The sequence below is a fragment of the Sus scrofa genome, chromosome 15, assembly GCF_000003025.6.
Source record: "Sus scrofa isolate TJ Tabasco breed Duroc chromosome 15, Sscrofa11.1, whole genome shotgun sequence".
Taxonomy (NCBI): Eukaryota; Metazoa; Chordata; class Mammalia; order Artiodactyla; family Suidae; genus Sus; species Sus scrofa.
In genome coordinates, this window is record NC_010457.5 from 112,992,433 (window position 1) to 113,095,555 (window position 103,123).

The following is a 103,123-nucleotide window of genomic DNA, read 5'->3' on the forward strand; positions in this document are numbered from 1 at the left end:
CTTACACATGCTAATCACTTAATGATATTTGATGAGTGAGTACAAGTGAGTGAGTGAAAACGGAAAGAATGAATGGATTCATAAGGACTTTGAGATAAAGGTAAGGTTTAGAGGAACCCATACAGATAGGGGTTTTGTTTCTTTCATAATTAAATATCAAACAAAAAATATAAAAAAGATTAGGGGGAAGGATCAAAATAGACTTTAAAATGAAGACCATAAGGAGTTCCCGTCGTGGTGCAGTGGTTAACGAATCCGACTAGGAACCATGAGGTTGCGGGTTCGGTCCCTGCCCTTGCTCAGTGGGTTAACGATCCGGCGTTGCCGTGAGCTGTGGTGTAGGTTGCAGACACGGCTCGGATCCTGCGTTGCTGTGGCTCTGGCGTAGGCTGGCGGCCACAGCTCCGATTCGACCCCTAGCCTGGGAACCTCCATATGCCGCAGAAGCGGCCCAAGAAATAGCAAAAAAGACAAAAAAAAAAATAAAATGAAGACCATAAAGAAAGACAAGGAAGGACACTATGTAATGATAAAAGGATCCATTCAAGAAGAGGATTACAATGGCTAATCTATATGCCCCTAATATAGGAGCACCCAGATACACACAACAAATATAACAGACAAAAAAGGAAAAATTGGTGGGAACACAATAATAGTAGGAGTCTTTAACACCCCACTCACATCAATGGACAGATCCTCTAGACAGAAAATCAATAAGGTAACAGAGATTCTAAATGACACAATAGAAAAATTAGACTTAACTGACATTTTTAGGACATTTAATAAAAAAAAAATCAGAATATATATTCTTTCCAAGTGAACATCATTCTCAAGGACTGACCACTTATGGGGGTACAAAGCTAACCTCAACAAATTTAAGAGTATAGAAATCATTTCAAGTGTCTTCTCTAAACACAATGACATGAAACTAGAAATCAACCACAAGAAAAGATGTGAGAAAAAAACCGACTACATGGAGAATAAATAACATTATACTAAAAAACCAATTGGTCAAAACAGAAATTAACCAACCTCGAGGTAAATGATAATGAAAACACAATCATTCAAAATGTAAGTGATGCCTCAAAAAACAGTGCTTAGAGGGAAGTTCATAGCAACAGAAGCCTTTCTCAACAAAGAAGAAAAATCTCAAATTGACAATTTACCCACCACCTAAAAGAATTAGAAAAAGAAGAAAAAACAAATCGTAAAGTAGCAGAAGGAAGGAAATTAAGATCAGAGAGGAAATCAATAAAATAGAGATTCAAAAACAATAGAAAAAAATCAATAAAACCAAGAACTGGTTCTTTGAAAGGGTAAACAAAATTGACAAACCTCTAGCCAGACTCACCAAGAAGAGGAGAGAAAGAACTCAAACACAATAAGAAATGAACAAGGAGAAATCTCAACCAATACCGTAGAAATACAAAAAACCGTAAGAGAACACTATGAACAATTATATGCCAACAAATTTGACAACCTAGAAGAAATGGACAACTTTCTAGAGACTTACAGCCTGCCAAAACTGAATCAAGAAGAAATAGATCAACTGAACAGACCGATCACTAGAAATGAAATTGAACATGTAATAAAAACACTCCCTACAAACAAATGTCTAGGACCAGATGGCTTCACAAGTGAATTCTACCAAACATACATAGAAGAACTTATACCCATCCTCCTTAAACTTTTCCAAAAGGGTGAAGCAGAAGGAACACTCCCAAAGGCATTCTATGATGCCACCATCATCCTAATTCCAAAACCAGACAAAGATACCACCATAAAAGAAAACTATAGGCCAATATCTTTGATGAATATAGACACAAAAATTCTCAACAAAATTTTAGCCAACTGAATCCAACAACATATAAAAAAGATCATACACCAGACCAGATGGGATTCATCCCAGGTTCACAAGGATGATTCAACATGTGCAAATCAATCAACATCATACACCATATTAACCAAAGAAAAGTCAAAAAACCACATGATCATCTCGATAGATGCAGAAAAAGTATTTGACAAAGTCCAACATCCATTCATGACAAAAACTCTTACCAAAGTGGATATAGAGGGAAGAACTTAACATAATAAAATCTATTTATGACAAACACACAGCTGATATAATACTCAATGGAGAAAAGCTAAAAGCCTTCCTGCTAAAATCTGGCCCACTCTCACCACTTTTATTCAACATAGTATTGGAAGTACTAGCCAAAGCAATCAGATAAACAAAAGAAATAAAAGGTATCCAAATTGGAAGAGAAGAGGTAAAATTCTCACTGTATGCAGATGACATGATACTATATATTGAAAACCCTAAGGACTCCACACAAAAACTACCTGAACTAATCACCGAATTCAGCAAAATAGCAGGATACAAGGTTAACATTCAGAAATTGGTTACATTGCTATATACTAAAAATTAAGTATTAGGAAAGGGCTATTAAAATATCTTTTAATATAGTACCCCCCAAAATTAAATACTTAGGAATAAACCTGACCAAGGAGGTGAAAGACTTATATGCTCAGAACTCTGAGACATTAATCAATGAAATTAAAGAGGATTCAAATAAATGAAGGATATTCCATGCTCCTGGATTGGAAGAATCAATATTGTAAAAATAGCCATACTACCCAAAGAAATCTATAGATTCAATGCAATCCCTATTAAATTACCCATGACATTTTTCACAAAACTAGAACAAACCATCCAAAAATTTATGTGGAATCATAAAAGACCCAGAACTGCCAAAGCAATCCTGAGGAACAAAAACCAAGCAGGAAGCATAACTCTCCCAGACTGCAGACAATATTACAAACCTAGAGTACTCAAGAGAGTGTGGTACTGGTACCAAAACAGACATACAGACCAATGGAGCAGAATAAAGAACCCAGAAATAAATCCAGACACCTTTGGCCAATTAATCTTTGACAAAGGAGGCAAGAACATAAAATGGGAAAAAAACAGTCTTTTCAGCAAGTGGTGCTAGGAAAACTGGACAGTCACATGTAAATCAATGAAACCAGAACACACCCTCACACCATGTACAAAAATAAACTCAAAATGGCTTAAAGTCTTAAATGTAAGACAAGACACCATAAAACTCCTAGAAGAGAACATAGGAAAAATGTTCTCTGACATCAACTGTATAAATGTTTTCTTCGGTCAGTCTCCCAAGGCAACAGAAATAAAAACAAAAATAAACCAATGGGACCTAATCAAACTGACAAGTTTGCACAGCAAAAGAAATGGTTAAAAAAAAGGACAACCTACAGAATGGGAGAAAAGAGTTTCAAACAATGCAACTGAAAAGGGTTTAATTTGTAAATATACAAACAACTCAATTGAAAAATGGGCCAAGACCTGAATAGATATTTCTCCAAATAAGATATACAGATGGCCAACAGGCACACAAAAAAATGCTCAATATCAATAATTATTACAGAAATGCAAATAAAAACTACAATGAGGTACCACCGCACACCAGTCAGAATGGACTCAACAAATAAATGCTGGGGAGGTTGTAGAGAAAAGGGAATCCTCCTAAGCTGCTGGTGGGAATATAAATTGGTACAACCACTATGGAAAATAGTATGGAGGTACCTCAGAAAACTAAATATAGAACTACCATATGACCCAGCAATCCCAATTCTGGGCATATATCTGGACAAAACTTTCATTGAAAAAGATACATGCACCTATATGTTCACTGCAGCAGCACTATTCACAATAGCCAAGACATGGAAACAACCTAAATGCCTATTGGCAGATGAATGAATTAAGAAGATGTGGTATATATACACAATGGAATACTACTCAGCCATGAAAAGAACAAAATAATGTCATTTGCAGCAACATGGATGGAACTAGAGACTCTCATACTAAGTGAAGTAAATCAGAAAGAGAAAGACAAAATGTGATATCACTTATATCTGGAATCTAACATACAGCTCAAATGAACATTTCTACAGAAAAGAAACAAATCCATAGACTTACGGTTTCCTATGGGGAGGGGGAGGGTGTGGGATGGACTGGAAGTTTGGGGTTAATAGATGCAAAGTATTGCAATTGAAGTGGATAAGCAATAAGATCCTGCTGTATAGCACAGCAAACTATATCTAGTCGCTTGTGATAGAACATGATAATATGAAAAAAAGAATATATATATAAATACACACACATATATGACTGTGTCATTTTGCTGTATAGCAGAAGTTGAAAGAACAATGTAAAGCAACTATGATAGAAAAAACAAAAACTTAAAAAAAACCCCAAACAAAATAAAAACAAAAAGATTAAATTGCATTGTTAGCCTGTACAGAAGGGAAAACACTGAAAATCTTAAAGAACACTGGCAAAGTGCCTCCGTATATAATTTATGAAGGTATAAATATCTGAAGAGTTAAAACGGTCTTCATAAAGTTGTACTTTTATGAGTACAATTTTGTGAGCACAGAATTGTACTTTTAAGATTTTAACCATATATACAACATATTTAGTTACGATGTTTAATTTCCAGTTGGTAGGGAGATTTAACAACTTAAGAAAGTTATATATAATCACCAGGATGCAATGCAATGCAGTTTTTGCCTGGAAGTTCTACCTCCTTCCTGCATGCTATTTACAGAGAGAGTTCTGATCTCTCATTTACCTACCAAAAGCTTTTACCCAACTGTGAGTTGATTACTGGAGTCACTTGAGGAATATTTTTAAAATCACCTGCTCCCATATCAGATTTCATAAATCAGTTACTGGAAGCTAGGACCCTAACTGAAAACCAGTGGTATACTGCACCCACTTCCTAAAAAATCTGTCTTCTTATATTAGTTTCTGCTGTTGGTACAAAAAATTATCACAACCTTAGTGGCTTAAAACAACACAAATTTATTATTTTACAGTTCTGGAGGTTAGGAATATGAAGCCAGTTTCTTTTTTTTACATTAAATTTTTTTTTTTTTTTTGGCTCTTCAGGGCTGCGACTGTGGCATATGGAGGTTCCCAGGCTAGGGGTCAAATTGGAGCTGTAGCTGCCGGCCTATGCCACAGCCACAGCAATGCAGGATTTGAGCTACATCTGTGGCCTACAACACAGCTCACAGCAATGCTGGATCCTTAACCCACTGAGTGAGGCCAGGGACAGAACCTGCATCCTCATGGATGCTAGCCTCTGAGCCATGATAGAAACTCCTGCAAACAGTTTCACTGGGCTAAAATCAAAGGTGTTGCCAGGCCTGTGTTCCTTCTAGAGGCTCTAGGGAAGGATCTGTTTCATTCTAGAAGTGGTCTGCATTTCTTGGCTGATGGCCTTTTTTTCAATCACTCCAACATTTGCTTCTATCCTTACATATGGTAATGATTTTCATCCACCTACCTCTATCTTATAAGGACCCTTATGATTGCATTCACCCACCTGGAATCCAGAATCCACACCCTTTTTAAAAAATTTTTATTATTTAATTAAAATATAGTTGGTTTACAATGTTGTGTCAATTTCTCCTGTACAGCAAAGTGTCCCAGTCATACATATATATACATTCCTTTTGTTATATTATTTTCCATCATGGTCTACCCCAAGAGACTGGATATCGTTCCCTGTCCTACACAATAGGACCTCATTGCTCACCCATTCTAAATGTAATAATTTGCATCTACTAACTGCAAACTCCCGGTCCATCCCACTCCCTCCCCACTCCCTGCTGCGTCCTGAGCTGTAGGTCAATGGGAGATCCTGAAAGAGGGGTGGTGAGACATACAAAACACAACAGACTCTTTTACATTTTAAAAGTGGGGGACCAGGAGGCACTCTGTTTCTCTGAACAAAGGCCTCTAGGCTCTAGCCCACAAGACCTGTAGTAGGGAAAGTGACATGTTTAGGTTAGTGAGCAAAAACAGGCATAGAGAGTGTTGAAACTATCTCTTAGTGAGATTTAGGGAGACTACTAGCAATAAAAGTCACAGATGTATACATTTAGGATATACTGCAGCTGCCTAAAGAACAACATAGTCAATGTATAAAACCCCTCATTTTATTTTGACAGGAGACTCTGCACTTTAGAACTCTGCATTGGCAAACATGCTTATCTGGCTTTCGCCATCACAAGGATTCCTTGGCTTAACGTGCTTTTGTACTACCGAGTTTGCTTTCTGCAGAGTTTAGCAGTTCAGTGGTCTCCAACAGCTCCCCACTGGCAACCACAGTCTGTTCCTCTTTCTGAGAGCCTGTTTCTGTTTTGTAGACAGGTTCGTTTGTGCCATATTTTAGAATCAATGTATCAGTGATATCATATGGTATTTGTCTTTTTCTTTCTGATTTACTTCACTTAATATGATAATTTCTACTTGCATCTATGTTGCTGAGAAAGGGCATTATTTCAGTCTTTTTTTATAGGTGAGTAGTATTCCATTGTGTATATATAGCACATCTTAATCCATTCATCTGTTGATGGACATTTAGGTTGTTTCTATGTCTTGGCTATGAATAGTGCTGCAATGAATAAAGGGGTGCACATATCTTTTTGAATTATAATTTTGTCCAGATATATGCCCAGGAGTGGGATTGCTGGATCATATCATTGTTCTAGCTTCATTTTTTAAAACAAAGGGATTAATTTATATTTGGGGGAGCAAATGAGAAATTCATATGAATAAAACATTTATCATAGGCTCTGACACATTATCAGTAGCAAAAGAATGTTAGCTATTATACTTTTATACTATGCTTTTTAATAGAATTTTGATGAGTGCAGTATCCTCTTGTCTTATTCATGGCTACGTTTGTCTTGCAGATGGTAAGTGTTCACTGAATAGTGATTACATGAGTGAATGAATATGAATTATCTGCAGTGGGTGCATACTAACTTTTCCTTATAGCCCACATAGTTCATTATTTTCTTATATTCCATAATATATAGGATATATATTTCTATTTTTTTCTGTTTCTCTGACTAATATATACTGAAAATTTAGAATTCTGTTTGAATCCTGGTGGTACTTTTTTAATTTATGGTCAACTGGAACTTAAATAATGAGCTGGCCAGGCTAAGAGTATGCATTCTTATTTCACACAACCACCTTGTATGGTCTTTCTTTTGATTTCAATCAAGAGTAAAGCATCAGTTCAAGCTGTAGAAAGCAAATTACTGGCCACACCTGCAACATGTGGAAGTTCCTGGGCCAGGGCTCGAACCTGCACCCAAACTGCCACCGTGATGACACCATAGGAGGGTGATATGAAATGTGGGGAGGAGGCAGCAGTCTTGGCCAGGTCATGCAGGGCACTGAAGCTTAGGATGGGGATTTGGGATTTTATTTTAGCAGCAAAAAGAAACTATGAAGGAATTTTAAGAAGGAGAGTGGGATGATTTACATTTGTGGAGAAGAGATTAGTTCTATAAAGCCCAGTTAGGAGGTTACTGTGCCTCCCTGGTGAGAGATGATGGTCCCTGGAAATAAATGTGGTAGTAGAGATGGAAAGAAGTGAATAGATTCTCTCTCGCTCTTTCACCTAGCACTTCAGACCAGAGTTCCTGGTATGAAAGGGCTGTGCTCAGCACTTTAGCTTGGTGCACTATGTGCAGAGATCCTGCACCTGGCACTTTGATCTGGAGCTCCGTGAAGAGCACAGCTGTGCCTGACCTGCAAGGACTTCGCCCCCATTCCCACTGACAGGAACTCTATGCATCAGCACCTTGCTAGCCAGTCTACTGTTCACTAGACCTGGTATTTTATATTAGTCTTAAAACATGCCCTCTTCTGTATTCCTGTAGCACCAGAGTCTAAATAAATTTTTCCTTTTGAATGGCAGGACTCAAATATACAACAAAACCCAACAATACTGTTAGAGAGTCCTGTCCCAAGAGTTCAAAACTTCCCCTAACATCTTTGGGGAAATTTTAGGTAAATACCTAAAAGGTCTACATCTGGAAGAGGAAATCCTACTTCAGTATGTAGACAACATTCTGATTGCCACTCCACCAAGGAAGCCTCTGACAAAAATACTGTAACCACTCTCAACCAATGGAGTAACCACCTAGCCAATAAAGGATATAAGATACCCCCCCCCCCAAAAAAAGCTCACATATCACAAAGTAGGGTGACCTATCTAGGCTTAATTCTCACAGAATGTCAGAGAAGCCTACCCCAGAAAGGAAAGAAGCCATTTGCAGCTTTGCCCTTCTTAAAACTAGAATATAGCTTAGGGGTTTCCTAGGGATGGCTGGGTTTATCTCCACCTAGATCCCTAAATAGGGCCTAATAACTAGGCCTCTATATGCAAAACTGAAAGGAAATGATGATCTTTTACATGGAATTCTAACAGTTCTCCTGTGGTGCAGTGGGTTAAGGATTCAGTGTAGTCACTGTAGCAACTTGGGTTGCTGCTGTGGTAGGTTCACTCTCTGGCTTGGGAACTTCCATATGCTGCAGGTGTGGCCAAAGACAATAAAACCCCAAAAAGCAAAAAAACAAAACAAAACAAAAACCAGACCCCCCAGTAGCCAGAGCAATATTGAAAAAGAAAAATAGAACTGGAGCAATCAAGTTTCTTAACTTCAGACTATATTACAAAGCTATAGAAATCAAAAACAGTATGGTACTGTCACAGAAACAGAGATCAGTGGAACAGGATAGAAGCCCAGAAATAAACCCAAGCACATATGGTCAACTAATCTATGACAAAGAAGGTAAGAACATACAGTGGAGAAAAGAGTCTCTTTAATAAGTGGTGCTCGGAAAACTGGACAGCTACATGTAAAAGAATGAAATTAGGATGTTCTCTAACACCATACACAAAAATAAACTCAAATGGTTAAAGACCTCAATGTAAGGCCATACTATGAAACTCCTAGAGGGAAAAATAGGTAGAACACTCTTTGACATAAATTTTAGCAATATTTTGTTTGGTCATATAGGTCACAGACATGGCTCAGACCGCACACTGCTGTGGCTGTGGCAGAGGCCAGAAACTCTAGTACGAATTTGACCCCTGGCCTGGGAACTCTCATATGCTGCAGGTGTAGCCCTTAAAAAAAAAGAAAAAAAAAAGTCTACAAACAATAAATGCTGGAGAGAATGTGGAGAAAAGGGAACACTTCCATACTGTTGGTGGGAATATAAATTGGTACAACCACTATGGAGAATAGTATGGAGGTTCCTAAAAAAACTAAATATAGATCTCCCATGTGATCCAGCAATCCTACTTCTGGGCATCTGAAGAAAAGCACAATTTGAAAAGATACATGCACTCCTATGTCCACTGCAGCACTATGTACAATAGCCAAGAAATGGAAGCAACCTAAATGTCCAATGATAGAGGAATGGATAAAGAAGATGTGGTACATATATGCAATGAAATATTATTCAGACATAAAAACGGATGAAAAATGCCATTTGCAGCAACATGGATAGACCTAAAGATTATCATACTGAGTGAAGTAATTCAGAAAAAAACAAATATCACATACTATCACTTATATGTGGACTCTAATAAAAGTGATACAAAAATGCTTATTTACAAAACAGAAACAAACTCACAGACTTAAAAACCAATCTTATGGTTACCATAGATGAAACAATTATGGGGAGGGAAGAATTGGGAGGGTGGGAATAACATATACACACTACTGCATAAAAAAGATGATTAATGAGAACCTACAGTATAGTATAGGAAAATATACTCAATAGTTTGTAATAACCTGTATGGATAAAAAAGAATGGATATATTTGTATGTATGACTGATTCACTTTGCTGTACACATGAAACGAATACAACATTGTTGGAGTTCCTGTCGTGGCTCAGTGGTTAACGAATCTGACTTAGAACCATGAGGTTGTGGGTTCGATCCTTGGCCTTGCTCAGTGGGTTAAGGATCCGAGTTGCTGTGAGCTGTGGTGTAGGTTGCAGATGTAGCTTGGATCCCGTGTTGCTGTGGCTCTGGCATTGGCTTGGCAGCTACAGCTCCAATTCGACCCCTAGCCTGGGAACCTCCATATGCCGCAGGTGTGGCCCTAGAAAAGGCAAAAAGACAAAAAAAAAAAAAAAAAAAAAAAATTGTTAATTCAACTATACTCCAACAAAGTTAAATTAAAAAAATAAAGATATCACAAAGATTTAGAACATTCTTGAAGAAAAGTTTCAATCATGCAAGATGATTAAATTATGCAAGATGATTAAAAGTCTACTGTACAACATTTTCCTTACAGTTAACAGTACTGCGTCATATACTTTATTTATTTATTTATTTATTGTCTTTTTAGGGCCACACCCATGGCATATGGAGTTTCCCAGGCCAGGGTCAAATCGGAGCTCTAGCCACTGTCCTACACCACAGCCACATCAATGTCAGATCCAAGCCTTGTCTGTGACCTACACCATAGCTCACAGCAATGCCAGATCCTTAACCAACTTTGCAAGGCCAGGGATTGAACCTGCATCCTCATGGTTACTAGTCAGATTCACTTTCACTGAGCCACAAACTCCCTGCATCACATACTTTAAAATTTGTTAAGAGAGTGGATCTCATGTAAAATTTAGCTATAATAAAAATAAAAATTTTAAAGTAAAAAAACAAAACAAAAAATCTTACCAAACGTACAAATTGAAAACAAAAGCTATTCTCTCATGGGGGCAAAAACAAAACAAAACAAAAAACCCAACCTGAAAAAGCCCCCAAGGACCTAGAGTCAGACTGAGCTGTGTTGAATTCTTGGCTCTGCTTGGTTCTGGCCTTGTGACCTTGGGTAATTCACCTAATTTCTCTGAGCCTCAGGTTCCTTATATGACTGATAGAGATCATTACCTTAGATGAAATAGGGTGACTGATAGAACAAAGGTACTATGCATAAAAATGCATGTCTTTTACATAGTAAATGTCTTATACATAGTAAAAATTCAAGAAGTGTTAGCTAACATTGAAAAAAAAACAGCAAACAAAAAAATAAATTTAATTCTAAATGTAAGAATTGAAAAAGTAATTACTTCAAGCCGCTGCTGTAGGAATCCAGGATGTAGCAAAACCCTTCACTTTTACTTTCATGAGAGAATGGAATCACCCTCAAGTTATTTGCTCAAAAACTGATACCCCTTACTCTGGTGGATGTTTATTTTTCTAAACAGTTAGCTGTGTCTGTGACCTATACCACTGCTCAGGGCAATGCCAGATTCTTAACCCACTCAGTGAGACCAGGGTTTGAACCCGCATCCTCATGGATACCTGTCAGATTTGTTTCTGCTGTGCCATAATGGGAACTCCTCTTATTTTCTTTGTATGCACTAAGTCTTTGACAAAATGCAACAAAAATTGATAAATAAAAAAATTCTTGGGGAATTCCCGTCGTGGCGCAGTGGTTAACGAATGAGGTTGCGGGTTTGGTCCCTGCCCTTGCTCAGTGGGTTGACGATCCGGCGCTGCCATGAGCTGTGGTGTAGGCTGCAGACGCGGCTCGGATCCTGCATTGCTCTGGCTCTGGCGTAGGCCGGTGGCTACAGCTCCGATTCGACCCCTAGCCTGAGAACCTCTATATGCCGCGGGAGCGGCCCAAGAAATAGCAAAAAGACAAAAAAAAAAAAAACCAAAAAAACAAAAAAAAACTCAATAACACAGTAATTTATGGCTATTTCCTCAAAATCATAAAATATTCTATTTCAGCTCCCAAACCAGTATCATAATTATTGGGGAGCACTAGAGGAGTTTTCTTTCACATCGAAAATTAAAACGAGAAAGCTCTCAGGTAGGATGTATAAGGTCAAGACTCTTGCTTCATCTGTATAAACAAACAAAAAACACTGTTTATCTTTAGAGTGTCTGAAGAGCTGCGGACACAAAGAAGAATAAGTAAACTGAACTTCAGAAAGGGACGAACCTGATAGGGGGCACCCAGGTGGCACTATCAGTGAGAACTGCAACTATTTCCATCTCCAAAGGCAGCTGAGCAATAGAGGGGGTAAGAGGGCAAAGGAGCAAGTCTGCCACAGGTAGAAAAAATCTACTAGCTCAAGGAGAAACCATCTGAACTTTTTTTTTTTTTTATGGCCTCACCTGGGGCCTATGGAAGTTCTTAGCCAAAGGTCAATCAGAGCTGCAGCTGGGGCCTACACCACAGCCACGGCAACACCAGATCTGAGCTGATGTGTGACTATGCTGCACCTTGTGGCAATGCTGGATCCTTAACACATGGAGTGAGGCCAGGGATTGAGCCTGCATCCTCACAGAGACAAGTCAGGTCCTTAACTTAGTGAGCCAAAATGGGAACTCCCCAACTGAACTTTTAATGGTTGTACATAGCTGGTAGGGAGTGTTGGAATCTGTAGGAATCCAGACTCAGAGCTAATCTGTCCTGTTAATTTTCAACCATGGACTTTTTTTTCGGTCTTTTTAGGGCCACACCCACAGCATATGGAAGTTCCCAGGCTGGGGCTGAATTGGAGCTGTAGCTGTCCGCCTACACCACAGCCACAGCAATGCCAGATCCAAGCTGCAGCTGTGACCTATACTACAGCTCACAACAACACTGAGCAAGGCCAGAGATTGAACCTGCGTACTCATGGATACTAGTTGGGTTTGTTACTGCTGAGCCATGATGGGAAGTCCCTCAACCATGGACTTTTCTAAGTAAGCAGTAGTATCACTAAGCAGAATATACATTTTTGGTGGAAAGTGCAAATTGTCATAACTCTAAGGAATAAAATTTAGTAATAATTATCAAAATCACAAACGCCTATACCTTTTGACCCAGTAATGCAACTTTGGGGAATTTATCTTACAGCTATACTTGCATACCTGGTAAATGTTTTAAATGTAAATTATTCTTTGCAACATATTTTGTAGTAAAAGAAAATGTAAATATTACAAATATAGGAGATTGATTAGCTAAGCTATGTATAGTCATATGATATGATATGGCTGTATAAACATGAGGACACAGCCTATGTACAATACAAAAGATCTCAAAGATATACTGTTGACTGAAAAGAAAAAGCAAGGTACAAGATAATGTGTATGTTATGCTACCTTCTGAGTAACAAGGGGGAGAATATTTGAATATATTTTATATTTATACAAGTATAAAGAAAATCTGGCAAAATATACAAGAAGAAATAGTTGTCACCTGTGGGTTTTTCTGTGGTGAGGGTAGGGTTGGGAACCGTGTGGATAGTAGACTGAGGTAAGAGAGAAATTTCAAGGCGTACTTGAATTATGTAATTCTACATCAATTCTACATCAATGTATTACATTTTTGAATTTAAGTTAAAATTCATAATTCAGTTTACAAAAAAGTCAGGGAAAGCCCAGCTGTCCAAAATGAAGAGGAAACTGGAGTTTCCATCTTGGCTCAGTGGTAACAAATCTTACTAGCATCTGTGAGGATGCAGGTTTGATCCCTGGCCTAGCTCAGTGGGTTAAGGATCTGGCATTGCTGTGGCTGTGACATAGGCCGGTAGCTGCAGCTCCAATTCAACCCCTAGCTTGGGAACTTCCATATGCTGTGTGTGCAGACCTAAAAAAAGACAAAAAACCCTGAAACAAACAAAAATGAAGAGGAAACAAACAGCACAGTAAGTGGGAGCTGGAAATTTCATTGCCTTTGGAGGCAGGAAGAGGGCTTCCCTGATCTTAGTAATTAAGGGCTTGAGTTTAAGTGATTATCCAAAAGGTAGACAGCAGAAACAGAGAGCTGTATTAAATCAGAAACCTTAAAGAACTACATGCTAAGTGAAAAGGCAAAGAAAAAGTTTGCTTGTTAAGAGAGTAGATCTTAAAAGTTCTCATTACAAGAAAAAACTTGTAACTATGCATGGCAATAGATGTTAACTAGGATTATTGTGGTGACATTTTGGAATATATACATATAGCATGTTATTATGTTATACACTTAATAATAATATAATTGTACATGGTAATTACATTTCTGAGTAGGACCCTATGAGTTCTTCCCAGAATAGACCTCCGCCCATGTTTGTAGAAAAACTTTAAAGAATAAATTAAATCAGAGAAGTGAGAAAACACAGAAACAGAGGAAAACAGTAGAGCAAGACAAAATAATAATAATTTAGGCATTCAACAAAGTCAAAGACCTTTAGCGGTCCCTCAAGGACCATAGATAATATTCTAAGCCATATGGTTTGAGATCTTTTGCAGATACTAAAACCCTTATAATATCCCTAAATCAATTTCAGGTGAAAGAAAAGCTACTCTTTATTTAGGAGAGAAAAGAGAATACTTTATGATCTCAAAGTAGATTCTTTTAAAACATTTTGAAAAATATTTCAAGGATTAATAAATTTAATTGTTAAAAATGGAAATATTCTGTATATTAAAAGACATATTGGATTTTCATACAGAATTATCAGAAATATTTCTACAAGTCAATAAGAAAATGTCAAACAACCCTCCCCAAAATAGACGATGAGTACGAATAGGCAATTTATAGGAGAGAGCAGTAGCAGTGTCACCTAGGAACTGTTAGAAGTACAAGTTATAGATGCCCACCTGCAGCTTTCTGCATTAGGAAAAGCCCTGGGGGTGGGGCCCATCAACAGTGTTTTAATGAGCTCTCCATGTGATCCTGAAGCTCACAGCATTTGAGATCCATTACCCTAGAGAAAAATCCCTGCCTATAAAGAGGCTTCTATAAGAATGTTTATTGCAGAATTATTTATAATAGTAGAAAAATTAGAAGTATTCTAAAGTCATTAGAATATTGATATTTACATTATTTATAGAATAATGTATAAATAATGTAAAAAGGTAAATGGTAAATAGTGTAAGAATGTATAAATTCTGTCAGTTTTACACTAGAACACCAAGCCAGAATTAAAACTAGAATTATATGTATTATATGTATTTGTATGTCTTAATATTATATGAAGAGAGAGTAGTTTTACATATAAAATGGATTACATGGGGAGATGCTGCGGGGACTAAGGCAAACTGGGAATCTATGCCCCATCCAAAGGGGACAACCTCTACTCAGGGCTAGCTCATTGTCACCATGCAGGATACCCAACTGCAGATCTTCCAATTTTTTTTTTTTTTTTTTTTTTTTGTCTTTTTGCCTTTTCTAAGGGCTGCTCCCATGGCATATGGAAATTCCCAGGCTAGGGGTCTAAGCAGAGCTGTAGCCACCAGCCCATTCCAGAGCCACAGCAATGTGGGGATCCGAGCCAGGTCTGTGACCTACACCACAGCTCACGGCAACACCAGATCCTTAACCCACTGAGCAAGGCCAGGGATCACACCTTCATCCTCATGGATGTTAGTCGGGTTTGTAACCTGCTGAGCCACAACAGAAACTCCTCATGAATATTTCCTAAATTCACAGATGCATTAAAAAGTAAATTAATGTATAAAATGAAGACTTTAGTCTAAAGTTATGCTGTCTCTTGCAAACCTTTGGAATTCACATTGTGATACATAATGCCATGAAAATATTTCTTACCTATCTTCACAACCAGGTTAACATTTATAAAATGCGTTTTAGAACAAAACCAGAAGATGGCAATAGAGTAACATAAATCTAAACACTAGAGGCATTTTATGAAGTTTTATGTAGTCTTTGTCCTTCAATATACTTGCATCGACTACTTCTTCATAATTCCTACAAATAGCTTGTTATGTCAGGGGGCTGAAATGCATACTTAAAAGTCAATCACAAAACCCCCAAATAGTATCAGCATTCTCTTGCTCTATTCAAAAGAGTATTCAAAACCTTTTTTAGTCCGGCAAGTTTTCATTTCAAAAAGTTTGTAGAAATACAAAAGAGTAAAAGACTATCCAGAAAAAAGAGTCACACCCTAGAATAATCAAGAGACTTGCATGTAGTAATTGCTTTCAGCCTTAATTTCTGATACATCATGGTTAAATACTTGGGCTTGCTGAAAGATTTGGGTTCAATCCTGATTTTGCCATTAACAGGCTCTGTGATTTTAGGCAGGTTTTCCTTTCCTGAAACTCAATTTCTTCTGTAAAACAGGAGTGGTAATAGCTGTTATCTTGTGGTAACATTATAAGGTTTAGATCAAATGATACATTTAGGTCAGTGCCTGACATGCAATATTAGGTAGCTAAAAAGTATTAGTTATTATTCTTCCTACCAAATTTGGATGAAAGAAACTTGCTTTGTAAACAGTTTTTAAAGAATACTAACCAGTGGATTGTGTCAGGATATTTTTAATTGCTCGTTAAGTATTCAATTGAAACAAAACAGAAATAAAAATTTTCTTGAACATGTTACAAGTTTCTGTTTATAGTGGACATTGACTTCTGCTAGTATGTTGGAACTATGTGTCAGGGACTGTTTTATTTAGAGTGTTTCTGTTTTGGGGGCTACAGATATAATATAATTAGCACTACATTCAATCTCTTCTAATCATTTGACAAGTAAATATGGGCTCATTTCCACTGGATGACATGATTAGAGTTTTATAGAATAAGGCTATGTGAAGTGATCTTATTTGTGTCAGTGATGGTAGTAAAAATACCAATAAATCAAGTCCACTGCTCTCCCTATTTGGTACCCAATAGGAACATACGAAGTTTTGCATTTTATTTCTTTTATTTTTTTTGGTCTTTCCGCCTTTTCTAGGGCTGCTTCCTACGGCATATGGAGGTTCCCAGGCTAGGGGTCCAATCGGAGCTGTAGCCGCCGGCCTATGCCACTATGCCAGAGCCACAGCAATGTGGGATCCGAGCCGAGTCTGCAACCTACACCACAGCTCACAGCAACGATGGATCCTTAAGCCGCTGAGCAAGGTCAGGGACGGAACCCACAACCTCATGGTTCCTAGTCGGATTCGTTAACCACTGCACCACGATGGGAAGTCCAAGTTTTGCATTTTAATTAGCATAAAATAAACTGTATTCAGGTCAACAGAGGAGAAACGGAGAGGCACCATTAGGATTCCCCTTCATGGAAGTCTGTGAACCTGTAGAGAAAAACCAGCACCATAATGGATAATTTCTTTCACAGTAGTTAAAAGCAGAGATGAGAGTCAGTGAGATGACAGAATTATCCCGTTCACCATCTTTACAGATAAGATGTTACCTGTCTACTGTCATTTTTTCCTTTCTTTGAAATCCACACAGTACCAATAATTGATGCTGAGCACTTTCCGTTTAAATACCAAAGTCAGACGCTCTTATCTAACATTAGCAATACCTGGGGGTTTTAAAAATGCCAAAGCCAGGGCCTCATTCCAGATCTCTTAAATCAGAATTTCTGTAAGCAAGAACTTTTTTTTTTTTTTTTTAATTTTTCCCAGATGATTCTAACATGCAACCAGGGTTGAGAACAGCTGAATTAAGCGTTGTGAAGTTAGCACTTCTAACTTGGCTCTGGACGAGCTCCCATTTTATCTCTCTCGTAAATATACTCCATTCTCTTCAAGCTTCCCTCCTGCCAGTTTTAGCAGACCTACCTCTTTCTTAACCAGATCCAGTACATTTGACAGGATTTCCTCGGCTTTCTGTCTCTCTATACCCCAATGTACCTCTGCTTCACAGGTCCAATTTTCTCCCCTTGTCTCAAAGGCAGAAGTATCCTTTTTGTTTTATTTTGTTTTCAAAGCTTTCTCCTCCACCTTAAAACCCGCTAACTTCCTTCAGGACCATGCTCCTTCACTTCTCTTCTCTAGAACTTTCAGTTCAACTTCTATAATCTCTTGAGTGTCTCCTATGTGCCAAGTGCTAGGTCTTCAAAAGAGAAAGAAAGAGACAGTCATGGAGTTCGGTCCAGAAGAGGAAACAGAACATAAACCTAATTATACTGCAGTGTGATTTGAACAGTGGAGAAGTATGTGAAGAACACAGAAGTATTAAAGGAAAGAGACTCAATTTTTCAGCACAATTCCTCCTATGCTGAAAAAAGTCAGTTTTATATATCCTAAATGGCAATCAATATTCCTTTATTTTTAAATTATCTTTTTCCTGTCTTTTCTTTAAGTGCCAAGTTTCTTCAAAGGGTAGACACTCATGCCTTTAGATCCCCATATATTTCTTAACCTTCTTCCATTCTACCATTTCTTTTAACTGCTAACATTTTCTGTTTTTCAATAACCTGATTTCTCAACACTACCAAATGCACTGAAAGCATCACTTCTTCTGGCTTCTATGACATTAAATGGTTTCCATTCTCCTCTGACCTTTCTGAGAAGGTCTTTGTCTATCTCCTGTTTAGCTATTCTTTTTCCTCTCACCCATTAATTAGATGCTTTTTAATATCCTGATATTAAACTTACGTCATTTTCTATGTATTCCCTTGAAGACCTAATCGAGTTATTGCTTCTGTCTAGGAAAATAATCTAAATATGAATTTCTAATCTAATAAACCATTAACACCTTGAGATTAGGAAAAGTATCTCAAATTCTTTTTAAAATATCTCAAAGCAGAAATGATCACAACATTGTAAATCTTTTTGTCATTGTAAATCATTTTTGTCTTTTTAGAGCTGCACTACAGCATATGCAAGTTCCCAGGCTAGGGGTCCAATTGGAGCTGTAGCTACCAGGCTATGCCACGGCCACAGCAACACCAGATCCAAGCTGCATCTACGACCCACACCACAGCTCAGGACAATGCCAGATCCTTAACCCACTGAGCAGGGCCAGGAATCAAAACTGCATCATCATGGATACTAGTTGGGTTCGTTATTGCTGAGCCAGGATGGGAACTCCTTAAACCAACTATATTTCAATTAAACTTTAAAAACTGAAAAACATTAAGTGAACAACAAAAAAATCTCGAGTGCTAGGTATATTTAAAAAGATCCAATAAGTGTTAGACCAATTCAACACAATCTCACAAACTGATTCTCAAAATCAATTTGACAGTCTCCCAAGATTCAGTTCTTTCTAATTGTCTGCTAGTTATCTCTATAAACTCTCAAAAATTTGTCCTAAACCGATTTCTTAATTCATTATTTTAAATTAATCTATTCATTTGTTTTCCAGCAAATATGGACTGAATGATCACCTAGGCTTATGTACATTGGTGAACAAAGATGATATCGTCTCCTTTTTAAAATCAGATTACCCTCTAAGGCATTTCCTAATTTATTATAATTTCCAATATTTTGCTGCTATTTAAAAAATGATTTTTATTTTTTCCATTATAGTTGGTTTACAGTATTCTGTCAATTTTCTACTTTACGGCAAAATAACCCAGTCACCAATATACATATATACATTCTTTTTCTCACATTATGTTCCATCAATGCTCCATCACAAGTGACTAGATATAGTTCCCAGTGCTATATGGCAGGATCTCATTGCTTATCCATTCCAAAGGCAATAGTTTGCGTTACCATTTTTTTTTTTTTAATATCTAAGCCTGGAAGGTTAAAATAAATGATTTCTCATTCAGTGAATAAGTCCTTAATAGTTTACCTTAATGACTCTAGTACAGCTGGATCTCTGTGACATCCTCCCAAGTATTTTTCAATTTCTTCTTGTTCTAAACCTTTTCTTGAGCCCCACTCCAAGCACTTTAAATTTCTGTTGAAATGCAGTGGTTTCCATTCCACTTCTCTGCTCAAATACTTTCCATATTCCCCTGTATTAGGTTCTTCCCAACCAGCCCCACCTACCTCTCTTGCTGACATTTTCTTGTGCTTATCTCTTTCACACACATTCCAACTCTAACCAGATGGTTTCCTTGCTGCCCTAGGAGCACACATTTCACTCTCTTACCTCTGGGCCTTTGCTCTTGCCACGTGTTCTGGGGAGGTATTCTTTTCTTTCCTTATTCATTGGAACCCAAGCTACTCTTAACACATAGCTTAAGTAGCCATTTCTTTCCGAGCCCTTTCATCTCTACTCAACATAATCTCCTTACTTGGGAATTGCTATGAAGATTTGTGGTTATCATTTAAATTCGTTTCTAGAGCTTTGTGATCTCCTACTACACTTGTCACATATTAACTGTATTTATTTTCTGTGGTAGTAATATTCAGGCACAAGGCAAACAGCTCCAATTCATGCTACTTTTCCTATGCAATGTGTATTTTTTATTGCCTAAGCTCACTAAGTTATTAGGTTTTTCTATGCACTCTTACGAGAGGAATGATATAAAGAATATAGATTACTCTTCAAGTAACCGAGTCAGAACTCCATATATACATTTTAAAAATAATCTTAATTATTCACAAAGTCAGAAAGAATTGCAATGTTCCATGTTAGTCATTTTATGGTTTTTCAAATTTACTTATTATTTCCATTTGAAATTGGTAGGTATTAAGAAGCCAGTAAGTACATTGAAGTGTTCACGAATAAAGGAGAATGATGTTTACAACTTATTACCTTGTGTATGTATGAGAGAGAATGATAAAGTAAATATGGGAAAATGTTAATGGTAATGAATACAGTGAAGGAGAGGTGGGAGTTTTATGTACTATTCTTGCAAATTTTCTGTAAGCTTCACATTTCTTCATGATAAAATTTTAAAACATTAATATTGGATGTATTATCTTTCCTTCAACACTTTGTGTTGAAAATAATACCTAAATAAATTCTCATGAATGCTAAATATAATTTAAAAATATTAAACTTTTAGACCCTTAAAAGTTTTTAAATCTTTTAAAATCCTTTACATAAACCAACCCTAACTCAAAAGAATAAAACATATTTATTCATTTTTAAAAATAAATTGGGATAGATATTGTATTTTTGTATCAGAAATATGTATTTTCTAACAAATACTGAGTATGTACTTTGTGTTAGGCACTGTGTAAGGTGCTAAACATAGCTGCTACCCTTATGGAGCTTCTTTCTGTAAAGTAAGGGAAGTGCTGAGACAATAAAAAAGTAGATGATGGGATATCTGAAGATGATAAAGTCTAAAAGGATACACGAAGCAGAAAAGAAGGACAGGTGGTCAGGGTTGGTGATAGGCTTCATCTGAGCAGAGAATCAGGGAAATTAAAGGAGTGAGCCAAGAATGTAACCAGCAAAAGAGCTGTCCAGGTGGGAGAATAACAGGTGTAAAGGCCTCATGTGCTTATCTTGTTCAGGAAGCAACAAGGGTTCTGGATTAGTTAGAAGAGATAGTGAACGAGGGAGAACGATTAAGCGATGAAGTGAAATATGTAGTGGGTGACAGATAACATAAGTTCTTACAGGTCTTTGTAAGGTTGTTGGCTTTTACTCCAAGTGAACTGGAAATGAATCAGAGCATTTTGGGCAGGGGGAGAGAGAATCTTGTTTATGAGGAGAATTTGTGGCTATGTTGTAGAAAACAGATTGTAAGGTGTAGAAGGCTGAAAGTTTGTGGATGAATTCAGAGGCTGTTGCCAAAATCTAGTTGAGTTATGTATGGCAGCTTGAAAATCAGGGTGCTAGCAGTAGAGGTGGAATGTCAAGTGGCCAGAATTTGAGTCTATTCTGAAGATAGAGTAAACGGGATTTGTTAAGATTGGATATTGGGAATGAGCAAAAGTGGCAAATCAAGGAAGATTTCAAGGTTTTTCAACTGGGATGAGGATACTCTGTGAGGAAGAGGCTTTGGAAAGAGAAATCAGAGTTTCATTTTTGAACATGTTATGTTTGAGATAACTGTGAGACATCCAAATGAATAGGCTGACCAGGAACTGAGTTATATGAGCCTGGAGTTCAGGAAAGAGAAGTATACTAGAAAGTAAATTTGGGAGTTATTAGTATATAGATGGTATTTAAAGTATGAAACTTGATGGGATCCTAAGAAATGAATTAAGAGAAAAACAGATGACTAAGGTTTGGAAAACAAAAAATCCTTCAGGAGACAGGAAAAAACAAAACAAACAAACAAAAAACAACAAAAAACCACACAGGCAAATGTAGAGTTCTGAACAAAGTGTTTGAGGGAGGAGAGAGTGATCAATTTTGTCAAATGCAACTGACAGGTCAATTAATTTAAGGGTTGGGAATTTGATAGTGAAATGGGAGTGATTTTTTTCTTTGATCACGGAAGTTTTGGTGGAATGGTTTGAAAGGGAAAGGCCAGTGAGCTCAAAAAGAAGAATTTGAGGGGAGAAATTGAAGATAGTGAGTGGAGCCAATGCTTTTAAAGAGTTTCTCTGTAAAAGAGCAGAGGATCAGAGAAGAGCTCAAGGAGCAGTGGGGTCAAGAGGTTTTTTTTTTTTTTTTCTACCCAGAAGATATTACAGAAGATGTGTATATTGACAGAAATGATCAGGTTGAGAGGGAAAATTTAATAATGCCTGGGGTGGAGGAATTGTAGAAGCTCTGTTCTTGAGGAATCAAGTGAGCAAGACGGCCAGCTTTTCCATAGTACCTGGAGGGAAAATGGAGTATGTGAGCACAGAGGCATGAGGGCTGGTGGAGAGGAGGGGAGAGTGTATGAAAGCCCTCTTCCGATTTCTTCTATTCTCTCAGTGAAACAGATGACAAAGACATTCTCTGAGAGTGAGATGAAAAAGGAAGTGCTGGAGATTTGAGAGAAGAAGAGACAGGGTGAAATGATCATCCAATAGAGTGAGGAAGTAAATGTCCTAAGGAAATGTAATAGTATTACTGGATTAAGGGTATGTAATGTCAGGAATTTGAACTGAGACCAGTCACTGTTTTTTGAGACACTGTCAATTGTGTAGGAGTCACAAAATAGATTTAAAAATGGATTTCACCAAGGATGAGGTTGGCATGTGAGTACAACAAGTGATAAAAGCAGAAAGGTATGCACAGGTATGATTATAGTATGGACTATGGAAGCTAAACCAGATAAAGTGTAAAGTGAGGACATGAAAGGGCAGTGGGAAAGCAAATGGAAATAGGATTAGAGGTTTGCAGGGTTGTTGGGTCAATCAAGTTACAAAAGAGGGTGAGATAGGAGTTCTCCTTGCGGCTCAGCAGAAATGAACCTGATTAGCATCCATGAGGATGTGGGTTTGATCCCTGGTCCTGCTCAGTGGGTTAAGGATCTGGCATTGTTGTGGCTGTGGCATAGGCTGGCGGCTGTAACTTTAATTTGACCCCTAGCTTGGGAACTTCCATAGAATGTACTTGCGGTCCTTAAAAAAAAAAAAAAAATAGGGTAAGATATAAAGTTAGGAAATGCTATGATGTTTAAATCTGAGATTTTGGAGGGCGTGCAGTTACTGATAATGGGAATATCTAGGGGCATGTCTATGTAAGAAGATGGTTGAGGTCAGATTAGAGGACATGATCATTGGAGTAGAAAAGGCATGAGGGACATGAGGTTGGAACGTTGGAAGGATCAAACATATGGATATTTGAATCCTCAATACTTGTGAGGGTGAGTGATCTGGGGATCTGAAGATGATTATGGCAATGAGAGATAGCAGTTAACATGGCTTGATGGGAGGAAGCTCAAAGCTGAAGTGTTCTAGGGTGGAGGGAGAAGAATGTTGTAGAAGTGACTCAACTCATCTCCAGACCTTGCATGTAGGAGGTATGGAAAGTAAGCAGGTTCCACTTCCAGGAAAAGCAGTTCTCAGGGTAAGACCAAATTTCAGTTAGAGTAAAAAGATGAAGGGGACTTAAAGAGATTGATATACTTTCCTTCTCTCTGTTCAAGGCATTTTCCTTTAAGAGATTAAGAATTGTTCCTTCTTCCACAAACTCTCTGTTTTAAGAATATTGCTGCCCATCACTGCTACATTAACTAGAGATGAAATGTTTATGAAGTAATCTATATTTTCTTTATGAAGCATAGATTTTTGGTAATAGAAATTTCAGTTGAATGCTCTCATGAACTGTAAGACATATGAACTAATTACTTTAGAGGGCTTATGTAAGAACAAGATTTTTTTAGTAGTAAGTCAGACATTCTGAGCATAATCATCTGAACAGACAAGGAAGAGTATTACTTAAGATAAGAGAGGACTAGTAGGATGACTTTGGATAAATAGTTGCCTCACCTAAAATGAAATCAGCTTTATTTTCTTCCAAATGAGGATAAACATTTATAATTATGTGGATTGACTTTTAAATAAGACTCTGAAGAATGATGATTTCATTTGGATTTTAAAAACTTATTATTTTTTTCTTTTTGTCTTTTTAGGGCCACACCCACAGCATAAGGAGGTTCCCAGGCTAGGGGTGTAATTGCAGCTGTAGCCGCTAGCCTATGTCACAGCCACAGCAACTCGGGGTCCAAGCTGTATCTGCGACCTACACCACTGCTGATGGCAACGCTGGATCCTTAACCCACTGAGCAAGGTCAGGGATCCAACCCACAACCTCATGGTTCCTAGGTGGATTCGTTTCTGCTGTGCCATGACAGGAACTCCCCCCAAAACTCAATTTGATAACACAAAAAAACTTGGATGGATCTCAAAGGAATTATTTTGAGTGAAAAAAAAAAAAAAACCAGGCCTGTTCGATTCCATTTTTATGATATTCTTGACATAACACAAATACAGAGATGAAGAACAGGTTAAGGGTTAGGGATTTGGAAGAACAGGTGAGTATGGCTATAAAGAATAGCAAGAGGGAAAGTTATGGTTATGAGGTAGTTCTGTATTTGAATGTGGTGGTAGTAACATGAAACCACACACTATAAAATTACATAGAACTACACAATACACATACACACAGGTGCATGCATACACATTAGTACATGTTCTCAACTTAAATGCACAATCTGAAAGTTGAGAGTTAAGTTTTATTTGGGGCAAAGTTAGGGCTTAAGCGTGGGAGACAACATCTCAGGTAGCCCTGAGAAAACCACTCTGAGGAAGCTACGTGGGAAGCTAGGATATACAGGAGCTTTTTCAACATAGGGCAGATAGTAGGAACAAAAGATTTATAGAAAACCAGGTATCTCAAGTTAAGGACTTTTCTCTGGGAAGATACAAATGTCTGGGCTTACTGGAATCACTCTTTGATATGCACCTCAGCTACAGAGGTTTATTTGTTTCTTTGTTTCTTTCCTGAGTTCCCTCAGGGTTCACCAGCTCACCCTTGGGAGTGGCTGCACTCATAGATGACTGTGACATCTTTTTGTTTTTTTAAAAAAGAATAGTCCAGACAGTGGTATTTCAGAGCTGTGAATCATTTCAGTCAGCTCTGAAATACAGCCCCAAAGAAGAAAGGGGGAAATCTCTGGATATATGAGACAAAGGTGAAGGGGAAAGTGTATATGCAGTCATGCATACATTTCATAGAAGTTTGCTGCTGGTCTCATGAAGCTTACTACTAGTCACAGGCATTAGTCATCATGAAGGATTTTAGTGTTTTTCTAGATATGTGGAGATGCAACACTGGGCACATAAAATCTTCTCCTAAAAAATATCTGACTATCTGAAGACTTGTTCTTCCAGTTTTACCAGAGCACAGAGTGCTTCACTCCTCATTTCCACCCTGAGCTCAGGGGGTGCTGTGGGTTGGCAGCTGCAGTGGCTCATGATTTAATCCATGTAGAGGCAGATGGCAACTGACGGCAAGTGCCAAACTCCAGTTCACAATGGGTAACTGGTGACATCTGAATAAACTCTGTGGATTGCACTAGTGTAAGCTTCCTGGTTTTGTTACTGTACAACAGTATGAAAGATGTCAGTATTAGGTGAAGAAGAATGAAGGGTGAATGGCACCTCCTTATTTACATTTGTGCAACTTCATGTGAAAATGCAAATATAGTTTATGGAAGTCCTGCTTGCCCAAGAAACACACACAAGAAACAAAAATACCACAGGAATCAATGGATGCATAATTTGGAAATGAAATAGCTGTGGGGGAAGAATGGTATGAAATTTAAAAGTAACATTTAAAGAAGGCTTTCTATTTTCACGCCTTGTTTAACACAAACAATTGACTGGTATTCCAATTGACTTCCGATATTTAACAGACTAGGAAATTACTTTTAATACTTTCCATAAATTGCCTTACCAACCCATTGTTGTCTAGCTTTTTTGCTTCACTCTTAACATGATTTTCCTTGGAAATGAGTTCTATAAAATGTATGTTTCTATGCAGAAGAATTGTTAATTCTTCTTTTAGAAGATGATGATAGTGATGTGGTCCATTGCTTCCTTTTTTGTCTTGACTCTTTGGAAGTTCAGAGCTAATATATAAGAAACCCAAAAAGATTTACAAAGCAGAGTAAAATTAATTTCATACATAAGTAAATAAATGGGATAAAGATTTTTAAAATGTCATTACAGGTAAATGAAGAGTACTTTTTCTCTTCTCCACACTTTAGTTCTTCTGTGCCCCTCTTGGGTTTTCGGTTTTTCAGTAATTAACCTTATCTTGTTACCACCTCTAATGAACATTTGACTTCAGTCAGCTTATTTCTTTTTTCAGAGCAGTCTGCCTCTGCTCAACTCTCATTTAACTCAGACTATCTCTTTTATAGTATAATTTCTGCCTCTTTAGTTTCATTAATCACCTAAAGGGGAAGATTTCTATATCAGGTCTGAGGAAAGAGCCCAGCTTTTCTTTTTTTTCTGGCTGTATTTGCAGCATATGAATTTCCCGGGCCAGAGAATTAATCCAAACTGCAGCTGTGACTTACACCACAGCTCTGGCAACACTGGGTCCTTAACCTACTATGCCACAGTGGGAATTCTGAGCCCAGCTTTTCCTAAGGTCAGGAATTGCTAATATATTGGCAAGACTATGTTTTAGTGTATGGGTGATTTTGTTTATTTTAATTCTTACAATGATAAGGTTCTGCAGGGAAGATCTGAAGAGACATACCCTGCTCAAATTCACACAGTTGGTCAAGAAATGGATTCAGGCTGTCATACTCTCCCTTCAGTGCTTTCATGTATTTCATGAGGTTGAGAGATGAATTGTTCATATAGATATAAACACTGCTGGCATTAGGCAGTTGTGTAATAATTTTTAAATGAAACAAATAATTATACTTTGAAATTTGTATCTAAATCTGTATTGTTACCAATATCTATTTTTTCTATTTGTACATTTCAAGATATCCCAGTTAATTAAGTATCATTATATGAAAAGTCTTTCATTATAAAATGTTTTCTATGTCCTTGTGCATAGCAGATAACAGTAATTTACATATATCCAGTACTTCTGTAGTTCCTCAAATGTTGTCATTTGATGTTCACACCAACCAAGCGAAGTAAGAAAAATTGGTTTTGCTATCATTTTGTGGCTTAGAAAACTGGCCATGGTCAGAACCAGTGGCAAAATTAGAACCCAAGTCTTCTGATGTTGAATTTCGTGCTCCTCTGACCAAATCAAAGCACTTTTCAGGTGCTTCACTGCCTGTGGAAAACAGGTTGTACCTCCATGCTTTCTGCCGACCCTGCATCGGGCCTGCTATATCTCAGGGGGAGAAGAATACAACCCAAAATAAACGTGGACCCTGGAAGTATATTTCTTATCTGGCAATATTTGTTATTTTTTATTATTTACTTTTATTTCAGTTTATGGAGTAAGGTGTTATTCAAAATATAAAATATTATTTCAGAGAGGATTTCATGAAAAACTACATCAACCATTCAGCTGCTGCACAGGGCTATTTAATGACAGTAGGAGTCTAGTTTCTGTCCTATCTGTAAATTAGGTGAGGGGGCTTGCCAGAAGCTTCTTTGCATGAGGATCCAAAAATTTCTGGGGTGACTCATTAAGGAAAAATGGAGTTGTGCACCATACATTTGATTCAGTAAGAAAGTCTTGGTTTTTGGTTCAGGGGCTGGAAGGAAGTGTAGTTTTGACTCCTGCATGGTACCTGTCATTTGAGTTGGTTCCTTATTCCAGTCCCACTAAATGATAACATGTGCCCTAGGTGGCTGTCTGCTCTTGTAGCACTGTTGTGCAAAGTAACACAACTAGAAAAAGTCACCTCCCTGGGGCAGATGCACTCTCAGGAGCACAGGGCTTGGTGGCTCAGCAAAATGACGTAGACTTTGTGGGAAGCAAAAGACTTCTCCCAAGGAGATGAAGCCCCTCACCAGTGCACTGGACTTACAATTTCCACTCAGCTCTTCATTTGGGCACAAATTTTACAATCATGAAATGTCCCATGTGTGCCCTGTTTGGGGATAGTATAAAATCATACCTTAACAAACCTAATTAGTAGCAGTGTGTAGGGACCCTTTAATAATACATAAGGGAAGATTGGCATTGTCTCCTACTTTTAAAAATTGTGTTGCTTTGACAACTTAAGAGACTTCAATGACTCAATAGGGGCAGAAGGTGATGGTGCCCAGCTGACATGACCAATGGGCAAATTGTGAGTGTCCACTAGACACAGTGGTGCCCAACAGGTACCTATGGAAAAAATCACCCACACAGCAAATTCGGTGGCATCCAGCAGGTGCCACAGCTAAGGTGCAAGGTAGTTTGTACCGGGTACTCGGTAAGGCAGTTCAGAAGACTGGCAGGGAGGACATGTATTTGCATCTGTGAAACAGCCCCGAGGACCCTGAGAACACTTGCTAAGGGCAGAGTGAGAGGAATATCCTATGTAGGAGCCTGGAGGTCTTATCTTCTGGTGGTGGTGGTGGGGGCAGGAAACATTAGTAAGATCTGGCTTTTTGCTGTTATTGTCTGCCCATCTGTTCCCACAATCTGTTAGGAGGCCTGGAGTAACTGAGTTACACAAATAAAACATTAGAGATATACTACATAATGCAGCCCATCCTTAATATTTTGCTTGAGGTCAAACATTTTAAAAAATTTAGAAAAAAAATATGACCTGGTGTTATTCCTACAGGAATGTTATAATACTTTTTTTTTGAGAAAGAAAATTTGATAGGCTATTTTACTTTGGTACAAGCCACATCCAAATTAATCCCATAATTAATTCTTATTGTAAGAAGAAATGACCCTCCACATCCTATAAATAACTTTAATAAAAGCACACTAGCTGAACAGGTGCAAACTGACAAGGCAGTGATGAGGGGAGGGGTCACTGAATAAGTGATGCACAAATAGATTTTAGAAATTAATTGGCTACTTAAATTCAATGAAGAGGAAAATAACTTTTGGAGAGGTGAGAAAACCACTTAGAAAATTTCTTTTGGTGTTTGATTTAGTGATTAACTTTGCAGAAAGATGGCATGCCACAATACAAAGGCTGGGGTAGAGCAGCCATCATTGACTTTTTTTTATAAAGGAGGCAAGATAACAAGGAATTATAGTCTAAACATGACTACATAATATTTTTTTTTTTTTGTCTTTTTAAGGCTGCGTCCATGGCATGTGGAGGCTAGGGGTCAAATCGGAGCTGTAGCCGCTGGCCTATGCCACAGCCACAGCAATGCCAGATCTGAGCTGCATCTGTGACCTACACCACAGCTCGTGGCAACACCAGATCCTTAAACTCATTGAGGGAGACCAGGGATTGAACCTGGGTCCTCATGGTTACAGTCAGATTCGTTTCTGCTGAGCTACGATGGGAAATCCTATAACTGTTTTTTTTTTTTTTTTTTGCTTTTATTTATTTATTTATTTTTTATTTATTTATTTTTGTCTTTTTGCTATTTCTTTGGGCCGCTCCCGTGGCATATGGAGGTTCCCAGGCTAGGGGTCGAATCGGAGCTGCAGCTGCCAGCCTATGCCAGAGCCACAGCAACGCGGGATCCGAGCCGCGTCTGCAACCTACACCACAGCTCATGGCAACGCCGGATCGTTAACCCACTGAGCAAGGGCAGGGACCGAACCCGCAACCTCATGGTTCCTAGTTGGATTCGTTAACCACTGCGCCACGACAGGAACTCCTGCTTTTTTTTAATTTTAAGGCTACACCTGTGGCATATGCAAGTCCCCAGGCTAGGGATCAAATCAGATTGCAACTGCTGGCCTATGCCACAGCCACAGCAATGCCAGGTCCAAGCCATATCTGTGACCTACACCGCAGCTTGCAGCAACACAGATCCTTAACCCACTGAGTGAGGCCAGGGTTTGAACCCACATCCTTATGAGTTGGGTTCATTACCCACTGAGCCACAATGGGAACTCCAAGAATTTCTTAAAAGTATATACAACATTCTTTCCCAGAAGTTGTACTCAATATGGTTTTCTCCATCTCATCACATAAACATGAGTAGTACAGATAAATAGAAAAGGAGGCTGGAAGTTGTCATTTGTTGACTTTGTTCCCTGTCTGATGGAATATGCATTGGGTTATAGGAATCTTCCTGACAGAGACCATCGCCAGTTATTAAGTGGTTTGGTGGTTGTCCTGTTCTAAAACAGTACTGTTAAAAGAGAACCACCAATGCATTTGCTTTACATAATTAGAACTTGCAAGGTGAGATAATAAGGGTCAGTAATTAAGCAATTGGGACTTTTTTTTTTTTCTTGGAGGAGAGCTTTTATCCTGCTTTTTGAAACATGTAAATTCCACTTCCACTGTCCTCCACTTCAAAGGCTTGTGTTATTGCAATGACATTCTGAGAGTTGCCTGCTGCTTTCTGCAAGCTCAGCTCTGCTCTCTTGCTGTACCACAGTGAGTCACTAGAGATCAACTCAAATTCCTCCTTTTAGGCTTTACAGGTTATCTGTTAAAAGGCCAATTCTTACATTTTCCTTTCAAATTTATTTTGTCAATATAGTGACATGCATCTTTAGGATAACAGACAGCCAGATAAAACCCTGGATCAAAGCCATGATAGTTCACTCCTAAATATCTTTTATATTAAGTTTTGGAAGAAACTTTAAGAAAGAATTCACCACAAATGTCTAAAGAAAAGTTAACTGAAGAAATCAGAGATATTTGCTGTGATATGTGTGTATCTATATCTCACAGGAGTTTATCTATAACAATATATGTTATAATTACTGATAATTATTTGATGTACATGGTATAATTACTGACAATTACATATTTAATATATTATATCAATATATACATCTTTTTATCCAGCGAGTAACTATTACATATGTCAAATGCATGGAAGGTCACCTAGTGTACAGGCTGTCTAATCCCCACCACACCTGGGAAGGTGTTTTTATCCCTATTTTTATAGAAAAGGAAAAAGAAATTCAGCAAGATTAAGCGGCTTGCTTATAATCTCATATCTAAATCTTTCTGGCCTTTTAGCCCATAACCTATCACAACAGTCTGCTTAAAGAGCAAAACAAATGCAAATAACTTTCCTCAGTACTTTATAAAATAAGCAAGCCATCATTTATTCAATAAATATTTAATTTATAATTGTATATTCCACCTCATTGCAAAAAGGATGAGGAAGCTTATCAAAGCAAATAGAGTAAACTCAATAGGCTATAAAAGAGAAAAGAAAACTAGGTACAGGGAAAATAAAAGCAAAATAGGTGAATCAATGAAAGCTAAAATTACTATAAAATGTGCAGAAAAGCTGTATTGAAAGCATGGATCCAAAGACTTATATGAGAAGGGGAATCCTCCTATCCTTTCAGTCACAGTATTACATTACTCATTTACATTATTTCACAAAAGTTCTTTTTTTTTTTAGCTATTTCTTGGGCCGATCCCAGCATATGGAGGTTCCCAGGCTAGGGGTCCAATCGGAGCTGTAGCCGCTGGCCTATGCCAGAGCCACAGCAACACGGGATCCGAGCCGTGTCTGTGACCTACACCACAGCTCACGGCAACATTAACCCACTGAGCAAGGGCAGGGATCGAACCCTCAACCTCGTGGTTCCTAGTCGGATTCGTTCACCACTGCGCCACGACGGGAACTCCCACAAAAGTTCTTTAACTTTGTAATCAAATATCTAGTCAACAAACACATGAGTAAGGAATTGAGGCTGATTTGCTGCTCTGGTGTATTTAATAATTTCCATCTTTGTTGATTTGTTTTAAATTTAGGGAAACTATGCTTCTTATCAAAACACTTCCAGTTTTCAGTTTTGAATTTATTTTTATAGAATGGGTACAAAGGGCAATATTCAAATAATTTCAGAAAGATAGGTGCAATCCATTGAACAAAATCAGTATTGCTGGACAAAGGGGAACTGTTAGTTGGTAGGAGATGGCTCAAAAAGAGTTGGAAGCAGCCATTTGACTGGAGCCCTCCCCCCACAGGGGCCCAATTCAATATATGAGAAGTAGCTGGAGTTCCCGACGTGGCACAGTGGTTAACGAATCTGACTAGGAACCATGAGGTTGCGGGTTCGGTCCCTGCCCTTGCTCAGTGGGTTAATGATCCAGCGTTGCCGTGAGCTGTGGTGTAGGTTGCAGACGCAGCTTGGATCCCGCGTTGCTGTGGCTCTGGTGTGGGCCGGTGGCTACAGCTCCGATTCGACCCCTAGCCTGGGAACCTCCATATGCCGGGGCAGCGGCCCAAGACAAAAAAAAAAAAAAAAAAAAAAAAAAAAGTAGCTAAAGATTGTCACTGAACAGTGTTCAAGAGAAGAATATATATAAAAGCTGAACCTCAAAGACTCATATACGTAAACCCCATGTCACAGAATTCTTCCTGCATACATGCTAGAGATGGGTTGCAAATGTGTCCAAAAGATCATAGCAAAGAGAAAAAAATTAATTACAGGTACAGTAAAAGGAAAAAAATATATTGTGCAAGACCTTTCCTGTCCTGGTTTGGAGATTTTTTTTCAAGGACAGAATCTATTTGATGTGAATACTTCTTTTTTTTCCCCCAGTTTTTTTTTTTTTTTTTTTTTTCTTTTTAGGGCCACATATGTGGCATATGGAGGTTTCCAGCTAGAGGTCGAATCAGAGCTGTAGCTGTCAGCCTACACCACAGCCACAGCAACTCAGGATCTGAGCCACATCTGTGACCTACACCACAGCTCACGACAACTCTGGATCCTTAACCCACTGAACAAGGCCAGGCATCGAACTCTGCATCCTCGTGGATGCTAGTCAGATCCGTTTCCACTGAGCCACAATGGGAACTCGGTGATATGAATACTTAATTTCTTTCCCATTAAGAATAAAGGTAGCCATTTGGAAAAATGCCTTCAATGTTTGTGATTGATTTTTGTGCTCCAGAATCTCTCTAACAAGTTATAGAAATGCATCAAATGACAAGCCTATCCAAGATTCTGGAAACAAGTTTATGTTAGGTATAGTTTTTTTTATTGTATTCAAGCTTAGTGGTGTTCAAGAGAAAAATCACATACGTGGGGAAGTGATGGCGCCACAATCAAGGAAAGAAATGCCATGGGATTTTAATTTCAGTCTGGTTATTTATAGGTTATTATAAAGGAATTTTCAGATGTCAGTTTGGTCTCTGAAGTAAGGAATCCCACAAGAAGAAAAGTCCATTTTATCATTATTATTCTCTTGAGGGTCTTTATTTTTTCTATTAATGGAACAGTTCTTACCTTTTTTTTTTTTCCCCCTTTGGCCACACCTGCAGCATGCACAAGTTCCTAGTCAGGGATGAACTGGTGCCACAGCAGTGAGCCAGAGCTGCTGCAGTGCAAACACTGGATCCTTAACTGCTAGGCTACAGGGAACTCCGCTAATTTTCTTTTTATCTGGGTTTAGCAAGCTTAGCAAAGAATGTGTTTAACAGTCTAAAGCCATATGAATTTCAAGGGAAATTAAATCTTTCTGATTTAGTTATACGTTCCTCATTGAAATATTATTTGGTAGAAAATACTTGATGTCCAAAAAACTTATGAACCATTTTACCTTCTTTTTTTTCATTTAAGGAAGTTGATTTTCATGGGTAGTAAATAAAGTTTATATTTAGAAAGATGAAACCACAAAGTCTATCAATATGGTTATTTAGTTTATACCACCAATTTTTCCAAACAGATTTGATATGGCTCACAATAAAGGCAACTTTCAATAGGGCCATTAAAAATAAAGATAAAAATTGAGGTAAAAAGATGTAAAGAAAGAATAACTATATAGGGAGAATCATAAATATATTAAATTTGTTCTGAGCTTCCTGACCACCAAAGCAAAAGGCAAATCAAATAGTTTTACTTGGAAGAAGTTTGACTCTTGGTTCTATCTTCATTTTGGATAGCACACACATCATATTATGAGAGCAGAAGCTAAGTAAAGAAACCAATAAATCAGGAACACCTTGGTTAGCAATAATTCCTAAAATAAATCAAAACTTGAGCTTTTCTGCAAAGTACTTCCTAGGAAAAATAGTCAATTTCTGTTTATTGAAATCATAGGAGAAAAATATTTTTTAATCATAAACAACAGAATGAAAACTGGGTAATTTAGAAGTTTTCATTAAATATCAATTTAATTTTTTTTGTTTGTTTTTTAGGCCTGTACCTGTGGCATATGGAAGTTCCTAGGCTAGGGGTTGAATCTGAGCTGCAGCTGCTGGCCTACGCCACAGCAATGCAGGATCCAAGCCACATCTGTGATCTACACCACAGCTCAGGTACATGCCAGATCCTCGACCCACTGAGCGAGGCCAGGGATCAAACCCACATCCTCATGGATACTAGTTGGATTTGTAACCTGCTGAGCCACAAGAGGAACTCCTCAATTTAATTATTTGAATACCCTTCCTTTAAGATTTCCTTGCAATCTTTTTTTTTCAAGCAAAGTATTGTCTTTAAAAAATATTTTTTTTACTGAGTTTTTCTTTTAACAGTAGTTCTATTCCATTATGTGATTTAAAATTAAAAGAAATTTTTATTCTGTTTTTACTTGCTAATTACAAAAGCAATATACCCCATTATGAAAAGTCAAGAATACCTATGTAAAGTAAAAAACCCCAAATAATTTGCTTATAATTATACCTATTTATACATATCCACTAATAATACCCTGGTATCTTTCTCAACATTTTGAGTATTTTGTAGAATAAAGTTTTATTGTGTTTTACTTGTTAAAACTAATGGAACTGGAATTTGGGATATTGAGACAAAAATCAATTGCAGAAATGCACAAATTTTACTGCATTAGTTATTGGTAGAGCTTATTTGCCATACGGTGTTCTGGGGCTACAACTTGAATCTGACAGATAATCTCAAATATTGGTAAGGGGAAATAAGTGATCTGGATTACTTATTTTTAGAGAAGAAACTGCTCTTGGAATAAAAGATAAGAAATACCTGGGTTAAACTATTCTGAGTTTTTTTCAACTTATACTGGCCTTCCCTGGCCTTTCCTATCTTTAACCCTTCCCTTTCCTTTGGGCTCCATATTCCCTCTCCCCTACTTTATATTTCTCTGTAGCATTATCATCTTTAACTTCTTATACTATTTACTTATATATTTGGTTAATAATTTTTATTTCCCATTGGTAGAATATAAATCCCCGAGGACTGCTCATTTTTTAAAATATTTTGTTCACTGATGCAGGGCCCAATGAATAATTTTCAAAAGGGATCAGGTATATGTATATATATATATTTGCTTTTTAGGACCATACCCATGGCATACGGAAGTTCCCAGGCTAGGGATCGAATCTGAGTTGCAGCTGTTGGCTTACACCACAGCCATAGCAATGTCGGATCTGAGCTACATTTTCGACCTACATTGCAGCTCACTGAGACCTACACTACAGCTCACAGCAATGCCAGATCCCCTACCCACTGTGTGAGGTCAGGATTGAACCCACATCCTCACAGATACTAATCAGATTTGTTTCTGCTGCACCACAATGGGAACTCCTGTCTTAATATCAAACGTTATTGAATAGGCCCATTTGATGACGAAAACTCCCTAAACTCTCAGGAGCAGCAAATTCATGGCATGCATGCCACTATTTCCACCTGCTCTCTTATGGCAGACTTCAGAACATTTACAAAATTCTTATCAATCTACTTTTCCTATTAAACTTGGGCACAGCTGCATAATACTGGTTAAAAAAGAGTTACAGAGATACACTACCAACTGAAAAGAGTTTCTACCCATTTGTCATCTTGTTCTAGAAGGTATACAGATTCTTCAGGGTTATCTATTTGTAACTATGGGAGTTTTCATTTATTAAGACATTTTTATGTTCATTAATTTATTAATACATTTTAAAAACTTTTATTTGGTATCTACTGGCTTTATTACTCATCAAAACATTCAGGATACTAGTGGTAATATTTATTTTGTTCCAACCATGTGTCAGGCACGGTTCTAGGTTCTGGGGACACAGCTATGTTGTGATGCAAACAAATAATTATGCTGTATTATAATATGAAAATAGATACAAGGCGTTATAGGTACATATTGGTGGGTATTTGTGGGTAAGGAAATGGGGAGAGGTCAGTGGAAGAAGTGGTACTTGTTCAAAGTCTTGGAAGAGGTGAAATAATTTTTCTGAATAGGCATTTTCATAACAATTTCAAGAGGTGATGATTATAATAAAAGCCATGATTTCATTTATTTAGTCCTTACAATGAACAACACTTACATAGGCACTTTATGTTGTTCATTGAATTCTTACATCAAGACTTCCTGGTGTTCCTGTCATGGCTCGGTGGTGAGCAAACCTGACTAGGATCCATGAGGATGGCCTTACTCAGTGGGTTAAGGATCCGGTGTTGCCATGAACTGCCATGTAGGTCACAGACGCGGCTGGATCCCAAGTTGCTGTGGCTCTGGTGTAGGCCAGCAGCTACAGTTCCAACTGGACCCCTAGTCTGGGAACCTCCATATGTGGTGGGTGTAGCCCTAAAAAAAAAAAAGACTGCCTAAGTATTCTAATTTATGCATGATATAATCAAAGTTACTTATCTAGGTTGTGGCAGAACAGATTGAAACCCAAGTCTGCGCTTTTACACACTACACCATTCAGCAGAAGAGTAATTAAGAACAGCAGGCGACAAAACTGGAAAAGTTTCTAAAAGGTCTTGTGTGTCTTGATAATCTTTGAACTTTTTCTAGCCAGTGGGGAGTTATTAAAGATTTAATGGAATATTTCATAAAACACAGAGGATAGTACTAAAGACACCTGGAAGAAGAATATTTGAGTGCTTGCTACATTTCAAAAAATTTGTATTCTTTAATTCACAAAACAACCCTTGTAAATACCACTTTATAGAAGATAAACTTGAGACTTGCCAAGGTCAAGTAATTGCTCCATGGTCACACAGCTCAGAAGCGGTGGCAGTAGGATTCAAACCTAAGCCTGACTCTAAAAGCTGCCTTGTGGTCTGATTCTTCCTAAGAAAGTCTAACTGAGGCAAGTGGAAAAGTAAGCAAGAGTAAGTATATGTTTGCCATTGGACCATTTTTGCTGAATTATACTTCAAATTAAAAGTCCCAGTTGGTATTAAATGATTACTAATAAGCACTCTTTTGTAGATGAGCTGTCATTAACATACTTTTTATTATTTTTTAAATTTTTATTTATTTTTTTAGGGCCAGTGCAGCATATGGAAGTTTCCAGGCTAGGAGTGGAATCAGAGCTACAGCTGAAGCCTATTCCACACCCCACCAGATCCTTAACCCACTGAGCAAGGCCAAGGATTAAACTTGAATCCTCTTGGACATTACAGGTTGGGTCCTTAACCTGCTGAGCCACAATGGGAATGGCAACATACTTTTATTTATTTATTTTTTTACTTGCTTTTTTTTTATTATTACTCAAATGAATTTATCACATCTGTAGTTGTATAATGATCATAACAGTCTGATTTCACAGGATTTCCATTCAAACATACTTTCAAAAAGTTAATATTTTCCCTCAATATATTTTTACTTACACTCAAATTTTTCTTACTGTACAGGCATTATTATCTACTACTATTCTACAGCAGTACAGATTTTCTCACCCTGTACTATGAATATTACGAGATAAGTTGATTTTCTCCTTCACAGGTTGGATAAATAGAATAGGAAAGGACAATCTTTCTGTCTTTTTAAGTACAGAAAAAAAAGTCTACACTATTTGCTACTTGAATTTTTCTCTGCCACTTCTGTCATTACTGACAAAGGAATTTATTATTATTTAAAAATTTTTCTTTCTTTCTTTTTTTTTCCTCTCTGCATTCACGGCATGTAGATGTTCCTGGGCCAGGGATCGAAACCACACCACATTTGTGACTTGCACCACAGCTGTGGCAACGCTGGATCCTTAACTTTCTGCACCACCTGGGAACTTCTGATTTTTAAATTTCTTTCTTTCTTTTTTTTTTTGCTTTTTTAGGGCTGCACTTGCAGCATATGGAGGTTCCCAGGCTAGGGCTCCAACTGGAGCTACAGCTGCCAGCCTTCGCCACAGCCACAGCCACAGAGAATCTGAGCGGGTGTCTAAACCTACACCACAGCTCACAGCAATGCTGGAGGATCCTTAACCCACTGAGTGAGGCCAGGGATGGAACCTGCAACCTCATGTAACTAGTCAGATGTTTCTGCTGTGCCATAATGGGAACTCCTAAATTCCTTTATTGAAATATAGCTGACATACAATAGTATGTAGTTTCAGGTGTAATACATAGTGATTTGACATTTACATCTATTATGAAATGGTTACCACAATAACTCTAGTAACTATTTTGTCCCCATAAAAAGTTCTTAATAATGTTATTGACCATATTCCTTATGCTGTACGTTACAGCTTTGTGGCTTATTTATTTTGTAACTGGAGGTTTGGTCCTCTTAATCCCCTTTACCGATTAAGCACCTGCCCTCCCCCCACCCCACAGTTATGACACCGTATCACTGAGTCTATTTGTCACCCGTATCACTGAGTCTATTTGTTACCAGCCATTTCAGTGGGGTTCTCAGCAAGGGGCCTCCTACCTGGTGTCGTTTTAGCCAGACCTGACCAAGTTCAGTTCAGAAGTAAAGAACAGCTTTATTCATGATCAGAGAATGGAGGGGTGAGAGCTGCAGCTCCAAAGGCTAAGCGCTGCCCCACAGGCCGTGGGCGCGGCTGCTCTCTAGGGTTCTCCTCTGCGGAGGGGAGGGGTGGAGTTCTCGCCAGGCTGGCGGGTTCTCTCGAGAACTGCTCATGCTCCAGACAGCGGGGCAGAGCCGAGGCCTGGGCCCCGAGCCGCAGCTGCCATCTTGAATCGCAGTGCTGGAGCAGCGCTTCTGAACGCGGCCCGTGCAGGCAAGTGAAATCAGACCAAGCGCAAGAGAAGAAATTAGACCTTATCACTTAGATTCCATCTTCTTTTCCAGGAATTGTTGATGGGCTTTGTGGGGACAAATCCCTCGTCCGCCTCTCGTCTTCCTCCTCATTCCTGAGGGGAGCAGAGGGTGCCCTTCTGCCTTCTGTAATTGCTTCCAGCTGAGTGCGGGCTTCGTCATGACCCAGCCCTGACTGTACCTATCCCCGAGGAACGACCTTGGGGGAGTTTTATAGATTCTCAACTTTTGGAGACAAAGGAAACCAGGCAATTAAGATGCATTGGCCCACATGTCAGCAAGAAAACAGTGTTTATTAAGGACTCCAGGAAAGGTAGAAACCAAGTGACTCTGCGGAGGGCTGTTTTACCCCACTCTTCGTTTGTTTGGCCAGGTTAGGCTGGATGGCTTCTGTTAGCAAAGTTGCTTTTTCCGGTAGCCTGTCCACATTTTCTCCAATTAGGTCCCTTAGGTTGATGTAAAAGCAACATGAAGAATGGCCTGCACAAAAGACCCTGCTTTGGTCAGATAGGAGATAATCTAGGGAAATTTGGTTATCCCCAAATCTCTACTGTTTGGCAAGGCATAGAAACTTACTTGTTTGCTGTTTTTTTATTTTGTCTCTTTAGGGCTGCACCCATGGCATACGGAGGTTTCCAGGCTAGGGGTCAAATCATAGCTGTAGCGCTGGCCATAGCCACAGTAACATGAGATCAGAGCTGCATCTGCAACCTACACCACAGCTCCTGGCAACACTGGATCCTTAACCCAATGAGTGAGGCCAGGAGTCAAACCTTTGTCCTCATAGATGCCAGTCAGATTCTTTCCACTGAGCCACAATGGCTCCCATCATTTGCTGTTTTTTGGAAAAGTAGTTTTCAATCCAAGAGAAGTTCACAAGAGTTACCAGGGATTCCAGTGTCTCAGATTGTTTCTCTGGAGATTGGGGCTCAGGGCCCACTTCACTCAGGTGTGATGTATCCATGGAGCAATGCTGCACAAATTCAGGGAAGAATGGGTGGCTAGGGATCACTAATGGGATAGGTTCCCCTTAGGAGTGAGTTCACCTTGTGGGCTGCCAGTTTTCTCTGGTTTTAGGTGCACCCAGCCTCCTGACTGGAAGGAATGTATGGTTAGGTCAGTGGATGTGGGCATCAGGTGGTTACCATATGCCATGAGCGCTTCCATGGTTTCTCCCACCTGGAGGGCATACTTGGATTTCAGGGGTGGGGTGGGGTGGGGTGAAGATGCCCCTTTTCTCTGCTTGTGGAATAGGTCTACCAAATGTGAGTTCAAATGCACTTTAACCTATTCGGTGGGCCAGTAGCATGTAGAGCAGGGCAATCAGAAGCAATTTAATCTAATTTTCTTGAGTTTTCAACATAGCTTGGCTAAAGCCCTCAGTAACGCCTTAGCTACTTCAGCTGCCCTTTCAGTTCTAGTGGGGAAGGCTTCTATCCACCGAGACACTGTGTCTACTGGTACCAAGAGATGCCTAAAATTGCCTGGTACTTTCAGCATGAAGGTAAACTCAATCTTCCAATCTTCTCTAGGATGTATCCTGGTTTGAATGAATCTTATCTGGGGGCCTTGAGGGGTGTGTCTGGTGTTGGGGTTATTTATGGCGCAAATGGAACAGGTTTTGACCACTTAACTGATTACATTTTTCATGCTCATGGTCACCATGATCTCAAATAGCTAATTAGATAGGGCTTCCCTTCTATAGTGAGTTCCATGCTGGGCCTCCCTGTTGGCTTGACAAGCTACAGTTTGGGGAAAGAAGTGTTGTCATGTTCATTAACTAGCCACCCATGGCTCCCTAAATTCCTATTGAAATCCCCCTTTCAGAGTTTGTCTACCATAAAGTAATATATATGTATTAAATATGATACATATGTGTAATAAATGTGTTATATATGTATGTAAATGTACATATATTGTGTGAGTATATATATATAATTTTAGGTTGAAGTTCTTTTAAGTTCAGGCACATTCTAACAATCCTACAATTTACCTTCACCATTATGCTTAATGTTTTTGATGTCATATTTTACATTTTTTTGTCTGTGTATTCGTTAACTATTATGGATATAGATGATTTTAGTACTTTTTTTTTTGTTACATGAGGTTGATCTATTATTACCTTTACTGTCTATATGCCTTCATTACTGAGATTTTTCCTTTCATAATTTTTAATTTCAAATTGTGGTCTTTCTTTTATGCTTAGAGAAGTCCCTTATTATTTCTTGTAAAGCCAGTTTAGTGGTGCTGAACATTTTTAACTTTTGCTTGTCCCTATAACTCTATATCTCCTTCAGAGTACAAATTTTTCTCACTCATATCCTGTTCCTTCATTTGGAACATATTCCTCTGTTTCCTTATTTTGCCCAACTCTTTGTATCTATTTTTAAGTGTTAGTTGTGTTACATTTCCTGATCTTGGAGAAGTGGCCTTATGAAGAAGATGTGCTGTAGGACCCAGTTATCATGTTCCCCTCTAGTCATAAGTCATATGCTCTAGGAGTGCTCCCTATGGGGGCTGTGTGTATCCTTCTCTTGTGGCAGGGTCAATTATTTAGGCATACTGGTTGGCAGGCCTGGCACCCAGCCTGGTTGGCTGTGAGAATGTGACTTTATGGTGGCTGCAGGACTACTAGAGAATGAGGTAGGCTTTCCATGTGGCTGGCTGAATGGCTGAGGCAAGGGTAGGGAGTGCAGGTTGGCCCTTCTAGAAGGTTGGGCCAGGTCTGCATGTGATCTGGGGGGCATGGAACTGGTGCCAGCTCACTGGTGGGTGGGGTTGGTCCCCATATGACTGTCTATGTGGCCCAGAGTGCTCTGGACTTGTGCCCACTTGCTGGTGGGTGGCACTAATAGGCTAGAGAGAGGAGTTCAAGATGGTTCTTGCCAGTGCCAATGTTATTGCTATAGAATGAGCTCCCCACATTGGCTGCTGCCAGCATCTCCATCTTCAAGGGTGTCCTAGGTGCTTTCTCTCTCTTTGAGAGGGTCTCTAAGATCAACAGATGGGTCTGACTGAAGATCCTTTCAAATTACTGCCTCTGTACTGGAATTCAGAACATGTGAGATTTTGTGTACCCCTTTGACAGCTCTGTCTATTTCCTATAGGTCTCTAGCTTTCTTCATAAGCCTCGCTGGTTTTCAAAGCCAAATGTTCTGGGGCCTTGGCTTTATGTGAAGGACCCTGCAGTCTGGGGATCTCGATGTGGGACTTTCAAGCTCTTGCTCTTTGGGGAGAACTTTACAATTGTGGTGCTGACCTTTGGTTCTGACTCTACCACATTTTTGCCCCTCCTACTCATCTCATTGTGATTCTTATTTTATTTATTTACTTTTTTGGTCTTTTCAGGGCCACACCTGCAGCATATGGAGGTTCCCAGGCTAGGGGTCAAATTGTAGCTGTAACCACCGGCTTACTCCAGAGCCACAGCAACACCAGATCCAGGATGTGTCTGCGACCTACACCACAGCTCACAGCAACGTTGGATCCCCCTGAGCAAGGCCAGGGATCGAATCTACAACCTCATGGTTCCTAGTCGGATTCATTTCTGCTGCACCACAATGGGAACTCCAAGTAGTTGCAATTTTGATGTGTCTATGGGAAGAGATGAATTCAGGGTCTTCCTACTTTGCCACTTTGGCTACTGTAACTGCTATTATTTTTTAAAAGTTCAGGTGGACTGGGAGTATTTCTTGTGTTCCTTGGAGTATTTCTGGGCAACTTAAAGATCTGTCTCTAAAAAAAATCTGAATTCTATCTTTTCTCAGCAGGTCCATCCCTATGTTTGCAGGCCTGGGGTAGGGGTTCAAATTAAGGTCTCATTATCATGAATTTAAGTACTTACAAACTATCAATCAAATTGTTACATAATATATACTCTGGTACTCTCTTGACAAATATAGCTTCATACAAGCTTGGAAGGGCAGGTTAGATTTCTTGCCCTTCAGTTCTCACCTCCAGTTACAAAATGCACTGCAGGGATCTTGTGGTTAATTCTATCCTTACTTTAAATAAAACAAAACAAAATAGCTGGCTTTGGCCATCTGTTGATGTTTGGTTTGCAGTCTTCCTTTAGGAGGATAGACCTTGGAAGACTCCCACCCATATCCTAGAAGAGAGCTTGGGGCCCCTTGGAAAGGGAGTCCTGGGTCCTGAGTATCCATAGTGTGTAAGAGTTGGGGATGGGCTCTGGAAGTGGCATGCTCTATTTCTGGGTATGTTCCTTGGCTCTGGGAGTGTGTAACTGGAGGAGAACCAGAGTGGAGCCCTCCACAGTGTGAAGTCTGTGGCATGGGTCACATGTGCCCTGGCCAAAGAGTGGTTCTGCTTCTGAGTTTTGCATGGCCGTGGTGCAAATGGACTCTGGCCAATCACAGTGTAGGAGCTGGCAGGTGAAGCAAAAAGCAGGGTATAGCTAGTAGTTCTTCCTACCAAATATTAATACGTAACTAAGAAAACTTATTTTGACATGAAGTTTCTGGAAAAATTCTCAGCAGGTGTTTGGAACACCCATCACCCTTCCTTTCACACTGACTCTCCTTAGCCTGAGGCTCACTCATCAAACCGTACAATCGAGACCATTGCCTAAATTATTTCGTTGTTTTGCTCTTTCTCAGCTTCAGTTGTCTTGATAATTCAAAAGAGTGTAACTTCAGTCTAGGCTCCAGATACCTGCAATTTAATCTCTTTTTTTTGGAGAATGTAGACTTGGTTTGCTGAATACATCTTTGGATTTGTGATTTTTTCTCTGGACTTAAGAGTATTTAATGGAAGATATTCTTTCTCCACTATATCAAGTTTCAAGACATGTTTGTCACCATGGAAAATGACTTGTAAATACAGTTAGAGAAAAATACATCAAGAGTTATTTTGTATATAATGTTATTTGAGAAATATTATCGTGAAGTGTAAAAATAAACTTTTATTTCCTTAATAGTCATTGTTTCATTCAGAGAGGAGAAAAATTAAGTTCTTGTGTGCTATTTAAGTTTCAAATATATTTTACGGCAAAAATTAATGTATAATATTACATTATATTAATATATGTCAGAAAGGTGACTTGAAGATAGTTAAAAAACAAACTTGAAAATATTTGCTTATGCTGTGTAGGCTTTTCAACAGTTATTTTTAAGGACTAAGGAATTAAGCACCTGTCATTTTTGCCAGCTGGTATAGATGTTTAAAATTACTGTCACTCTTCCACCTGCTACTCTATTTTGCACCTGCTACAACTTGAGATATGGGCATCTCACACATAGTAATTTAATAAGGTTAGATCCCATGACAGTATACTAGATGTTATCCCATGGGGAGTTAAAACAGTTTTATATGGTCTTGAGGGAAAAATATTAAATATGAAGCTTGAGACTAAAAATTTAGTGCCTTGCAGACATCACATTTTTCTAATTGAAAAATGTTACAGGAGTGTAGGAGATGAGAAATTTAATAACATATTCCAAAGCAAAAATGAGCTTTTATGATTGAACTATTTGTACCAGTCAACTTCTCTATATGGTGACATTTGTAATTTTTAAAAACACTTTCTATTTCTTGATGTAACAAGCAAATATAAATATTTTTTGAGAGCTGCTCTGTCCAGTATGGTATTCATGAGACACAAGTAGCTATTTATATTAATTAAAATGAGACACAATTGAAAATTCAACTCTGCAGTCACACCAGCCACATTTTTTTAAGTGGTCAGTCGCTAAATGTAGTTGGTGATTACCACACAGGGGAATGTAGATAGAGATTGCCATTTTCACTGAAGGTTCTATTGGACAGTGCTGTGTGAAATTTCCAATTTCTGATCTTAGGCAAATTTGGCCTTAAATATCTTGAGGCCATAGGGAATTTTCCTTAAAAGAAAGATGGTAATGTCCCAACATCATCTTGGCTACAGGAACTTGGATCAAAGTTGAAGCTGTTGGCTACTGAAATCTGAGTGACCTTTGCTAAAATAGGAGCATGATGACCTGAAGTGCCTGATGTCAGTGCACAAAAATGTATAGGCAGGCTGGTATTTTTCAGAGATTTTTTAATCCCATATATTAAAGATATCTTTTTAGAGAGTGGGAAAACTATCGTTTCATCTCTTCTAAATATCCAACTATTATGCTTCTATTCTAAAGAAAAAGTGTCAACATGATAGCAGTATGATATGAGGTGAAGTTTATACTATGAATTTGTCTATCAATTAGTGTTACCATTTAGAGCATGTACTAAAAGATTGAACCAAGATCTGGGGACATGGACATGCAAGGTAGAGGGGATTGTAGCAGGAGAGAGAATATTAATAGACAGGCTCTTGAGTTCTTGAGTAAGAGTCTCATCCCCAGAGAGGCTTTTTTAAAGTAACAGCTGAAAAGTCACTTTAAATTTTATCCGTGAAGACATTCAGTGAGACAGATCAAGGGCTTATTAGAATTTTTTGCTAGGCCGGATTGTCACTAGAAGTGAAAGAGATCAAGTTATGTATACAATGATTTACACAAAACTGAAGAAACCTGCTTTCATCTTAAATTGCCTGGATAGCTTATATTAAAATGTCTTTGATCCTATCTAAATTTCCTTGTTTTTCTATTTTGTTTTTTCCATGATATATAACTATTGTTATTTTTCAGTTTGTTATTGTGTATGCTGTAATTATTTATTCTTTTAAAATGTTATAATTCATCATTATTCTGTACATTAACAAAAGAATTGAGATTTTTGTAAATAGTTTCTCTAAACAAGAAGATAAAAACACAATGCAATTTGAACTGTACAGACTGACCAAAATTATTTATTGATTTATTATTTTAAGGATTTTTTTGACCCACTGTAGAAAATAAAGAGTGGTGCTTGGATTTGAGATTGTCAGTATTTTATCCTTCTTGTCTAGAGCAGCAGACACTTGGTTTGTGTGGTATGAATATAATTCAGAGGGAAACAGTGTATAAAAACTCAGGGAGTCCCTTAGTCCAGAATGGTCCAAGTTGTTTTGTTTTCCTGAATGGTGGTAAACAGATTTGGACAGTTAGTCATGGGTATTATTAAAATAAGGTTCCAGTCAGTCTTCTTAACGCAGTGCTTGATCTGCAAAGGAAAAGGGAAAAAGAATTAGATGTTGATTACATATTTTCAGAAAGAAAATGGGGATGGACATAATGGGAAGTGCAAAAGAAGAAAAAGCACAAAATGAACCATCACTTCATTTCCTTGCTGAAAGAACCTGGTTGCAAGTGCTTAAGAACATAAGTAATTGTTGAAAACTACTTCAGTTATTCAAAGAATTAAGACTAATGCTTTCACTATTGTTATGTTCCAACTAAATTAATTAACTAGTCTCTGGTTTGTTGACTCTCCACTACATGATTACAGTAGAGACAAAGATAGAGTTTAATACATGGAAGCAAAAACCTCAGAAGTTTTTGCTTGTATTCATACTAAAATGCTCTATTTCTAACTGAAAAAAATTTTAAAAATTAAAAAAAGGAAAATAATGCTCTACGTCTAAATAATCCCTCTCAAAGAAGTTGATGTGTTCTGTTTAATAACTCTTCATTAAGAATCAATACTAATTATATCTACAGCATATAAATGAAGTTGTTACATTAAAAAATATAATATCAAGAAGGCCTTATATATTAATAAGAGGAACAGATAGATACCTTGAGAGCTCTATTTAGATAGACATGATGTGCTTGACAAAGGCTGCAGGAATAATATAGACAGAGTTAGAAAAGAGTGATAAAAGAGTGGTTATAAGTTAACTCAGTTATTCTTAGCTATAATTCTAGAGTTTATTTTTTAAGCTTCATATAGCCCTCTATTGTTAATACTTTCCTCTGATTTTGTAGATTTAGCTTTTTAAGTGTTATATTCGTATGGTTAAATTTTTAAAAGTATGAAAGAATTTATAACAAAAAAATGTTCCTTACCACTGTCTCCCAGCTATCTAATTCCTCTCTTTATAGATAAGTCGATGGAGCTACTATGCATGTATAAGAATATGTAAATATATGTTTTTAAAAATCTTTTACACAAATGATGGCATCCTCTACAAACTCTTTTGCACTTGCTTTTCTCAGTATCTTGGAGATTTTACCATAACTGTAAACAACGTTATCCTTGTTCTTTTTTAGGGCTGTGGCGACGTACTAAAATCTGTTTGATACATCCTACATTGACCGCCAATAAGTTGCTCAACACAGTAATGAATAACCGCATATCACTTGTTTCACTTGAGTTCATGTCTGAAGACTATTATCCCTTGAAATAGTTTTGCTAGAAATAATAGTACCACATCACCAGGTACAGATTTTAATGACCTACATCCTAATAGGAATGCATGAGATCATTTGTTTCAACACATTCTCCTCAACTCAAAGTTTGGTCAAACTTAGATTGGCACAACTAGTATATCTAAGTGTAATGTTAATCTGCATTGCTTTTATTATTAGTAAAGTGTAGCTTATTATATTCATATACATTTTTATTTCCATTTCTATGAATTTTCTATTCACATATTTGTTATCTTTTCTATTTGGTTGTGGTCTTTTTATTAATTTGTAAATTTTTTTTTTAATTAGGGAAATGTACTCTTTCTGATATTTATTGAAAAATTTTCCCCCTAATTTGCTGTTTGTCTTTTGACTTTGCTTCTGCTGGCGTTTGCTGTTTAGATGAAACAAGATATATGGTTGAAGCTATCAAAATTTGTAATGCCTTCTGGTTTCTGTATTAGTGTTAGAAAGTTTTTCCCACTCCAAAAATTATAAATAATTTCTCCATGGCTTTTATGTTTTAGCTTTTACCTTACTTTTATTTTATTTATTTATTTATTTTTGGCTGCACCTGTGGTGTATGGAAGTTCCTGGGTCAGGGATAGAATCTGAGCTGAAGCTGAGACCTATACCATAGCTGTGGCAATGCTAGATCCTCAACTCACTGCACCACAGTGGGAGCTCCAGCTTTTACATTTAAATGTTTGACTTGTAAAATTTGTCCTAGTAGGAGATCCAGATTTGCTTTTTTTTTTTTTTTCCTTTTAAGGGCAGCACCTGCAGCATTTGGAAGTTCCCAGGCTAGGGGTCAAATTGGAACTACAGCTGCCTGCCTACACCACAGCCACAGCAATGCAGGATCCAAGCCGAGTCTGTGAGCTACATCACAGCTCATGGCAACACCAGATCTCAACCCACTGAACAAAGCCAAGGATTGAACCTACATCCTCATGAATACTAGTCAGATTCGTTTCCACTGCACCACAACAGGAACTCCCCAGATTTGCTTTATTTTCTAACTAACTGTCCCCTTGCCCAAACAATATTTATGGAATGATTCTTCTTTTATGTAATGCATTTATGGCAGTAACTGAATGTTAAACATTGTTTATAGGAAAAAAGTAAAGTTTAACCAAGATTGTCAGGGAACATATACTTGTTTCATTGTTTGCCTTTTCTCCTGTCCTTTCTTGTCCTCTTTTCTTCTCTCCCTTCCACTTCCTTTCTCTCTTTTCTTCACCTTTCTGATTTTCTCTTATTTTTTTCCAAGTTGTTAGACTTCATAAATCCATATTTACATCAAATATGGTTAGATTAGTCTTTTGCAGGGATGGATAAGTTTTTTCAATTTTATTGCAAAATTTTAAATTTATGGGTTATATCATGCAACTTTATCTTACATCTTTATTTTGTGTGGTACATTGCTTTTTAGACCCTCTGGGTGAAGTTGCTGTAAATTGGTGGCAGGAAATAGGTAACTGGCCACTATGAGATAAATTTCATTTAAGCTAGAACACTAGACAAGGAGAACTAAATTTTAGCACCAGCCCTGCCATTAATGATGTGGTCTTCACTAAGTAACTAAACATCTCTGGCCCTCAGTTTCCTCATTTTTATATTTGCTTGCCATGAAGGATTTTGAGATTTATCCAACTGTAGTATTACAGAATATTATTAGTTAATACTAGAATTTATTCTGACACAAACTTGTCTGTTTTACAGAGATGTTGTGAAGATCTAACAAGAAAAAATAAAAGGGAAAATGCAGTTTTAACTTGTATAAGAATGCCTAGAAATGTTAAAACACACTGGAATAAATCTTATGTACATAGTCAGATCCTTACAAGATACTTTTTTCAAGTTATTGTGTAATTGATTAATAATAAGTAACATGTGTATACCCAATAAGGGACTAGAGAAAAAGAAGTTGTTTTAAGCTCAAAAGAAATCCACCATCAACCTAATCAGTTCAGAGCGGTTATGTGAGATTATACCTTCATAGTTGATGCAGCCATTGGAGTCTTCTTGACCTGCCATCAGGGCTTCCACTTCTTCCTCTTTCATCTTTTCACCTGATGAAACAAAACTCTTTGTTCAAAAGCAAAGCCAGAGAATATTTTCAAAATTCCTCTGTGAGTGATCAGTTTTGGGCTCCTGAGGACTATAACTAAGCTATTGATGGATAGAAACCAAGCCCTTCTTTTTCCTCCAGCAGGAAAGTTGTCAATAAATTGTTTTTGAATAAATGAATTAAATATACACTATACTTGATCATCTAAACTCTATTCTATAAGATCTACAATGCTTTACATTACTTATTCATTATCAGTAATTTAAGTTACCATTTCTCCAAAATAAACTTATTGGCATTGAGACTAATTGAAATGGTCATTAACTTCTAACCGTTCTTTTCACTTTGTAATTTGCCCCCTACTTATTTTGGTTATAACACGATTTTCCTAAGTCATGCTCTTTCCTATATATTCTGTCCTATTAAGTCCACTGAAATAAATTTTCCTCACCTAGTGTAGCTAGAACATGACGAAGTTCAGCACCCATGACTGTACCATTGCCTTCCTTGTCAAAGACACGCAGACCCTCAACAAAGTCTTCATAGCTTCCCTGGTCCTTGTTGTTGGAAATAGCTTGCAGCATAGGCAGGAATTGTTCAAACTCAATTTTCTTGGCATTCATCTCTGGAAGAAATTGCAATTTAGATAGTTATTAGTTCTCATAAAATTCCATCTCAGTCAAAATTAAGCTTGAAAGTTCATTCTAGATCATCTGAAAAATCTTCATAGAGCTTAAATTTCAGTTGGTAAATTGCTGGTGACAAAAGTTTTGTAACAGATAATAGCGTGAGCTCTGGAGTCCTAGTGCTGGAACTTTCATCTCCAATCCACCATAGTATGTGATCATGGGCAAGTTTCTTAACTTCTTTGTGCCTCAGCTTTTTCATCAGTCAAAAGAGATATCTCTTGAGTTCCCTTGTGGTGCAATGGGTTAAGGATCTGGCATTGTTACTTCAGTGGCCTTGTTGCTCTATTGCACACATTCAGTCCCTGGCCTGGGAACTTCCACATGCTGTGGGCACACCCAAAGGGAAAAAAAAAAAAAAAAGAGAGAGAGATACTCCATAATGTTAGTGTGAACATTAAATGAGATAATACATGCAAAGTTTCTTTTCTTTTTCTTTTTGGTCTTTTTGGGGCTACACCCACAGCATATAGAATTTCCCAGGCTAGGGGTCTAATCAGAACTGCAGCTGTCAGCCTACACCACAGCCACAGCAACAAGGTATCTGAGCTATATCTGTGACCTCCACCACAGCTCAGGGCAACACAGATCCTTAACCCACTCAGAGAGGCCAGGGATGGAACTGTGTCCTCGTGGATCCTGGTCAGGTTTGTTATTGCTGAACCATGATGGTAACTTCTGACACATGCAAAGTTTATTACAATATGTGGGACAAACTGAGTGCTTAATCAGTATTAGCTATTATGTTATTAGTATTTTCAATTTAATATTTATTATATTAGGGAAGCAATATAAAAATATACTGATAAACCTATTAGCATATGAATATAGCAAAAACTGAACTTTAATATATATTCCACCTTTGTCTGAGCTGTTGAAGAACCTTCAATGTCTTTAAATTTTATTTATTTATTTACTTTATTTTATTTTATTTTTTGGTCTTTTTGCCTTTTCTAGGGCTGCTCCTGCGGCATATGGAGGTTCCCAGGCTAGGGGTCTAATTGGAGCTGTAGCGGCTGGCCTACACCAGAGCCACAGCAACGCCAGATCTGAGCTGCGTCTTCGACCTACACCACAGCTCACAGCAATGCTGGATCGTTAACCCACTGAGCAAGGCCAGGGATCGAACCTGCAACCTCATGGTTCCTAGTCAGATTCCTCAACCACTGAGCCACGGAGGGAACTCCTCAATGTCTTTAAATTTTAAATAATTAAAAAAAGAAGCCTATGAGGAGGGTATGTGTGTTAAATATTTTTGATCTCTTGACTTGCAGTTTTAGAGGTCTGGAGATAATAAGAATTTCTTTAGTATCTTCTAATAAGGTAAACAGCATTCACAGCAAAAGTATAAAACAGACTATTAGATGTATACAAATGGATAAAGTTTTATACCCCTAAAATCAAAATTCCCTTTTACTAATCTGTCTTGGTGTAGAAATATAGTACTCTGAGAAATATTAAGAAGATTAAATTTGAATGCTGAACACATGAACATTTACCTAATAATTCAATTAAAGATGGATGTTTGATAAGTTAGAAAGTGGTATTTAAAAATAAATTTTGTGGAGTTCTTGTCGTGGCTCAGCAGTTGATGAACCCAACTATTTAACGATGTGGGTTTGATCCCTGGCTTCACTCAGTGGGTTAAGGATCTGGTGGTGTTGTGAGCTGTGGTGTAGGCTGCAGACATGGCTTGGATCCCTTGTTGCTGTGACCATAATGTAGGCCAGTAGCTACAACTCCGATTCCACTCCAGCCTGGGAAACTTCATATGCCTTGGAGACAAAAAAAAAAAAAAAAGAAAAGAAAAGAAAAGAAAAAGAAAACTTTGGCTTATTACACTCTTTATCTTATGTTCTCAGATACTTTTTGCATGATTTACCTGGGCATTTTCCTCTAAAGAAGATGGAGTTTGAGAATTCCAGCAGACTGATTTAGAGGTAGGTTTTCTTGAAATTTTTTTTTCTTTTGTAACAAAGGAAAATAGTCTTTTCTGGAAAGAGATTATTTGCCTTCTCCATGTTTTGCTTTATTGTAAAGATAAAAAGCCGAAATATCTCCTTGAAAATATTTGAGTTTTGTCTCTTCTTTTTTGCTCAGTGTGGTGTTTTCCAACAGACTCTTATACTATGCTATGAACCATGGGATTAGAAAAAATTTCTTGGGGGAAAAACTGTAATTGTAATGTATACATGTAAGGATAACCTGACCCCCTTGCTGTACAGTGGGAAAAAAAAAATTTCTTTGTTCCAGACTAATGGCTGGATTACTATATCCAGCAACGACTTCTGCAATTTTGCCATTTATGTATCTCACTGATTTTTGCCTTTGGATTTACCTTAGGGGACTGAATGCAGGTTTTGGCTTAGATTTTTTAAAGTCTTTTTGTAATTCTGTGAAAATAGAAAATACTTTTATTAGGATGTCATCAGTCTGTTCTTAAGACAGCTGAGTTTCCTTTTCGATGGTCACAGAAGCTAGGTGTATTTAGATAGCATGATGATGATGATGATGTTAGCATTAGATATTATTTCCTTTCATTAATGTGAAATTTTATTATGCTTATAAATTTCAAAGAAAGGGTAACTTAGTTTATGAGGAAAAAAAATGAGACTCTAGATAGCCAGGAGCACACTTACCCTCAGGAGTAAATTAAATTAAATTCTATTCTGTGGAACTTTTTTTCAATACATTTCTCTCTCTCTCTCTCACACCCCCCCCCCCAACTTCTTGGAAAAACATGTGGATGTGGTTACCTTCATTGCTGGGGTTTCCCAGAACCTTCTTGACCTCTGCATTGGTGGGATTTGTGCCCAGAGCCCGAAGGACATCACCAACCTGGCTTAGGGTGATCTTGCATTCGCCTGTTCTGTCAAAGAGGAGAAATGCCTCCTTGAATTCTGCAAGAAGCAAGAAGCATTAGGATAATTTGTTTTTTTCTACCCCAGACTTATAAATTAACCCAAATTTCAACAAGGATCCAGTTCAAACTCTCTATTTTACAATTTTTTCCAGTCACTTAAGATGTTATTATTGGACTCTCCCTTTTCCAAGCTTAATTGACCACCCCCTTTGACATTTCTTTTTGGGACAATTTTAAAGTAGCATTTCCAATTTCAAGTCACATGTAATTATTCATCAGAAATGGAAATTTAAGCTCCTAGTCATATTTGTTCATATTTCCTTCATTTGCCTTGGAAACAGGACTAGGTTATGAAATTCTGAGGGCTTGAGATATCTTAAGAATTCCTCATAAAATCCCTCATATAATTAATGAAGTTAATACAATTTTCAGAAAACAAGGAGTTCCCGTCATGGCACAGTGGAAACGAATCTGACTAGGAACCATGAGGTTGTGGGTTTGATCCCTGGCCTCGCTCAATGGGTTAAGGATCTGGCATTGCCCTGAGCTGTGGTGTAGGTTGCAGATGTGGCTTGGATCTGGCATTTCTGTGGCTCTGGCGTAGGCCAGTGGCAACAGCTCCAATTAGACCCCTAGCCTGGGGACCTCCATATGCCTCTGGTGTGGCCCTAAAAGGACAAAAGACAAAAAAAACCACAACAACTTTTCATATGTGGGGAGCTACTATAGATTTAGGGACATGGAGGTTAACCCAAACTTTTCAAGTTACATAGAAAAGTCTGCTCTTGAGGTACAAATTTCCTAGACTCTCCTCTTAACTAATTTTCTTCAAGAATAACTTCATTTTTCAGGTCAGGAAAAAGTTTAGAAAGATGAGACAAACCTCTAAATTCTATGGTGTCATTTAACCATTTCAATGTATGATTCTAATAGATTCATTTATGACTGATTCAGAAGGAAAACTATTTGGATCTATTGCCCTGATAATCTCTTTAAACTTTACTATTTCTTCAGATAATACATATGATAATATGATGCTTTATTAGCTGTAGAATTAAAATTTTATGGAAATAACTATAATCACATGAAATTTCAAGAAAAAATACAAAAGATTTCTTAAATACTCTAATTTCCCCCAGTGATAACATTTTGCAAAATTATAATATACTATTGTAACCAGAACATTCACATTAATAGACTCCATTTATTTTATTCAGATTTCCCTAGTTCTACTTGTATTTGTGTTTGTAAGTATATATTTTAAAAGTGTCTGTTTTTATCATAATCACTCTATTGCTTACTTGCCCTACATTTTTTCATTCCCCTTTGATAGAATTGGTTTTGCCTTTTAGAATTACATTGACAAAGAATTAAGAAGTGTACACCAAAAAGACAGAAAAAGGTGCTACTATAGATTTAGGGACACGTAAAGACATTTTTACTGAAGTTTCAAAGCTTAGCTACATCACATTTTCTGGAGAACCTCAAGGTACTGATGGCAACTTGTTGGAGTTAATACCAACATCACTCATAAACACATTTGTGAATGAACTGGTAGAGGTGAAAATATTCTTTTCAGGTCATTAGTGGGCTCAAATCAAGAGATGTTATTTAGAAAGATTATTCAGCAAAGTACCCTATTTTATTATCCCTCCATCCCCCATCTAAGATTGCATCAGACATTAAATTCACAATCAAATATAGATATGTTACCATTCTCTGCTAAAATTTCTCCCTCAAATTCTACACAAATTGACATTACAGATCCTTTCCCTAATTTAAAACACATGCTGCAGGCACTGTGGGGTCATTAGTCAAATATTTTTTATCTTTCTAAGGGGCATGTAAAACTGAACTATTCTTGTTACTTGTTTAAGTCTTTCATGCAGATTGCTCAGAGGGCTCACTATTACCCTGGTCAGATGCTAATATAGAAATAGGATTTTATGGACTGTAATAGAATCTCTTTGACATTAACTCTCTTGTTGGTTTAAAGGCCAGAAAGATATGGCTCTTCCCACTTCAGATTTTTAAGGCTTTGTATTCTTTTTTTTTTTTGTCTTTTTGCCATCTCTTGAGCCGCTGTCGCGGCATGTGGAGGTTCCCAGGCTGGGGGTCTAATCGGAGCTGTAGCCCCCAGCCTACGCCAGAGCCACAGCAATGTGGGATCCGAGCTGCGTCTGCAACCTACACCACAGCTCATGGCAATGCTGGATCCTCAACCCACTGAGCAAGAGCAGGGATTGAACCTGCAACCCCATGGTTCCTAGTCAGATTCATTAACCACTGCGCCATGACGGGAGCTCCAGGCTTTGTATTCTTTTGAAGAATATAGAACATGAGTTAACTGATGACTGCCTAGGGGCTGGCCACCTGTTTTTGTAAATAGAGTTTGATTGGAATATATCCATACCCATTCATTTATGTGTTGTCTGTGGCTGTTTTCATACCTAAATAATAGAATTGAGTTGTTTTTATGGAGTCTGTAGTATCAGCAAAACCTCACATATTTACTGCTTAGCCCTCTATGAAAAAATTTGCCAGTCCCTAGTCTAGAACACCATTCTAGAACTTTTTTTTTTTTTTTTTTTTGGTCTTTTTAGGGCCACACCTGTGGCATATGGAAGTTCCCAGGCTAGGGGTCTAATTGGAGCTTCAGCTGCCAGCCACAGACACAGCCACAGCAACACTGGATCCAAGCCACATCTGCATCCTATACCACAGCTCATGGCAACGCCAGATCCTTAACCCACTGATCGAGGCCAGGGATTGAACCCACGTCCTCAGGGATACTAGTCGGGTTTGTCACTGCTGAGTCAGGACGGGAACTCTTCCTAGAATTTTTTATGATGATTGAAATGTTCTATATCTGGGCTTTCTAAAAGAGTAGTAGCTACTAGCCACCTGTGGTTCTTGAGCACTAAAATATGACTAGTGCAACTGAGAAAATAGACTTTTAAACATATTTATTTTTGCTTAATTAAAGGTTAAATTTAAATAGCCACATGTCACTAGTGGTAACTCTACTGGACAGCACAGAACTTAGACCTTTAGAACACTTTAATTTTCCAGTTTTTTTTTTTCTTTACTCCAAACTCGTGATATATTCAAATAGAGAAGCCAAGAGAAAAACTCTAATCATTGAACACGGGAGCAAAGTAAGTCTTTATTGCTGAAAATATAAGATTTCCTTTTAATTTAAAATGCTTAGATTTGCTTTCCTGGCACAGGAGAAAACGTCTCCCACACCAACATTTACTGAACCTCTACATCTAAAACCTATTTCACATACAGTAATAATCCAAATGTTCCACTGCAAGCCCTTCTGTCTCTGAAAGGGTTTTTGAGTCTTCTATTGCTTGATTCTGCCATAGTTTGGAAGTCATAATGACACAGTAAATTAGATATTTTAGAGGACTGGAATGCAGTATAATTGCAGCATCACTAGTTAAAATAACCAGCAAGGCCCTACTGTAGAGCATAGAGAACTATACTCATTATTTTGTAATAACCTATACGGGAAGAGAATCTGAAGTGTATGTATGTATGTGTGTGTGTATATATACACATATGTGTGTATATATATGTGTAACTGAATATCTATACATATATATGTATAACTGAATCGCCCCTGAAACATACATAATATAAATCAGCTATACTTCAATAAAAATTATAATAAATAAAAAATACATTAAACATAAAACAATTATAGTAGAATCATCAACTGTTTTCAATAAGAAAACATAGTCTTTTGTAGTATAATTTCAGATGATCTTGAATTCTAAGTTATCAAAGCTTCTACTCTCTCTACATGAAGGCATTAACCATACTGTAGAAATATATGTCTTTACAATAGCAAATATCCTTTTTTCCTTAACTAATATCCAAACATGAGATATTTTGGACGCTGAAAAAGACTGAAAATGTTGAATCCTTTAGGTAGAGAAATGAGGTATAACTATAATCATACATTTATGAGTATTATTACAATTATTTACATATTATATATTATAACATATAATATATACATACTTATTATGACCAATATTAAAACTTACACAATATTATATAATTAAAATTTTCTCTTCTCCCTTCTTAGATGTATTTTTGTCTCAGTTTATTTAAATATGTGACACTTGCACTCCATAAACATTCTGCCCTAAGCTTTCTAGTGAAAAAGCAAGATTGATAGGGCACAAGATCTCTTGGGACCAAAGACCTGAAGAAGAAAAAGTGGAAGTCTTAGGGAAACTATTCAGATTCTCTTGAATCTCCAAAGTTTGAAGTCTTCTAGTTAGAAACTGTTTGTATGATAGAAATTTCTAATTAATTCAAACTAATACTAGATTTTGATCCTAACATTAATTGTTGGGAGCTTTAAGCCAGTTTCAGTACTTTTCTGGGAGCCTGTCCTGCATCTCTAAAACTGGACCAGGAGATGTCTAAGCTTCCTTCAATAGTTTTTTCTTTTTTATAAATTATTTCCCTTCTCTTTGTCTCTGAATGCACTTTTATTCTATATCCCCTTCATCCGCTATTTTTCTCAACTTACTGTGGTGCCCATTGATATGTGGATTTGGTAATTAAGCAGTTTTGTAATCAATTTTGTTTTCTACACTGAACAATTTAGACATGTCCAATCTCTCTTTAGGGATTTCGTTGACAAATTAACCATCCTAAGTCCACATCATTTTGGGGGTTATATAGCGGGTAGTATTACTTACTGTATCAAATTGGTTTTATTAAGAAATCAGTGAGTATAAGGAATTCTTTTGTGGTATTTAGCTTTTGCTTGCTTAAATTTTTCGTTACTGATTATAAGCAAAAAGTTCACATTGAGAGACTTTATATTTAGAGTGATTGAGAGCATTTATATTTAGAGTGGCAACACCAGTGGGGATAATTAGAAAGAGCTAATCTCATCTCAGAGGAGTTGGTTTTCTCACATGCCATCTTTATAAGTGTGCACATTTAAAAACTATGTCGTTTAAACTTACCATCCTGCTGTTCCTTAGAGAACTCGATCTGTTAGAAAGAAATTAACCACAAAGAATATTTTAACCAAACAAAAATGTCCTGGTTTTTAAATGTATCCAAGCTCATTCCCTGAGTAATCTTCAAAGTAAGCTCAAAAAGTATGCTTACTTTTCAGAATTCAGGCATAGCTTGGATACTAATAGGTTGAGCCACACAGTAACATGCCTTGGAGATGAGTGATATTTCAGAAACTAAGCAGTTCTCTGCCTACATCTGTAATAGAGAAGCTTGATTCACTTACCAGCAATCTGGTCAGCACTGAAGGACTGCAGTGGCGAGAGAGAGGAAGAAAGAAAGAAACAACTAGTACTCTTTCAAATGCATTGACAGAAGAGAGTGCTTTTTGCTTCAAGATGTTTAGGAAGCCATGTAGGTGTCATAGAATAAGAGTTGCCTTAGGACATTTTTGAGTCTAGGAAAAATAAAAAGCTACTGCACAAGATAGTTAGGGAACATCTCTCTGCATCTTAATACACGAGTCAATGATTTAACAAATGCTAAATCAGATTCTTTCTGGAAAAATATAATAATCTATGGTGTATTTAAGATATATCTAATAAAGATATACTTACTAAGAAGTTCATATAGACTGCATTAAAAAGATCATTTTAAATCTTTCTTCTTTTTAACCAGTACATTTTTACCCAATGCATTGGAAGTAGTTTACTTAATTTTAGTTATTGGCACCATTGGATTGTTTTCTAAGGTATACTATTTTGCTATAGTTGAAGGTTTTTTTTCCCCTAAATTTAGATATAATAAACCTTATGTGATATAGCAAAGTTGGTGAAGCATAAAATATGCTTTTGGGAATAAGATGTATTTTTCTAGTTGAAGTAATAGCTTGAATTAATTTCTTCTATTCTTAACCCACCTCAGCAAAGCCCCAGAATAGATTCTACAGATTCATACTGAATATGTTCTCTCCTCAGTTTTATTCCTACCCACTATCTGTATCTTTCTGTAAGTTACAGTTTTTCTCATAGGACCCACCATGATGAAACTGCTGGGCTGCAAACAGCGGCGAAGCTGAAGAGTGAGTTGAGGGCTGATCCAATCCCTGAGTGGGGGGCCTCCCTTGCTGAGGCTCCCTTTTATTTCTGGAGAAGCTCTGACTTCATAACTAGCATCAGATTTCAGAGAGAGGTAGCCACACCCCTTGGAGAGTTCTTTAGCTTTCTTAGGGCAAAGGGAAAGAGGGATCTGTACCCTGAGGTCTATTTTTAGGAAATCAGAACCTAGGAGTGGACAGCCATAGTGAGACCAATGCCTATCAGTACTTTTATGGTCTTTATCCCTGAGAAGTTCTCTTGGACTGTCTTCCTTTAAGAAGCTCCTTATGTGTTCAGTGGCAAAGGAGCTTAGAATTTCTCTAAAGACTTGAGCTGACCTCTTCTCTTGGTTAATTATGGACTTGGCAAACTTCAAGTTAGCAATTTTGGTAGTAATGAGACTTTTTGTGTAGGACTGGTTTAGGATTTCAAATGGCAACATTTACAGAAGGAATGCCTTCTGAAGCTCTGTCCCTTGTGGTAAAGTTCAGAGGACTTAAAAGGGCCATGCATATTCTGTATGTTTCTTAGGGTCCACTCCAGTGAAAATCTGGTCAGTTTGTGAAATCTCCAATTAAGGACCATTATTTTGCAAGTTGTATTCTCAGGAGTATAGAGTTTAAGCTAGGAATGGTTTTAATCTCCATTTTCACCAATCTCCTTTAGTTTGTTTTTTATGTTAGGGGTGAGTATTTGCTTTCCTTCCATTATCTTTATGGTGGCTAACTAGTCATATTTTTTGAATTTATGAAGTTCTAGGAAGGAGAGCTGATAGATCATTTTTGTGTTCTTTTACTTTCATTCTATACATATATTCTTTTAAAATTTAAAAATGTTGCTTATGTTCTTACTAGAATGACCTGATTTCCTCTCTGCCATGTCAAACATTTTTATGGCTTCATCTCCAGACTGAGAACTAAAAGAATCCAAAGCAGAGGATGTGAAATGCAAAGTTGTACTTTAGAATTTTAAAGGTATCTGAGGGATTGGCTGGTAGTAAATTTTCATGGCAGCTTACCTGATAATAGAGGGCAATTCCCTTCTTAGAATGGCACTGGGAAAAGATCAGTTTAAGATGTCCACTAAAGTTCAGACTTGTTTATCAGTTTTCTACATGTTTAAAGGAGTTCAAAGCATAAAGAATGTTGGAGACAAATTCAAATTTATGCACTGTTTCAGCAACTGCTTTTAAGGGAATGGTCACAAAAAGTGTAGTCTCCTTCTGATAGACAGTTTTGTATTTTGAAGCTTTCCCTCAAGCCATTTGGAAAAAAAATCAACATTTAAATGAGTATAATTTTTCATCCAAAGTTTACAAGTAACAAAAAAAATTTCATAGAGTCTGAGTCCCAAAATGGGGATTAAAAATATAATTTAAAAATATTAGAGCCCAGGTAGACATATCTTCATGAACAGATTGCCATTTTGAGAGGCTGTTGGGAAATGGAAGTTAAGAGAAAAAATTTGAACCCTTTGAATCATTAGGGGGAAATGAAAGTGAGAAATAAAGGTGGAAATTTGTCACCTTGATAATTGTGTAATTGGAGTTTCATGATTTTTGATATATTAGAGCCATTAGAGCAGACTATGTTTCTTTGTGTTCTTTTTAGTCTTTTATTTTTATTTATGTATTGTGTCAATAAGTTTGAATTGCCCTATGATTAATATTGAGTACTGGCATGTATCTTTAGTAAATAACTGTAGGTAATACCAAAAACTCATCAAAGTTGCCCTACATAATGCCTATCATATGCCCTGTACAATGCTCATTTTCATTTTTTTTTTCAGGTAGAAATATGTGTCCTTGAATAAATATAAAATACAGTCAGTTTGTGTAAAATCTGTTGAGTAAACTGGAAAGTCATTTTAATAGTTTTATTTTTATTATAAATATGTTATTCATAACCACTTGGATGTTAAAGCTTTATTATTATTAAAATAGAATTGAGGCAGTTGTCAAACTATTTCATGCCAGTTTTTCTCTACATTTTTAATCACATAGAGTGGAAGTTTAGTTTTTTTATGCTTATTGAGAAAGTAAACCTTTAATCAAGCTATTGACATTTGTAGATAAGGCCATGATCAAGCCTGGTCTAGAGAATAAACTACAGTTTAAAAGTTAGAAGACCAAGATACTGTGCTCATAGAATAAATGGGGGATGCTATTTATTCTCTGGTACATTTTACACCTTTACAAATGGCAATAGCTTTCTCTTGTATTTCTTTCTGGGTGTTATAATGATGAAGTAATCAGCCCTTTGAACAAATGGCATGATATGAATACAAAATGTCAGCTGATTTTTCAACTCAGTTTGCTATGTCATCATTTAGTTTGTTTTGAAAATTAGATTTAAGTCTCTTCTATCTGGAATGCTTCTTAGAATTTAACTATCCTTCAAATCCCTGATAAAAATCTCCTCTGGAAAGAAAATTTTCTACTTGCCTAGCTCCTTTCTCCGCTGAAAGACGTTTAATCTTCCTGATTGCCACCTTCTGGGAAGCACAGGATGTTACTGGGACCATTTCCCTTGGTCCATGATGTGAATCCGGGTGCGAGCCAACATCTCTACCCCCTAGATTTTATCTTCCGTAACTCGATAAAATGTCTTGCCTATAGTTAGGATGCTCAGCAGAATTTTCATTAAGATCATTAGAGCATATGTATAGTAAGTTCCTCTTTCAAACAAGGCTCCTCTTCTAGAATGTTATATTCCCTGAGGTAAGAGACCTTATCAGTTCTTCAAAGAGCTTGCATTCTGGGGCGGGAAGTGGGGAGGCACACATTCTCTTTTGATGGTACATCTCCAGCACCTAGAACGCACATTGTAGGCATGCTCGCTCTGAATTCTTGACGTACATCCTTTTATATTTCCAGAACCCTTTCGTAGATTTTATATAAGTGCTATGATCAGGACTTCTAATTTGCCAGCCCTCAATTTTGTTTTTTTTGTTTTTTGTTTTTTTTTGTAAATGGGTTCTTCCATCTTAGCCTACATACTTATCTTAGACTGCTGGTAAAATAACTACATCTCACATTTTTGCTATTCCTATACCATTTGGTATTGGATTTCAGTACGTGGTAGTCAACAGGTACTAATATTTAAAAATATTTTTATTACAGTGTTTTCAGATTGTTTCTCATTTTGAGAAATATTTTTGATAGTAATCATGAGATTTGGTTAGCTGATTAAAGGCAAGATAAAGTTTCTGATATATAGAAGGAATATATTTATAGGAAAAAATATTAAAATGCATTTAATTGAACAGGCTTTGGAATTTATGTATGTTAAGCTTTAGCATAACAAGAAGAGCTATAATTCAAGATGATCTGGGAGAATGTCGAATACTGAGGGCTAATGCCCTGGTAAGGAACGTAGACTATGATCTTTAAAGAACTTCATCACCACTGCTAGGTAAAATGGGGCTAGTCACCAGTGAGGCCAGGTAAAGGCATTAATCTAACCAGGGCCAGTTTTCAATCAAGAAAACATTGCTTCCTGTTCTTTGATGTAATGCCTGTCAGGGAGAACAAAGACCTGGATGTATGCAAATCCTAACAAAAATTTAATAATTTTCACTCTAATCTCAGAGTTATGAGGAATCCTTGTAAAAGGCAGGCAGAAGCACTATTTTGAAACTCTTTGAGAGTTTTGTGTTTCAGAACAATTCACTTAATTTAAAGGAAATAGATATTTTTATTGCATTTTTTTATTTCAAGAAAGGCTATATTTAAGGCTGCTGACTCTAATCTAATCTAAAAGAGAAATTAAGAACAATGAGAATACAGTACCAGCCTGGTTTGTCTAATGTAAGAGAGAAGTAGATGGCTATATTGGGTAAGTTGATCAGAAGAGGAAATTTGTAATTCTGTTCTTAGGATGTCTTGACCAGTCAACTGAATTTAGTCATATCAGAACAAAGGCTGAATTATTAAAATAATACAATTCAGACCTACAAGAATTAACAGAGAGGTTTAAGTGAATTTTAATAAAAATTTTAAAATGTGACCTTAGTCAATACTTTGGATTTCTTATCAGCTGTCACTGTTGATAGATGATAAACAAACTTAAGATTCCTTGAGAGTTGCTCCTGTTCTACTTTGTGCATTTGTTTGTATGTAATTTGATTAAGTCCAGGTTGTGTTTTTGTTCCTTCCTTCCTCTTTTTTATCTGCTTTTTCCTACTTACCTGGAATAGAATTCCTTTTGTGACAACAGGAATATATGAATAATGGCATTACCATTTTAGGGATTTCAGGTCTTTTGACATCTTGGAAAGAGAAGTAGGTGGGGATTGAGGTATTCAGAAGGCTTTCCTGTAACAAATCATGTGTCTTTTGATTAAATAGCTTCCTCAAATATTAACTATTATGCTGCATGATTTCTGTGGTTGCTTATGGTTCTATAATGTTGTGAGTTTTCCATCCTTTTGTCAGTAGTATCTATAGCAACACACTTTTTTTTTAATGGAAAAGGGCAAATTACCTAAAAATTTGATAAATGATGTTATTTTGAAGTAGTTTAGATAAAAAGGTAAGCAAAATAAAATTGCGCAATACTGTGTTCAAGTGAGTTTTTTATCTCATATATCAGGAGATGGTATATCATTGAGCACTTACTAGGTATAAAGAATCTCACTTGCCACAGTGGAAGGAAGAAGATAAATTCAAATATGATGTGGTTTTATCATTAGGAAAAATTTTCTGCTCTGGCTTCAACTCACTATTATTAATTTATAACCAGGATCATTCATATAATTTATATTTTAACCAATGTACTTAAAGCCATTGCTACTTGGATATTATGATTTTTGCCTTCCAGATTCTGATTTGTGGGGAGAAAAAAAAAAACTGTGGAAGTTGATGCAGAAACAAACTATAGAAGATCTTATTTTTATACAAAATGTATTCCAGTATGAGGAGAAGCAGAAGAAAGTGTAGTATCAGCAGACTAAATATAATCCTTTCCACAATTTCCATGAGTCAGATGGTGCTTAATGCTGTGTAATTATGGAAAGGCTTCTAAAGACAACTTGCCAGGGGGTTCATTTGCAGCACTAAATGTCGAGAGGCTAAATTTGGCACTGTCACTTTGTGGTCTCCTTGTCTTGGAAAGATTTCATTATCTTTAAGATTAAAAGAACTACTCACAATTAATTGGTGAACATACCCATCTCTTTCCAAACTGACTTTTACTTTGCAAAGACATTACCCAGTTATATATTATTCAAAATATAATATTAAACAGAGTTACAGAGTGCCCTTTGGTATTTTCCCACTCCATTCCACCTGTTCTCTTCTTTTACAGCATCGATATTTAAAAGTGGAAACTTGATCCTGACACCTAGTGTCAAATAATTTTTGGTTTGCTTTTGAGGTTATAGCCATGCCACAAATGGATGAATATTGCTAATTGGGTAACACTTTAGTTGTATTAAAAATTAATCTGTATTATAAAAGGTCAGAGTAAAAGAAGCAAACTCTTAATAAAATTATATAAGGAAAACTTAAACACAACTTATAAATGTCCTCACTTACTCCTTCTATTAAGAATTGACTATGTATCTTTTTTCCTAGTTTTTTCACCCTCAAACTAAAGACTTAATCATTATACATATGACTTTATATTTCTATGTATTATTCCAAAGAATATCAGTATATGGTTGTTGATTTCCAATTTAAGTCAGAGTATTTATTTGTAAACAAAATAGAAATCCAGGAGTTCCCGTCGTGGCTCAGTGGTTAACGAATCTGACTGGGAACCATGAGGTTGTGGGTTCGGTCCCTGGCCTTACTCAGTTGGTTAAGGATCTGGCGTGAGCTGTGGTGTAGGTTGCAGCCGCTGCTCGGATCCCGCATTTTTGTGGCTCTGGCATAGGCTGGCATCTACAGCTCCAATTCGACCCCTAGCCTGGGAACATCCATATGCCGCAGGTGTGGATCTAGAAAGAGATGAAAAAAAAAAAAAAATCCATATCATTCTTAGAATATTAGCCTCATGGCAAAATTTGGAGATCAGTTTAATATATACGTATATTTGATTAAACAAAAAATTATTTTAAAATTCAGTTTCAGTGTATTTAACTATATTTAAAAAATATTTTAGTGTAGTTTTTCCCCCAGCTTTATTGAGATATAATTGACATATAACATTATGTTAGTTTAAGGTATATAGCATGATGATTTAACATGATAATTATGATATCTGAAATGATTACCACAATAAGATTAGTTGGTTAACATATCCATTATCTTATATAGTAGTCTTTTTGTGTGTGTGGTGAGAACTTTAAAAATTTACTCTCTTAGCAACTTTCAAGCATACAATATGGTACTATTAACTATAGTCACTATGCTATATTTTAGATCCCCAGAATTTATTAACTGCAAATTTGTACCCTCTGATCACCTTCACTCTTCTCTCCCATCCCCACCCTACCCCCCCCACCAGCAGCTATCAATCTACTCCCATAACTGCATTTTTAGTATCTATGTGTCTTTACAACTTTTTACAGGGAGTTGGAGCAAAGGAAGTAGAGGGTCTTTCTAAGTCCCTAACATCTCACCTTCCATCTGTAAGTGAGAATATCCAACTTGTCAGCAAAAGGTGCTAAGACAGGGGAAAGACGAGGAGAATGAACAGTAATGAACTGCCAAGTCAGGCATCTTGATAGACTTGTTCTGATGTGTGCCTTCACCCCCTCTTCTGGCTACACCAGGGCTGTGCAGGACAATATAAGAATCTCTTCTACGGATCACTGTTAACCTCACATCCTTATAAGCAAAAAAGTCTCCTTTTCACAGTCTTAGAAATAACAACTTACCCTTTATAAACGGGAGGTAGTTTAGGATATGGTTAACACAGTTGACTCTAGATTTGGCCTGTTAGGTTAAATCCTAGCTCTATAACATACTTGTTATTTATCATGGGCCGAACATGGAACTTCATTTAGGTTCAGTTTCTTTTCTTGCAAAACGAGGCTAAAAACAACCTTAGTGTAACTTTTTGAGGATTAAGTAAGATGCTCAAAAATCCACTGAGTATATTCACAGTAAATATTTATTATATTACAAATAACTTTATAATTTTCAAAGCCTTTCATGGTCCATGACCTCCTTTTATTTTCCCAACAATCTAAGTGGCACTGGGTTTATATTAGCCTTGTTAGGGATGAGGAAAAAAAAAAAAAGAATTTATAGATTAACACAAACAGTCCTATACCCAGACCAGAGCAAGTCAAGTGTTGCAATGAATACATAATACTTGCCTCCACTGAATGCTCATCAGTAAATAGATGTAATTATTGGGAATGCTATATTTCCACCTTTCCATTATATTGAAAGTTTAAATCTTCCCAAGCATATGGCCAGTTGTTATGGTGAGATTTATTATTTGATGAATTTCTGTCAATGCATTCTGTACCTTTACCACTTTTTGTAATGTCGCCCGCAGTATCTGGTCAGGGATGACCTGATTGAGTGGTGAACACAATGAGAATTAAAAATTAAGCAGCATGATGACAGACATGATTCAAAGTCCCATCACCTCATAGCAATCCCAACATATTAGCTAAGACATGCATCATGCAAAAAATTCACTTATACCTTGAAGATCATTCAAAATCTAAGCACATGGTCATCTCATTACTTATTTACTTTGGTTATTTCACTTGGTTGCAATCTTGCGCAACAGAGGTTAATTCTTGTGTTTGTACTTGTAACTAGACTTGTGGTGAGTTTTAATTCCTAAACTTGCAATCCCTTCAGTCTGGACATTGTTGCTGGAAGTACAGCTCTCTGGAAGCAAAGAGTGCTTAGAACTGCGTGGGACAGTTCTAAGGTTTAGATATCAGTAGTATGTGCTTTAAGCTTCAGTTATCAGTAGTATTTGTATTTTTGGAAAGGATACTGATAGAAAATTCATGAGGAATAGGACATCAGGTAAACATTCCCTCAGAAAATATAAATGGTTTTATGTCAGAACCAAAGAAATGTTCTGAACAAATAACTAATAAAACAGGAAATCAGTTGGAAAGCACATTTAAGAAATTGATAAAGGTGGAGTTCCCTTTGTGGCTCAGCAGTAATGAACCTGACTAGTACCCATGAGGATGTGGGTTCAATCCCTGGCCCTGCTCAGTGGGTTAAAGATCTGGCATTGCTGTGAGCTATGGTGTAGGTCACAGACGTGGCCCCGATCCTATATTGCTGTGGCTGTGGTGGGCTGGCAGCTGCAGCTCTGGTTCAGCCCTTAGGCCTGGGAAATTCCATATGCTGCAGGTGTGGCCCTAAAAAGGCAAAAAAAAAAAAAAAAAAAAAGAAAAGAAAAAGAAATTGATAAAACTAATTCACACTTTTCAAATTTTCTGGGGAGTCAAATATATGGCTAGTAATATTATAATATGGAATATAGATATTAACTGGGAATAGTACTGAGGGATTAAATATTACAATTACTATGATTATACTACACAAAGATAGTTCCACTTAAACTTCAGCGCTACTTCAAGTGTAAAGGACAGCTAGCTTTCTAATCTTATATGATTTATGAAAGAAAGTGTAAAATCCAATTAAGTTTTGTTCTTTATCGAGTTTTTGGAAAGTTAATGAACATATATAACAGCTCTATTAATTTCTTTGAAGTTCATTTTCTCTGCTTGAAAAAAGTTTATAACTTGTCTGAGGTAATATATCTAGAAATATCATTGAGTGACTAAAAACATCATAATATGAAATGTTTTAATGCACATTTTAATGTCTTGTTACCTATTGGATGAAATTAGATTTTATAAAGTTCTCAAGTTACATCACAATCTGTAGCTATGTTATAATACCTATAAACTGATTTCATACTGATGAATGCAAATCACCAAAGCTGTTTAACCTCTTTAACAAAAATATGTTCATTTCAATTGTTCTTTTTTTTTTTTCTATTAGGAATGGGCTCTCAATGAAAAGTAAAGCTTAATTTCCTCCTGCTTCTTCTAGATTTATTTAACTTCTCCTTTTTGGTTTGTATCCCTTATCCAAGACCCATCGCTTCTCTATCCCACAATGAAATAGTGAAGATGGAGCATTTTCCGTCTTTACAGAGACTCTCTAGGAGTTATTTCCTCCTTTCGCTTAGTTGTACTAGTTCACACTAGCATTAATTCAATATGTAGAAGGAGGGATAAACCAGTTTTCAAGATTCAGAAAGTGTCCCTTTTCTGCTGACTATGAAGAAGCAATCAGTTTCATTTCTGGATTTAAAAAGTCATTGTTTTTTTGTCTTAGAGACTTCTTACCAGCCAAACTAAATTTTTATTCATTTATTTATTCTTACACAATTCCTTGGGAAAGGAAATTAATGCCTGTTTTCATTAGTGGGACACTTCTTTTTCTTCCTAAGAAAGCACCTTGTTTTCTTTCTAAATGCTTGTAGTCCCAGATACAAAGAGGTGATATTATCTTATAAATCACAATAAATAAAAGAGGAATAACTTTGACACTGATTCATATCTCTAGCATTAATATAAAGTGGAGAGTCAAAGAATTGAGACAATCAGAGTTATTGTAGTGGCTGTAATCACGCTTATTGTATAATGTAGTCAGTGTGCAGTTATAAGATACATTAACTAGTGTTACTGGAGAAGAAAAATTTGATTTTCTCCTAATGAACTGTATGCATGCAGTCCTCAAGATAGAACATTTATTGGAAGATATGACATTCATTTCTCCTCCTAAGTGGATATTCATTAAGAATAGTTCCTAACCAATATTAGATTCTATGACCAACTTTTTTCAAATATGACTTCAGTTACCTACAAACTCAAGATAATATATTTATGATTTGTGTTCTACTTTGACACATAAAATCTCATGTTTAAATAGAATGCTGTAAAATTTTAAATATATTTAATATCATCACGTACATCCAAGGGTGATCTAATTCAATGTTTTTTTTTGTTTTTGTTTTTTTTTGTCTTTTTGCTATCTCTTGGACCGCTCCCGCGGCATATGGAGGTTCCCAGGCTAGGGGTTGAATCGGAGCTGTAGCCACCGGCCTATACCAGAGCCACAGCAATGCGGGATCTGAGCCGCGTCTGCAACCTACACCACAGCTCATGGCAATGCCGGATTGTTAACCCACTGAGCAAGGGCAGGGACCGAACCTCCAACCTCATGGTTCCTAGTCAGATTCGTTAACCACTGCGCCACGACGGGAACTCTTAATTCAATGTTTACATCAGAAATATTTTTTCCTAGTCCTTTTTTTTGCTTTCTAGGGCTTCACCCATGGCACATGGAGTTTCCCAGCTGCAGGCCTTCACCACAGCCACAGCAACGTCAGATCCGAGCTGTGTCTGCAAACTACACTACAGCTCATGGCAATGCTGGATCCTTAACCTACTCGGCGAGGCCAGGGATTGAACCTGCCACTTCATGGTTCCTAGTCAGATTTATTTCCACTGCGCCATGGTGGGAACTCCTACATCAAGAATATTTTTTAAAAATATACAACTGTACTAAAATAGTCAATAAATTATTTATTTATATGTTAGCTTAGTGGTTGCAAGTAAACAGAATTCTGTATAACAAGTATTTGGTTATCAAAGTTCAGGTTTATTAAGCACAAAACTTTTGGCTTAAGTGAAATGATCACCCCATAGCCACTTTAGTTTTCCATATAAGGCAGCGTTCCTTAGATGAAGATTTTCAAACTGTCATTCAGACCAATCAGAGCCCAGTGAATAATGAGAAGGTGCACATTTGATGGGTCACATCACTGAGAAGTAACAGGCACATCCATAGTGTCATTTTTCCAAAAGTAGATTATCTTTTGGCCGTTGAGAACTTTGATCGCAGTAAAGTGTTGACATGAAAATCAATCACATTCTCCTTAGTTCAAGATCAGTATGCAAGGGCTCAAAGACAAAAACTAAAAGCTCTACTAGAAACCAACAAGTTTTACAATATTTTGGAGAGTTAGTTTCATTTAAAAGCAACTTACATTTTGAATTAAATACTGTATGTAAATAAACAAGATGACAGTTACAGTCACTAAAACACTTGAGTGCATTGTTGTTTGCTCTGGGATCTCAGTTACTGTTGTATCAAATGTTATTAAGCAAAACTGCAGGGGGAATTAACTTGAATTGCAGAAATTTTCTCTTTTGCAGATGAAATAAAGCAGCTGTCAAGTAAATACATCCAGGACAACTGGGTCATCAGCTGCTTTTAAACTTTTGGAAACAAATAGGAACTAAAACTTTCCTTTTGATGTAGCTTTAAGAAAGAGATCCAGTTTCCACTGAGATTTTATTTTTTAAAAAAAGCAAAACCACTGCTTTAATGTTTTAAAACTTATACATCTTGCTCTTTAACAACTTAGTGAAAGAAGGAAATAGAGGACAAAAGGCAGAGCAAATACAGCTTCCAAATATAGTACCATACTCATAATAAGTTTACTGAAATTATATGTTAGAGTTTATTTATTTTTTAGTCAGGATTCTTTTCTCCCCAAATCTACCAGTTTGCTTAATAGTTCTATTCCTTTCAGTGAAAAATATTTCCCTCTGAAAGTTCCTAGAGTTCTCTACTGTTGAAAGATGTTTCAGTGACCAAACATTTCACCCTTTTAATTACCTTAATGGCAGAGAGGTCAATCTTTTCTTCTTTGGGTGGGGCAGGTGCAGGTGCAGGTGCCGGGGCAGGGGCAGGGGCTGGGGCAGCAGCAGCAGCAGGTTTCTTCACGTCTTTCTTTGGTGCCATTTTATTTCAAAGGATGGGTTAAAAGAGGAGCACCTCTAGAGGAACCTGTTAAAGTGATTCTTTGGAAGAGGAGTGGTGGTTCGGTTGATCCACAGCCCAGTATCTTGAAAGTGGACCCAGAGTGTTAAATGGTATAAGGGCATGCATATATATTTCACTTAGTGCCTAACAGAATCTTGACACTTGCAGCTGGATTGGACAGTTCACTAGTCAAGGGGGATGGCATTCCGGCTCAGACTATAAATGGAATCTAAAGGGTCAGGGCTTCATCAATTTTTTTAACTCCCCACTCCCCCACCCCCCACCCCTCCATATATAAAGGAGAAAGAAGTATGGCAAAGCCAGCCAGCTTCAGATCCTTTGGTGACAGTAAAGTAGATTGACTGATACTTTTTCTTGGTAGAATTACAGTTCTGCTGAAGTTGTAAATCTTTTTTCTTTCCCCATGCCTAAGAAATTTTAATCAAGGATTTGATTTCAAATTTGGCAGGGATTTTGGCAGGGTGTATCACACACTTTCACCCAGCTTCTTTGCTCATGCTCCTCCTCCCTTGCCATAATTTTGGAAAAAATGTTGGTCAGCAAAGAGGTAGTAGTGTTTAAAAATAGAAAGCAGACGTATTAGGAAAGCCCATTAAGTCTTAGAGCCGCTTCCCTTCTAGGGAGCATAAACTCTGACTCTCTCTTTCTCTTTTAAATTGTGGTGAACTGTATGATAAAGAAAGATAATTCAAAACTCCTTCCTATCTATCACTTAACTTTTTTCTATCATGAATATCAAATGGAATGGATATAACAGGAAGATTTACCCTCTTGCCAAGTAGTTTTACTAAGAGTAACTTTCAATCAAAGCAGATACTTATCCATTTTATTTTCTAAATGGAATCAAGTCTAAATTATTTATTTTTCACATAAACTTTTTATCCATATTAGGGAGACAGGATAAATTTTTAAATTTACTCAAGTGGCCAGAGAGATAAAGAAAAAAAGGTCTTTATCCATTAGGTGGGGTTATGGTGAGTAACTTGAAAGATTTTCCTTTTTGGTCTTTAGCTTTCTCAGTTTGCAAGGCTAGACTCATTTAAGAAGTGTAGGATGGGAATTCCTGTTGTGGCACAGCGGAAATGAATCCGACTAGTGTCCATGAGGGTGCAGGTTCAATCCCTGGCCTCCCTCGGTGGGTTGGCAATCCAGTGTTAACATGAGCTGTGGTGTATGCCAGCAGCTATAGCTCCAATTTGAACCATAGCCTGGGAACTTCCATATGCTGTGGGTGTGGCCTTAAAAAGCAAAAAAAAAAAAAAAAAAAGAAGAAGAAGGAAGAAGCATAGATTAATCAATGTACCATCCTCACTTTTATTCTGTTAATTTGTGAGACATCTAATTACTGATTTATGAGTAGTTATTAATTAGGAAAAAACCCAATAGCAATTTTGGGATTTTAAAAGAGCATATTCACACATTACATATATAAGAATATACATATATATAAATATGTATAAAATGCATGTATATATGTGTGTGTATATATACATATAAAGTATACATATGTAAATATGTATGTGTGTAAACACATTATGCATTCTAATCGTTGAATATAATTGTGTTTAAAGATGTAGATTTATTAGCTATTTTCTTTTTATCTGACATAAAAGCATTCTCCTTCTTGGCACAGGTCATGATTCCTCTCCATATTTGATAGCTAAGAGAGATTCAGACTCATATTAGCAATAATTCATTAAGTCACAGCTGACCTGCCATTAGTCTCCTGATCTCACATGATGCCCTGATGTATGGGATTATGTTATCCACATAGGTTCAGAAGCTTTCTTTTTCGCTCTCTCCCCCATGCTGCCCCACACCAGGTACTCAATTATTACTGGAATTAACTGCTGATACTCATTTCTTACATATAAGGTAGTCATGAGAATCTGAACATATTTTATTTACCTAAGTATATCGCTTTCGTCAAGTTTAAATAATTAGAAATCAAAATATAATGCTATGTTTACAATAGAAATTCTGTTTTTGTAAATAGCAGAAATTTGTCTACTAGTTCCCTACCCCACTCTAGATTATCAAATGAATTCCTGAGTGATGGATATGCTCTTACTTTAATTCACAGCCTATATGAATACTTTGCTCCATGTATAGAAATCCCTTAAAATCTGTGACAGGCTTACAAGTGAAAGTGCTTTATGTGTTCTGAACAAAACAATTTGATATGGGAACATTTTATTTCATAATAACAGGGAAATGGCTTGATCTCACTATATATATATATATATATATATATATATATATACAAATCCTTTTGTGTTACCAAATATATAACAAATTTATGAATTCATGGAGGAAAAAAATACGTTGATATAGAATTTTCTGCTTGAAAAATGGAAATCACAAAGGTATAATGCCATTCATATCTTATTGAGGGTATATGCTCAAAACATTACTCTTTATATTAAGCTTGACTATTAAGGTGAGGTAGTGTTTGACAGGCTCTTCCTCAAAACCCACAACCTAGTCTAGTCATGTAAGGAACAGCAATCAAACCCAAATTGAGGAACATTACAAAATTCATGACGAACACTTTAAAAAAATGTTTAAGATTTATCAAAAACAAAGAAAGTCTAGAATTTTTCACAGCCCGGAAGAGCCTAACAGAACATGATGAGTAAATGTAATGTGGAGTCCTACATAGAATCCTAGAATAAAAAAGGGACATTATATTGTATCGCATAGGAAAATATAACAAGTCTCTTGGGATAGACCATGATGGGAGATGACGTAAGAAAGGAAATGGGTTGTACGTACACACACACACACACACACATACCTATGTAGATGACTGGGTCACTTGGCTGTACAGCAGAAAATGGCACAGCAGTGTATATCAACTATACTCTATAAAACTATAAAACTATAAAATTTCAGGATAAAAGGGACATTAGGTAGAAACTAAGGAAATCTGAATAAAGCATGGACTTTAGCTAAATACTAGTGTCTCAGTATTGGTTCATTAATTGCGACGAATGCACCACATTAAAGTAAGGTGATAACAGCAGAGAAAACTGGGTACAGAGTATATGGGATCTCTCTTCAGCTTTTCTATAAATCTAAAACTATCCTCAAATGATTTATTTTAAAAACTTTAAGAACTAAAAAAAGGAGTTCCTGTCGTGGCGCAGTGGTTAACGAATCCGACTAGGAACCATGAGGTTGCAGGTTCGGTCCCTGCCCTTGCTCAGTGGGTTAACGATCCGGCGTTGCCATGAGCTGTGGTGTAGGTCGCAGACGCGGCTCGGATCCCGCGTTGCTGTGGCTCTGGCGTAGGCCGGTGGCTACAGCTCCGATTCAACCCCTAGCCTGGGAACCTCCATATGCTGTGGGAGCGGCCCAAGAAATAGCAACAACAACAACAACAACAACAACAACAACAACAAAAGACAAAAAGACAAAAAAAAAAAAAAAAGAACTAAAAAAAAAAATTAAACTAATTCACCCTGAAACTTCAAAGAAGAGAGGTGTAAGATTTCATTCCAACTTAGTCAATAATCTTCGTGTTTTGGTCAGGCGTATTGTAAAAGGAAAGTCTAAACACGTATATAGATGTGTGTAACCTTCTACCTTCTATTCCCTTTGTATCTAAATTCTAGAAGAATTTAGAGCCTTTCTGCAACTATGATCCCAAGTAATTTGATATAATAATCAAAATCAAAGTGAAATTTCTCTCTTGACCCTTCCTTTTTATAGGACCATGTGACAAGGCTTACTTGTAAGGAGAAAGAAGGACAACAGCTGAGGACTCATGTTCTCAGTGACAGCTGATACAGTCTGTGTCCAGATTTCCAAGTGTTCTTCATGCTTAACTGTACCATTTGTTGTATAAGTTTTTTTAGAGGCTTACCAAAGCACAGGGGACTGGCAGGGAAGGGACAAATTCACTGCTAAAGGTGGCTAGTCACATTCTACCTTCTAATCCCTTTGTATTTTTTCACGACACAGTCAAGTTTCAATATTTATCAATCTTTTTCTTACATGATTGTGTAAATTTTTAGGTTCTTTTTGGGTAAGAAAAAAATACTTATTTTCTATTTGGAAGTGTTGGGCCTGGGAAGTGTGAGCACGCCGTATTTCCTCTTCATTTCATTGTACCTTATCACAGCGTAGCATGCTTACCCATGGACCAGGCAACCACAGGGATTATTTATCACATGTATTGACCACCTATAACATGCTAGACCCTGTTATAATAGGCATTAAGATTACTGGGTGAACAAGATGGATTTGATTCCTATTTTCTTGGAGTTCTGCTGGGGCTTGGGGGCCATAAAAGATAATAATCAACTAAATAAAATGATTGCAAATTTTCACAAGTGGTAAGGAAAATAATTCCTGTGAAAATAACTCCTTTATTTTTGTTTGTTTGTTTTTTTTTTTTGGCTTTTAGGGCCGCACCCGCAGCATATGGAGGTTCCCAGGCTAGGGGTCTATAATCGGAGCTGTTGCTGCTGGCCTACACCAGAGCCACAGCAATGCAGGATCTGAGCAGCGTCTGTGACCTACCCCATAGCTCATGGCAACACTGGATCCTTAACCCACTGAGCAAGACCAGGGATCGAACCTGCAACCTCACGGTTCCTAGTTGGATTTGTTTCTGCTGCGCCACAATGGGAACTCCAGAACTCCAGAAAATAACTCCTTTAGGTGAGAGTGGACACATATTTTATATAGGCATCTCTACGGAGGTGCCATTTTAGCTTAGAAAGAGCTCCTTTCCTGATTTTTGGTTTAAACTTTTAGTTTTTCTGAGAAGCTTTCCTGAAGCAGTAGAAGTAATACATAATTTGCAGTTGTATGGAAATTAATCATTTACAAAATGAGTTAAAAATGTACAATGTATATATTCTTCAACTCAAATTCCAGTTCTTTACACTTAGTAGTGAGTAACCATTTTTGTTGCATTTTAAAATTACTTGGGAGATTTTATTAAATAGCCATGATGGGTTCCAATCCCAGAAATTCTGATCTAACTGGCCTGGTTGGGGAGGGGCTGGGGCCTGGGCAGCATGGATATTTTTAAAAGCACCACAGATGATTCTTTTTTTTTTTTTTTTTTTTTTTTTTTTTGTCTTTTTGCCATTTCTTGGGCCGCTCCCGTGGCATATGGATGTTCCCAGGCTAGGGGTCTAATCGGAGCTGTAGCTGCCAGCTTATGCCACAGCCACAGCAACGCGGGATCCGAGCCGCGTCTGCAGCCTACACCACAGCTCATGGCAATGCCGGATCCTTAACCCACTGAGCAAGGGCAGGGATCGAACCCTCAACCTCATGGTTCCTAGTCAGATTCGTTAACCACTGCGCCACGACGGAAACTCCATAAAGCTCCACAGATGATTCTTTTTTTTTTTTTTTTTTTTTTTTTTTTTTTTTTTTTTTTGTCTTTTTGTCTTTTTGTTGTTGTTGTTGTTGTTGTTGCTATTTCTTGGGCCGCTCCCGCGGCATATGGAGGTTCCCAGGCTAGGGGTTGAATCGGAGCTGTAGCCACCGGCCTACACCAGAGCCACAGCAACGCGGGATCCGAGCCGCGTCTGCGACCTACACCACAGCTCATGGCAACGCCGGATTGTTAACCCACTGAGCAAGGGCAGGGACCGAACCTGCAACCTCATGGTTCCTAGTCGGATTCGTTAACCACTGCGCCATGACGGGAACTCCCACAGATGATTCTTATGTAAAGACAGATTTGAGAAAAATTAACCATAATGAAACACTTACACTTATGAACCAGGATTCTGTATAATGCTGTTACTATAGCATTTTTTGTTTGTTTGTTTTGTTTTGCTTTCTAGGGCTGCAACTGCGGCATATGGAAATTCCCAGGCTTGGGGTGGAATTGGAGCTACAGCTGCCATCTTACTCCACAGCCACAGCAAAGCAGGATATGAACTGCATCTGTGACCTGCACCACAGCTAACAGCAACGAGGGATCCTTAACCCACTGAATGAGGTCAGGGATCAAACCCATGTCCACATGGATTCTAGTTGGGTATGTTATGCTGAGCCAGGACGGGAACACCACTACAGCATTGTTTCTAATAGGAAAAAAATTACAACATAAATGCCTATTAATAAAAATTGATTAAATTGACATGGTACATGTGGTTTTTCTCCTATGCAATTCCTTGGAACAATGAGGAAGGTCAATATGTACTGATATGGAAAGATCTGTAGACAATGAAAATAGGAAGTTACAGAATATGATATAGTCTGATGTCATATATGTAAATATACCCATAAAAATCAATGTAATTCCATATGTACGTTTATTTTTGATTTTTTTTTTTTTTTAGGGCCACACCCATGGCATATGGAAGTTCCCAGACTGGGGGTCAAATGGGAGCTACAGCTGCTGGCCTATACCACAGCCACAACAATGCGGGATCTGAGCTGTCTGCTATCTACACCACAGTTCACAGCAACGGAAGAGCCCCGACCCAATAAGTGAGGCCAGGGATCGAACCTGCATCCTCATGGATACTAGTTTGATTCATTTCTGCTGCACCACAATGGGAAACGGTGGTGGTTTGGCTGCTGTTCAGACAGGTAAGAAGGGAATTATAGGGACTTCAGAAAGATCCAAGGTGAGTGTTGACTGAAGGATAGTAGGGAAAGATTAGGAAGACTACAGATTATGCCTCAGAACAGTGAAGCATGATATATTTGGGATATTAATTTGAAAGATGATATCACTGTGGTTCTCAAGATATTCATGGCTGTGTTTGTTGCAATAGAAAAGTGATAGTACAAAGGGGCTTAGGACCTGGAAAGAGAAGCTCCTGGGATTCACTTTCACAGTCTCATTTGTTGCAGTGCTCTCTCTTTGATGGCACTGTCACTTTCTCTCCACTCTTTCTCACTTGTGCTTGAGTTGTGGATCTCTGGGATACATATCTAGCGTACGTGCGCACACACACACACACACACACACACACACACACACACACACACATCCCTTTATTTAGTAACTAAGTGTATCCCTAAAGAATTAGATATGCTAGAACTTCTTACTGTTTATTGAAGGAGATGAGTTTTGAATGCTTGTAATATTCTCTAGGAATAAAAGAGAGGGAGAAATTGGAAATTTTGAAGTATGAGTGAATAAGAGATGACAGAAAATTGTAATTAAATGTTGTAGTGGACTAAGTTCTTGGACTCCTTTAATGTTTTAGAGAAAGAGAAGTGAATGAAATGTAGAAATTGTCTGGCCTGGATGACTTTAATTGCAACAACACAGTATTGTGGTTGATCCATATTAGATGCTCATAGTTTATGTTGAATATATAATTTTGGGTAATAACATGCAATTGTATTTTAGTTAAATGAGTTTTATTTGAAACCATAAGGAAAAGCAAGATGATTTCTATAAAGTCAGTTTAAATTGAAGGTGGGTCAGTTAGGATAAATGGCAACAAATTTTGACGATATTTTCAGGTTCCTCTTTTATCAGGCCATGAGCTAATTTGGTACTCCTATTTCTTAGGTATAGGATAAATCATTGCTGAATTCAGAGTTAGATCTTTCCATAAGCCATAGGCAGAGAGTATAGATTCACTTTACATTCCTGCTTTGGTGATGATACAGTATGCAAAGCCTGTTGTATGTATTGCTATGCTTAAGCTAGGTATAGAGAAAACTGTTCTTGTTAACGAGGGATTACTCACTTGGGTGTGGAATAGGTAAAAAAGATATTACTTATGAGTCTTAAAAATTATATTCGTGCAAATGTGTAGTAGTTCCCTAGTGTCAACTTATTGAAAGCTATGCGTTTAGCATACTCTACATTTACCTTTACCTTGTATACAACACTGAATAAAAATTGGGATGCAGTCCAATAGAAGATATTATCTGTGGTCTCAGGAAATTTATTTAACAACATATATTAAATATTTACCACAGCATGTGCACTGTGCTAGGAATACAGTTGTGAGCAAAAACTTGAGCTTATAGTTTGCTGAAGGAGAAAATACTGGTAAATCATCACCCAAATAAATATCAAATAACACTGAGATGAGTATTTTAAAGAGTATATAAACAAGGCTGTGAGAACATGGAGCTGGAAAATCATGAGAGCATCAGGGAAGTCCTCCCTAAAGAAAGGATAACTGGGTTGAGAACAGAAAGAGAGGAAGTAGTAGTTGAGGGAGGGGATAAGGATTCCAGCCAAGGGGAGCAGCAGTATATAAGCTAACTTAACAAAGGTTGCCATATACAATAAAACAAATATCTATGTAAAGGAAATATTAGGCTGGGATCAAGATGACAGAGGAATAGGATTTGGAGCTCAGCTTTCGCACAAACACATCAAAAATACATTTACATGTAGAATGATTCTCACAGAACATCTACTGAATCTTCCATCTGCTGCTGGCAGAAGACCTCAGACTTGCAAAAGGGCAGAAAAACCTCTACATAACTGGATAGGGCAAAAGAAAAAAAAAAAAGAAAAGAAACAGAAAGACAGAAATCAGGAAAGGAATCAGGATGGGACGAATGCCCCTGGAGGGAGCTATGAAAGAGGAAGGTTTTCTACACACTGGGAAGTTGAGACACCAGCTGGGAAAGAAGGGGAGATTCAGAACTTTGAAGGAGAGGGTAGTAAACATTTTGTGGAGGGCAAAGTGAAGAGAAGACTGCACAGACAGTTAGTTCCTCCCCCAGCACATCCCAGCCTGAGGATCAGGGTTCAGAGATCAGACCTGGTGAGAGGACTGGGGTGGTCTGCGGATAGGCAACCTGATGGGCTTAGGGTGTTGGGAGCCATAACTGAGGGAATACAGGAGGAAGCCTGGGCCCACCAGAGGGGCAAGGTGCCAGTGTTGTGGGGTGCAAGAGGGGAGAGATGGGACCACCATCAGAGCTGCTTCCTCTGCATGGGCTCTCAGGCAGCAGGGCATCATTTGCATGAGCTCTGGGTGCAGGCATGAGCTGCTGCTACCATCTCAGAATAAAGAGGTGGGCACAGAACAATGCCTCCACTGAGAGTCTTGTGAGTGTGCAACAGTCACTGCCCCCACCTTTCAGGGAGCATGTATGGGCCACACACCTGCACATCCTCATCGATGGGATAATGGCCAGCACATGCTGAGAGAAAAGAGACAGCAAGCAGTCAAACAAAAACCAGCCCTCAGGGCAAAAAAATTATCAAGTCCACACAAGCTATTCAGGGATATTCCCACATCAGTAGCCCTCCAAGACTACAGTAGATAATTGTTTCTCCTAAATGCACAGAGTAAGAGAAACACAAGCAAAATGAAGAAGCAGAGGAACCACTCCCAGTTAAATGACCAAGAGAATTTCCCTGAAGGAACAAACAATGAAACAGTCCTCTTTAGTCTAATAGACAATAAATTCAAAAAGGAAGTAATGAAAATACTGAAGGAATTAAGAAAGGCTATTGTTAGAAATATAGAACACTGTAAAAAGGAACTAGACACTATAAGGAGGATTCAAGAAAAATCAGATAATTCATTGCTGAGATGAAAGCTGAGCTGAAGACATTGAATAGCCAAGTGAATGATGCAGAAGAAAGAACAAGTGATCTGGAAGACAGAATAATAGAAATTACCAAATCAAAAGAGCAGACAGAAAACCAAATGAAAAAAAAAAAAAAGGAAGGAATATAAGAGACCTATGGGATAATATAAAGTGTGGCAATCTCTGCATAATAGGGACTCCAGAAAAAGAAGAAAACGACAAAGGGGAGTGAAAATATATTTGAAGAAATTATGACTAAAAAATTCCCAAACCTAAAGAAGAAAACAGATATCCCCCAGATGCAGGAAACAGAGGGTTCCCAACAAGATGAACCGAAACAGACCTATGCCAAGATATATTATAATAAAAATGGCAAAAGTTAATGATAAGGAGAGGATTCTAAATGCAACAAGAGAAAAAAAAAGTTAATTACAAGGGAACTTCCATAAAGTTATCAGCTGATTTTTCTTCAGAAATGCTACAGGTCAGAAAGGAGTGGCAAGATCTATTTAGAGTTCTAAAGGGAAAAATTTGCAACCAAAATACTCTACTCAGCAAGATTATAATTTAAAATAGAAGGAGAAGTAAAGAAATTCTCTGACCAACAAAAACTAAAAGAATATGGTAATGTTAAAACTATCCTCAAAGAAATATCAAAAGGTCTTCTCTAAATAGAAAAGAAGCAAGAAGATATAAAAAAGAGGAACTCACGATTGGAAAGTTAATCACTTAAATTAGCCAGTATACAGATTAAAAAAAAAAAACTGATTTGTGAAAGTTGTGATGAACATAAGGAAAAGTGAAAGGAAAAAACATGAAGATGTAAAAAAGGTCATCAAAATCATAAAATGTGGGGAGAGAATAAGAAAATGTAGACTTTTTTTTTTTAAAAAAAGGATGTGTTTGAAACTGGCTCTGTAATGCAATGGATAGTGCATTGGACTTGTAGAATGTGTTTGAGACTATATAACTATCAGTCTGAAGCAAGAAGATATAGGAAGGTGTTAACATACTTGAAAAATAGGACAACCACAAATTGAAAGCATACAATAGAGTCACAAAAACCAAAATGAACACAAGCATAAAATAAAGGGAAACCAAAAAATAAAATAAAATGAAATCATCAAACCACAAAAGGAAAAAAAGAGGAACAAAAAGAAACACAGAAATAACAGGAAAACAAGGTTTAAAATAGCAATGAATACATATGTGTTAATAATTACTTTAAATGTCAGTGGACTGAATGCTCCAATTAAAGACATAGAGTGGCAGACTGAATTAAAAAAACAAAAGCCTGGGAGTTCCCGTCGTGGCTCAGTGGTTAACGAATCCGACTGGGAACCATGGGGTTGCGGGTTCAGTCCCTGCCCTTGCTCAGTGGGTTGACGATCTGGCGTTGCCGTGAGCTGTGGTGTGGGTTGCAGCCGTGGCTCGACTCCCGCGTTGCTGTGGCTCTGGCGTAGGCCAGAGGCTACAGCTCTGATTCGACCCCTAGCCTGGGAACCTCCATATGCTGCGGGAGTGGCCCTAGAAATGCCAAAAAAGACAAAAAAAAAAAAAAAAAAAAGCCTACAATATGTTGCATACAGGAGACCCACATCAGGGCAAAGAACACACCTAGATTGAAAGTGAGGGGAAGGAGAGAGATATTTCATGCAAACAGAAAGATGGAGACAGGAAAGATGGAGATACAATACTTACTACAGACAAAATAGACTTTATTTATTTTTTCTTTCTAGGGAAGTACCTGTGGCATATGGAGGTTCTTAGGCTAGGGGTCAAATCGGATCTGCAGCTGCTGGCCTACACCACAGCAGCAGCTTCTGTGAACTACACCACAGCTTATAGCAATGCTGGATTATTTAACCCACTGAGTGAGATCAGGGATTGAGCCTGCATCCTCATGGTTACTAATTGGGTTCTTAACCTGCTGAGACACAATGGGAACTCCCCAAATAGGCTTTAAAACAAAGGCCATAAAGAAAGATAAAGAAGGACATTATATAGTAATGACAGGATCAATATAAGGAAAGGATTTTATATTTGTCAACATAAGCACCTAATATAGGCACACCCAAAGACATAAAACAAATACTAACAGACATAAAAGGAGAAATTGATAGGAAAACAGTAATAGTAGGAGACTTTAACACTCCACTCATATCAATGGACAGATCCTCTAAACAGAAAATTAGTAAGGCAACAGAGATCCTAAATGATACAATAGAACATTTAGATTTAATATTTTCAGGACATTACATCTAATAAAACCAGAATAAACATTCCTTTTGTGTGTGTGGCGGGGGGAGTTGCCTAGGACGTGTGGTATTTCCCAGGCCAGGGATCAAACCCAAGGCACAGGAACGGGCTCAAGCCACTACAGTGACAACTTTGGATCATTAACCCCCTGAGCCACAAGATAACTCCAGAATACACAGTCTTTTCAGGCACACATGGAACATTCTCTAGGACTTGCCACATATTAGGGCACAAAACTAACCTCAGCAGATTTAAGAGTATAGAAATTATTTCAAACATCTTCTCAGACAATAGTGGCATGAAACTAGAAATCAACCATAGGAAAAGAAATGGAAAAAAAAAAAAACTAGATGGAAACTAAACAGCATGCTTAGTTGTTGCCTCAGGGTAGAAAACTCAATGGGTCAACGAGGAAATCTAAAAGGAAATTAAAAAATACCTTGAGACAAATGACATTGAAAACACAATTATACAAAATTAATGGGATGCAGCAAAAGCAATTCTTAGAGGGAAGTTTGTAGTGACACAGGGCTTCCTCAGAAAATAAGAAAAATCTCAAATAACCTAACCTACCACCTTAAAGAATTAGAAAAAGAAGAACAAACAAAACCTGTAGTCATCAAATGGAAGGAAATGATAAAGATCAGAGGGGGAATAAATAAAATAGAGATTTAATAAAAAACAATAGAAAAAATCAATAAATTCAGAGCTGGTTTTCTTTTTTTCTTTTTTTTTTTTTTTTGAAAGAGTAAAAAAAGGAAAAAAAAAAAAAAAAGAACAAACCTCTGGCCAGGCTCACTAAGAAGAAAAGAGAGAGAACCCAAATAAACAAGATAAGAAATGAAAAAGGAGAAATCTCAAGAGATACTGCAGAAATACATAAAACAGTAAGATAATACTATGAACAATTACATGCCAACAAACTTGACAATCTAGAAGAATGAACAACTTCAAGAAATGAAGTAAACACACACACTTATGATCAATAAAGCAAACAAGAATATAAAATGGGAAAAAGATGGTATCTTTAGCAAGTGATGCAAGGAAAGTTACACAGCTGCATGTAAATCAATTAAATGAGAATACACCCTTACACCATGCAGAAAAATAAACTCAAAAGGCTTAAAGACTTAAATAGAAAACATAATACCATAAAAATCCTAGAACAGAGCATAGGCAAAACATTCTCTGACATAAATTGTACCAGTGTTTTCTTAGGTCAGTTTACCAATGCAATAGAAATAAAACCAGAAGTAAACAAATGGGACCTAATCAAACTTACGAATTTTTGCACAGCAATGGATACCATAAAAAAAAAAAATGAAAAGGCAACCACAGAATGGGAGAAAATATTTGTAGGTTCTGCAACCGACAAGGGCTTAATCTCTAAAATATACAAACAGCTCATTACAACTCAACAACAACAAAGGCAACCCAGGTGAAAAATTGGCAGAAGACCTAACCAGACATTTTTCCAAAGAAGACATATGGATGCCCAGTAGGCACATGAAAAGATGATCAACCACCCTAGTTATTAGAGAAATGCAAATTAAAACTACAGTGAGGTACTACCTTACACTGGTCAGACTGGCTATCATTAAAAAGTCTATAAATAACAAATGCTGGAGAGGGTGTGGAGAAAAGGGAACCCTCCTTCACTGTTGGTGGTAAAGTAAGTCAGTGCAACCACTATGGACTATAGTATCGAGGTTCTTCAGAAAAGTAAAAATAGAACTACTATATGATGCAGCAATCCCTCTCCTGGGTGTATACCCAGACAAAACAGTGATTCAAAGGGATACACGCACCCTTATGTTCATAGCAGCACTATTCACAATAGGCAAGACTTGAAAACAACATAGATGACCATCGACAGATGAATGGATTAAGAATATATAGTATATAATATTCTATATTGTATAGTATATATACAATGAAATACTACTCAGTTGCAAAAAAGAATCAAGTAGAGCCATTGCAAGAACATGGATGCAACTAGAGATTGTCATACCAAGTGAAGTAAGTTAGAAAGAGAAAGAAAAATACCATATGATTCCATTAATAGGTGGAATCTAAAATGTGGCATAAATGAATCTATCTACAAAACAGAAACACACTCATAGACATGGAGAACAGACTTGTGGTTGCCAAAGGGGAGGGAGAAAAGGAAAGGGATCCACTGGGAGCTTGTGATTAGTAGATGCAAACTATTATATTTAGAATGGATAGACAACAAGGTAGAACTATATAGCGCAGGGAACTATATCCAATATGTGATAAACCATAATGGAAGGAGTAAAAAATGAATATATATATGTAACTAAGTCACCTTACTGTACAGCAGAAGTTAGCACTACATTGTAAATCAACTATACTTAAAAAATATTAAAGCAAATTAGAAAAAAATTAAGTGGGGGTTAAAATTAAAAAGTAGATTAAAAGTGGTTGCATCAGTTTTCCTTCCTGGCAAATCAAAAAGACATTTAAAATTTGAAAAATTGCCTTCTTGGTTTAGTCTGTCTGCAAAATAACTTAGAAATCCTATCTGTTCAGCAGACTGGAACAAAAAGTAGGTGATTATAAACTCAGAAAAATCTCGAGGATGCAAAGTATGTAATGGATTTTATCTGTTATTCCTCTTGTGCGTGAAGGAGGAAACAGGTAATATTTTGCTCACTTTTTAGCTAAGACTGAAAAAGATGGCCATTGACCCCTCAGCACCAGAAACTCAAGGTATTTTTCTTGCCTCCTATGAATTACTTTGAGTAATTGAGTTTTTTTGTGTCTTCCCTCTAGAGAGAATTCCTCCAAGGCATAGACACATATTTCCTCACTTATTGGGACCATTAAAGTTTTTTTTTTTTCCATTTTTTATTACTCAAATGAATTTATCACATCTGTAGTTGTATAATGATCATAACAATCTGATTTCACAGGATTTCCATCCCACAGCCCAAGCACAGCCCCCCACCCCCCAAACTGTCTCCTGCGGAGACCATAAGTTTTTCAATGTCTGTGAGTCAGCATCTGTTCTGCAAAGAAGTTCCATCTGTCCTTTTTTCAGATTCCACATGTCAGTGAAAGCATTTGATGTTGGTGTCTCATTGTATGGCTGACTTCACTTAGCATGATAGTTTCCAGGTCCATCCATGTTGCTAAAAATGCTGGTATTTCGTTCTTTTTGATGGCTGAGTAATATTCCATTGTGTATATGTACCACATCTTCTGGATCCACTCCTCTGTCGATGGACATTTAGGTTGTTGCCATGTCTTGGCTATTGTAAATAGTGCTGCAGTGAACATTGGAGTACATGTGTCTTTGCGAGTCGTGATTTTCTCTGGATGACCATTAAAGTTTTTATTAAAGTCTTGTTGAATTAGAACAGAATTTGTTGTCATTAACACCTTGCACATTCCTGAGGAAAAGGAGTTGTTGATTAATTGAATATAATTGGCCCTCCATATCCATGAGTTCAGATGAGTCCTCAGATTCACCCAAATGTGGATCAAAAACATTTGAAAAGAAAAATTCCAGAAAGTTCCAAAAAGTAAAACTTGAATTTGCAGCATGCCAGCAACCATTTACATAGCATTTACATTGAATTACGTGTTATACATAATTTAGAGATGATTTACAGTATATGGGCGGATGTGAGTAGGTTTTATGCAAATATACACCATTTTATAGAAAGGACTTGAGCATCTGCAGATTTTGGTATCTTTGGAGAAGGAGGTGTTCCTGAAGACTGAGGAATGGCTGTATGTGGTGAACATTAATTGCAAAAATTTGAAGTTCTTTATAGAAAATGTCTTTTTCATTTGTGATCATCACTTTTTTTGTATAACAAAGTACTATATTAGGTTTAAAAATTTGCTTCAATTTCCTTTGATATATTTCTTTAGGTAAAATAAGAATTAATTTGGGAGTTCCTGCTCTGGCACAATGAGTTAAGTATCTAACTTCAGTGGCTGGAGTCACTGTGGAGGTGTGAGTTTGATCCCCAACCTGGCACAATGGGTTAAAGGATCTGTCATTGCTACAGCTGCAGCGTAGGTCACAACTATGGCTTGGATTCAATCTGTGGCCTGGGAATTTCCATATATTTTGGGTGCATCCATTAAAAATAAATAAATAAATAAATAAATAATTTGAATGTGTGAAGAATTAATGTGTGTGTATGTGTATGGGTAAAGAACACAATGTTAGTAATAGTTATTTCTAAGTGGTAAAATTATGAATGAATTTATTTATCGATACTTTCTATTTTTCTTCTGGGATTGCTGTTTGCTTATGTAATAAATAAATAATAAAATAATTAAAAAAGTCAATGATAAGAATGAGCTATAGGTCCAATATGCAGAGTTCATATAAAAGCCCATTTGTTAAACTACACTTAAGACCCAGGATTTTTTTTTCCCCTTATGGTTATATAGCTCAGTTCATGTCTGTATAATAACTATGTGAGAACTTGTCAATGACAGGCACTTGGAATAAGTGGGCTTCGCATAATTCCATGCTCCAACAGCTACTTCTCTAGATTTTAGCCATTAGTTGACGTATCCACAGTGCTCCAATATTTGATTACTGTGCTTTCTTTTTTCTTTTTTTTTTTTTTTTTTGGGGCCATGCCTGGGGCATGTGGAAGTTCCCTGGGCCAGGGATCAAACCCACATCATAGCAGTGACCTGAGCTGCTATAGTGACAACACTACACCCTTAACCTGCTGTGCCACAAGGGAACTCCAACCTCAGTTCTTCTTCTATCACCTGCAATTTATTTAATCTGAGTTTTATCTACATCTGCAGTCCACATTTGGTGGGTAAGATCTTTATGGAAATGACATCTTCTTACTTTTTCCTCTTAACAAATTGAATAAAAATAGAGTTCACATTTCTGAGTCTCTCAAGCCCTAAAAATAGCATTTATTAAATCACATACAATTCTAATCACAGTTTTCCCTATCTGGAATCAGACTGTATTTGTGTCTTATTTAGATAATGATTGTGTAGTTCATATATCCAACCTCAAAGTTAAGGCAGTGAATGATTGAGTTATTTCTCCATTAGAACATTGATTAGAGAAATCTGCTTGACTTCTAAGTAAGTAAATACCACTGACAGTTATTTTAGTTTTAGAGAGCTTTAAATACACAAGGAGAGAAATTGGTAAGGTAAGATCCATCTTTTTTTGCAAAGTTCTATAGTTTTTGGTTGTTGCACAGAATTATTATTAGTTTCTATGTGTTGAGGGTTATTGCGTATTATCCCCACCAAACTTTACAACAATTCTGAGGCAGGTATATATCTTACTATCCATTTTACAGATCAAAAAACTCAGATAAAGTGATACATACAGTAAAAATGTCAAAAAGAGAAATAGGACCTGGTTTTAATAATCTAAAGCCTAGGAGTTCCTGTCATGGCTCAGCGGAAATGAATCTGACTAGTATCCATGAGAATGAAGGTTTGATCCCTGGTCTCGCTCAGTGGGTTAAGGATCCAGCGTTGCCATGAGCTCTTGTGTAGGTCACAGACATGGCTGGGATCTGGTGTTGCTATGGCTGTGGTGTAGGCTGGCGGCTACAGCTCTGATTAGACCCCTAGCCTGGGAACCTCCATGTGCCATGGTTTCGGCCCAAGAAAGGCAAAAAAAAAAAAAAAAAAAAAAAAAAAAAAAGCCTAAACTCTTAACTTCTGCTTTATATTGGCTGAGAGAAGAAAAGTTGTATTTGAAAGACTATTTGTATTGCACCTCAACTATTCAGTTATGATAGAATTAAATCTTGGTTTGTGAAAAATGATCCATTTGAGTGTTATGTTTCAGAAGAGGGGCTCAAAGATGGAAAACTACTATCCAGATAAAAACACATAGATGATCATCCATTAATTAAATTGTTACCTATGGAACTCGCAAGGTGAACTCCTAACAATGGCCAACAAGTTGGATTTATTCTGGTTCCCACCTGCCCCCCTCACTGCTCTCTTATCTTTGCAGATCCCGCTGTGGTCACACTGACATTCCCACTTCAAGGCTGTTGTTGCTGTACCCTTTGCCTGGAATAGTTTTCCACACACCTTTGCATGGCTGCCTCCTAAGATCATTTAGATTTCAGTCTAAGTGTTACCTCTTGAGAAATACCTTCCCCAGTCATGTTATCATGAGCAGCCCCTATCCTAGTCATTGTTTAGGCCAGTGTTTAGTTTTATTTTCCTCATGGCCTTTATAAATTTCACATTTTAAATTTGTTTTCCAATATATTTTAGATTGTGAGAGACCAGGGACTCATCTCTTTGGTTCTACACTGAATCTCAAGCTCTCAACTCACAGTAAGTTGAAAACAAATATTTATTTATCGAATGAATGAATAAATGCGTGGTATGGGTTTTGATGTTGGTCAGTTATAAGTGACTCAGAACATCTTGGAGCTCTAAATTTTGAGAGCTAGGAAGAATTTGGATAGCCAGATGAGAAGAATGGCAATGAGTATAGAACTGACTATTAGAACCCATTCTGAGATGATAAAGACTTTGGCATTTTTTAGTGGAAGGAAGGAAAGAGTGGCTTAAAAGTAATTTTAATTATGTAAAGTGTTACTATTAAGGGGATAGTCATAAACTGTTCTTATGAGACTAATAACGATGAGTGAAGGGATTTTCAGTTAAAAATAAATAACTTTCCAATTGGGGATCATGAAATACTCCAAAGTGTTCTGAAATGTTGTAAACTGTTTCCTCTTAAGAGTAGATAGGTATTTAAGTGCAAGCTTCCTAAGGGACTACAAGTGGATACTAAAGATGATTTTGGGGGGGGGATATTTACACTTCTTTCATCACTGTTTTTAGCCAGTGTTTTTTATTTAACACTCAATAAATCCCATCCTTGTCTAAGGAGGAACTGGTGTTATTTTTCTCCTTCTGCTCTTAGAGTTACCTTGTTAGAGGTCATGCCACATCCAGGACAAGCCAGGGTCAGTGCTTAGGAATCCTGTCGTCAGAGGGAGATGGTGAGCCATGTGGAAACGGAGTCAGCGTGATTCTTTACATGGTTAGCGTTCTGCTGGAGGTGGGGTGTAAGGTTTCTTAAGGAAGGACATTTATCGTGATTAAAATTGCTCAGAGCTTGCTTCATTGTGTAATTCTGATACTGTTATATGTGATTTTGGCAAGAGGGGGGTATTAAAGGGGACAGAAAATCCCAGACGATGGCATGGAAGGGCACATGGTGTAGATGCTACCTCAAGACAAGGGGCTGTGGCAGCAGGAGAACACCCGCTGATTGGTCATACTCCCAGTCAGAAATGCCTCCTGGTTATCTCCTAAGAAGGACAGCTGAGAGCACAAATGCCCAAGGACAGTGACTTTCTGTTAGCCCACCATCATTCTATAATATTTAGCATGTAGGTCCAAGAACAAACTAGTAAAAGGCGTATTTGGGAGTTGATGTTTTTCTGGGAAATAAAGTGTAAGGTATCCTCCAGGACAAAAATGTTAAGAAGAGAGTCTAATGATGTGTACCCCCTAAAAGCCAATGATTCCATTCCTTGCACATTCTCTATAGCAATGTCTATGTATGTGCGTAAACATTCTTAGCAACATTATCCATGATAGCACAACACTGAAAACAATCCGCATGTCCATCAACAGTAGAACAGATAAGCAAAGTATGATGGATTCCTATAATGCTACGTTGCACAGCAATAAGAATGAACAAACTACAGGTACATATAATAATGTGATGAATTTCACATAGCATTGAGGTTAAGAACTTAGAAAAAACCCCAGTATGTATAATATGATTCCATATATATAAAGTTCAAAACCAAGTGAAATTAACTGATGGCATTAGAAGATGGGGTGGTGGTTAACTCTGAGAGGACGGTGGGTGCGGTAGTGTTGGTGAGTGAAGGGGTCGTGGTTACACAAATATGTTCATTCTGTGAGTGTTCATTAAACTATATGCTTAAGATTTTTGTGCTGTCCCAAATGTATGTTAGAATAGTGAAGAGCTCAATAAGGAAAAGAGGTAATACTGTCCTGCAAAGTGAAACGAGTGACAGTAGATGGAATTGAAGGGACTGAGAGGCCCTCTTTTCAAGCATGTTTTAGGGGCTTCAGATGGCCTGAGTGTTCCTTGTCTCCATTTTGAGGATGGGCAGCAACTGCAGAGACAGGAATAGCCTGTGGCTGACAGTGCACTTGCTACTTCTCGTCCTGGTCAAGTTTTTCTAATTTGGGCCCAGGAGAGTATCCATGTCTCCAGGAGGCCACACTGTGGCACGTTAGGCATTTTCCAGGGACTGGCAGCCTTAGGTCCCTGCGTTTGGAGGAGTTCTAGCACAGAGGACAGCACAAAGGGCATACTTGTCCCACTGTAAACCAGCGCCAGGACCTGAGAAATGCCAGGCACCTGTTCTCCTGTAATTAAAAATTTCAGCATGAGATTTCTAGCTTTTTAATTGCCTCCTACGTTCTTGTATCTCAAACTATTGTGGGCTTTTTTGGCATGGAGGAAGTTAGGACCATGAAAGCTGGAAAGAAGGAAAAATGGAGCTGCAACAGCCTCTTTCTCAGCTTGTAATGAACTATTTGTAGTCAAGACCAAGCACAGGTACTGATTCTCATCAAGTGAGATTCTTTATAGAATGAAAGTGTTGCCGCCCTGGAGGTGAGCCCCGTGGGACCATTCCTGCTGCACTCTTTCAGATGAATAGATTAAACTCCTCATAAGATGCTTCTTCTGACACATCCGCACCATATATATTAAAATCCCCTCAGTGTCCTTTTGGCAGTTAGGATGCTTGTAGCTTCTTCAGTGCATTGCAGCCTGTACACCAGCTGGCAAGTTGATTTTTTCCCCTTCTCTGGCATGTGTAAAGGAAGAATTAGATTGCTGTTTGTTGAAATAGACTGTGTACCTCACAAGTCCCATTTCAATAATCTTCTAGAGGCGAGAATGAATTTGGGATTGGAAAGGGCATTACAACATGGCTAAATAAATAGCATGAGGCCCCTCAGCACCTGGCCAGCCAGCAGCGCTACAGTGTGACTTCCAGCCTTTACATTTCACAGTCTCTTTCTTCAGCAAACAGAGTCCGAAAGGTCTTACACAGAGACAGAATTTTAAGTCCGAACAGTCAGGAAACTGGTCTTCGAACACCAAAGCTGTAACACAGTCCTATGAGAAGTGCCAGAAACTTTCCAGCCAAACTTTTTGGGTCTCCAATAATTGTTAAATCGAATATGGCTTAGGTTTCCCCTCAAATTTAGTTTTTTTTTTTTAAATTAAAAATTTTTTTTTTGTCTTTTCTAGGGCCGTTACCCATGGCATATGGAGATTCCCAGGCTAGGGGTCGAATTGGAGCTGTGGCCACCAGCCTATGCCAGAGCCATAGCAATGCCAGATCCGAACCGCGTCTGCAACCTACACTACAGTTCACAGCAACTCCAAATCCTTAATCCACTGAGCAAGGCCAGGGATTGAACCTGCAACCTCATGTTTCCTAGTCGTATTCGTTAACCACTGCACCATGATGGGAACTCCTAGTTTTTTTGAGCTATATACATGTTCCTGTACATTTCTCCAGCTTTAAGACTGTACTCCACCATGAGAGAGGTGTGGAGACCCTCTACAGGGCTGTGCATGGATATTGCAAGTCTAGAAATCCAAGATATCCTAGCAGAGGGAGAAAGGGCCTCTGGAGGTGGTCGAGGCTTGGAGGTGTGGGGAATCTGAGTGCTCATGTTGATGTGTGGTTTGGTCCCATTTCTTCCCTCAAATTCTTTTTCTTTCTTTCTTTCTTCTTCTTCTTCTTCCTTTTTTTTTTCCTTCTGCTTTTTAGGGTCACACCAGTAGCATAAGGAGGTTCCCAGGCTAAGGGCTGAATCAGAGCTATAGCTTCTGGCCTACACCACAGCCACAGAAACATCAGATCTGAGCTGCATCTACAACCTACACCACAGCTCACGGCAACACTGGATTCTTAACGCACTGAGTGAGGCCAGGGATTGAACCTGCATCCTCATGGATGCTAGTCAGATTTGTTTCCACTGCGCCACAATGGGAACTCCAATTTCTTTAAGTGTGAAGGAGAGGGACCATGGAAAGCAGGCTTGTATGTGAGTGGAATTATTTATAGTTCATTTTCTCACAATGATGCTGTTTTTCCTAGAATGTTGAAGAAAGATGGATGAGCTCCCATCTCATCTCATGCTACTTTCCTCCTCACATCTTATCATTCTGGTTTTCAGTACATTCATTGTGTTTGTGTACTTCAGAAACTTGGGATATGCTATTCTCTCTCCCTGGATTGACCTTTCCATTATTCTCTTTTTTTTTTCATTTTTTTAAAGTTTTATTGAGATATGGAGTTCCGTTGTGGCTCAGCAGAAATGAATCTGACTCAGATCCATGAGGATGCAGGTTAGGTCCCTGCAGTAGGTTAAGGATGCAGGTTGCTCAATAGGTTAAGGATCCGGCGTTGCTGTGAGCTGTGGTGTAGGCTGGTGGCTGCAGCTCTGACTTGACCCCTAGCCTGGAACCTCCATATGCTGCAGGTGCAGCCCTAAAAAGAAAAAAAAATGTTTATTGAGTTATAGTTGCTTCACAATATTGTGATAATTTCTGCTGTACAAAAAAGTGATTCAGTTATGCATATTCACACATACATTCTTTTTTAGATTCTTTTCCCATATAGAATATACCTTCATAGGCTATTGGGTAAAGTTCCCTGTGGTATACAGTAGGTCCGTGTTGGGCAATCATTCCACATACAATAGTGTGCACATGGCATATGCCAATCCCCATCCTTTAAGTGTTAGCTTAGATGTCATCTCTTCAGAGGGACCTTACCTGTCACACTATCTAAAGTAGGTTTTACTGGAGTTCCCGTCATGGCGCAGCAGAAACGAATCTGACTAAAGCCATGAGGTTGTGGGTTCAATCCCTGGCTTTGCTCAGTGGGTTAAGGATCTGGTGTTGCTGTGAGCTATGGTGTACGTCGCAGACGTAGCTTGAATCTGGAGTTCTTTTTTGGTACAGTGGGTTAAGGATCTGGTTTTGTCACTGCAGTGGCCAGGGTTGCTGCTTTGGCCCAGGTTCCATTCCTGGCCTGGGAACTTCTATATGCAACATGTGTAGCAAAAAAAAAAAAAAAAAAAAAAAAAAATTCACACCCCAGTAATACCTATTCAATTTACCTTTACTTAAAAGATTCAGACTGTAAGATTTTTCTAGCAATGGAGCATCAAGCTATATTTTATATCATAAGAGTACCGTTTATTATGATACTCATTTAAGTGATTTGGTAGCTAGGCTTTACGAAAGATAATTTTAGAATGCTGCCAGAAAATTAAAATTAGGAAGTCTTATCCAGTGCTTGTGGGAATATACATTTATGGAATAACTACTTTGAAGACTAATTCAACAATATCTAGTGGAGCTGAAACTTTATTATCTATGGGTATGATTCCATCCCTGGATATATATATATTAGTAACACTCGACCAGATGAGCATGAAAATGTGCACTGCAGCATTGTCAGAGTGAAAAATTTAGAAAGTGTAAAAGGCAAACACACAAATGGATGACAACACAAACCATTGCAAAGGTGAAATATTGATATAATTCATACAACGAAATGCTTTACACAAGCAAAAATCAATAAAATAGTACACACATCAGCTTAGGTGAATCTCATAAACATTACATTGAAAGATAAAAAGCAAGTTGTACAAGTATACATAGCATATAGTTCCACTTATGTAGCCTAAAACATGCAAACCAGTATTATATTCCTTACGGTCTAAACAGACAGAATAAAAATACAGCAATATTAATGAAAAATCACAAACCCCAAGTTTAATATAGAAATTTTCTTTGGGAGAGGGAGGGAAGGGTAAGTAGAATCTTGGGTGGGTAGACAGAGGGATTTAATTACAGTTTTATTTCTTGAGCTAGATGTTTAAGTGTGAATTTTGTTTTACTATTTATACTTTGAAGAATAATTAATAATTAAAAAAATCCAAATGAAGTGCTGATATATTCTGAGAACTATAAGCTTGGTTGCTTGATGGTGAGATTTGGGATAGAGTTATAATAGTGGTTAAGATGTGTGCAAACAATATTTTATGTAATTTTAAAAGTGGAGTGTCCATATTTTCTATGTAGACCTCTGTTGCTGCTAACATTGATTTTAGCTTTTATGCAGGTGATTATTTTGCATAAAGTCAGATGGACCTCATTTTCATCTGTTAAACTATGTCAATTTTATTAGGTCATTTTTGGCTTAAATGTATTGTTTGACTCTAATGCTTGGTGTTGGTATACACAATTGAGTATTAAAAAAAAGACCCTAAGAAATAAATCTATGTTCATAAAAGGGAGAATTAACCTCTTAAAAATTTCTGAGCTGCTTTCCCCACATATTCTAAATAATCTTTAAAATAGAAACATTCAATAGTTATTTGCTCCTCTGCTCTTCCTTTGCCTTTCTAGTGTTGCAAAAGGGTTCAGGAAAAGAAAGGGAGGAAAGGGTTGAAGGAAGGAACACTGAAGGTGGCTAGCTTTTTTCTGTATATGGTAGAGTTGCTACACTTTTATCACCAGGCAAGTGCTCAGAGATTTACAGATTAAATTTCTGTAAGTGCTTTGGATATTTTCACATATAGTCTCTAATCATTTTACCTTAGTTGGAGAAATAGAGGTTTTGACACATGGCATTGGCTATCCTGCAGTGTCTGTACTATTCTAAGTTCTAATAATTAAATTTGAATATCTATGATCTTAAGAAAATGACTCCTCAATATCATGAAGTGAAATTTGCAGCATCCTAGCTGTCAGCAATATAGCAAGCAAACAAACAAATAAAACAAAAACAACCCCACAAACAAAAAACCTAGGGAGTGAGGAAAAATAAATCCCAGATGCAAAGATATAGTTGTCCTAAGTTTAATTAAAGCATTGGTTCTCAACCTTGACTGCATATTGTAATCACTTGCTTATAAAAAACACTAATGCCTGGTCTCATTCTCAAATATTCTGATTTATGTACTTTGAATGTAGCCTGGGAATCAGGATTTTAAAGAACCTTTTAGGTAATTTTTTTTCTTTTTTTTGGCTGTGCTCACAGCATGTGGAAGTTTCCTTGGCCAGGGACTGAAACTGTGCCGTAGCAGCAACCTGAGCTGCTGCAGTTACAATGCCAGATCCTTAACTGGCTGCACCACACGAGAACTCCTTTCAGGTGATTCTAATGTAAAGTTTATGAACTACTGTATTAAATTAAATTTTTTTTCCTATATGAAAGGACCTGAAAGTGCGATGCAAAATTTATTTGAGGAGTTCCTGTCGTGGCTTAGTGGTAATGAACCCAACTAGGATCTATGAAGATGCGGGTTTGATACCTGGCCTTGCAAAGTGGGTTAAGGATCTGGTGTTACTGTGAGCTGTGGTGTAAGTCACAGACGTGGCTTGGATCCCATGTTGCTATGGCTGTGGTGTAGTATGGCAGCTGTAGCTATGATTCGACCCCTGGCCTGGGAACTTCCATATGCCTTGGGTGTGGCGCTAAAAAACAAAAAGCAAAACAAACAAAAACTTATTTGACTCTCAATTCACATATATTCTTAACCATTGTTGAATCAGTTAATGCAGACTAGTGGTAACCAATTAAATTAATGCTATTGAGAGCCAGGTCCAATGCACCCAGAAGTGAGAACTGGCAGCGAAGATGCAAGGGAGGAGGAGTAAAGTCCATTTTCCCCCTTATGTGAGTAGAAGCAGAAACCCATCATTAGTATCCCTGGGCACACATCTGTGAAATGGTATCATGAGTACCCAGCAGCACTTTGGACATAGTGAGCATTGAGTACACATTCATTGATAAATGGATGAATATATGAATAAAAGCAGGCAATGTTTAATACGAGCAATACACAGTGAAAGCACCATGCTGGTGAGAAAATCACCTAGCAATTCTACAAAACTTCTAAAGTAAAGAAGTTGAAAGTCTGTTTATTTCCTGGCACTGGTTGAAGGGGACTATATCTTTGTAAAGGTGATTCTCCCAAATCCTAAATGGAATGGAGATTGCTGCACCTTCAAGTTCTCCTTCAAGTTCACCCATCATTCAGTTCTCTCCCAGGATGCTAGAAAAGGGAAGCTCTTTCTTCACAGCTGTCCAAGATCAAGAGGTTCCCAAAATATAATTTAACACTGAACATTCAAGGACATTTCAAGATGAGGTATGCTTCTTTTTTTACCTTCTCAGCAATACCTTAAATATTGAAAAGAACATATGATGAATGATAGTTCTGGGGCTATTTTTCATTTCCTTACCAGCTCAAGAAGCATGTTTTGCCTCGCAGTCCCCCGTGCTTGAGCCTCTGCCCTCTACCCCCAACTGCTGTAAACTGGCTCACAGAAGATATACTTTCGCTTTGAGACACCTTCCATCGATTCTGTTAAAGGGGCTTTATCTCAGGATATTTACACCACTTCAGGTTGAATTAAGTTCTCCTTAACCTTCCCAGGGGAGGCAGGAGAATATTGAAGTGCCTGCTCCCCTTATCCCTCTGCTAAATCAATACTACACTTGACTAGTTTTCACTTGACTTATTACATGTGTATTAGAGAAAAAAATTTTTTTTTAACTAACATGGAAGAGGATGGATCAAAAAAAAAGAAAAAAACCCAAAAACTAATGAGGACAGAAAATACTTTTGGTTGACTATTTTTGCCTTTTACATGAGTCCTAGTGTCCTGACACCAGTTTGTTCTTTCCTTGGGTGTCTCCAATACAGAAGAGAGTGGGAAGTGTTTTTTGTTGTTGTTTTGTTTGTTTTACTTTAAAAACAGACTTACCACCACTCATTTACCTTAGGAAAAGTCTTATTTTTTATGCTAAAGAAAAGTAAAAGTTTTAACATAAAAGCAGTAGTGGGAAAAAGACTCCATAACACAAGACTCTAGGTTAATTTATTTTTAAAAAATGTTATTGTTTTTCTGTTTATAAAATTAACACCTGCTCATTGTAAAACACTTAAAAACTGCAGAGGTCTATAATTTAGAAAAGGCTAATTTTCTATTATTCTGCTCCTGGAAATAATCATGTGGAATATATTTTTCAAGTTTTTTTTTTCTATCCATAAGGTAACAATAATAATGATATTTCTTATGAAAATTATAGATTAGATTTTATATTATATTATTAGATTATATTTTACATTTTGCTCTGCAGGTTTTTTTGTTTTGTATCACAATATATGTTCATTACCTTTTCATCTACACTATAGAGTATGTTGTATTGCCAATTCTGTGGCACTTTAGTACAAAAATAAGTGCCAAGTTTTCATATCTCAACTGGATTCCAAATCTTACCCTCAGGGTGCCTGAGAAGAGATTTTTGTTATCATGATGGCTTATTTGCATTCATGGAAATAACAGCCTAGTTCCATTTGGAAAGGCAGCACGAGCATTTAATGAACATGTGCCATATGATATGTATAAGGATGACATAAAAATGAATGGCGTTCCTGCCCATGATCTAGTGCAGGTGACAGAAGGGTAATTATAGTCTAAAGCCATTGAGCTTAGGTTCCCCAGCAGAGGTCTAAGTGAACGTTCTTGGTAGAGCAGAGGAAGCAGCAACTAATTTTGACTGAGGGGAATAGTGAAAATTTGCAAAGGAAGTGCATTTTGCATTAGATCTTAAAGGTTGTGTTGGATTTTGGCAAGTTAATAAGGAGAAAGCCTGGTGGGAGTAGTGTAACCTAAAGCATTTAATCTTAAAGGACGTGAAACTTTCAAGGAAATGTGAGTAAAATATGTGTGCAGAGGAAGAGGTAGACAAAAAAGCTGCAAAATTATCTCTAGGCTAGATTGTGGAGGTCCTTAAATGGATGGCCAACACATCTGGTGTTTGTAAATGTAAAAGGGATTGGAGGTCTGCTGATGATCTCTGATGAGGTGCTTGACTGTATCTTTTGCACACAGCTCTATTACAAAACATTCCAGGTTGTGTTGTGATTTTTTGTTTATATTGTTTGTAAATGTTTTACACACACACACACACCCATGCTCAAATGAGCTCTTTTTGAACAAGAGATCATTTTTTATTCATCTTTATAGTCCCAGTACCTCGTAAAGGGAGTGCTGTATTAAGCATTCAAAATTGTTAAATTTGTTTTTAAAAAGTTATTTATTGAGTAACTACTGTGAGTCGGGTGCTATTTCAGTTACTCTGGTAAGCAGCCAAACCTTTTTTTTTCTTTATCTTTCTCTGCTACTCCACATTACTTCTTTTTTTTTTTTTTTTTTTTGTTTGTTTGTTTGTTTGTTTTGTCTTTTTGCTATTTCTTTGGGCCACTCCCATGGCATATGGAGGTTCCCAGGCTAGGGGTCTAATCGGAGCTGTAGCCGCCGGCCTACGCCAGAGCCACAGCAACGTGGGATCCGAGCCGCGTCTGCAACCTACACCACAACTCAGGGCAACGCCGGATCGTTAACCCACTGAGCAAGGGCAGGGACCGAACCCGCAACCTCATGGTTCCCAGTCGGATTCGTTAACCACTGCGCCACGATGGGAACTCCCCACATTACTTCTTAACAGAAATTCCTATGCTTAGAGTGAATTTGAGTTAAGAGAATGTCATTATGTTAGGATATACTTATACTAGAAAATTATTTGTTGTTTATCTGAAATTCAATCTTAACTAAGCACCCAGTATTTTTGTTAAATCTTGTAACCCAACTTACATATAGTTAGCCTTCTCCAGTTAGTCCAACTGTATCTTCTTTTCCTTTCTCTTTCTTTTTCTTTAACACTTCCAGATGTAGCCACTAACAGCTTAGATGTGCCAGAAAACACTGGGATTCACCGTGCAAAGTTATTTTGTAGATTTAAAGGGATGTGATTGAGGCCCCTTCATTATTTGCTTGCTTTTAATGTTACCAGACTCCAACATCTTTGGGAAAAGAGAGAGTGATTTTTTTAAAAATGGATAACCACATGTAAATATGAATTCCCTCTCAAGAAATTTTTTAATATAAGACCCATCCTGGACTTTGAGTTAACCCTGTTCTAGATGGAGCTACCATGGGGCACACTGAAAAGGGATACCAGTTATCTGCTTTCTGGTACTCATAATGAAAGTTTTTATTCTATTTTCTTGTCTATAAAAATCATATAGAGACATAACAAATTATGTACGTACTTCTACATCTTGCTTTGTACATTCAGCATTATTTTTGAGATTTATACATATTGATACGTGTTGCTCTAGTTAGCCACTTTTTTGTGACTGTGTATTTCACTTAGCAAATGCAACATAATTTACTTATCCATTCTCCTGTTGTTGCTGAAATGAGCATTCCTATGTATATGTCTTTGTATACCTGCAAGGGCTTCTTTAAGGTATGTAGAATGGATTTGTTAGTCCTTAGGGTAGAGGTATTAACTTTGCTAGGTATTGTTGGGTTGATTTCCAAAGACAGACCTTAATTGTACATTTCTGTCATGTTTGAGAGTTCCTGGTGTTACAAGTTCTCACTAAAACTTGAAAAAAATTAGACTTTAAAAGTACATGTCAATCTAAATGGGATAAATTGATATTCTTATTTAATTAGCATTTAAATTATTATTATTATTATTATTGTCTTTGCCTTTTCTAGGGTCGCTTCCCACGGCATATGGAGGTTCCCAGGCTAGGGGTCTAATCAGAGCTGTAGACGCCGGCCTAGGCCAGAGCCATAGTAACACAGGATCCGAACCACATCTGCGACCTACACCACAGTTTATGGCAACCCCAGATCCTTAACCCACTGAGCAAGGCCAGGGATCGAACCTGCAACCTCATGGTTCCTAGTCGGATTTGTTAACCGCTGCGCCACGACAGGAACTTCTAATTAGCGTTTAAATTATTAATGAGCTTGAGCATTGCTACTAATATACTTGTTGGCCATTTAGAGTTACCTTTTGTGAATTGCCTGTTTATAGCCTTTGTCCATTTTATGAGGAGATTTTTTTTGTCCTTTTCTTATTCATTTAATGAGTTATTCTGATTATAAATAATTTTTATATGGCTTATAAACATGTTTTCTCTGTCTGTAGTATATCTTTTTATGTCTTGTCATATACAGGTTTTTAATTGTAAAGTTATCAGTTTTATCAGTCTTTTCTTTGAGAGCTTGTGCTTTTTGTTTAAGAAATCATTGTAAGAAATCTTTTCCTAATCCAAGTTCTTTAAGATATTTTCCTGTATTGTTTTCTATGTTTCTGTATTTTTGAGTATGATGTAAAAGAGTGATAATTTTTTATATATGAATAATAAAATGTCTCAATACTGTTTTGAACAGTTCATTTTTTTCCCCCTACTGGTTTGTTGCACTTCTATGAACAAGTGTCCCTATATCTGATAATCTGTTTCTGGAGTTTCAGCTGTGCCCTTTTGGTCTGTTTCTCTACACCTATGCTAAAATCCCAAGGGCCAGTCATTATAGTTGTGCAATAACCATGCTGTACAGAAGGATGATTTTCCCAATGATTCCATTTTGGAGAAGTATCACATTCAAGTGTATTGATGGTTATGCCTAAATTAAAATACATTTAATACTAATTGTGTGATCCATAGAAGAGACTAAGCACCTCCTTATTCTCTCAAGTTCCCTCATTTTTATATTGTAAAGGAGAAAATAGAGCCTTGGCTATAAGATGTCTTTCTCTCTAAATTCAAGCTTTGCAAAGAGTACTTAGCATGCTTGAAGGTCACTGCTGATGAACAGCTTGGAATCAGGCTATTAATATTCACAGAAATGCCTTTGCTAAGTGACATGATTGTAAAATATTCTGGAAGCCAACCTTGTAGTGCTTTCTGGTAGCATTAAGTGTTTCCAATAAAATCCCATTAAAGAAGGGAGATTAGTGTCACTAGTATCAACTTGGCATATTTTGTTTCACTATACTTTTATTAAAAATGAATCTAGTGTATATAAACCTTTCTGTCTTTGAGAGTTGGTTACATTTTCTTTAACTTTTTACCTTTTTTTTTTTTTTTTGTAGTTACTAGTTTTATACCCATCTTTGGATAACTTTACATAAGATACTTACAAATATACCTCACTATGGACTTCAATGATTAAGCAGTTTCTACTGGCTTCTCCCTGAGAAAGCTGAATACTTAAGTGCACATTTACCTTCTCTTCGTTTCCTAGAATTTGTTGATGTAATTTGGAATTGTAGATTCAAAGCATTATTTTTTTTGTTATGAGTATTATTCAAAAATCATTTTTATCGTCATGGCTCAGTGGTTAATGAACCCTACTAGTATCCATGAGGTTGGGGGTTCAATCCCTGGCCTTGCTCAGTGGGTCGGGGATCTGGCGTTGCCATGAGCTGTGGTGTAGGTCACAGACGTGGCTTGGATCTCACATTGCTGTGACTGTGGTGTAGGCTGGCAGCTACAACTCTGATTTGACCCCTAGCCTGGGAACCTCCATATGCTGGGGTGCAGCCCTAAAAAAACAAAAAATCATTTTTAATATCAACGGTAATTATTTGCATAATCTAAAATTTATTTAAATTTTTATTCTTCCTCAAATAACTTTTTTCTGTGTTATTTTTACTTTATTTTAGTTTACTTTTTAAACAGATTTAACAGGCTTACTTTGTGTACAATAGACTGTGTTTGAAGTGTACAGTTTGTTTATATACATATACATATATATATCTGTATCTATATTTGTGAAACCATGACCGCAGTCAGTATAACAGCTTACCTCTCAGTTGCTTCATGTCCCCTCAAATCTTTATTCTGATTTGGATGCCTCATGTTCTTGAATGAAAATTTCAAAACAAGATTTCTAGCAATTTTACCTAACTGTACAGCCTTTATATGTGAGTTGTAGGAAGTTCATGAATCCCCATTCAGTGTAAACTCTTGAATCAATCTGGAGATTTAGGCAAGACTGGGATTCTCTCAGTTACTGTTCTACCCTCTTCTTCTCATTTCCATTTCATCTTCTTATTGAGGGGACTTTAAAGGGAATGTCAGGAACAGAGAGTACATTTTTTTTTTCTTCTGGTTGGCTTCCTGCATGACTGTGATAAAGAGTTATAAGCAAGGGTCATTCATAGAGTAAGGAAAAGTCTCAGGTGTTTCTAGGTGTGGGTAAAGCTGTTGTCAAACTGGATTGTCGGTGTCAGACTTAGAGAGACCTAGCAGAAGTGTTTAATAAATATTTGTTGAATAAATAATGCATGAGTTTCAATTAGAATGGAGCAGGGGGCTAAATTAGGGTTTCCTACACTATCTGAGAATATGTCAGCTCATGAGAAATGCCTCAGTTCATCTTTGCTACTTTCCTTGTTGGCAGGTTTCTGATTAAAAAAAATCTAGTGTGTTTCTTAGTTTCATAATCATTTTTATCCAACAGTTGAAGGATTTTTCTTTAATTGAAATATAAATATCAGTTTATTCAGTGAATATTGCAAATCAAGTAATTCAAAATAAGAATTAATATATGCCCAGAATTTTTTGAATATTTTAAAAACACCCAGAAATTTCTTTTAATGACTTAATTTATTGAGGAATGTTTGTAAAGATCTGAGGGTCTCTTTGAAGTCATTAATATTTAACATTTTGTACGGAACTCTCTGGACACGCATATTTTCTTTTCAATTGGCACTTTTGAGGCAGTGCAGAGCTCTT

The 103,123-nt window shown here is 37.4% G+C and overlaps 1 protein-coding gene and 1 long non-coding RNA gene across 2 annotated transcripts; one reads left to right on the plus strand and one right to left on the minus strand.

The window, feature by feature from the left end:
* On the minus strand, positions 45,651-58,883 carry MYL1 (myosin light chain 1; the record flags this gene model as incomplete). The annotated part of the gene is given in 7 exon segments (NM_214374.2): positions 45,651-45,967; positions 46,543-46,585; positions 49,152-49,229; positions 49,680-49,853; positions 52,671-52,814; positions 58,059-58,083; positions 58,811-58,883. Coding segments are annotated over 6 exon segments (453 nt in total). The 3' UTR covers positions 45,651-45,967; positions 46,543-46,556.
* Positions 51,673-90,384, plus strand: LOC102160916. Its single transcript, XR_001301590.2, has 3 exons — positions 51,673-51,854; positions 88,685-88,747; positions 89,346-90,384. It is a non-coding gene; the product is annotated as an uncharacterized LOC102160916 (long non-coding RNA).